The 144179-nt window shown below is 38.8% G+C and overlaps 2 protein-coding genes and 1 pseudogene across 9 annotated transcripts in view; 2 read left to right on the top strand and 1 right to left on the bottom strand.

Annotated features, from left to right (window-relative positions):
* The first annotated feature begins 22778 nt into the window (after positions 1-22778).
* Positions 22779-23868, top strand: LOC122220146 (annotated as a pseudogene).
* Positions 23869-38279: 14411 nt separating this feature from the next.
* On the top strand, positions 38280-88294 carry NT5E (5'-nucleotidase ecto). Its single transcript, XM_042939294.1, has 9 exons — positions 38280-38687; positions 58265-58487; positions 63233-63421; positions 75834-76031; positions 76963-77117; positions 80595-80700; positions 81600-81749; positions 83133-83333; positions 86077-88294. Exons 1-9 carry the CDS (start codon positions 38349-38351, stop codon positions 86238-86240), a joined length of 1725 nt encoding a protein of 574 aa, XP_042795228.1. The 5' UTR covers positions 38280-38348; the 3' UTR covers positions 86241-88294.
* A 5823-nt stretch (positions 88295-94117) lies between these two features.
* The window catches only part of SNX14 (sorting nexin 14), a 77746-nt gene continuing 27684 nt past the window's right edge, over positions 94118-144179 (bottom strand). For 2 of the 8 annotated variants that reach the window (XM_042939289.1, XM_042939288.1), the window contains exons 7-29: positions 139243-139327; positions 132459-132615; positions 130838-130913; positions 129798-129842; positions 129613-129693; positions 129399-129513; positions 125474-125629; positions 125043-125167; positions 124485-124543; positions 122440-122466; positions 119157-119289; positions 111433-111634; positions 109306-109389; positions 106862-106962; positions 104738-104849; positions 102009-102049; positions 101746-101865; positions 98813-98936; positions 98377-98541; positions 98149-98244; positions 95757-95848; positions 94902-94958; positions 94118-94343 (exon numbers count right to left, since the gene is read on the bottom strand). In XM_042939289.1, coding sequence (XP_042795223.1) covers positions 94305-94343; positions 94902-94958; positions 95757-95848; positions 98149-98244; positions 98377-98541; positions 98813-98936; positions 101746-101865; positions 102009-102049; positions 104738-104849; positions 106862-106962; positions 109306-109389; positions 111433-111634; positions 119157-119289; positions 122440-122466; positions 124485-124543; positions 125043-125167; positions 125474-125629; positions 129399-129513; positions 129613-129693; positions 129798-129842; positions 130838-130913; positions 132459-132615; positions 139243-139327 — 2292 coding nt within the window. In that variant the 3' untranslated portion in view covers positions 94118-94304. The other 6 variants (XM_042939292.1, XM_042939291.1, XM_042939287.1 and 3 more) reach the window with 4 other exon arrangements.

The raw sequence follows: 144179 nt of genomic DNA on the forward strand, positions 1-144179 counted from the left end.
TTGCCATGAACAAAGCAGCACTGAGGCACCAAAAGAAAAAAAGGACGTTGACTTTGTGAGACAAATTTAATCATGTTTCCCAATTAAAACTGATAAGGAGTTTTACTTTGTTATTCACTTATAGGCAATTTAAAATCCATTCCCAGTAAGAGATAAGGTTAAGTAAACACAGAATGATCTATCTGACCTCAAGGTAGAAAACTGCTGCATATTCCAGGTAGGGATTTCCAATCATCCAGTCAACACAGAATGCAAACTCACACCAAGTAGAGAATTCAGAAACTGCACATGAGTGAGAAAGTTAACTTTTTTCTTTTGAGGCTCTCCATTACACCATGCATTCACACGGATCTAAGATTTATCTCTAACGGAACCTGTCACCAGAAAGGCTTTCTTAATTATGATGCTGGTGTGATTAAGAAAAAAATGGCCATTAGAAGAGATTTCTACTTTCCTGTTGACCTCAGACACAGGATACCACGGAGGGCAAATATCAAATGAGGTGGTTAGGGTTTTCATGTCAATAGAGATTAATCTAAACAAATTCAACTGCGCTGGTAGCTGCATGTGTCCGTAAGCAGACAATCTGGAGAGAATGAGCATGGGTAAAAGGGCTATGAACCTATGGCAAAGAGTGGGCGTGCTCCGCCTGCTAGCTTTCTTCTCCTTTCAGAAACTGAAGTGAGGTGTATATATGAGAAAGCAAATCGATTGTCAAAGAGGAAGCCACAGAGGCCAGGGTCAGAAGAAGAAGGGGGTAAGGGGAAGAAAACCTTTCAAACTTGACTCCAACTGCTAAGATATAAAGGCTATGCCAATACTTACACAGAAAGGCAGCCGATCTCTGACTTTGGGGAATGTTTCATGGCCCCTGCGGATAAAGAGATAATTGCACCAGAGCCCCCTCGAAATATTTACCCTGTTTCTGGAAAACACAACTGCTGTGATTTGACAGTAGGTCCAAGTACTGAAAGGAAGATATTCAGCAAATACATAGTTATTATTGATAATATAATTTAATATAATCAAGTACTCACAACTTCAATACATTTTGTTTAAATAAGAGAGAACAGGAGGGGGAATTATACAACTAACTTGCAGTGTAGAGAGGATGGTATCTATTTTTTTTAAATATTTATTTATTTTTGAGACAGAGAGAGCACATGAACAGGGGAGGGTTAGAGAAAGAGGGAGACACAGAATCTGAAACAGGCTCCAGGCTCTGAGCTGTCAGCACAGAGCCTGATGCGGGGCTCGAACCCACGGACTGCGAGATCATGACCTGAACCGAAGTCGGACGCTTAACCGACTGAGCCACCCAGGCGCTCCAAGAGGATGTATCTGGATGGATCAATATAAGAGGTTCAAATGAATTAATGTATGCTTTGAATTTAAGTTAGATACTCAATTTGCCATAAAAATTACTAATACTTCACAAATATTTATTCTATAAGATAGTATATTGAGAAAAATTCTAAACATAATCAAAATCTCTTCTAGAAATCCAATATTTCACTTTGGACTGGAAAGAACTTTCCAGTCCACTTAAAAAAGTGTAAGTCCAGAAATAACTAGCCCAGGGCTCAATAACATTTATTTGTTTTTCTTTGAGAAACATCAATAAGACTGTCTTAGTTGTTGATCCTGATTATTCTTCAAGCCCCACCTTCCCTGGAAAAGTCTTTTTCCCTGACGATAGAAAACAAAGGTGATCTCTCCCTGTCCTAAGTTTATCCTATTAGTACTTATATTTATAGCATAGCATGAGCTGTATGAGGTCATCTTTATGTGTGTATATGCTTGTCTCTCTAGCGAATGCATAAGTTCATCAAGGACAAATGTATATTGTGTTCACTTTATATTTTCCACAGTGCCCAGCATCCTGCCTGGTGCATAGTAGATGTCTATAATATGACTGATTAATGCTACTAAAGCTCCAAGACATAGGCCAGGGAGGAATGAAAAGTAGAGAGAGAGGTGGAAGATAGGAGAAGGAAAGAAAAAGGAGAAGGGGAGAGAGGAGTAGGAAAGCTGTAAGTGGCAGGACCCGATGTAGTATCTGAAATGCTACTTCAGGGGTCCATTTAGTGACACAATATTATGGGGGGCCCAATCCAGTCCAAGGCAATTCCCTGATTTCATGACTATGACAACCCAAGAAACACCCATCTAGGTGATAAGAACTTAAAGGAGTCAAAATCTGCTCTCAGAACTTTTCAGATATCTGTGGAACAGGAAGACATTGCCAATTTTTCAAACATATGCCAATTGAGTAGATTTTTCATGTCAAGCTTTATTAGTGAGAATTCAGCCTTGTCTGCACTATTGATGAGATCAAGGATCAGCATTTTTTTCTGAGAGAAGCAAGAGTTACACTTTTGCTGAAGTGCCCCTGATCTGTACATGATTAAGTGTCCATCCTTTTCCTGCTTGGTTTGAAATTCACCCCTGCCAAAAATATCTCCAAAATTATTGCTGTACAAAAATAAAATGCAACACCCTAAAAAAACTTAGAATACTTGTTATGTTTTTAGATGTCACACAATTCCCTTAAGACAGTTCCACATGGCCTGGCATGATGAGCGCATAATTCTAATGAGTTGCATCTGAAAAGCCCTAATTCTTAATATGTCTAATACCACTGGCTTGACTTATGCCCAGTCCTGACCCTATAAGCTCCTCAATGGCTACCAAGTTGGTGGTCATTCCTTGCCCTCCACTTCCTAAGGCTTTCTGGGGTAGCTAGGCTGCAAGAAAGAAAGAATATACTGCTTGTTTCTTTCAGTTGTTGCTTGGCATGAGGTCCGGAACCACTGCCTGGTGGCTTGAGCTCAAGCCTGAGCTTCACAGAAAAACATACAGAAAAAAAAAAATGTTATTACACTAGATTTTTCAGTCTAGTGGGGGTGTGACCATGTCCCCCAAGTCTGTACAGCTAAACTCCTTGGATCCTAACCAGTTTCCAAGCATTAAGAGAGAAGATGAGGAAGGTGAGGGTTACAGAAGAAAGGATGACATCACAATGGGTTATAAGCCAGCCCCAGCTGTAATTATATTCTTAGAAAAGTGGTAAAAATTTACACTGTATTCAGTGCCTTATAAAACTTACTTTTTGTTAGATATTTTTATAAAAATTTTTAACATTTATGTATTTGTGAGAGACAGAGAGAGACAGAGCACGAGTAGGGGAGGGGCAGAGAGACAGGGAGACACAGAATCTGAAGCAGGGTCCAGGCTCTGAAATGTCAGCACAGAGTCTGATGTGGGGCTCGAACCCACAAACTGTGACATCATGACCTGAGCTAAAGTTGGGAGACTTAACCAACTGAACCACCCAGGTGCCCCTTGTTCAATTTTATAAGGGATTCAATTCATTTAAAAAGGGCAATATCAATAAATAACATGATTTGGAGAACATTCATAACTAAATTAAATGTTATGATTTAAAGTATGTAATTCCCTAGGATTTTAATGTGCACATGTATGACAAGTGGATCTTGTTAAAATGAAGGTTCTGATCCAGTAAGTCTGGGATGGGGCCTGAGATTCCACATTTCTGACAAGCTCTCTGGCTAGGTTGGTGCTGCTAGGCTTAGGAATACTTTTCAGCAAAGACACTAGACTACAATGGTTTAGAAAAAGTGCAGACTTGATAGAATTTTTCAAATGTATTTAGCTGATTTAATGACAAAAAGGAACGTCCTACCACAAAGAGCTTAAATAATTTACCCCTGAAATAGTTACAAAAATCAGTCCTATATTGGCCACAGATAAAAGTTCAATAAATTTCAAACAGGACAGATTGCATTCTCTGATACTGATGCGATAAAATTATAAATTCAAAGCACAAACATTAAGAATTAAGAATGAAAATGTAAAAATAACTACCAAGAGTGAGATAATTTAAAGTCCTTGTTAATAACTTTGAAAATCCAGGAGAGGGGGCACCTGGGTGGCTCAATCAGTTGAATGTCTGACTCTTGCTCAGGTCATGATCTCATGGTTGTGAGATCAAGCCCCAAATCAAGCCCCACATCAGGCTCTACGCTGAGCATGGAGTCTGCTTAAGATTCTCTCTATCCTTCTCCCTGGGCCCCTCCCCTGCTTGGGTGGATGTGATGAAAGAAAGAGAAAGAAAGAGGAAGGAAGGAAGGAAGGAAGGAAGGAAGGAAGGAAGGAAGGAAGAAAGGAGAAAGAAGAAAGAGAGAAAATAAATGCTGGAGAAATTTATGACTTTTGACAAAGATACAAATTACCAAAAATAACTCAAGAAAAGAAAGATATTCTAAAGAAACTTAAGATAATTTTTAAATTGCCTAAGCCTAAATATTCCCCAAAACACAAAGACTAGAGAGTTTTACAGATGAAGTTATTCCAATCTTTGAGGAATAAATATTTAAATATTTATTAAATTTTCCAAAGAAAAAGTAGAAAGTTTTCCAATTATTTATACAAAGCCATGTAACGATTCCAAAATTTAACAGAAAACTATATCCCAATTTCACTCATAAATATTGATACAAAAATCATAAATAAAACACTACAAAATAAAATCAAACAATGTTTTAAAAGACCTCATTTATAAAATCAAACATCAATTGTAGATTTGATTGGAAAAGTAAGAATCAAATGGTACTTTCTTAACATGATCAAATATACTGTGCAAATAAAAAGCTAACATCCATGCAGGAGAGTGAAATTCTAGAAGGATTTACATCAAAGCAATGATGCTTAAATCACCATTATTACTTAACATTCCTCAAGACATATTAACTAATTTAATTAGACAAAATTATTACTAACATTATTTAAAATGATTAATAAAAAGAGGAGATAAAATTTCATTGGTTTCACAATATAAAAGTTCCTCAGAAAGTTAAAACTTTATAGGGTACAGAACTACCCTATAATCCAGCAATTGCACTGCTAGGTATTTACCCAAAGAATACAAAAGTACTTATTCAAAGGGATACGGCACCCTGATATTTATAGCAACATTATCTACAATAACCAAACTATGGAAACAGCCCAAATGTCCATTGACTGATGAATAGATAAGGAAAATGTGGTATATATATATATAATGGAATATTACTCAGCCACAAAAAAAAAGACAAATCTTACCATTTGCAATGATAAGGATGGAACTGGAGAATATTATGCTAAGTGATATAAGTCAGTCAGAGAAAGACAAATACCATATTATTTCACTCATATATGGAATTTAAAAAACAAAAGAAACGATCACAGGGAGGAAAAGAGATATAAACCAAGAAACAGACTCTTAACTATAAAGAACAAACTGATGGTTACCAGAGGGGAGGTGGGCAAGAGGATGGGTGAAATAGGTGATGGGGATTAAAGAATGCACTTGTGATGAGCACCAGCTGTTTTTTGCTTTGTTTTGTTTTGTTTTAATGTTTGTTTATTTTTGAGAGAGAGACATAGAGCACGAGTGGGGGAGGGACAGAGAGAGAGGGAGTCACAAAATTCGAAGCAGGCGCCAGGCTCTGAGCTGTCAGCACAGAGCCCAACGCAGGGCTCAAACTCACAACTGTGAGATCATAGCCTTAGCCGAAATCAGACGCTTAACCGACTGAGCCACCCAGGCGCCCCAACCAGGTGTTGTATGTAAGTGTTGAATCACTAAATTGTACACCTGAAGCTAGTGGTACACTGTACGTTAACCATTTATATTTTAAATAAAAACTAAAAAAGAAAAAAAAAAGATTATCCAAAGTAAAAAATAAATAAATAAATAAATAGATAGATAAATAAATAAATAAATAAAAAAGTCTTTTGACTGCAATCTAACTTAAAATTGCCAGCAGACCCATAGAACATTTCAGGAAAAAAAAATTTTTCTGTGTGTAAGAAATTAAACTAATTAGACTTATTTGGTATATTAAATTACATGGGAAGTATTGTCAAATAAGTAATATAAAACCCTCTTAGATAATATATAGGTAGATATATTATTAACATAAGCATCTTAGAATTATATAAAGCTCCTAGAAATCTGGGAAAAAAACCAAAAAATTTTCATTAGTTTCAGATAATAAAATTTTATGTATGGAAAACCAAGAGAATCAACTGGGGAAAAAACATTAGGAATACTAAGATAAACTAATAAGACTGTCACTGCAAAATGGAGATACAAAAAAATCAACAACTTGAACAATGATCAAAAATATAATGGGAAAATATCTAATTCCCAGTAGAAACAACAAAATGAACATAATACTTGGAAAAAATATAAGCTTATAATACTCATGTATTTTGTAAACTAGAAAAATCTACTAAGAAAAATCTTGAGCAAATGGAACACCATACTCTTTTCTTAGATAAAAATATAAGTTTTCCTTAAATGAATGTATAAATCCAATACATTATCAATTATCAGATAGCAATTAATTACCTCTTGTCCAAATTCATTATTCATTGGCTGCTCTACAAAAATGGATCCAGATCCTTTAAATTTTATTTTTCCTTTGCCAGCTAACCAGTAGAGTGCACTTTGTCAAAGAGAAACTGTATGAGGAAGAGTTTTTGCCTCCTGGTTCCCTCCTGCTTACTCTCCAGACTCCTGAAAGTACAGAACTTCTCCAAAACCTAGCTCCTTCAGTGCACAGCCACCAGAAGATTCCTAGTACCACTGTCCTCACGAGATTTTGTTCACCTTCCAATGATCAGCTTTTCCTGGCACCTTGTGGTGCATACTTCCAGCAAGTCCCACCAGTTCAGCATTGAAGCAACCTCTCTACTATCAAGTAAGCCAGTCTCTACCAACATCTGGCTATCAGTCTGGGGGCTCTTCCTTGGCTTTACCTCATTTAGTGTAGGAGTGATGGCTGCTCCTTATATCTGCTATTCCTATATTCCTTAGAGTTTTGTTTACTTTTATGAGTCAATACCTTGTTGTTGTAATCCTTTGTTGAAATTAATAATTATTTACATTAAACTTTACCAATTCAAATCACTGTGTGGTTTCTCTCCTTTGACTGATACACTAATCAAATACCAAATAAGATTTTTTTAATATGAAATTTATTGTCAAATTGGTTTCCATACAACACCCAGTGCTCATCCCAACAGGTGCCCTCTTCAATACCATCACCCACCCTCTACTCCCTCCCATCACCCATCAACCCTCAGTTTGTTCTCAGTTTTTAAGAGTCTCTCATGGTTTGGCTCCCTCCCTAACTTTTTTTCCCCGTCCCCTACCCCATGGTCTTCTGTTAAGTTTCTCAGGATCCACATAAGAGTAAAAACATATGGTATCTGTCTTTCTCTGTATGACTTATTTCACTTAGCATAACACTCTCCAGTTCCATCCACATTGCTACAAAAGGCCATATTTCATTCTTTCTCATTGCACATAGTATTCCATTGTGTATATAAACCACAGTTTCTTTATCCATTCATCAGTTGATGGACATTTAAGCTGTTTCCATAATTTGGTTATTGTTGAAAGTGCTGCTATAAACATTGGGGTACAAGTGCCCCTATGCGTCAGCACTCCTGTATCCCTTGGGTAAATTCCTAGCAGTGCTACTGCTGGGTCATAGGGTAGATCTGTTTTTAATTTTTTGAGGAACCTCCACACTGTTTTCCAGAGCAGCTGCACCTGTTTGCATTCCCACCAAGTGCGAGAGGGTTCCTGTTTCTCCACATCCTCACCAGCATCTATAGTCTTCCGATTTGTTCATTTTAGCCACTCTCACTGGCATGAGGTGATATCTCAATGTGGTTTTGATGTGTATTTCCCTGATGAGGAGCAACATTGAGCATCTTTTCTTGTGCCTGTTGGCCATCTGGATGTCTTCTTTAGAGAAGTGTCTATTCATGTCTTCTGCCCATTTCTTCACTGGATTATTTGTTTTTAGGGTGTGGAGTTTGGTGAGCTCTTTATAGATTTTGGATACTAGCCCTTTGTCCAATATGTCATTTGCAAATCTCTTTCCCCATTCTGTCAGTTGCCTTTTAGTTTTGTTGATTGTTTCCTTTGCAGTGCAGAAGCTTTTTATATTCATGAGGTCCCAATAGTTCATTTTTGCTTTTAATTCTCTTGCCTTTGGAGATGTGTCAAGTAAGAAATTGCAGTGGCTGAGGTCAGAGAGGTTTTTTCCTGCTTTCTCCTCTAGGGTTTTGATGGTTTCCTGTCTCACATTCAGGTCCTTTATCCATTTTGAGTTTATTTTTGTAAGTGATGTAAGAAAGTGGTCTAGTTTCATTCTTCTGTATGTTGTTGTCCAGTTCTCCCAGCACCATTTGTTAAAGAGACTGTCTTTTTCTCATTGGATAAGCTTTCCTGCTTTGTCAAAGATTAGTTGGCCATACTTTTGTGGATCCAATTCTGGACTCTCTATTCTATTCCATTGGTCTATGTGTCTGTTTTGTGCCAATAACATGCTGTCTTGATAATTACAGCTTTGTAGTAGAGGCTAAAGTCTGGGATTGTGATGCCTTATGCTTTGGTCTTCTTCTTCAATATTACTTTGGCTATTCGGGGTCTTTTGTGGTTCCATACACATTTTAGGATTGCTTGTTCTAGCTTCAAGAAGAATGCTGGTGCAATTTTGATTGGGATTGCATTGAATGTGTAGATAGCTTTGGGTAGTAGTGACACTTTAACAATATTTATTCTTTAAATCCATGAGCATGGAATGTTTTTCCATTTCTTTATATCTTCTTCAATTTCCTTCACAAGCTTTCTATAGTTTTCAGCATACAAATCTTTTACATCTTTGGTTAGGTTTATTCCTAGGTATTTTATGATTCTTGGTGCAATTGTGAATGGGATCAGTTTCTTTATTTGTCTTCTGTTGCTTCATTATTAGTGTATAAGAACGCAACTGATTTGCGTACATTAATTTTGTATCCTGCGACGTACTCATATATTCATGCTAGAACTTAGCAGACTTTTGGTGGAGTGTGTCCGGTTTTCCATGTATAATATCATGTCATCTCCAAAAAGTGAAAGCTTGACTTCATCTTTGACAACTTTGATGCCTTTGATTTCCTTTTGTTGTCTGATTACTGATGCTGGAACTTCCACCACTATGTTAAACAACAGCGGTGAGAGTGGACATCCCTGTCATGTTCCTGATCTCAGGCGGAAAGCTCTCAGTTTTTCCCCAATGAGGATGACATTTGCTGTGGGCTTTTCATAAATGGCTTTTATGATGTTTAAGTATGTTCCTTCTATCCTGAGTTTCTTGAGGGTTTTTATGAAGAAAGAATGCTGAATTTTGTCAAATGCTTTTTCTGCATCGATTGACAGGATCATATGGTTCTTTTCTTTTATTAATGTGATGTATCACATTGACTTGCTAATTTTGAACCAGCCCTGCAGCCCAGAAATGAATCCCACTTGATCACAGCGAATAATTCTTTTTATACACTGTTGAATTCAATTTGCTAGTATCTTATTGGGAATTTTTGCATCCATATTCATCAGGGATATTGGTTCTCTTTTTTTACTGGGTCTCTGTCTGGTTTAGGAATCAAAGTAATACTGGCTTCATAGAATGAGTCTGGAAGTTTTCCTTCCCTTTCTATGTTTTGGAAAGGCTTGAGAAGGATAGGTATTATCTCTGCTTTAAATGTCTGGCAGAATTCCCCAGGAAAGCCATCTGGTCCTGGACTCTTATTTGTTGGGAGATTTTTGATAACTGATTCAATTTCTTCACTGGTTATGGGTCTGTTCAAGTTTTCTATTTCTTCCTGTTTGAGTTTTGGAAGTGTGTGGGTGCTTAGGAATTTTTCCATTTCTTCCAGGTTGTCCAGTTTGTTGGCATATAATTTTTCATAATATTCTCTGATAATTGTTTGTATTTCTGAGGGATTGGTCATAATAATTCCATTTTCATTCATGATTTTATCTATTTGGGTCATCTGTCTTTTCTTTTTGAGAAGCCTGGCTAGAGGTTTATCAATTTTGATTATTTTTTCAAAAAACCAACTCTTGGTTTCATTGATCTGCTCTCCAGTTTTTTTAGATTCTATATTGTTTATTTCTGCTCTGATCTTTATTATTTCTATTCTTCTGCTGGGTTTGGGGTGTCTCTGCTGTTCTGCTTCTATTTCCTTTAGGTGTGCTGTTAGATTTTGTATTTGGGATTTTTCTTGTTTCTTGAGATAGGCCTGGATTGCAATGTATTTTCCTCTCAGGACTGCCTTCGCTGCATCCCAAAGCATTTGTATTGTATTTTCATTTTCGTTTGTTTCCATATATTTTTTAAATTTCTTCTCTAATTGCCTGGTTGACCCACTCATTCTTCAGTAGGGTGTTCTTTAACCTCCATGCTTTTGGAGGTTTTCCAGACTTTTTCTGGTTGATTTCAAGCTTCATAGCATTGTGGTCTAAAGTATGCATGGTATGATTTCAATTCTTGTATACTTATGAAGGGCTGTTTTGTGACCCAGTATGTGATCTATCTTGGAGAATGTTCCATGTGCACTCGAGAAGAAAGTATATTCTGTTGCTTTGGGATGCAGAGTTTGAAATATAACTGTCAAGTCCATCTGATCCAATGTATCATTCAGGGCCCTTGTTTCTTTATTGATCCTGTGTCTAGCTGATCTATCCATAATTGTAAGTGGAGTATTAAAGTTCCCTGCAATTACCACATTCTTATCAATGAGGTTGCTTATGTTTGTGATTGTTTTATATACTTGGGGGCTCCCGTATTTGGCACATAGACATTTATAATTGTTAGCTCTTCCTGATGGATAGCCCCTGTAATTATTACATAATGCCCTTCTTCATCTCTTGTTACAGCCTTTAATTTAAAGTCTAGTTTGTCTGACATAAGTATGGCTACTCCAGCTTTCTTTTGACTTCTGGTAGCATGATAGATAGTTCTCCATCCCTTCATTTTCAATCTGAAGGTGTCCTCAGGTCTAAAATGAGTCTCTTGTAGACAGCAAATAGATGGGTCTTGTATTTTTATCCATTCTGATACCCAATGTCTTTTGGTTGGAGCATTGAGTCCATTTAAATTCAGTGTTATTATTGAAAGATATGGGTTTAGAGTCATTGTGACGTCTGTAGGTTTCATGCTTATAGTGATGTCTCTGGTACTTTGTGGTCCTTGCAACATTTCACTCAGAGAATCCCCCTTAGGATCTCTTGTAGGGCTGGTGTAGTGGTGATGAATTCCTTCAGTTTTTGTTTGTTTGGGAAGACCTTTATCTCTCCTTCTATTCTGATTGACACACTTGCTGGATAAAAGATTCTCAGCCGCATATTTTTTTCTGATCATCACATTGAAGATTTCCTGCCATTCCTTTCTGGCCTGCCGAGTTTCAGTAGATAGGTCTGCCACTACTCTTATGTGTCTACCTTTGTAAGTTAGAGCCTGTTTATCCCTAGCTGCTTTCAGAATTCTCTCTTTATCCTTGTATTTTGCCAGTTTCACTATGATATGTCGTGCAGAAGATCGATTCAAGTTATGTCTGAAGGGAGTTCTCTGTGCCTTTTGGATTTCAATGCCTTTTTCCTTCCCCAGATCAGGGAAGTTCTCAGCTATAATTTGTTCAAGTAAACCTTCAGCCCCTTCCTCTCTCTCTTCCTCTTCTGGAATTCCTATTATATGGATATTGTTCCATTTGATTGCATCACTTAGTTCTCTAATTCTCCCCTCATACTCCTGGATTTTTTTTATCTCTTTTTCTCCGCTTCCTCTTTTTCCATAATTTTATCTTCTAATTCACCTATTCTCTCCTCTGCCTCTTCAATACGTGCTATGACCACCTCCATTTTATTTTGCACCTCATTTATAGCATTTTTTAGCTCCTCATGACATTTCTTAGTCCCTTGATCTCTGTAGCAATAGATTTTCTGCTGTCCTCTATGCTTTTTTTCAAGCCCAGCGATTAATTTTATGACTATTATTCTAAATTCTTGTTCTATTATATTGCTTAAATCATTTTAGATCAATTTGTTAGCTGTTGCTACTTCCTAGAGTTTCTCTAGAGGAGAGTTCATCCGTCTCATTTCCTTGGGTAGTCCCTGCAGTGGCTCGAAACTGCAGGGCACTTCCCCTGTGCTGTCTGGAGTAACTTGTGTTGGTGGGCGGGGCCGCAGTCAGACCCGATGTCTGCCCCCAGCCCAGTGCTGGGGCCACAGTCAGTCTGGTGTGTACTTATCTTCCCTTCCCTTCTCCCTTCCCTTCTCCCTTCTCCACTCACTGTGGAGTGGTGTGGCCCCTGTCTGGGCTACTTGCACATTGCCAGGCTTGTGGTGCTGCTTCGATGGATCTGGCATATTAGCCAGGGTGGTTCCGCAAGGTGCACAGCGGTGGGAGGGGCAGGCTTAGCTTGCGTTGCTGCTGGTGGTCCCCTGCGGGAGGGGCCCTGCAGCACCAGGAGGGAGGCAGACCCATCAGAGGGATGGATCCACAGAAGCACAGCGTTTGGTATTTGCACGGTGCAAGCAAGTTTGGTGACAGGAATTGGTTCCCTTTGGAATTTTGGCTGGGGGATGGGAGAGGGATATGGCACTTGTCAGAGCCTTTGTTCCCTGCTGAGCTGAGCTCTGTCTTCTGGGGCTCAGCAACTCTCCCTTCCAGTGTACTCTCACCCTCCCAGCTCTCCAAGAGCAGAGCTGTTGACTTTTAACATTCCAGATATTATGTCCCACTGGCTATCAGAACTTATGCAGTCTGGCCCCTCCACTTTTGCAAGCCAGACTCGGGGGCTCTGCCTTGCTGGGTGGGCTGCCCCTCCACCGTCCCGGTTCCCTCCTGCCAGTCCATGTAGCACGCACCACCTCTCTGCCCTTCATACCCTCTTCTGTGGGCCTCTTGTCTACGCTTGGCTCCAGAGAGTCTGCTCTGCTAGTCTTCTGGCAGTTTTCTGGGTTACTTAGGCATATGTGGGTGGAATCTAAGCGATCAGCAGGACGAGGTAAGCCCAGCGTCTTCCTACACTGCCATCTTCCAGGTATTCTCCCAAATAAGATCTTTGTGAACTGGATAAAATTATTCTTAAGCTCTTTGGAAAAAAATAAACAAATGAGAACAGCTCAGAGATTTATTGAGAACAAGAGTAATGTATACAGATGGATTTACTATAAAACCAATAAAGCTTAAACCTCAGGGTGCCACACCTGCATGGATCACTTTCAAGGCCCTGGGAGGGTTCTAGCAATGTATTTATATGCTCATATGATTTTGTTAAAATTTCACATGTAAGGTATTTTAACTGCAATTGGTTAAGACATCTATCTCTCTTTTTTAAAATGTTTATTTATTTATTTTGAGAAAGTGAAAGCACACAAGCAAGTGGAGGAGGGGCAGAGAGAGAGGAAGAGAGAGAATCCCAAGCAGGCTCCATGTTGTCAGCACAGAGACTGATGCAGTTCTGGATCTGAAGAACTGTGAGATCATGACCTGAGCCAAGATCATGAGTCAGACACTTAGCCGACTAAGCCACCCAGGTGCCCCAAGACCTCTCTTTTCATTCCAGTTCCCTCTTCATCACACTTTCCCTTGTGATGGATAGTACTGGAGAGGACTTAGGAATTTTGAGAACCAGCTAAGAGAAAGTTGACTGGAAGATTCATTTAGTTTGGATGTAGTTGGATATATTTATGTGGTATTCAGTCACTTCAGCGTATAAGGTATAGGCTAACCATACTATGGGAATAGTTTCTAAAAACATTTTACTGTCTATTATGCCAACTCCCTCTGATTCAGGACATGAAAATACAATATGACAGTGATATCAACAACATATTTGTTAATGAATGCCAACATTTCAATAAATACACAATATCATTCATGGGGGAAAAAAACACTAAATGCCTAAAATCTTACAGCTCATATATTAAAGAAATTTTGTGGAGGTTTATAGAAGTTGGGAAGCCAAACTTGAAGTTTCTCCCAATTTACATGACATTACCAATGATAAGGTATAAAGGTGAAAAAAATTTATTTTGATTATAAGAAATTATAAACTTTAATTATAAAAATGTTTCAATAAAAAAAATATATGATAGAAAAAAGACTTTATTTTTCCTATCTCTATATAGAAAATTATATTATAAAATTATTTGATACGAAGAGACAATCAAAAAGTAAATAGTCAAAAAGTAGGGGGAAATCATTATAGAAAGGTGAGAAGCAACAGATAAAAATATTGATTGTTTTCCAGCTGTTATGATGTTTGAAGTAATTATCTTCCAAAATTCTGTAATTTGTGATGATTTTTTTCTCTTTCTAAATCAATATTCCTTTTTGTACTAATTTTTTTGTGATTTTGTATTCTTTTTCTTAAACTATATTAGCATTAGGTCACACAAAAGCTGGATCCACCTTGACAGTAAACTAGGAGTTCTACTAGATTTTAATAGCAACAATAATTGGTACTTCAGTCAAAATAGACAAGCTGATAAATGAAACATAATCAAGGCTAAAGTACATATAAAAATTTCTTTTGTAAAAAGTTGCATTATCTATACATTGGGAAACGATAAAACTATTCAATGACAGAATTGAGTCATCTGGCAAATCTTTTGGGAAAAGAATAAAAGTTAATCCCTACGTCACTCCTTAGACCAGAATAAATTCTGGTTGGATCAATTATTTTAAATGAAACTATAAAGACTGTGGAAGAAAATACAAGAGAAAAACTTAATTTTGCCTAAGTACAACATGAAACCCAGAGACCAAAATGGAAAAATAGATAAACTTGACTACATAAAAATATGAAAGATGTTTGGTTCAGTGGAGAAGATAAAGAGGAATAAGACAAGGCCCAAAGGTTATGCTGTCAGATGAGTGTGTAATATAGGGAAATTCCTAAATCTTAGACAATTAGGCTAAAGATTTGAAGAAAAGAGAAGAGGCATGAGCTCAGTGGATGGATCAAAGCTGAAAAATGATAACATGTTAATTAAGAGTCATAAAATAACTTACAATATTCTAATGTTTATCTAAAAGATTGGCAAACATCTTGACTGCTCCTTCATGAGTTTTTAGGTCAGATTTTTTTTTTAAATTAAAATATAAATCCAGGGGCACCTTGGTGGCTCAGTCAGTGGAGTGTCTGACTCTTGATCTCTGCTCAGGTCATGATCTTATGGTTCGTGAGTTCAAGGCCTATGTCAGGCTCTGCTCTGTCAGTGCAGAGCCTGCTTGGGATTCTGTCTCTCCCTCTCTCTGCCCCTCCCTTGTTCTTTCTCTCTCTCTTTCAAAATAAATAAACTTTAAAAAAAACATATATCTAATGATTAAAAAGAAGTTGATGGGAATTCATTATGCTGAAAATTCCTCCCTTTGTCAATTTTACTGTAAGATATCCATTCATTCAAGTGATAAGTATGTTAGTTTGCTCTGTGCGATGGTTACATATTAGTAAACTCAGGGAGGGGGAGTTAGATTTTAAATTTTTTAAGAAAAATGGATGAAACACAATAATGTTCTAAAATCCAAACTGAAATAATAAAAACATTATTAAAATCCTTAATTATCAAAACTTAGGGGACATTTACAGTTCAAGGCCCCTTCTCTTTAAGAGTTAAAAGATTAAGTGAAGGATCAAAAAACCACAGAACGTTTTTCAAAGGTAGCTATCATGAACAAAATCAAATAGACATGGGGTGTGGGATGATGCATAAGGAAGTAGGAAGTTTCTGTTTCTCTGCTGGACAAGTTTCAGTATAATTGCTTATTTGTTGCAAAAAAAAAAAAATCTTGAGAAGTACTTCCATGATGGCAGGAAACAAGCTCCCCAAATATAGTTCTCTATAAAAATAATAAGAGCACCAGTAAAACTGTCAAAATTAGCTTTTTTCAGAATTCTGGAAATTAACCAAAGGCTTGCAGTAATCCAATTTTTCTTCTTTTCTCAAGAAAACAGTCTGAATATCTGTTTAAAAAAAAAGCATTGTGGAATCTTTAATTTGCCCTATTCCTATCCCCATAGTAGTCTTGAAACCCAACAGATTTGCAATCACAGCAGCTGTTACACCAGTAGCCTAGAAGTCACTGAGATGGCAGAACAGGTTTAGCACTCCCCAAAAACCTCCATTCCCAAAGAATTGTCATCATATGACCTAAGTGGCAGCTTTCTGGAAATCCCCACTAATGGGGCTTCTTTTTTGACCTAACTCAGCACTTGCTCAGTGGAATAGCCTTTTCCCAACAGTGCTTGTCAAAAAAACCAAAAAATGCATGGCAATTATTTAACATCACAGCTGTTTAAGATAGCACTAAAAGTTGGGCAAACAAGAGGCTGACCAGGAAAATTTTAAAGGAGAAGCTAGTGGATAAGGAGTCCTTAGGGACTTTGAAAAGCTCAACATATTCCTGGGAATCTAAAAGGCCATGCACATGCAGAGATGTGAGTATGCCAGGAAAGATCTTAGAAGGTCCTAATATTTTCACCTCTGGCTAGCCTTGAGATTCTGTACAAACAGAAAATGAAGGCTAAGGAAGAGTTGCAAAAACTGCCTATCAGAATGCTGAGCACGGAGCCTGCTTGGGATTCTCTCTCTCTCTTCCTCTGCCCCTTTCCCCAACTCACACACACTCTCTTTCTAAAATAATTTAAAAAAAATTTAAAACAACAAAAATGAAGGTAGTAATGGAAGGATAAAGGAACAAGAAAGATATAATAAATATACAAAACAAAGAGCACAATGACAGATATGAATCCTACCAAACTGGTTATTAGATTAAATATAAAGGCAGGATTTGGAAGAATGGAGGAAAAAAATCCATGATCCAACTATATGCCATCCACAGAAGACAAATTTTAGATTCAAATACAAAAATAAGTTGAAAATAAAAGGATGAGAAAAGAGATATATGTATATAGTATGGAGTATCCAAAAACCTGGAGTGGCTGTACTAATATCAGACAAAATAGACTAAGACAAAAGAACATTTTATAGTAATAAAAGGGTAAATTTATCAGAAATAAATGACAGTTATAAGCATGTATGCATATAATAACAAAACCTAAAAATGTGTGAAGTAAAAAGTTACAAAACTGCAAGGAGAAATGGCCAGTTCAACAGTAACAATTGGAGACTTCAAAAATGAATAGTACAACTAGGCAGAAGATCAAAAAGGAAATAGAAGACCTGAAAACACCATAAACCAACTAGACATAACAGACATTTAAATAACACTCCACCCAACAAAAATAGGATGTACATTTTTTTTAAGCTTATTTATTTATTTTGAGAGAGAGAACAAGTGGGGTTGGGGCAGAGGGAGAGAGGGGAGAGAGAAAGAATCCCAAGCAGGCTCCATACCACCAGTGCAGAGCTTGATGTGGAGCTGAAACTCACAAACCATGAGATTATGACCTGAGCCAAAACCAAGAGTCAGATACTTAACCGACTGAGCTACCCAGGCACCCCAACAGAATGTACATTCTTTTCAGACACACACAGAATATTCTCCAGGATAGATCATATGCTAGGTCATAAAACAAGCCTCCATACATTCACAAAGATTTCAGTCATACAAAGCATGTCCTCCAACCACAATGAAATAAAATTAGAAGTCAATAAATAAAGAAAATATGGAAAATTCATAAATACATGAAAATTAAGCATCATACTCTTATATAACCAATAGGTCAAAGAAGAAATCATAAAAGAAATTATTAAGTATGCTGAGATTAATGGCCATGAAACAGTAAAAATGAGATGCAGTGAAGGCAGTGTATACAGGTAAATTTATAGCTACGCATGCCTGTGTTAAATCAATAACTTAATGTTTTAACTTAAGAAACTAGGAAAATAAATGCAAACTAAGCCTAAAGCAAGGATAAAGAAGAAAATAATGAAGAGTGGAAATAAGTGAAATAGAAAATAAAAAACTAATAGAAAAAAATCTTCTAAGTTCTTCTAAAAGATCCAAAAAATGACAAACCATTAGCTAGAATGACCAAAAAAAGTAAGAAATAAAAATAAAAAACTGAAATTAGTTCCTTAAATCTGGAATGAAAGAAAGGACATTACTCTCAACCTTATACAAAGAAAAGAATCATAATTACGTGCCAACAAATTAGATAACCTAGATGAAATGGAGAAATTCCCAAAAAGGTACAAACTATTGAAACTGACTCAAGAAAAAAAATAAAAGAAAATCTGAATAGACCAATAGGAAGTTAAGAGATTGAATTAATAATAAAAATCTTCCCGGGGCACCTGGGGGCTCAGTTGGTTGAGCGTCCAACTTTGACTCAGGTCGGGATTTCACAGTTAGTGGGTTCGAGCCCCGCGTCAGGCTCTGTGCTGAGAGCTAGGGGCCTGGAGCCTGTTTCGGATTCTGTGTCTCCTTCTCTCTGCCCCTTCCCTGCTCATGCCTCTGTCTCTCTCTGTCTCTCAAAAATGAATAAACGTTAACAAAAGATAAAAAAAAAAAAATCTGCCCACAAAGAAAAGCCTAGACGCAGATGGCTTCACTAATGAATTCTCCCAAATATTTAAAGTGAAATTATCACGAATTCTTCACAAATTCTCCTAAAAAATAGAAGTATGAAAATTTCCCAGTTCAATCTATAAGGTCAACATTACCCTGATATCGCAACCAGACAAAAACATGACAAGAGAAGAAAACTACAAACCAATATCTCTTATGAATATAGACATAAAAATTCTCAACAAAATACTATCAAACAGAATCCAAGAGATTATATATCATGACAAAATGAAATTTATCACATTTTTTTAAAGGCCTGAACTGATAGGCAATGGAAAGATAACTCTTTGTGGATTGATTCTAGACCAGTTTGGGGGTTAAAGAGGTGAGTCTCTAAGATCAGGTTAACTTTATATTAGTAATTCTAATGAAAATGGGATTAAGTTTCTCAGAACATTCATGACTTATTTTAAAGATTTTATTTTTTTTAAGTAATCTCCACACTCAATGTAGGGCTCGAATTCACAACCCCAAGATCAAGAGTCGTATGCTCCACCAACTGAGCCAGGCACCCCATGACCTATTTTAAAGCTTCTCAACCTAAAAGCCTCCCAGCTAAAGGAAATCCAGGGTAAACAATTTTGTAAAAACACACAGAAGTCTATGGAAATGATACAAATGTGTTAGCAATTGAAACCAAGGTTATTTCTTTACCTACCAGCTTTGTGATCTTGAGCAAGACACTTATACTCTCAAATCCTCAGTTGCCCCTTCTGTAAAACAGAGATAACAAAACCCTTCATAAGGTTGTTGCAGCAATTAAATGAGATTTAATAGGTTGATGTATAGTACTAGGCACATGGGAAGGATCGGATGGATGCTGGCTGTTGCAGGTTGCCCTTGTGACCTATGTTCCTTATTCTGAAAAGGGAAGGGGAAAGCTCAGGTGTACTAATGTCTGTCTGTCCTACATGTCAACCTGCTACTCTTAAATGGGAGTGGAGAAGGCTCAGCTCCCCACAGAATTGTTCCTCAAGTTCCAGTTAGTACCTACCACTTCCTCTACCATTTCCCTGTCAATCATTTATAGGGGTAGGGTGTGTACTTCCAGCTCTTCCTCTGTCCTCAGGGAAGCCCTGCTCCTAGGCCTGCATCACCAACCACCATGTCACTATATGGCAATCTCTCAGGAACCTGTTTTGTAAGCTTTGGAGAGTGGATTATTACATCATTTCTTCTTATGTAAAATGAGAAATTAAACCACAGGAGAACCGAGTCTTGACCAAGGTTTCAGATAGTATGCTTTTTCATTCGAAAGAGATAAAAATATATACAATTTTGAGTCATCAAGGTTAGATAGCCAGACAGACCTGGCAAAGCTGAACTAAACAAAGTGTTTCATCTCTCTGTGATTTATTATCCTCAACTTTAAAAAGACTACTGTGAAAATTCATAAAACAGTAAAGATAAATTGTCCACCACAAGACTTGGTGGTTTGGAGATGGTGCTTCTTAAAAGCTTGCCCCTCATCATTTTTCTTAGTTTAAAAAATTCGTTTTTTTTTAAAGGTTTTATTTAAATTCTAGTTAGTTAACATACAGTGTAGTATTTGTTTCACGTATAGCATTTAGTGACTCAACACCCAGTGCTCACCATCACTAGTGCACTTCTTAATCCCCATCACCTATTTACCCCATGCCTCCACCCACCTCCCCTCTGGCAACCAACAGTTTGTTCTCTACAGTTAAGAGTCTCTTTCTTGGTTTGCATCTCTCTCTTTTTTCCCTTGGCTCATTTGCTTTGTTTCTTAAATTCCACATATGAGTGAAATCAAATGGTATTTGTCTTCCTCTGACTGACTTCTCTCACTTAGCATAATACTCTCTAGCTCCATACATGTTGTTGCAAATGACAAGATTTCATTCTTTTTTGTGGCTAATATTCCATTGTATATATGTACCACATTTTCTCTTTTCTTTTTATTTTTTTAATGTTTATTTTTGAGAGAGAAAGAGACAGAGTGCAAGAGGAAGAGGGGCAGAGAGAGAGGGAGACACAGAATCCAAAGCAGGCTCCAGGCTCCGAGCTGTCAGCACAGAGCCTGACACAGGACTTGAACTCACGAACCATGAGATCATGACCTGAGCTGAAGTCTGACACTTAACCAACTGAGCCACCCAGGCACCACTGGTAGCACATTGCCTTTACCCATTCATCAGTCGACGGACACTTGGGCTGTTTCCATAGTTTGGCTACTGTAGATAATGCTGTTATAAACATGGGGATGCATGTATCTCTCTGAATTAGTATTTTTGTATTCTTTGAGTAAATACATAGTGGTGCAATTGCTAGACTGTAGAGTAGTTCTATTTTTAACTTTTTGAGGAACCTCCATACTGTTGTCCAGAGTGGCAGTACTTCATCAAAATAAAAAGCTACTGCACAGTGAAGGAAACAATCAACAAAAGTAAAGGCAACCTATGGAATGGGAGAAAATATTTCCAGATGACATATCAGACAAAGAGTTGGTATCCAAAATATATAAAGAACTTATATGTATTTTTTTTATTTTTTCTTTAAAACTTACATAATTATGTTTTAAAGAAAATCTATGCAGCTATGTTTGAAAACATATGTGGCTATATTTTAAAGAAAAAATACAAACAGTACATGGGTTTTCCCACAACCAGTTATACTCTTCCAAATTTCTAGGTTCCTGGGAGAAAAAAAAAGTCATGGGGCACCTGGGTGGCTCAGTTAAGCGGCTGACTTCGGCTCAGGTCATGATCTCGTGGTTCATGAGTTTCAGCCCTGCATCGGGCTCTGTGCTAACAGCTCAGAGCCTGGAACCTGCTTCAGATCTGTGTTTCTGTCTCTCTCTGCCCCTACCCTGCTAACGCTCTGTCTCTCTCTCTCTGTCAAAAATAAATAAATTTAAAAAATATATATTAAAAAAGAAAAAAAAAGTCATGACACAAATAAAAGGCAGTTTTTATTAGAAATAATAATTAATGGAGGGGCCAAGATGGTGGAGAAGAATGGAACTTTTTTTTGCCTGTCTTGTCCCTGAAATGCAGCTAGATCAAGACCAAACCATCTTGCACACCTAGAAAACTGATTTGAGGATTAACACAACAATCTGCACAACTTTAACCACAGAACTTGGCAGTCTTTTACTTCCTTCAAAATGATGAAATGAAGGAATTCATCCCTACAGAAAGAACAGGAAAAAATAACAGCCAGGGACTTAACACAGATAACGGGCAAGATGTCTAAACCAGAATTTAGAATCACTATAAAAAGAATACTAGCTGGAGTTAAAGAAAGCATAGAATCCCTTTCTGTGGAGATAAAAGAAGTAAAAATCTAGTCAGGATGAAAATAAAAATGGTATAACTGAGCTGCAATCCTAATGGATGCCACAGTGGCAAGGATGGATGAAGCAAGTCAGCGATATAGAAGACAAATTTATGGAGAATAATGAAGCAGAGAAAAAGAGGGAAACTAAGGCAAAAGAGCATAATATAAGAAGTAGAGAACTCAGTGACTCGTTAAAAAGGAATAACATCTGAATCATAAGGGTCCCAGGAAATGAAAAAAGATAAAAAGGGGTAGAAGGTTTCTGTGAGAAAATCATAGCAGAAAACTTTTCTGACCTAGGGAAAGACACAGACATCAAAATCCAGGAAGCACAGAGAACTCCCATTAGATTCAACAAAAACCGACATCAACAAGGCATATCATAGTCAAATTCACAAAATAGTCAGGCAAGGAAAAAATCATGAAAGCAGCAAGGGGAAAAAGAAGTCCTTAACCTACAAGGGAAGCCAGATCAGGTTTGCAGCAGACCTATCCACAGAAACTTGGCAGGCTAGAAAGCAGTGGCAGGATATATTCAATGTGCTGAATTGGAAAAATATGCAGCCAAGAATTCTTTATCTAGCAAGGCTGTCATTCAAAATAGAAGAGATAAGAATTTTCCCAAACAAAAACTAAAGGAGTTTGTGACCACTAAACCAGCCCTGCAAGAAATTTTAAGGGGGAATCTCTCAGGGGAGAAAAGACGGGAAAAAAAAAAGACCAAAAGCAACAAAGACTAGAAAGAACCAGAGAACACCACCAGAAACTCCAACTCTACAGGCAACATAATGGCAATAAATTCATACCTTTCAGTTCTCACCCTAAATATCAGTGGACTGAAACCTCCAAGCAAAAGACATAGGTTAACAGAATGGATGAGAAAACAAGATCCATCTATATGCTATTTAAAAGAGACCCACTTTAGACCTAAAGACACCTTCAGATTGAAAGCAAGGGGATGGAGGAGGTTCTCTGAGTTTGCTTCCAAATGCATCTGCAATTCAATATGTCTAACCAATCCCCCCCCCCCAAACTAAGCCCTCCAATCCCAATAACCCCCGAGTCTTCTTTGACATGGACATTGGAGGGGAGTGAGTTGGGTGAATTGTCTTAGAATTGTTTGCAGATACTGTACTGAAAACTGCAGAAAATTTTCGTGCATTGTGTACAGAGAAAAAGGCATTGGACCCACCACTGGGAAACCTCTCCATTTCAAAGGATGTTCTTTCCATCGAATTACTAAGAAATTTATGATTCAGGGTAGAGACTTCTCAAATCAAAATGGGACAGACAGAGAAAGTATTTATGGTGGAAAACTTGAAGATGAAAATTTCTATTATATGCATGACCAGGAAGGCTTATTGAGCATGGCAAATGCAGACTGCAATACAAATGGTTCTCAGTTCTTTATCACAACAGTTCTGACTCCTCATTTAGGATAGGAAACATGTGGTATTTGGCCACATAATTAAAGGAATGGGTGTGGTAAGGATACTGGAAAATGTATAAGTGAAAGCTGAAAAACCTGCCAAATTGTGTGTTATTGAAAAATGAGGAAATTGAAGAAAGGGGATGACTGGGGCATATTCCCAAAAGATGGCTCTGGTGACAGTCATCCAGATTTCCCTGAGGAAGCAGATAGAGACTTAAAAGATGTAGATAAATTTTTACTAATAACAGAAAACTTAAAAAATATTGGAAATACTTTTTTCAAATCCTAGAACTGGGAGATGGCCATTAAAATATATACAAAGGTTTTAAGATATGTGGAAGGTTCAAAGGCTGTTATTGAGAAAGCAGATAGATCGAAGCTGCAACCTACAGCTTTAGGCTGTGTTCTGAATATTGGTGCTTGTAAACTGAAGATGTCAAATTGGCAGGGAGCAATTGACAGTTGTTTGGAGGCTCTTGAAATAGACCCATCAAATACGAAAGCATTGTACCATAGAGTTCACGGATGGCAAGGATTAAAAGAATACGATCAAGTTTTAGCTGATCTTAAGAAAGCTCAGGAGAGAGCAGGGAAGATAAATCTATCCAGGCAGAACTGCTGAAAGCCAAACAAGAGATAAAGGCACAGAAAGATAAAGAGAAGACAGCGTATGCACAAATGTTTGCCTAATAAGGAATTCAGTTTTACTTAAATATACATTGACTGTATAAAGGCAATAAGAAAATTTAAAGGTTTCTGTCTGTTACAGATGATCCCTGATGTGTTCCTTTGATACTTCAGTTTCTCATTGTTTACAGTTTAGGAATACCGAAAAGGGTTCACTCTTTTTTTTTTTTTTTTTTAGAAAAGGGTTCACTCTTAATAAAACAGTGTTACAAAATACAAAAAAAAAAGAAAAAAAGAAAGAAAAGAGAAAAGAAAAGAAAAGGAAAGAAAAGAAAAGAAAAGAAAAGAAAAGAAAAGGGGTTGGAGAACCACCTATCATGCTAATAGTCACCAAAAGAAAGCCTGAGTGGTCACACTTATATCAGATAACCTAGATTTTAAAATAAAGACTGTAACAAGATATGAAGAAGGGAATTATATCATAATTCAGGGCTTTATCCACCAAGATCTAACTACTGTAGACATTTATGCTCCAAATGTGCAAGCACCCAAATATATAAATGAATTACTCACAAACATACAGAAACTCATTGACAATAATACCATAATAGTAGGGGACTTTAACACCCCACTTACAACAATGGACAGATCATCTAAACAGAAAATCAAAAAGGAAACAATGCTTTGAATGACACACTGAACTGGATGGACTTAACATATATTAGAACATTTCATCCTAAAGCAGCAGAATATACATTCTTCTCAAGTGCACATGGAACATTCTCCAGCATAGATCACATACTGGGACACAAGTCAGTCCTTAACAGGTATAAAAATATTGAGATCACACCATGCATATTTCCAGACCACAACATTATGAAACTCAAAATCAACAACAAGAAAAAACTTGGAAAAATAACAAATACTTGGAGACTAAATAAAGAACATCCTACTAAATAATGCATGGGCTAACCAAGAAGTTAAAGAGGAAATTAAAAAGTACCTGGAAGCCAGAGGCGCGGGGCGGGGAGCACCTGGGTGGCTCAGTTGTTTAAGTGTCCGACTCTTGATTTCAGTGCAGGTCATGATCTAACAGTTTCGTGAGTTTGAGCTCTGCATCAGGCTCTGTGCTGATGGTGTGGAGCCTGCTCAGGATTCTCTGTTTCCCCCTCTCTCTGCCGCTCCCCCACTTGTGTTGTCTTTGTCCTTCTCAAAATAAACTTTTAAAAAATTTATTTTTTTAATTCAAAAATAAAGAAAAAGAAAGTACATGGAAGCCAATGAAAATGATAACACCACAGCCCCAAACCTCTGGGACACAGCAAAGGTGATCATAAGAGAAAAGTGTATAGCACTATAGGCCTTCCTAAAGAAGGAAGGTCTCAGATACACAACCTACCGTTACACCTTAAAGACCTGGAAAAAGAACAGCAAATAAGACCCAAAACTAGCAGAAGACAGGAACTAATAAAGATTAGAGCAGAAATCAATGCTATTGAAATAAAAAAAACAGTAGAACAGATCAATGAAACCAGGAGCTAGTTCTTTGAAAGAATTAACAAAATTGATAAACCACTAGCCAGTTTGATAAAAAAGAAAAAGGAAAGGACCCAAATAAATAAAATCAAGAATGAAAGAAGAGAGATCACAACCAACACAGCAGAAATACAAACAATAATAAGAGAATATTATGAGCAATTATATGCCAATAAAATGGGCAATCTAGAAGAAATGGACAAATTTCCAGAAACATATAAACTACCAAAACTGAAACAAAAAGAAATAGAAAATTTGAACAGATCCATAACCAGTAAGGAAATTGAATTAGTAACCAAAAATCTCCCAAAAAATAAGAGTCCAGGGCCAAATGGCTTTCCAGGGGAATTCTGCCAAACGTTAAAAGAAGGTTGACGCCTATTCTTTTGAAGCTGTTCCAAAAAATAGAAATGGAAGGAAAACTTCCAAACTCATTCTATGAAGCCAGCACTACCTTGATTCCAAAACCAGACAAAGACCCCACTAAAAAGGAGAACTATAGACCAATTTTCCTGATGAACATGGATGCAAAAATCCTCAACAAGATACTAGCCAACCAGATCCAACAATACATTAAAAGAATTATTCACAACCAAATGGGATTTATACCTGGGATGAAGGGCTGGTTCAATATCTACAAAACAATCAATGTGACATATCACATCAACAAAAGAAAGGACAAGAACCAAATGATCCTCTCAAAAGATGCAGAGAAAGCATTTGACAAAATACAGCATCCTTTCTTGATAAAAACCCTCAAGAATGTAGGGATGAAAGGATCGTACCTCAAGATCATAAAAGCCATATATGGAAGCCCCAACTCTAATATCATCTTCAATGGGGAAAAACTGAGAGCTTTCCCCCTATGGTCAGGAACAAGACAGGGATGTCTACTCTCACCACTGTTATTCAACATAGTATTGGAAGTCTTAGCCTCTGCAATCAGTTAGCCTCTGCAATCAGACAACACAAAGAAATAAAAGGCATCCAAATCAGCAAGGAGGAAGTCAAACTTTCAATCTTCGCAGACAACATGATACTCTATATGGAAAACCCAAAAGATTCCACCAACAAACTGCTAGAACTGATCCATGAATTCACCAAAGTCGCAGGATATAAAATCAATGCACAGAAATTGATTGTATTCCTATACACCAACAATGAAGCAACAGAAAGAGAAATCAAGGAATCGATACCATTTACAATCGCAGCAAAAACCATAAAATACCTAGAAATAAATCTAAGAGGTGGAAAACGTATACACTGAAAACTATAGAAAGTTTATGAAAGAAATTGACGAAGACACAAAAAAATGGGAAAAATACTCCATGCTCATTGATTGGAAGAACAAATATTGTTAAAATGTCAATACTACCCAAAGAAATCTACATATTCAATGCAATCACAATCTGAATCTGAATAACAACAGCATTCTTCACAGAACTAGAACAAACAATCCTAAAATTGTATTGTATGGAGCCAGAAAAAACCCCAATGAGCCAAAGCAATCCTGAAAAAGAACCAAAGCTGGAGGCATCACAATCCTGGACTTCAAGATGTATTACAAAGCCGTAATCATCAAGACAGTATGGTACTGGCACAAAAACAGACACTCAGATCAATGGAACAGAATAGTGAACACAGAAATGGACCCACAAACATATGGCCAACTAATCTTTGACAAAGCAGGAAAGAGCACCCAATGGATAAAGACAGTCTTTTCAGCAAATGGTGCTGGGAAAACTGGACAGCAACATGCAGAAAAATGAACCTGGACCACTTTCTTATACCATACAAAAAAATAAACTCAAAATGGATGAAAGATCTAAACAGAAGACAGGAAGCCATCAAAATCCTCAAGGAGAAAGCAGGCAAAAAACATCTTTGACCTTGGCCGCAGCAACTTCTTGCTCAACATGTCTCTGGAGGCAAGGGAAACAAAAGCAAAAATGAACTATTGGGACCTCATCAAAATAAAAACCTCTGCACAGCAAAGGAAACAGCAAAACTAAAAGGCAAATGACAGAATGGGAGAAGATATTTGCAAATGACATATCAGAGAAAGAGTTAGTGTCCAAAATCTACAAAGAACTTCTCAAACTCAACACCCAAAAAACAAATAATCCAGTGAAAAAATAAGCAAAAGACATGAATAGACACTTCTCCAAAGAAGACATCAAGATGGCTAACAGACACATGAAAAAGTACTTAACATCACTCATCATCAGGGAAACACAAATTAAAACCACATTGAGATATTGCCTCATACCAGTCACAATGGCTAAAATAAACGAACTCAGGCAACAATAGATGTTGGCAAGGATGAGAAAGAGGATCTCTTTTGCACTGCTGGTGGCAATGCAAGCTGGTGCAGCCCCCCTGGAAAACACTATGTAGGTTTCTCAAAAAATTAAAAATAGAACTACCCCATGACCCAGCAATTGCACTACTAGGTATTTATCCAAGAGATCCCAGTGTACCGTCAAAGGGGCGCATGCACCGCAATATTTATAGCAGCACTATCAACAACAGCCAAAGTACGGAAAGAGCCCAAATGTCCATCGACAGATGAATGGATAAAGACGATGTGGTATATATATACAATGAAGTGTTACTCAGCAATCAAAAAGAATGAAATCTTGCCATTTGCAACTATGTGGATGGAACTAGAGGGCATTATGCTAAGCAAAATTAGTCAGAGAAAGACAAATATCATCTGAGTTCACTCATATGAGGACTTTAAGATAGAAAACAGATGAACATAAGGGAAGGAAAGCAAAAATAATATAAGAACAAGGAGGGGGACAGAATATAAGAGATTCTTAAATACAGAAAACAAACTGAGGGTTGCTGGAGGCATTGTGGGTGGAGGGATGGGCTAAATGGGTAAGGGGCATCAGGGAAGACACTTGTTGGGATGAGCACTGGGGTTATACATAGGGGATGAATCACTGGAATCTACTCCTGAAATCATTATAGCACTATATGCTAACTTGGATATAAATTAAAAAAATAAATAAGTAAACAGAAAAATAAATAATAATTAACAGGGGCACCTGGATGGCTCAGTTGGTTGAGCCTCCGACTTTGGCTCAGGTCATGATCTCACAGTTCGTGAGTTCGAGTCCTGTGTCAGTCTCTGTGCTAACAGCTTGGAGCCTGGAGCCTGCTTCGGATTCTGTGATTCTGTGTCTCCTTCTCTCTCTCTGCGCCGCCCCCCTCCCCTGCCAGGCTTGCGCTCTGTCTCTCTCTCTTTCTCAAAAATAAACACTGAAAAAATTTTTAAAAAAAAAAGAAAGAAATAATAATTAACACAGTAACATGAGAAGAAACTTGAGAGACATTGTGAAGATAAGTTTCAGTCTGACAAAATCCCCAGAAACCTCATCCTTGTGTGTAAAGCAAGGGAATAACCCAAAGGTAGAAGTAAAAATGAAAAAAAAAGAAAAAGAAAAAAGAAAAAGAACGAAGTAAGCAGTCTAGAAATCCAAAGGTAGGGGAGCAAATATTGATCCAAGATGGTGGCCTGGCCCATCCTTGGAGTACTGGATTCCTAATGCACAAATAGAATCCTCATTTTTCTGCAATGGCATTGGGGTCTACCCTGCAAGCTTCTTTTTAAATAATTGTTGAGTCTTACAAAGAGTTTTAAATTTGCTCTGCAGCATGGCCCACACACATCCTTGGGAGAGCAAAGCACACTGTGATTCCCGGGCCTCTATGGCTCTCATGCAATGTCCCAGCACAATGATACACAGCTTCTCCACATCCTTTTCCTACTGGGGAAAAGGCTAGAAATATTTTTTTGTCAAATATGTGATGTTTGAGTAATTACATTTCTTTTTCACATTTTGAAGCATATCATTAAAGAACTGGCAACCTCAAAGTTCTCCTTCAGCAAGTAACCAGTGGGAACTATAGGCCATCTCCTTAAAATAGCCATCTCCTCGTTTTGTTCACTGTGGACTTGCTGGTGTCATCAAAAAATTTTTTTGGTCCTTTTTAGAAGTTATGAAGACTGTGAATGTTTGGGAAATGATTTTTTTAAGAAGAAAAGAAAAAGAAGAAAAATTGTCAAACAAAACTGTCTGAAAAGAAACACTTCATAAGCTTATGCAGACAGCATTCCTGCCACATTTGTCATACATATTGCTCTACTTTCATGAAAAAGGAACCTCTTTGGGTCATCATCGCTCATTGTTCACTACACAGAAAGGCACTGGTAGCTAAGACTCCACCTGTTACCCTGAAGCAGTTTTTTTTTTTTTTTTTTTTTACAACCATACAGGCAACACCCCATCAGAAGCTGATCTCTGAATCACGGCATTTTTAAGAGATTTTGTCAAGAACGGGAACATTGTGGAGAGCCCTCCTCCACCACTCAGAAGAGGGAAATCTTAAAAAGTACCTGGAACTATAAGCAGAGGTTTCGCTTTTTCTACAAAAAAAGAAAACCCATTCTTGTTTCACTTTGGAAAAGAAATATATATCCTTTATCCGTATTACCTGTCAGTTCATAATTACATGAATAAAATAAATCTTTCCATGAAAACCCTACAGTCATCATTATGGATACTGTGGAAAAACAACACGCTTTCTTGGCTAAGCTGCCAGGTTGAAAAAAGAGAGCTGTGACTGATATCCTTTTAACTTTTTTAAAAAAACAGAATTTATTTTTTAGAGCAGTCTTAGGTTCACAGCAAAATTGAGCAGAAGGTATGCAGATTTCCCATTATGTCCCCTGGCCCCACACATGTACAGTCTTTCCCATTATCAACATCCTGTATCAGAGTGGTACACTAGTCATAATCGAGGAACCTACATAGACACATCATCATCACCCAAAGCCTATACTCTGCATTCGGGTTCATTTTTCGTGTTGTACATTCTGTGGATTTTGACAAATGTATATCATATATCTGCCATTGTAGTATCTCGGAATAGGTTCACTGCCCTAAAAATTCTTTTTTTTTTTAATTTTTTTTAAATGTTTTTATTTATTTTTGAGACAGAGAAAGACAGAGCATGAGCAGGGGAGGGGCAGAGAGAGAGGGAGACACAGAATCTGAAGCAGGCTCCAGGCTCCGAGCTGTCAGCAGAGAGCCCAACGCGGGGCTCGAACTCAGACTGTGAGCTGAGTTGAAGTCATGACCTGAGCTGAAGTCGGATGCCAACCGACTGAGCCACCCAGGTGCCCCACCCTAAAAATTCTTTGTGCTCTACTTACACTTCCCTTCCCCCGCCCATGGCAACTACTGATCCTTTTTCTGTTTACAGTTTTGCCTTTTCCAGAATGTCATAAAGTTAGAATCACACAGTATATAATCTTTTCAGATTAGCCTCTTTCCTTAGTAATATGTATTAAAGTTTCCTCTGTGAATTTGCATGGTTTAATAGCTTCTTTCTTTTTGCGGGGGCTGAATAATATTCCTTTGTATGAATGTACCACAGTTTATGTATCCATTCACCTATGGAAGGACATTTTGGTTGCTTCCGAGTTTTGTCAGTTCTGAATAAAGATGCTATAAACATTCACATGCAGGTTTTTGTGTGAACATGGGTTTTTGACTCTTTGGGGAAAATACCAAGTAATGAAATTGCTAGATCATATGGTGAAAGTATGTTTATTTTTTAAAGAAATGGCCCAAATGTTTTCCAAAATGACTACACCAGTTTATAATTCCACCAGCAATGAACGAAGAGTTCCTGTTGCTATACCCTCCCTATCAACATTTGCTATTGTCACGTTTCTACATTTTAGCCATTTTAATAGGCGTGTAGTGGTATATCATTGCTGTTTTAATTTGCATTTCCCTAATCACATATGATGTGGAGCATCTTTTCATACACTTATTTGTTATCTATATATATTCGTTAGTGAGGTATCTGTTCAGATCATTTGCCCATTTTTATTTATTTCTTTAATGTTTATTTTAGAAAGAAAGAGAGCATGCATGTGAATGGGGTGAGGAGCAGAGAGAGAGAGAGGAGAGACAGAATCCCTCTCTGCACTGTCAGCGCAGAGCCTGACCCGGGGCTCTATCCCACAAACCATGAGATCATGACCTGAGCCGAAATCAAGAGTCAGATGCTTCACCAACTGAGCCACCCAGGTACCCCTCATTTGCCCATTTTTAGATTAAGTTTTCTTATTTAAACTTCTAAGACTTCGTTGTATATCTTGGGCAATAGTCCTTTATCACATGTATCTTTTGCAAATATTTTCCTTCAGTCTGTGGCATCCCTACTTATTCTTTTGAAAGTGTTTTCACAGAGCAGAAGTTTTTTATTTCATTGGGGGTGCTGACAGAGCAAAGCCTGCTTGGAATTCTCTCTCTCCCTCTCTTTCTCTGCCCCTCCCCAACTCACACAACTGCACTCTCTCTCAAGATAAATAAATAAACATTAAAAAAATTAAAAAAACAAAATGGTTTCACCAGACCCAAAGGGATCCAAAATTTTTTCCTATGTTATCTCCTAAGAGTTTTGTAATTTTGTGTTTTATAGCTAGATCTATGACTCATTCTGAGTTAACTTTTGTGAAGAGTGTAGATTTATTTGTTTACATGAAGATATCCAGTTGTTCCAGCACCATCTGTTGAAAATACCACCTTTCCCCCATTATATTGTTTTTGCTTTTTTGTAAAGGAGCTATTGCCTATATTTATCTGGGTCTATTTCTGGGATCTCTATCCTGTTCTGTCGATCTATGTGTCAATTCTCTCACCAATACCATACGCTCTTGATTACTGTAGCTGTTGAGTAAGTATTGAAGTCAGATAGTGTCAGTGCTCCAACTTTCCTCTTCTCCTTCAATATTGTTTTGGCTGTCCTAGGTCTTTTGTCTCTACATAAAAACTTTAGAATCAGTTTGTTAATATCTACAAAATAACTTGTCTGGGATATTGATTGTAACTGCATAGACTCTATAGGTCAACTTGGGAAAAACTCTCTCTCTCTGCCCCTTGTGAGATTCCCTCTCTCTGCCCTTTGCTCACTTGTGCCCTCTCTCTATCCAAAAAAAAAAAAAAAAAAATTTAAATACGCTTTTTGTTACTCAATGTGTTAACAAAGAATATATGAATTATTATATCACAAATTTTAAAAATATTTTTATAACTGTATTTCATTAGTTTCCTTTGTAATCCAATTTATTTTATTTTATCCATTTAAAAATATTACTCTGAGAAGAGTCTCTAGGTTTCACCAGACTAGCAAAAGGTCCACTGCACAAAAAGCTCATGGTTTTTCTGAAAAGGAAGTTGGAATAGAAGTATCTGATGAAGGGATGCCTGGCTAGCTCAGTGGGTGGAGCATGTGACTCTTGATCTTGGGGTTGTAAATTCGAGCCCCATATTGGGTGTAGAGATTACTTAAAAATACAATCTTTAAAAAAAAAGTATCTGGGTATGCCTGGGTGACTCAGTTAAGCAACTGACTTTGGCTCAGGTCATGATGTCACAGTTTGTGGGTTCGAGTCCTGTGTCAGGCTCTGTGCTGACAGCTTGGAGCCTGGAACCTGCTTCAGATTCTGTGTCTCCCTCTCTCTCCGTCCCTCCCCCACTTGAGCTCTATCTCTCTCTCTCTCAAAAAAATATAATAAACATTAAACATTTTTTAATCAATAAATTTAAATAAATAAGTAGATAAATAAACAAATAAATAAGTACCTGATAAAGACAGTATATATGCTCTCCAAGTATTGGAACCATCATGAGCAATCTCAAGAGATTACTTAGGCTCTCAGTCACTCATCATAGTGATTGGAAGACCACTTGCTGCTTGTTTTAATGCTAATAACCTCATTTACTAACAGTGATTTAGCTCCGGAAGCTGCCTAGATTCTTGTTTTTGACCTTATAGGATGCCTAAAATCCTACTTACAGTTGTTGTCCATGATTCCATACTTTTAAGAGGAAAATGATTATTTTGGCCACTTCCCCAGATTCATGTTATATACATTGCCTAATTTCTTATGTTTACTTGTGCCTTTTAGCCTCAGACATGGAATCAGCCATTTCTGCAAAGGACCCTTGATGCTCTTTCAGTGGAAATGGTATTAGAGATCATATCATCCTGGACATTAGAGTGTCTCATGGGGTCAAATTACTCCTGGGCTATTTCAGTGGGACAGCAAAACAGGTTTTTCTTATAAAAGAATATCATATTGCTACTTCCAATCCAGTTGCTAAAGGTCAGGGTTCCTACTAAAATTCTTGATTTCCTCCAAGCTGAATATCTTACACGAATCCTTTTCCTGATAAAACTAATGTAATTATTTATTTACTTTATCCCACAATTTAAGTTAAAAATAATACAGTATCAATACAAATATTAATTCTGAACATAGTTCGAAACTTTCTAATGATTCCTTTTGGTTTCAGATAGGTAGCTGTTTTTACCTCCTAACAGAAGGATCTCCTCTATCTTGAGATATGAAAAAACCCTAGGAGATCTGTTTCCATACAATAGTTTGTCATCACCCTTGGGTCCATCTATAATGACTTAGTTATAAGTACCAGGCTCATATGATTTCCAGCTAAAAATCAATTCATCTCCTCTTTAATTTCTAATGACATCAGAATCCTTATATTTGAATGCATACATTCTTAACTTTGTTAAATCCTGGCCTCATCTTCAAAAATTTTACATTTTTGCATCTTTTCATACCTGTAAGTTCTTGTCATTTTCAATGTGCAACATTCTCTTATAAGTTTAAAATATAATTGATTGCTATTCTAAAGTTTCCATCATACACATCAAATAGACTCTCCCAGGGCATCTGGGTGGCTCAATCGGTTAAGCATCCGACTCTTGATTTCTGCTTAGGTCATGATCTCATGGTTCTTGGGTTCGAGCACCTTGACAGGCTCTGCACTGACCATGCAGAGCCTGTTTAGGATTCTTTATCTCCCTCTCTCTCTGCTCCTTCCCTCTTTGCACTCTTGAGCGCGCGCGTTCTCTCTCTCTCTCTCTCAAAATAAATAAATATTTTATAAAAAATTGACACTCCCACTTAGTATATTAACCACTCAAAATTTTTTTTATTTTTCTGCATGAAGATCAAGGAGGTAACTACATACTTTTATTGTACTTTATAATTCCACCAATTAACAAAAAATAATAATAGTAATACAGGCAATTCTGGCTTTGAGGTTTTGTTTGAAAGATTCTTGGCTCCTAGGTGAAATTCATATTACTAGGATTCCTTTTTTTTTTTTTTTTGTTAGAGAGAGAAAGAAAGAAAGGAAGAAAGAAAGAGAGAGAGAAAGAAAGAAAGAAAGAAAGAAAGAAAGAAAGAAAGAAAGAAAGAGCATGCACAGGGGAGAGAAGCAGAGGGAGAAAGAAAATCTTCAGCAGGTTCATCACGGAGCCAGACACAGGGCTTGATTCTATGACTTTGGGATCATGATCTGAGCAGAAATCAAGAGCTGGATGCTCAACTGATTGAGCCACCTAAGGCACCCCTTGGATTCTTATTTTATGTGCAGATACACATAGTGTAGAACTGCAAGTTCTCAGAAATCATGGGATAAATGCAAGTATCTACTACTTTAATATAATAAAAAGTCAGATTCCCCCCAGCCAACCTAAAATATTATAATATATAACGAGAGCACATGAAAGGGGAAAAAAGCCATTGATTGGAAACTGAATCTCATTCAGAATATTCAAGAGGGAACTTTTTATACTTTCATATTACTCCAGATTAACTAAGTCCTGCCAGAACTATTTCCTGAAACTTCAATTCCATTTTTCCCATAATACATTTTAATTGCAATTGAAATCCTATGCTTTATCATATTTTCATAGACTTAGCTTTTTTTGGTTTTAATGCAGAAATCCAAACTCTTGCCATGCCCCAAATTCCCAATTTTGCACTGTGTACTAACTGCATGTATCTGTACAGAATGAAACACAAAATTATATTCTTTAATACCAAGGTAAATTCATTGGCTCTCTGGCATTCAGGCCTTCAAACTACACTACCAGGTTTCAGGAGTCTCCAATGCAGACAGCGTCTTGTGAGACTTCTCAACATTCATAATCAAGTGAGCCAATATCTTATGATAAATATCTCTCTCTATCCCTCGCCCTCTCTCCACGTATATATTATACATTGGATATAAAATGGAGCAAAGACCTAAACCTAAAAACTAAAACAATAGGGGTGCCTGGGTGGCTCAGTTGGTTGAGCGTCCGACTTCAGCTCAGGTCATGATCTCGTGGTTTGTGAGTTCGAGCCCCATGTCGGGCTCTGTGCTGACAGCTCAGAGCCTGGGGCCTGCTTCAGATTCTGTGTCTCTCTCTCTGCCCCTCCCTCACTCACACTCTCTCCTTCAAAATAAATAAACATTGAAAAAAATTTTTTAATTAAAAAAAAAACTAAAACAATAAAACTCTTAGGAAAAAAACATAGGGGAAAAGCTTCATGACATCAGATATAGCAGTGTTTTTTCAGATATGCCATTAAAAGCATAGATAACAAAAGAAAAAGTAAATAAATCAGACTTTGTCAAAATATACAAGTTTGTGTCTCAAGGGGCACTATCAACAGAATGAAAAGGCATCCTATGGAATGGGAGAAAACAATTGCAAAACATATATATCTGATAAGGGATTATTATCCAGAATATATAGACTCCTCAACAACACTAACAAAAAACACACAAATAACCCTATTAAAACATGGGTAAATCATAGGACTTGAATAGACATTTCTCCAACTAAGATACACAAATGGCCAATAAGCACATGAAAAAATGCTCAACATCATTAAAGATTAGGGAAATGTAAATCAAACCACAGTGAAGTACTACTTCAAATCCCTTAGGATAGCTATTATCAAAAAACAGAAAACACGTGTTGATAAGGATGTGGAGCAATCACAACTCTTTTTTTAAATATTTATTTATTTTGAGAGAGAGAGAGAGCACGCACATGCATGGGGGGGGGAGGGCAGGTAGGAAGAGATGGGAGGTGGGGGGGGGGGGGAGTGGAGAGAGAGAATCCCAGGCAAGCTGTGTGCTTGGAGTTTGATCTCACAAACCGTGAGATTATGACCTGAGCCAAGACCAAGAGTCAAGACTTAACCCACTGAGCGAAACAGGTGCCCTGAAACTAAAGTCTTGAGCATTGCTGGTGGGAATATAAAATGACGCAGCCATTAAAGTATGGCATTTCCTCAAAAATTGAACATAGAACTACCATATGATCCAGCAATTCCACTTCCCAAAAAAACTGAAAGCAGAGATTTAAACAGATATTTGTATATCGTGTTCATAGCAGCATTATTCACAATAGCCAAAAGGCAGAAACAACCCAAGCGTCTCCATGGATGGATGGATAGACAAACAAGATGTGGTATATACGTACATACGATGGAACATTATTCAGCCTTAAAAGGGAAGGAAATTCTAACACATGCAACAACATGGATGAACCGTTAAGAAGACAAGTACGCTAAGTGAAATAAAAGTCACAAATAAGACAAATATTGTCTTATTGCACTTATATGAGGTACCTAGAGTCTGCAAATTCATGAAGACAGAGCAGAATGATGGTTGCCAAGGGCTGGGGGGAGAGGACAGTTAGCAAGTTATTGTTTAATGGCTGCAAGAGTTTCCGTTTGGGAAGATGAAAAAGTTCTGCAGGTGGATGGTGGTGATGGTTGCACAACAGTGTGAGTGTAACTAACGCTACTAAACTGTACACTTAAAAGTGGTCAGGATGGTCACTTTGAGGTTATATATGTATTATCCCAAAAAGCTTAAAACAAAAACAAAACCAAGCCAACAGTGCTGACTTGATGCATTCCAGGAAGTGTGAGGACTACATATGCTGTTTAGTAAAGCATAAATCATAGGACACCTCATAGGGCCTCCAAACGAGTTCCCTTCTTCCCTTCCCAAGGTGGCTAGATAATTGATTGCAGTCAGTAATCAGCTGGCTAAACAAAGGGAAATTCTCTATAAGGATGATTTACTGAATGCATTCCTATTATTGTTTTCCTTGCCCAAAGCTTTGCCTTTACACAAACACGCACGTGCGCGCCACCCTCACACACACACACACACACACACACACACACACACACGCCACATCCTTAAAACATTAACACCTAAAAAACCAAGAAGTCCATAAAACATTACCATGTGAAACAACAAAAGTGCCTAAAAAAATAACGGAAGGCAGCATCACGTCCACGTAGCTGCTGATTTTACTCCTATGGTCTGTTTTCGCTTCCAAGACCAGTTCCCGCACCAATGCCTTTTCGTCGCTAAGGCTTTAATTGTGAACAAACGTTGGACTGGATTGGGATGGTCTTCAATTGCCAGGTTCTACGTCTAAACTACATGCACTTGGTGCGTCCTCCAGCTGCAAAGAGAGCGGGCAGCCAAATCTCACAGTCCGTTTTTGGCTTCCACAGCACAAAGGGCAAGCGCTCTTCTCTCCTGCCTCTCTGCACTCCTCTCCCCCTGCCCCCCAGGTACGTCATCTCGCCCATCTTTTCTTCCTCCCTTTTCCCACTTTCGCTCTTTCAAGTGATGAGCTCGCGCAACCACAAGCCCAACACAAACCGTGCTTTCCTCTTGAGAAAAACTCGTGCCTCAAATGAGGCTGGAAACAGCGAGGACCTAGACGCGGGGTGGCCCCTCCGGTTCCTCCCTCGCACCCCGGAAAGGCAGTGCACCAGCTGTGGGGCTGCGGGCACCCCGGCATCGGGGCCGGCGGCCCGCTCCCAGTCGGGAACAACCTCCCTACTGTTCCTGCCGGCAGCGGGTGCCAGCCGCCAGCCCGGGCGCGCCCCGGCCTCCCCGGGTGCCAGGGTCGGATCGGGTGACCGCGCGGGCGTGCGCCCGGCGGTGGGGCCGGCCTCCGGGCCGAGGGAAGCCCGCCCCCGCCCCGCCCAGCCCCGCCGGCAAGGGCGCCCAGCTCCAGCTCCCGCCGCCACTCGCTGCCGCTCGCCCGGCCCGTCCGCACTCCCCGCTCCCCGCGCCGCAGCCATGGGCCCCGGAGCCTCACGGGCGCCGGCGCTGCGGCTCCTCGCGCTGGGCGCGCTGCTGTGGCCGGCGGCCGGCGCCTGGGAACTCACCATCCTGCACACCAACGACGTGCACAGCCGGCTGGAGCAGACGAGCGAGGACTCCAGCAAGTGCGTCAACGCCAGCCGCTGCGTGGGCGGCGTGGCGCGCCTCTTCACCAAGGTGCAGCAGATCCGGCGCGCCGAGCCGCACGTGCTGCTGCTCGACGCCGGCGACCAGTACCAGGGCACCATCTGGTTCACCGTGTACAAGGGCGCCGAAGTGGCGCACTTCATGAACGCCCTGCGCTACGATGCCATGGTAAGAGGGCGCCTTGTTAGTGGGGAGTCTGGGGAGCCCTGGGGTGGGAGTCCCGAACCGAGAGGGAACCCAGTGCGGAGGAGCAGCGGACGGCGGGGCACCGAGTGGCCGGCCCGGAACAGGACGCAGAGCGCTGTGGGGAGAAAGCGACGCTCCCGCCGGCGTGCCGGGTAGATACAGACATAGAAGTCCTTTGGATGATTCTTTTTAAATGGATTGATGCGTTTGAGTCCCCCCCCCCCCACTGGGGGGGGGGCATTTAGAGGAGAGGGACACAGCCGTACCTCCCAGGGGAGTCAGCTGGGGTACATGGGAGCAGTGGCAGTTATCCAAAACCAGGGTCAGGAGTAGGATGTTTTATTTCGTTTTTATTGGAAGGAAAACTCAACTCAAAGAGGTTGGGTACAGTGCCCTGGTCATGGGCTCCAAAAGGGAGACAAGATAAGAATGGATTGCAGATCCCTTTGATGTTGGAGCTTGAGCCCGATTAAGCTCACAAGCTTGGGGTAGATTCCTGGTGCAACTACCTTCTGTGTGCGAGTTATTTACTGTCTCTCGGGGCCTCAGTTCCAGCCTTTATAAAATGGGGAGAATAATTGTATCTGCCTCAGAGGGTTGACTGGCACATGGTGTGGCCTCTGTAAATGTTACTTTTATTACCAGATACTACTCTATATTTTTTTTAACAGAAGAAAGAAACTTCCAGAGAGACCCAAAATGCTGGAGCACTGGGGTTTCAGAGGATTTCAATAAAATCGCTTTGGCAGCAGAGATATAGGAAGGGAATCCAACTTAAGAGATGAGGCACTCTTAAAACATGTGCAAGAGTTTTAAATCCAAGCTCCCAAATGCTCTGTTAAAGGCAATGCCTTACTTCTTGGACTCAATTCTAGAAAATGAGCAGGGAGGGGTTTCACAGTAATAAATATGCCCAAAACATATATCTGGTTTATTTTTTTTAATCAAACTACCACCCAACTTTAACCCTGTGTAAAATCCTAGACTAAAGGGATTCTGTGGAGTAACTGGTGATAAGAAATCTTAAGAGCTTTATAAGAAGGAGAACAAAGCAGGGAAATCTGTGGAGCCCACATACAGGGAAAGGAAGGAGAGGTGTGGTCCAGGCTGGGATACAGAGGGCTAACAATACACTTGGTATGAGAAGAGCACAGAAGTTATTTTTTCCCTGGAAACGTGGAGAGAGGAAGATGGGAAAAGATGATAAGGTAGAGCTGTTTGGCTTTTTTCTGCCAAAAAGAAAGCTCATTTCAGAGAGGTGAGAGATGGGCAGAGAGCTCCTCTCCATTCTGATTGTTGGTCATAAGGTTATCACGGTCACTGAAATCACAACAATTCAAACAGAGCCCTAAGCCCCGCAAGTCCACAGATGGAGTGGGGGCGGCTCACCAGCATCTGTCTGGACTCCACAGAAGAATGATGGGTCTCAAGAACCCTGTATGGTCTCTTAGCGTTGGTATTTCCACAGCCCAACCTACCTGGTGTTTTGTGTGCGATGCTGACAGAATAAATATTTATTGAATTGAATTGTTAACTAGTCTACGTCTTCATTTCCTCCCAGAAGTGAAAATAAACATTATGTGAGTTTGTTTTGATATCATGTGAACCACAATTCTCAACTTTTTTTCTTGTGGCATCCTTTTCTCCATGGCTATGTAAACTCCTTTAGGTGGAAAAAAAATGGAGAATTCCTAGTTTTCCCTAATACTAATGTTTTCCTCTTTAAGTCAAATTGATCCCATGATATTAATCACCATATCAAGTACTTATGATAGAACTCTGGCTGAGGCTGGAACCATTTTCTGCAAGTTACAGCGGTTCACCACTGGAAATTATTTAGAATGCTTTTTGTTGGATGCAATAATTTTAAGTTTTACTCAGAATCATTGGACTGGGGCCTGAGGAAAAATAAGCTACTATATGTTAACAGGAGATAAAATGGGGGAAGGCTGATGGCCATGTTCCTGATAGTATCTCATCAGGACTTACTCTGCAGTTGTGGGGTTTGACAAACATGATTTGACCTGCATAAAATTCTAGTCTTGTTATGCTTGTTATGCTTGTTAGCATGTGATAAGGAGATTTTTCACTGTCATTTTTTGTTTATATTATTCTACTCTCAGGGAATTTATTGCTGTTCTGTTATAAATGTTCCCTCACTCCACCCACTCACCTTCCACATGTTAAATCCCAGGAAGCTGGAGATTTAGGGTAGGATGGAAAAGAGTTGTTCAGGGGCATTTCCAGTTCTCTAGAAACTGTACTTGGTTAGAGGAGCCACGTCTAAGGACTCAAGAGTATAGAGGGCAAAGAGGAAGCTACTAGAATCTAGCTCAACCCCAGGAGTTCCCTAGAGCAGGAGCCTCTGAAGAGGTGTTGACTTTCTAGACCTGTGTGTCCCAGCCAGAGCTGCTGGAACAGTTTTCATACCTCTGGAGGGCCTGGGGCAAGCCTGGAAACCTCCTAAACCCAGCTGCTGGGCAGAAAGTTCTAGAGGGAGAATGTCAGAAGCCACTAGTTGGCTAGCTGTCTCCATGGAAGGATTAGTGCCCCTGAAGGCATGAGGAAGACAAAGTGGATGCAGTCACAGTGTGAGCTTGGCTGGGGTACTTTCTCTGAGCCCCCTGTTCCCTGACTGTAAAACAAGAGGGATAACTCCCACCCCCGTGTCGGATTTCTGTGAACAGTACGTAAGACAAGTGTAAAAATCCCTAGCACCCTGTTGGGTCATAGTAAGTCCTCAGTAAAGGTTACTTCTGGATGTGCTGCCAGGAAGCAAACAAAACAATGGAAGGTTTGGGTTTACAGTGTTAGTTTATCCGATTCCGACTGCCTGGCACACTCTACCATCCCTCCTCTGCCCCCTCCACTGTCTTTCCTAAGCCCCATTTTCTAAACTATTTTACTCGTCGAGTGGACTTTGAACCACCTCCCCCCAAAGCACACAATCTGAGGGGTTCATGCCCTGAGGTGGGCTTCCTGCCTTCAGAGTGGGCTGTGAGGAAATAGCTTCAGTGGAGAAGGGCAGCCTCATTTGTAGCCGGCCTGCTTCTGAGGTGCTTGCCCCTCCATCCAACTTTCTGTTTGAAAGACTGCAGCTGAAGCCTTAGCAAACAGCCCCTTGGTGCCTGAGCCAGCAGGCAGGGTGGGGACTGGGGCCCCTGCCTTTAACTCTCCCAGCGGACCTCTAATCAAATCGCTTCTCATCAACATTCCCCACCTCCTACATGGGCAGCCATTCTGTTTGATGTTCATGTTTTGTTCCTGTGTGTACTTCCAGAACCTTTATTATAGTTAAGGTTCTTTTCTTTTTTCAAGTATTTATTTGTTTTGGGGAGAGTACATGCGGGAGAGGGGCAGAGAGAGGGGGGACGAGAGAGGATCTGAAGTGGGCTCTGTGCTGACAGGCTGACAGCAGAGGCAGATGTGGGGCTCGACCTCACCAACCAGAGATCATGACCTGAGCCGATGTCGGACATTCAACCTACTGAGCCACCCATGTGCCCATATATATAGTTAGGGTTGTTATGTTTTAAATATATAACTATGTATTATATATATAGTTTATATATAAATATGTAATTTATATAACTCCTCCTGTTGCTCAGCTCATTCTGTTTCTTGCTTTTGCCCTAAACTGGTTGTGTGGGTTTTTGTTTTAGTTTTATCTGAGTATCCTTGACACACAATGTTACATTAGTTTCAAGTTACAAGGTAGTGATTGGACAAGTTTATGCCATTCTGCTGTACTCACGAATGTAGCTACCATCTGTCATCATACAACCATGCAACACTGTTACAATGTCATTGACTGTAGTCCTTATGCTGTGCCTTGTATTCCTGTAACTTCATTCCATAACTGGAAGCCTGTTTTCCCACTCCCCCTTGCCCATTTTGCCCAACCCCATACTCCTTTCCTCTGGCAACCAATGGTTTGTTCTCTGTACTTATAGGTCTGATTCTGCTTTTTTAAACTGGTTGTTTTCACTTTGTCCATGTCATCCTGTGTCTGCTGTGTACTGTGCTCCACAGAGATCTCTGTACATTTTACTATCTGCTCTTTGGTGACGGTTTTGGAGATGGCACCAGTTATGCTGCAGTTACACAAATAGGCTGCTCTGAATAGCTTCCTCCACTTCCTGCCTAGGAGGATTTCTTTGGGATCCATACCCCATGGTAGAATTGCTGGTCCCAGGGATGTGTATCCTTACATCTAAAGACTGCCAGATTGCTTTCCTGTGGGACTGGCATGCTCTACTCTCCCTGATCTCTACACCCACACAGATGTGAATCCCCAAATCCTTACTCCTATCTTGAAGCATTATCCAGCTTTCCAGTAGGTATGAAATGTCATCTCATTATTCGATCTTGTATTTTTCCAATAACTGCGGACTTTGGTATATTCACTTTTGAGGTTTTCTCCTCCCTATTGCATGTTCACTTCATTTGCTCTTTTTTAAACATTAGGTTTACTCTATTTTTCCTGATTTTCAGGAGTTCTAGGTATTGATCTGTGACCAATTTTATCTTCTGATTATGTGTGTTAACTCAATCCTTCATTGAACAGAAATCCTTCATTTGGTATAATCAAATTAATCTCTGTCTCCCTTTTTTTTTTTTTTTTTTTTTTTTTTTTTTGCCTTGTGATTTGTGCTTTTGAAAGTTTACATAAGAGTTTATTAATTTGGTGAGGCGCCTGGGTGGGTGGCTCAGAAGGTTAAGCATCCAAGTCTTGAACTCAGCTCAGGTCATGATCTCATGGTTCATGAGTTTGAGACCTGCATCAGGCTCTGTGCTGGCAATGCAGAGCCTGCTTGGGACTCTTTCTCTCTCTCCCTGTCTCTTTGCCCCTCCCCTGCTCATGTGCATACTCTCTCTCAAAAGAAATAAATAAACAGTTTTAAAAAGAGTTTATTAATTTTATTAATTTGAAGCTTATCATCTCCAGCACTCATCACCAGAAATTCAGACATTGGTACTGTTCTCTCTACCTTTTAAGCAATAATAAATTTGTGACCTGGGGCTATGCCATTCACCTGTCTGGATCACCACTTCCTCATCTATAAAATAAGAGGTTTGATCCACCTCATCTCTGAGGTTCCACACAATTCTAAACACATTGATTCAATTTCAGTTCAGTGAAATGTTTTGATTCAACGAAGGGGCAGGCAGATGGGACAGAGGTGCAGAGGCAGGAATCGCAGGAATCTGCAAGATTCTGGACCAGAACTGAGGAGGCAGGAGTCATGGGAGATGAGCTTTTATACAGCTTAATGGCCATCTGAAAAGTTTGGGCTCTCCTCTTTTGTCACACCAGGGTGGGGGCTGGGGGCACTGGAGGTTTCTGAGTAGAAGGCAACTGTGGTATAAAAAAAAAAAAACAAACAAACAAACAGATATTTCATCTTTATTCCAGTTCCTGGCATACAGCTCCCAAAACCTTTGGAATCCCCTGAGTGAGGAGAGCCTGTTGTATGCTAATGAGATGACTGCTGGCTGGGGACTACTAGATAGCTTCAGAAAAAGGACTGGCAGTCAGAAAATCCAAGGCATGAATAGAGAATTGGAACTTTCAGTCTCCCCTCAACCTCCTGGGAGGGGAGACGGGTGAGAGGTTGAGTTAATCAGCAATGGCCAATAATTTAATCAATCATGCCTATGTGACAAACCCCCCTAAATGCTGGGGTTCAGAGAGCTTCTAGTTTGGTGAACACACTGAGGTACTGGGAGGGAGGTGTGCCCAGAGAGGGCATGGAAGCTCTACACACCCCCTGGCCCCCTGCATGCCTTGCCCTATGCATGTTGTCTGCTTGGCTGTCCCTCAGTTGTATCCTTTATAATATACCAGTAATAGTAACTAAAGCACTTCCCTGACTTCTTTGAGTTTTATCCAACCTGTGGAGGAGGTCCGTCAAATCCCTAGTTTATAGCTGGTTGGTCAGAAGTAGAGGTGCCCAGGACTGGCAGCTGGCACCTGAAGTGAGGGCCGTCCTGTAGCACTGAGCCCTTGTACTGGTGAGGTCTGGTGCTCATTCCAGGTAGATAGTGGCAGACTTGAACCGAATTGTTGGGCACCCAGTCTGTAACCCCAGAGAACTGGAGAATTGGTTGATGTGAGGGAAAAAAACTGTCAGTGGCATAGGGAAGTCACAGTTTTAGAAGATGAGCAGAAATGGATGGGAGAGAGAAGACCCCCCCCCCCCCCAGGAAGAGGATGGAGAAGAGGCTGGGCAGCAGTCTAGGGTGAAGTGGTCACTGAACTGTGATGGGGGGAGAAAGGCTGAGTCCATGGGAAGGCTTCAGCAGGCAGGCAGGATGGCATGGGGCCAAGAGAGTAAACTCTGGGGTGACCGCCTGGGATCAAGTCCCCTCTCTGTGGACTGACAGCAGGTTATTTCATCTCTTGAAGCCTCCATTTCCACATGCTTAAGATGGGTGTGATGATAGTCTTCACCACATGGGTTGTTGTGGGGTTGAAAGGACATGGTGGCACACGGGAGGCGCTTAGCATGACGTCGGCTCTCGGTAAGGTGTTAGGAAGTGCTGGCGGTGCTCACCTTCTGTTGGCAGGGGTGACTCAGGAGAGGGTGTAATCAAAAGATGACTAAGAGGGTTCAGGCCAGGGGCACTGGGAGTCAGCAGTTTGACACTACCACACGGGAGCACGGACTCTTCTACTGAACCTTACCCCCTGACAGCTGAAGCCTGCTATTTACCGCACAGAATTGCAGTCTAAAGGCTTCTCCTGAGGTGATTGGACAGGACTGGACCCTGTGGCCTGTGGCAGACAGGGGCCATGGAAAGAGATTTGGACGAGACATCACCACACCCAGGTTTTACTGCTTGTCTCTTCCCACTCATTAGCTATGTGAGTTTGGCCACCGGATTCCTCATCTGTAGGATGGGGGACTGGAGGGGGTGGTCTGTTACATGTCACTCCTCAGCAGCTCAGGCCCTGCCCAGACCTCCGTCTTGCTTCAAATCTGCTAGTGTAACTTGGTTTGTCCCAGAACTTAATTTTACATACAAGTCTCAGTTTGAGTGACACCTCTCTTAGGTCTCTGTCACAGTTGCTGTTACGACAGCTATTTCCTTGTGGAGAGATGGATTGGGTCTTCTCCCACGTACCTTGAGTTGGCAACTGTTTCCAGATAGAGGTTCACAGGATTTGGATGGAACATTACTCTATATGTAATAGAAGGTGATGGCCTAAGGAATGGTAGGGTGATGAGCCCAGTTTCAAGCCTGTTGTCTTTGAGGCTCATTTATTCATTCACTCCACAAATACTCACTAAGAACTGCATGCGCCAGGCTCTCTGCTAAGTGCCAAGGACAGCGGATCAGACCTGCTAGGGAGAAACCTGCTATTCAGTGGATAGAGGGGCAGTGCCCTTTTGAGCCCTTGTTGACCACATAGGCTGAGCAAGACCTATGAAGGTGGGGCATAAGCAAAGCAAAGCAAAAATGACTGAAATTCTAACACCTGAGCATGGGAGTTCAGGAACCAAAATCTGGTCTGCAGAAGACACAACGTCAAGCCTTAATTTATGTGTCACAGATGCCCAAATGGATGATTGCCATGTTTCCTCTTCTCCACAGAAAACTAATCCCTAAGCAAGGGGGAAGTCACCTTATATTCAGGTGCTTACAAAGTCTCTCACATCAAAGAAACTTTCAGAATTATTTTATCTTCTATAGCAAACCCATGTCCAGGAAAGACAAATTAACAATGCTAATTTGGAAAGTTTGAAAGAGGTATACTGATGACAATGGTTTTGTTGTTGTTGTTGTTTAAGGCAAAGTAAGTTAGTAGCTATTCATAGAGCTCAGACCTCAGAAGTTTTGAGAGTCTGGGTGGTTGTTGATCCCCAAGCCTCAGTGATGTCAGTGGCCCCCACTCCATCCTGTGGCTGTGGTCATGGCCTTTCTACTTCCTCTCTTCCAGAGTGAGTTCTACACCAGAGCTGGGCGGGGTGGGACCGGCCTCAAACACAGAGGGAGGAAGCAAAGGCGGTTTCTTTGCTCATCTTGTCCTTGTTCTGGCCTCTGTGTTTACCCAACTGAAAATTGGAAAACAAACAAAAAGAAACAAATCACACAGTGAGCTGGAAGCTTTCTGCTCTTCAGTTACAGATACATCTGAATACTGTGTGAACTCCTTCAGTGTCTTTTCTTCAACCACATAACTAGAATTTGAAAATTCTCTGACACCTCTTTTCCCTCACTTGAATAATTGATTCCATATATAATCCACACATTAGCTAGAGCCCTCTAGCCCCTCAGAGATATAGTTAAACCTGCATGGAAGTCCATCAGTCGAATAGATAATTCTAAATGTAATGCTGATATATGTATTTTGCACATAGAGAGTTCGTAAATTTTTCCATCTGATGTGGGAAATGGGAAATGCTGTCTGTTCAGTACCTGTTCATTCATTCGGTCAACAAACATTGAAGTGCACGTAAGCTGGGCCGTGCCCCAGGATCTTTTCTGTCATTTAGTCAGAGGCCACATTCACCTGCCAGGACCACCATGACCCGGCCCATGGCTAAGGGGCCAGGGAGAGCACAACCCAACACCGGAAATGGTCCACAACTCCAGAAATGTATCAACTAAACCAAACCGAATTTGTAGTCCTCTCCTCTTAAAGTCCTTGTTGAGTTTCCCTGAGTGATCGGCAACTGAGCCCCATTGTGTAATAGGTCAGGCTCTCCCCTCAATCCTTAGATGAGAGGGTGTGCTGCTGCCTCCAGTCCTTAATGAGATGAGCTAGTGTGTCAATGATTAGCTGAATACAGATGTTGTGGATTTCTGACAAATGGCTTTTTGACTTTATTACAGTTGATTTCTGTGGATTAAAACAATTAATTTTCTTCTGTGTCATGCATACCGCGCTGCCCTTAAATCAATTATTTCCTTCCTTTTTCTTCTAACATCATGTTTAAGCCTCTTGTCTTCACTTAGAAGATTTGACTACCTCAGCCCTCATGTTTTCATTGCCTCACTTGTGTGTACAGTTGCAGCCACTTGCCTGTGAGCTTCCCCTAACTGGTGCCGGAGAGGTAAAGCTCCCACTCTGAGCGCCTTTGGTCCTGAGCGGGCAGCCTGTGCCCATGTCTTTGCTGGGCTGTTTCACAAACACCCCTGTCTGTGGTTCCCACATGTCTTATGTATGCACAGATGGATGCGTGGATGCATGCGCTCATGTCTTGCCCTCTCCCTGTCTGTCTTCTCAGCTTCCTGAGGACAAGGACTTCCTGGGGCCTTGTTGCTTGACACTCTAGAACCCTGTAAGAAGCCAGTTGAATGATACCCATCCCTTCCAGGTATTTACATTAGTGGCAGTTTGACAGAATGGTTAAGGCCCTGGATGCTTAAGCCTCGCTACCTTTGTTCAGACCTCAGCTCTGTCACTTGCTAGTTGTGAGAGCCCTGTGCCTCCATTTCCCCATCTAGGAAAAGGGCAAATAATAGCACCTACCTAATAACATAAGAATTAAATAAGTTAATATGTGAATAGGGCTGGACTACGTAGCATGAAGATCTTAACTATTAACATTTCTTTTTGTCCTATTTTTTGTGTTTAAAAAAAACTTTCTTGAAATTTCCCTTATGTCAAATCATTAGTAATTTTTATAGTCCTCTGTGAACAAAGCTGAGGCTCTGAAATATCCCCTTACTAATTCAGACATAGGCATCCTTTGATAGTTGGGTATCCTCAGCAGATTTCCAATAGAAAGAGACTCTAAAAAGTTCCATTTTCTCCCTAACTGCCATCATGAAATCTAAATAATGTTCTCATGTACATAAGACACAGAACAGTTCAACCAACTTAAAAAAAAAAAATCTTCATTCACAAAGGCCAGTAAGATATTAGTGGAAATCTAAATTTAAAATAGAAAATGAGGGGCGCTTGGGTGGCTCAGTCGGATGAGTGACCAGCTCAGGTCATGATCTTACGGTTTGTGAGTTAGAGCCCCATATTGGGCTCTGCGCTGACAGTGTGCAGAGATTCTGCCCTCTCTCTACCCCTCACCTGCTCGCTCTCTATCTCTCTCCCAAAAATAAGTAAAAACAAACTAAAACACACGCGCACGCACACACACACACACACACACACACACACACACACACACACACACAGAATGAAAACAAGGGAACCAGGCCAATTGCCCTGAGAGGGTCAGCCAGGAATGGTAATGCAGTTGGCTAAGCTTCCAAGCAACTTGATTTCTCTCATTTCACAAAATATTGTGTAATAAGTATTAACCAAGTTGTAAAAAATAAAATCCTGCCTTGCTCTGAAAAGTTTTAATGGCTCACGTACCAAATCAGAGAGTAAGGTGGAGCCCATTTAAATGGACAGGTGGAGTGGGTGGTTTTATCATTCATTCAGTAAACATCTGCTGGGCACTGGTGCCAGGCATTCATCCGGTGTCACCAAGGATGCAGGGATAGTCAATGCCACTCTTGTCTGTGGGAGAAAGATGTGTGAGCAGACAGCCACAGCAAGGTCATGTATTCTCAGAGCTGTGCATGCAAGGTATGTCAGAGTGTGGTATCTACAGTGGAGGTGCCACGGAAGTCTTCACAAGGAGATCACACTTGAGCAGCATCTAAGGCATCTCATTGAGTGTGGGTGGTTTAGTGTTCCTGGAACTGAGCGCATCTGAAGTTTGGCAGAAGAAATGAACCAGCTCAGGGAGATCAGGATTTCAGTGGGAGGTAGGAGGCCTTGGAGTGACCTTGGAGGGACTCAAAGCAGGGGCTAGAAGCAGTTGTACGCGCATTTTCAGAAATGCATTCTGATGGCCTGCCGTGGCAGGAGGTTTGTGAGCCTGGTGGCCAGGAGGCTGACTTGAAGACTCCAGAAAGGTGTGGGTGAGAAGTGAGGAGTCAGAGGGGGCAGTGGGAATGTGGTAGAGAAGACCACCTGAGAGAGGATGGTGTAGGAGCAGAAGCAACAGTCCTTCCTGGCTGGTTGCCCGTGAGTGGGAAGCCAGGGGGACAAGGGGAGGGCTGCCCAGACATCTCTCTGCTTCTCTGGGTGTTCTTAGGAGTTGTAAAGGCTCTCTCCTAACCCTGGGACCATGTGCATCTTCACAGGTGTCTTATAGCCTTAATGGCAAGAAATGTCCTTCTCTGCAGGCCATCCACCTGGAGGGGACTCCTCAATGGCCAGCAGACAGGCAGGAGTGGGGAAGCATGGGGAGGGTGAAGGAGAAAGGACAGTAACCACCAGACTACTGCCAGACAGTTCCATACAATGTCCCCTGAAATAAGAAACAGGAAAGGGGAACAGGCCTCTGGGCCACTGGCCCTGTCCCAGTGGGCACGTTTTCAGTGTCTGTTGCCCACCTTGCCTAGCTTCAAGCCAGGCAAGCCTGAAATGGAGAGGAGGAGGAGTCATTTCAAATCTTGGAAAAAATCTGTATTTTCTTGCGGCACTTGGAATAAAAATTCTGCTTCAGGTAGAGTCTGACCAAGGATGCTACACCAGGAGCTCGTCAGAACTGGGCCGCTGTGGCCTCTTCACAGCTTGATTTTGGGACATGCTGCCCAGTTGAGAATGCAGGCTTTGTGTGAGGTGACGCCTAACAGGTTCCTGGCCTGTGAGGCTTTCTCAACAACCAGGCATTTGCACCCTCCTTGCCTTCTATGGCCAAGTTTCCTGCTAAAATTACCACTCTGTGCCTGCTGTGACCATTCATCAGAGGCTTTCAAAACAGAGCTCTTTGCCAGTTTGGTACTAGAGGTCAGAGAGACTGCAGTTTCTCATTGCAGCACACACAAGACATGATGATGCTAGTACAGAATTCTAGGTTACATGGAGGAGGCTGCTGGTGGCAACGAGCAACAAGTCCAGCCTTGGAAATTACTTCTCTGTCACTTTCCTCCTCTCCTACCAGTTATTTATTTACTTGTTCATTTATTCAGTAAATATTTACCAAATATTACCCCTGTGTTAGGGACATTTTAAATGAAGTATGGGAGTCAATGCATATTGTTTAATAATGCATATTGTTTATCGCTTTGATCAATCAACTGTAAATGGACAGATCAGAAAGGGAAAATTTCTATCAAGACAGTATGGTATTGGTACATAGACAAATGTAACAGAATAGAGAACCCAGAATTGGACCCACAAATATATAGCCAACTAATCTTTGATGAAGCAGGAAAGAGTATCCAATGGAAAAAAGTCTCTTTACCAAATGGTGCTGGGAGACTGGACAGCAACATGCAGAAGAACGAAATTAGACCACTCTCTTACACCACACACAAAAATAAACTCAAAATGGATGAAAGACCTGAATGTGAGACAGGAAACCATCAAAATCCTAGAGGAGAAAACAGGCAACAACCTCTCTGACCTCGGCCGCAGCAACTTCTTACTCAACATGTCTCCAAAGGCAGGGGAAACAAAAGCAAAAATGAACTATTGGGACCTCATCAGGATAAAAATCTTCTGCACTGCAAAGGAAACAATCAAAACTAAAAGGCAACGGACAGAATGGGAAAGGATATTTGCAAGTGATCTATTAGACAAAGGGTTAGTATCCAAAATCTGTAAAGAACTTACCAAACTCTACACCTGAAAAACAAATAATCCAGTGAAGAAAAGGGCAGAAGACATGAATAGACACTTTTCCAGAGAATATGTCCAGATGGCCCACAGTCACATGCTCATCACTCATCACAGGCTCAATATCACTCATCATCAGGGAAATACAAATCAAAACCACATTAAGATACCACCTCACACTGGTCAGAGTGGCTAAAATGAACAACTCAGGAAACAACAGATGTTGGCAAGGATGTGGAGAAACGGAAACCCTCTTGCACTGTTGGTGGGAATGCAAACTGGTGCAGCCACTCTGGAAAACAGAATGGAGGTTCCTCAAAAAATTAAAAATAGATCTACCCTATGACCCAGCAATAGCACTGCTAGGAATTTACCCAAGGGGTACAGGAGTGCTGATGCATAGGGGCACTTGTACCCCAAAGTTTATAGCAGTGTATCAACAATAGCCAAATTATGGAAAGAGTCTAAATGTCCATCAACTGATGAACGGATAAAGATGTGGTTTATATATACTATGGAATACTGCTTGGCAATGAGAAAGAATGAAATCTTGCCATTTGCAACAATGTGGATGGAACTAGAGGGTATTATGCTAGGTGAAATAAGTCAGAGAAAGATATATGTTTTCGCTCATATGTGGATCTTGAGAAACTTAAAAGAAGACCATGGGGGAAGGGAAGGGAAGGGGAAAAAAGTTTCAAACAGAGAGGGAGGGAGGGAAACTACAAGAGACTCTTAAATACAGAGAGCAAACTGAGGGTTGATGGGGGAGGGTGGGGAAGAGGGGAAACTGGGTGATGGGCATTGAGGAGAGCACTTGTTGGGATGAGCACTGGGTGTTGTATGTAAGTGATGAATCATGGGAATCTACTCCCAAAGCCAAGAACACACTAGCCAACTTGACAATAAATTATATTTTTTAAGAAAAGGGCAGATTCTCCATAAAAGTAAAATATTCCAGAATAATGAAAGACCTTCATAGAAATCTGTCGGATGGCCACTGACTTCTGTGTCTCCTGCAGACGCTGAAGAAATCCTGGCATCAAGGCTCAGGCTGACACACTCCTACACCAAGGGCTTTCTTTCTCTTACTTTCACCCTGAGGAGTGTCATTATTTCTTCTGTTCATCCACTTACTCATACCAGTGCCTCAGTACCAATGGGCACATTTGTTTACGGGTGAAAGGAGGCAATGAATAAATAGCACTTCCTAAGAAAAGCCTTAGGAAAGAAAAAACATGAAAGTTGGCATAGAGGACAGTGTGGTCAGGCAGCAGAGCATCAACGCTGAATTCAGTAGCAGATTCCAGCCACAATATACATGGAACAAACATGGGAAATAAAAGTCAGAAAGGATTCTTCCTTCTTTCTTTGAAAGCATTGCCTCTAACGTTTGTTACTCACTGAGGATATATTTTATTGTTGTTAGAAGTCAATAAATCAATTCTGCACATAATCATTAGGGTGAGCATGAAAAACAATTTAATCTCCAGTGCCAGCTGTAGTTGATTGACAGTAACTCCCTGTAGGGCTAAGGTAAGAAGGATTCTGAGGCTCAGTCCAAACCGAGTGGGAAAGGTCAATTAAGTTAATTAGTTGGCATCTTTCATGGACAGAGGAAGAGGTAGGGGAGAAGGGGAGAATGGTATTATGATATGCATTTGTTTGCAGTGTATCCAAGAGACAGTAATTGAATGTTAGCTTAAATTCTGTTTAGCACACAGTGCATTTGGAAATAAAATGATAAGAGATGTAGTCACCTCATAATCACCTGAAAATAAGGAAATTGTTTACCCACAAAGGGAAGGTAGATTTGGGCCTGTATTCAGAATTCATGAGAATGATAACCGAAGTGTAGACACAAGCTTTCCCTCGGTCCTCACTGCAGGGTATTTTTAATAATCCAGGGAGAAACTTGGAGTCAGAAGTCTTAGAATATCTTCATTCTTCCAGTACTGCTTCATATGACCTGAAAATCTCTCTGGGCTTTATCTTTAGTCAACAGAATTTCTCCAAAGCCACTAGACTTTGACAAACTATCCACGTCAAATGTAAATATTAACATACCCCTAAAGAAGATGTTAAATGAATCAGACTCTGTTCCTCAGAGTTAATTTAATAAGAGGATTTTGAATCAGATCTCTTCCTGTCCTTACATTTTCATTTGTTTTTAGCTTTAAATGGCAGCAGCATTTCAAAAGGTGTTCAGGTGGTTGAACATGCTGGGCTGGGCTAGATGGAAAGTGAGGAAAGTTTTTTTCATGGAAGAGTAACAGTTTTTTTTTTTCTTTTTTGTCTTTTTAAATAGTGTTTTAGGCCTCTTCTGCATGAAGAAAGCAGTGAGGGTGGGGAGCCAGGGCTAAACCAGGTGCACGCATTAAATTTCTCTGATTTCAATGGTGGAGGTCATTTTGTTTGGTTCAGCTCTCTTAAGTTACAGAAAAGTGCATTTGGTGAAATTTAATGTTTATGGTAAAAATATACAAGATTGTCAGATCTAGAATCAGTGAATGAATAGGGCTTGTAGACAAAGGAACCCAATATTAGAAATGCAATGTTTGGAAAGCAAAAATAAACGAGAGAAGGAGAAAGCATAAGAATATGATTTAGGTCAGGGCACCTGGGTGGCTTAGTCGGTTGAGCATCCGACTTCGCCTTAGGTCATGATCTCATGGTTCATGAGTTTGAGCCCCACATCAGGCTCTCTGCTGTCATTGCAGAGCCCACTTCAGATCCTCTGTACCACCCCCCACCCCCACTCCTGCTGTCTGTCTCTGTCTCTCAAAAATAAACAAACATTAAAACACTTTAAAAAATATGATTTGGGTCAGAAAAAACACTTGCCTGATGTGAGGATTATAGCAATAATAGCCGGTAACAGTTTAGCTCAGATCAGGATCTGTTGTTAAAGTCATGGGGGAGGCTGTGGGCAGAACAGCAAAAAAAAAATGACAAGCGCACTTAAGGAGAGGGGTGGGAATATTTAGATAGGACCCAGAAAAGTGGAACAATACTGCAGTATGAATTTGCATAAATTCTCTTATGTGTGTGTTACAAATGCTCTGTAAGATGTAAAGGGACATGGATGTCTTTCATTGCTCTGAGTGCTCTTGGGCAGACTCTTCCTAAGGTATTTTCATGTTAATAAAAATTATAGAAATGAATAAGAATTTTTTTCTGTATGGTACATCTGTATTGTACTATAACATTGTGTGTTAGCTAACTGGAGTTAAAATTAAAACTTTAAAAAATCAATTTATTTAACACATTTCTTGAGCACCTGCTGTTTGCCTGCAGGGAGCGTGGTGTTCTCAAGCAAGTGGTATGATATTCCTTCTGATGAGCTTATGAATGATGAACTTGTAGTGAATGCAATGGAGGAGAAATGGGTCGGAGAAAGTCATGGTGGGGAAATGAAAATATGAGTTTATAGGAAAGTAAGTATTTACGAAGGCAGTTTTCTGCAAAGGAATACATTTTTGTAGGAAAAGTTAGCTGTATATAGAAGAAAGAAATTTGTTAGAGATTCTTCTGCTCATTCATGTATTCATTCAGCGGTGCCTCCCTGCTCTTCTCCACAGTCTGTGCTAGGCACTAGAGGGGTTCAGAAGGCAGGTGCAGGTGCTGCACAGAGGTGAGCAGTAGAGCAGAGAATGTGCACCTAACTCAGAGAGGGAGCTCAATGAAGGGTCCACGGGAAGTATCGCTTCTAGAAGGATCATCACACTTTAGGAGCTAAAGCCATTGATTGAATAAAGTAGTAAAGGGATGGTATAAAAAAGAAATTTCTATTCTATCCTATTCTATTCTATCGTTTCTATTCATCTACCTACCTATATTTAGATCTACCAACCATCATTTATCTGTTATATACAAAGGGACAAAGATAAGTCCAAGCATGGAAAACTGCAGGTACTTAGGATTTTATCTTGAGTAATCCCTATATATACCAGGCCTTATGCACAGCTCTTTATATATAAGCATAGTGGTTAAGAAGGTTGCAAACATAAGTGGTTCTGATCCCAGCTCTACCACTCACTAACTGCGTGACCTTGAACAATTCATTATGTCTCTAGATCTCAGTTTTCCTCATCTGTAAAATGATAATAGTAATAATACCAATCTCACAGCACAAAATCAGTCTTTCTTAACAAAATCACTTTGCACGATGCTGGCGTGTGGCAAGTGCTTGGTAAATGCTGACTCATTTTCATTACAACCTTTGCTTTGTTCATTTGCTGCCCTTCCAGAGGAAGCTGTGATTTAGAAGTGTGCTCAGGTCAAGCTCATGATTGGTAGTGCTAACCTCGCGTGGTAGTGCTAACCTCTATGTCCAACTGCCACATGGCCACTTCCCTCCAAGGACTCACAAGAACCGACATTTACTGTGTTCAAAGCCCCTTCCCCCAGAAATCCTCATGTTGGCCCAAGCTGCCATCACCATCCTGTCAATAAAGCCAGAAATCCCTGGGCAGCTGAATGCCCCCCACTCGCTCTTCCTCACCAACCACCGCCCCCCCCACCCCACCACAACCAGTATCCCACCTTTGCCTCAATGTTTTGGTTCCATCCATTCCCCTGCATGCAGTCCTCACTGTTCCCTCCTGGATCACTGCATCAGCTCCTACACTAGCTTTTTGCTGGTGCCATTCCCTTCTCTAAACCATTCAACATAGTGCTGCCAGAATAATCTTTCTAAAATGCAAAGCTTATCTTGTCAATCTCGACTTTAAGGTCCTACAGGGACTCTTCGCTGCTCTTGTGATAAAACTCAACATTCCTGAGCTCTTTGAGCCATAAGGTTCTCTGAGACCCGGTCTTGTCTTCAAGACTTTATTTCTGACACCCACCACCCGTTAAAGTGGGAGACAACCACGCAAGGTTGACAACCATGCGAGGAGACAACCACAAATAAATGAAAAAGGTAACTCCAACCATTGCCAAATGGTACCAATATATTGCTGTTGGTAAACTGCAAGGTGACTGACACATTGGATAATCCTCCATGAAGAATGATAGAAATATTCACTTTTTAAGACTTTACAATTAAGCAAGATAGTTAATTGTAATCTCATAAGAGAGACTGATTTCACCACAGGAAGAAATCATGGTGTTCTAAAGAGAAGATAAAAAGGGGGCACCTGGGTGGCTCAGTTGGTTAAGCATCTGACTTCGGCTCAGGTCATGATCTCATGGTGGTTCATGGGTTTGGGCACCGCATCGACTCTGTGCTGACAGCTCAGAGTCTGGAGCCTACTTCAGATTCTGTGTGTCCCTCTCTCTGCCCCTCCCCTGCTCGCACTCTGTCTCTCTCTCAAAAATAAACAAAATTAAAAATAATAATAAGTAACAAAGAGATGATAAAAAGATGATTACCCAAGGCTGGGAGGTCCTTTAAGACTTAGGTCAGCCTTTAAGAGAGAAATCATTAGTTAAGAGGAAGAAGTAAAGATGGATACTCAGAGGTGGGGGAGGAGGTGGGGGAGGAGGCAAATTCAGAAATTCTGACTTTCATTAGGGAGACAGGTGTGTGGGAATGTGAAGACATTGTATTGCTCTGTATAAACATATGTGTGAGGACATAAACACACAATTCTTTGAGCCACAGATGTTCAGAGGGGCACCTGTGTGGGTGGAGAAGGGCTGCAGCGCCGAGCAGGGTGAGGACAGCAGGACATGGTGGCTCAGGGAGCACATAGTCTGGCGAGGACTCCACGGACATGCTGAACATGCCATTGGAGTATGCAATGTTCTAGGAAGGAAAGGAGTGGGGCCTGTAAGAGAATGCAGGAGGGTCCTAATCTGGGTTGAGAGGTCACCAGTCAGCACTTTCAGGTCTATTCCCAGATGAACGGCAAAGTGAAGCAAAATCAGATGTGCCATGGGAGAGTTTGAGACTCACTAGTTTAAGTACTAAGTTAGCAAAACAGCCTTGCAGCCAGCACAGGAAGGTAGGTGCCTGGGGGACATGGGCTTATGCTAGGGCCAAGGGAGAAAGGGGCGGAGGGTTTTTCAGAGGAGGTGGCTGGCATGCGTGTTTTGTCAGTATTACTCTGGGGGAAGCTGCCAGATGTCAAAGAGGTTGTTTTGCACCCAGTAGCCACTCCCAGAGCAGTGAGGAATGGGAGACAGCAAAGAAGGTGGGAGGTGAGGCTGCCTGTAAACCATGCCAGCTCCCCACCAAGTCCTGCGTTCCGAGTGGGTTAACAATGCCCTGAAGGTCGGTGAACACTTCACCATCTTGATCTTCCTGGGACACGAAGCTGCTGGGAATGAAACCCACGACGGCCCAGAGCTGCCCGAAGGAGGAAACCCGTGCCCCCCTGCAAAATGCAGAGAATGCCATCTCCTGTTACCTTGGAGGATCTTCATTTTCCCCAAAGAATTAGAGGACCACACAGCCCTTGGGAAGACATAGTTGTGGGAACATAAAGGAAAAATGACCGAGACGATGTGGACACCAGAGGAGGAGAGGTCACTGGCATCTCTACCAACAATACATTTCCAGTCGCCTTTTGCTAAAGTCCTGTTGACTTTAATGGTTCTCCCAGCAGATGGGATGTTGAAACAATTGCATTGGGGGGTTGAAATGTGGGTTTATGAGAGAAACCCACCTGCAAAGCCTGGGCAGAGCTTAGGAAATGGCAGACTCCAACTTGCCCCACATCTGAGGACAGCAGGGACAGCGTTGCAAGTGACTCTTACATGCACTGATGCCACCTTCAGTAGGTGCTGTGGGATGTGGGAAGCAGTTCTCAAATGAACCTGATGATCTGTGTGTCCATGGGCCCAGCGCCAGGGTCACTGAGTAAAATCTCCTGTTGTGAGGATGACAGAGGTCATGCCATCAGCCTCCTAGAACCCTATCAAGTTTGGGAGCCACTGGGCTAATGTAGTATTCTTTACAGTATATTTTTGTTTTTGCAGAAATTCCAGAGTACCTAATTCTTGTTCTCTTTTCCCTTTCTACTAGGCACTGGGAAATCATGAATTTGATAATGGCGTAGAAGGACTGATTGATCCACTCCTCAAAGAGGCCAGATTTCCAATTCTGAGTGCAAATATTAAAGCCAAGGGGCCACTAGCATCTCAAATATCAGGACTTTATTTGCCATATAAAATTCTTCCTGTTGGGGATGAAGTTGTGGGAATTGTTGGATATACTTCAAAAGAAACCCCTTATCTCTCAAATCCAGGTATTTTCTACTTTTATAGCACTTGTTGCTTGCAAATAGATGTATTAAATCAGAGCTTGGCATTATTTGTATGGGCTGTAGGCAAGAGTAGGAACAGCGTGCTGTGTTGGGCAAATGGCGTACTTAGGTTAACATTGATAAAACCAGTCTGGTGACTTCCACATTGTTCTAAATTACTTCTTATAGACATTGCTGTTTTGTTCACTGAACTTCTTTGTTGACATACACAGTATCTTTGTTTAATTCAGTGCATTCAAAATTGGACAAGAAAGCCATTTACATCCAGTACTAAACATTACAGAGTTACTTACTGGAGAATAAAAGCTGTATAATTCACTGCCCTATTGCCTGCAGAGCCAGAGAGCCCAAAGCTAGGGCGTTACCTCAATTTACCTTACCTTTCCTTTTCTAGTATGATTATTATGTCTAGTTAACTCTCCTTGTTCCCTTTTTGTTATTTTTAATGACTTTGTTGTATCCAGCTTTTTGAGAAATACATATCCTTGAAAGGTCTCATGGTATACATATCCTAATATAAATATTTTTTATATATGCTATATTTCATATAGTATATATATCTGTATGTGTACATACATACACATATAACCCTAAAATCATTCAAGAAACATTTTGGGGACACCTGGGTGGCTTGGTCAGTTAAGCGTCCAACTCTTGATTTCACTGAGGTCATGGTCTCATGGTTCATGAGTTCAAGCCCTGCATCAGGCTCTGTGCTGACAATGGACCCTGCTTGGAATTCTCTGTCTCTCCCTCTCTCTGTCTTTCTCTCCCCACCCTGTTCATGTATTCTCTCTCTTTCTCTCAAGATGAATAAACTTTAAAAAATGGTTATTTTATAAAAAAAGAAACATTTTTGAGCCACTTTTACAGGAACACTTTCACCAAAACACTTTGGCAGTAAGAACAAAAATGATATTTTTTTCTAAATTATGCAAACCAATTTTCTTCCCATATTTGGAGGAAAAAAGGGGAAACTAACAGAAATAAAAGATACAGCATAGGGAAGTTAGTGGTATTATAGTAGCATTGTGTGGTGACAGGTGGTAGCTACCTTGTGGTGAACATAGTGTAAAAAAAAAGAAAGGAATGAAGGAAGGAAGGGAGGGAGGAAGGGAGAAAAAGAAAGAGAGAAAGAGGAGAAGGAAAACTAGGAGCTGGTATTATCCAGAAATAAGGGTTTTCATTAAGAATTAACTGATAAAGGGCTTACTATCATTTAACAATTAAAAAATGATATATTTATTGTTGTTGTGACAATAGGTCTAAGCCATTGGAGACAGCAACAAGGTCAGCCCTGCTTGGCCCTGAGCAGCATGGCTCTGCTCTGAGGGAAAGGTTGTACAGCCAGCCTGGAGACAGGGCAGGCACAGGCCTTCTCTCCTCTCTGCTGGTAGGGGAGGTAGGGATTATCAGGCACTCCAGGTGGCAGGTAGGCATCTGTCCCACAGGTGACTAAGCCTTTGCATACTGTGTGACACACAGTCAATAAATAGCTGTTTTTGAGGTTATTATGGAGCCCGGGGGAGTTGTGGACATGATGAGTCACCGGCTCTCAACATGTTTCAGAAGTGCTCTTCTATGAAGTGTGTGGTCCCACCAGTGGGACCTGGACAGTCTTAGGCTACTCTGAACCCCACCCAGCTGACGATAGTCCTCTGCTTCATTCTGCCTCCCACTCTGGTTGGTGATCCGACCTCCCCTCAGTTTGAGGGGGTTGCTGTGGTTCGGGCCTTCCAGGGGCTTTCTGCAAAGAGGAGCATATGCAGATTGCAGAGTGAACCAGGCTGCATGACTGCTAACAGAACAATTGCCAATGTCAGTAGGCCTGGGGTGACATGGCCCGGTGTTTGCTGCCCTTGCCCCTGGTTCCCGTCAGGTTGGACGCTCCTGCTCTGGGTCCCCAGCTCCCACAGCAAACACCTCTCCCCCTTATTACACTTGTCTCTTACTGTCAGCTTCCTGTGCTGGCCTGAACAGCTGAGGACAGAGCCTGGGTCTCTTCTCAGTGAACATCCAGAACCTAGTAGAGAGGCCAGCATAGGATCCTTGGATAAAGATGTGGCCTTGAATATTTGAATTAATTATGTGTCTCTATAATTTCTATTCTACCCGCTGGCTTTTGAGTTCATTTAAAATAGAATGTGATTAAATGCCATAAGAGAGCTAAGAACGAAGTCAGGGAGTGGGGCAACGTCTTTTAGGAGCAGGGGGTGAGTGACTAGCTTGGAGGTCCTGTAGACTTGAAGAACCTCCTTGGCCACCTCGAGGGCACACAAGCATCCTGGGGCAAAGGGCATTCCAGCGGTGAGGTCACATGCTAGGACACAAGCCTCATGAGGGCAGGGACCTTATCTGTCTCATTCACTGCTCCATGTTTTGTATCATACCCAGCATGTGGGAAGTTCTCAATAAATGTTGCTAGAATGAACACATGAGAGCAGGGAAGTGTGGGGGCCACAGTCACAAAACAGCACGTAGTTCAGTTCCTTGGAACACAGGTTCCAATCAGGGAAAGCAAAATTCTGGGTGAGGACTGGATTGTAGGGCCTCCTGAATGACTGATCAAGGAGTTCAGGCATGATGGGGAGAAAAGGTTATCCCTTCTTGAATAGTCGCCAGTAAGAAAGGAGAGGTTGTTGGTGGAAAGACATAGGGGCTTCAGAAATAAGTCCCCCTTTGCTGGGGTTCTGATAGCACCCCATATTAGCCCTTTACTAGGTTGTAACAGAAGGGGGATCTGAAGGGATGATGCTGTCATCGCAGCTCCCAGGAGAGAAAGGCTGAATTGTGTCGGAACTGATCCCAGCACTGGGATGGGGAGTGTGGGGGATAGAACGGTATTTCTAGGGACACTTTCTTTCTACCAAGACCACAGGCCCAGTGCATGGGTTCTTCCTACAGATTTCTGGCCCCTGATCCAACCCCATCCCTCCAGTCCTGCTGCCTACGTACCCACAGGTATAACTGGTATTTCTAGCACATTTAATTTATTTTAGCTAGGTAATGGAATTCCTACAACCCCCTTCAAGATATCCTGAAACATATCCCATGCTTTTGTATATGTGTGATGACTGATCCCAAGAGGCTCCTGACACATTAGGAGAATGCATTCCTTTGTTCTCAGAGGCATTTCTCTGAACTTTGTCCAAAGACTAGTTACAGCCAAACTAAAGCAGAGAATGGTAGTGTTCTCAGAAGGTCTCAATATTTATTCTTTCTTTCTTTCTTTCTTTTTCATTCTTTCTTCCTTTCCTTTCCTTTCCTTTCCTTTCTTTCTTTCCTTCCCTTCCTTCCTTTCTTTCTTTCTTTCTTTCTTTCTTTCTTTCTTTCTTTTCTTTCTTTCTTTCCTTCCTTCCTTCCTTCCTTTCTCTCTCTTTCTTTCTTTCTTTTCTCTTTCTTTCGTTCTTTCTTTCTTTCTTTCTTTCTCTGCCTTCCTTCCTTCCTCTTTCTTTTTCTTTCTTTCTCTTTCTTTCTTTCTTTCTCTGCCTTCCTTCCTTCTTTCTTTTTTCTTTTGTTTTCTTTTCTTTTCTCTTCTTTTCTTTTTCTTTCCTCTGAGTGCCTGTGTGTAGGCACCAGGGCTGCTGACAAGACAAAAAAAAAAAAAAAAAAAAAAAAAAAACCCTGCCTACTGGAGTTTACAGGTTTAGTGGGCAAATAAATGAGTAAGATATTTGGTGTGTCAGAAGGTGCTACGTGCTAAACAGTAGGGGAACAGCAAGTGAGGCATGGGGGAGGACATACCTTGTCAATTTAAAGGGAGGCTCAGGGAACTCACAGAGAAAGTGACATGGCACTGAGGAGTGACCAGGGAGCCCTGGACTTCTTGGAGTAATCAGCAAGAAGCAGATTATTCTTGATGTTTTCATGGCAGACAATGGTGGCAGAGCTGTTACAACTCCTGATGTTTAAATGTCACCTGTGCGTCAGTGACAGCACTACGAGTCCAACGGCATGTCTGTGAGTTGCTGATTTTCAGGGTGTGGATCGGCACAGTCACACCCACACTCACCAGTCTGTCCCATGGGCGCAAGCTCCCTTTACTACTACAAGGGGGAGTAAGTGGCCAGAGAAGAATGTCCACAGCCGAGTGCCAGCAATGTGTGGCTGAGACCCTGTCTAATGCAGAGCTCAGTACTGCTCTAGTGTAGACCTTACCAAATGAGCAAGACAGTTGTCAACTGGTGTGTTAAGCTTGGCATTCAAGGACTAGTTGCCAGCAGAGTTTTAAGTTTGAAGATGGATTATCCTGAACTTGCAAACAAAGCCTTAGAGGTACTCTAGGTTCCTCCCCACCCACCCCCCACTCAGTTTTATTGAGATATAACCAACACACAGCATTGTATACATTTAAGGTGTGTCAACACCATAGTGACTTGACATGCATAGCACAACATGCTGATGTGCTCAGGCAAAAACAGATTTTTAAAAAATAGATAGGCTTCCAGATCTGAAGCCTCCTCATAGCTTGAGATTGAATTAGAGCAACATGGTATCATTCACAACCTTAAACTAATACAACATTAAGTGAATGTAACTGAAGATTATGATGCAAATTTTTATTGGCATTTTAGGGATTTTATATTTAACTTATAAATATGTTTTGGTTTCAGTAATTTAAGAGCTTCGGTAGATTAAGGTGATTTGACTCTATGTGTTAGTATGTGTAATAAGTAATATAATAAAAATTATTAATAAATGTGCATTTTACTTATCTTGTTCCTTAGGAGGGAATTTAGTATTTGAAGATGAAATCACCGCATTGCAACCTGAAGTAGATAAACTAAAAACTCTAAATGTGAACAAAATTATTGCACTGGGACACTCTGGTTTTGAAATGGATAAACTCATCGCTCAGAAAGTGAAGGGCGTGGACATCGTGGTAGGAGGACACTCCAATACATTTCTTTATACAGGTAATTGTTTCAGAAGGATTACACTGGCCACAATGTCCAGATAACTTACTTTGTGTCTTTGTCTTTGTAACTGTTATTATTATTTTTACTACAATTTAACATATAATATATATTATGTATATTTCTATGATATGTAATAGATGTATAATACACATACATAGTAAGTTGTAAATCTTATTCAGAGACATTCCTAACAATTTATTGGTTTAATGATTATGTCAGCTCCCATTTATTTATGTATATTATAAATATATATAAAATATATGCATAAAATATACATGTAGGGGCGCCTGCGTGGCTCAGTCAGTTAACTGTCCAACTTCAGCTCAGGTAATGATCTCATGGTTCGTGGGTTCGAACCCCGCATCTGGGCTCTGTGCCGACAGCTCAGAGCCTGGAGCCTGTTTTGGATTCTGTGTCTCCCTCTCTCTCTGCCCCTCCCTTGCTCACACTCTGTTTCTCTCTCTCTTTCAAAAACAAACATATAAAAAAATTAAAAAAATAAAATATGCATGTAAAATAAAAAGATTACTGTGAGGCCCCAGCCAAAAGTCAGTTTATATCAAAAAGCAACATGTCATATAAAAAATTTTAAGCATAAACAAAATAATATAAATAAGGCCTTCATAGATCAAGGTGACAGGATTTGATTTGTAGGTTCACGAGCAGGAGCTGGAACTCTGGGTTCCAGTCCTAACTTTACTACTGTGTACCGGGACTTAGGACTACGAGTGTCCTGGAAGCAATAGGTACTGTTGCTCTTGAAGGTATGCACTCCCCCCGCCCTCCCCCCCACTCCCTCCTTCTCTCTCTCCTTAGTGTTAGGTAGTTTTAGTTAGAAAACCTCTTTTTTTTCCTTCTGTTTGGAACCTATAATGTCCCAAAACTTTTGAGTCTAGCTCAGTCAGTCTTTCCTACCATGCCCCCTGCCCACCACCACTACCTGGAGCATTGAAGTACTTTCAAGAATTAGGAAGAAGGGAAGGAGGAGGGCTTGGCTGGTAACTGACTTTTATCAGCAGTGCAAAGGCAGGCTTTGGTTGGGCAGAACCCTCTCCTTGAAGAGATTGCTGCTTTGGCCGTCTCTGTGTGGGCTATCTAAGGTGATCCTATTTTTAAAAGATTAAAAATAAAAAATACCCTGAACAGTAAAAAAAAAAAATACCCTAAAAAGGTTAAAAAGGGGGTTATCACTAAAAAGAGCATACAGGGGGGCGCCTGGGTGGCGCAGTCGGTTAAGCGTCCGACTTCAGCCAGGTCACGATCTCACGGTCCGTGAGTTCGAGCCCCGCGTCAGGCTCTGGACTGATGGCTCGGAGCCTGGAGCCTGTTTCCGATTCTGTGTCTCCCTCTCTCTCTGCGCCTCCCCCGTTCATGCTCTGTCTCTCTCTGTCCCAAAAATAAATAAACGTTGAAAAAAAAAAAAATTTTAAAAAAGAGCATACAGGTAATTTTTACTTTCTTCTTCGCACTTCCAATTATTTTCAAACAACGAATGCATGTTGCTTTTGCAATCAGCCAAAGAAACACAAATTATGAAAAGAAAGAAACACAACCTAGGGTCAGAAGTCTTCCTTCCTGACTCACGTCAGAGACCTTGAGCAGGTCACACCCTCTCTGAACCTGTTAGCTTTGTTTCAAAATGGAGATAATACTCAAAGTGCCACATTGTTGGGGCGCCTGGGTGGCTCAGTCGGTTAAGCGGCCGACTTCAGCTCAGGTCACGATCTCGCGGTCCGTGAGTTCGAGCCCTGCGTCAGGCTCTGGGCTGATGGCTCAGAGCCTGGAGCCTGCTTCCAATTCTGTGTCTCCCTCTCTCTCTGCCCCTCCCCCATTCATGCTCTGTCTCTCTCTGTCTCAAAAATAAATAAAACGTTAAAAAAATTAAAAAAAAAAAAAAAAAAAAAAAAAAGTGCCACATTGTTGTGAAAATGACGTGAGGTGGTGTGTGTACTCCTGGGAAGGCACTTCATAAAGTGTAAATAGCTGTGTTCTGGCATGCAGTGGTATGGAGACTGCCCACCAGTGAAAATATACCAATCAAAATGGTGACACTGGGGACCTACTTCATATAATGCTGAGGGTGCCTGGGTGGCTCAGTCAGTTGACTCTTGATTTTGGCTTAGGTCCTGATCCCAAGTCATGGGATTAAGCCCCAAGATTAACAGTCTCTCTCTCACTTCCTCTGCCCGTCTCCCCTGCTTGCTCTCTCTCTCTCTCTCTCTAAAATAAAAGAAAAAGTAAAGAATGCTGGTATCTACATAATTGATTCCTTACTAATTCAGTTCCTTCGTAAGTATTTTATCTCTTGCTAGACATAGGCTAGAGAAAAATTTCAAACTGGATTACATCCATTAATGGTTGTGATATAAATTAGTGGATTAAAAAAATTTTTTAACAGACTAGACTAAAATAGGTTAGGCATTTAACATTATTCATATGAACATACATTGTTTCATGGCAAAAGATGTATGTGAGATGGTGAGGACAGCTAGCTCCCAAGTGCATAGCACGCAGGACATAAGTGTGACAAGAACAGTGGCGGGCACTGGTGGTGATGTGAATTTCTTAGTGTGAGCAGTGTTGCGGTCAAACATCTGGGAGCCATTTAAGTAACTCCAGGGGAGTTAGATGGGCTGAGAGCACCAGACCAGGGAAAATCCCATCGGAGTAAGTCATGGGGCACCACTGGGTAGAAGTGAAGACTCTGGGGTCATGCTGGCTGTGCCACTGAGTGGTGGCGGGATCCTGTCTCTGTCTGATCTCCTCATCTGCAGAGTGAGGATGGAAACAACCCTATTATAAAAGGTCATCATGACTTGACCTATGTCATGAACAGGGGTGGCTGAGGCCCCTCAGGACAAGGCCTAGTATTTGAGCTGTCCTTATTTCAGTTATGTCCCAACTCTGTGGATGAGATCTGTGAAAAACCCTCCCTTGGTGCCTTTTCTTAGCTTTTCTCTGAGGCAATGTCAAAAAAACACAAGACACACAGCTGGACCTAGATGTCTGCCTCCACCCCCCTTCATCCTGTGGGATAGTGTTTCAGACTGTACTGGCTTCGAACCATACTAAGAAAGGCATTGTACATGATGCCACAAACACATGCTCACAAACACACACACACACATATACACACACACAAAAAGAAAACTTTCACGAAGAACCTGGAATGCACTCTGATATTTTCTGTACTACTGTTTCATTTTTCTTAAGTGTCAGTTACCACCCATTAAATTAATTTCCTCATATGGTAGCTGGCCCATATTTTGAAAAACTCAGCTCCAAATCAAGCATGAGCAAAACAGTGCATAAACAAGCAAAGGAATCTACCCCTCCTTTCAGATGCTAAAGTCATTTCCATGTTCCTCATGATTTGCCTTTACACCGTCTTACCCAGTGCCGTCCCACAGCACCAATTGATCATCCACAGCCTTGATGTGTGGCCATCGATTAGTGTGCCCTGATGGGCCTGAAAAGGCTCAGTGATCATGCCTGGCTTCCCATTAATGCTCCAGCCTGTGTCCTTTTGTCCCTGCAATTTCGTTCCAGCCAACAAAGTACTGCAAAACAGTATGTGCCTTTTGCTAAGTAGATGAATTTAGTTGCTGATGAATGACTGGATGAAAGAAAGATTTGGGCATACATATCATAATTTGTTTATACATAAATCTTGAGGTAGATAATTACAGGCTCTGAAAGAAAACTGCCTCTGTAGTCTTAGTCATTTATTTCACATTTCATGATTGCTTAGCCAGATTAAATTTGTTCTCATGAAAACATTCAAGTTTAATACTCTTCATTTTGAGGGATGAATTTACAACTGAAGGTAATTCCAGGATGCAGTAGGGGATGAAGCATATTTGCTTGTTTAAATAAATTTGCACAGACTTAAAAAAACAAAAAAACAAACAAACAAAAATTCCTCTAAATTGTTTTTGGAACTAGCATAACTTAAAGTTAAATATGATAAGCAAATAAAAATATAGTTAAAATAATACATCCCTTGGAATTTTACGTCTTGCCATGCACATAACCCAACACACACACACATACACACACACACCTGAAAGAAAATTTCACAAAAAATCTGGATTGCACCTGATATTTTCTGTTCTGTTATTTAATTAAAAAAAAATTTTTTTAACATTTATTCATCTTTGAGAGACAGAGAGAGACAGAGCATGAGTGGGGAAGGGGCAGAGAGAGGGAGACACAGTATCCGAAGCAGGCTCTAGGCTTTCAGCTGTCAGCACAGAGCCCGATGCGGGGCTCAAACTCACGAACTGTGAGATCATGACCTGAGCTGAAGTCGGAGGTTCAACCGACTGAGCCACCCAGGCGCCCCTGTTATTTAATTTTTTTAATGCTGGTTACCACCTATTAAATTAACTTCATTGTACTGTAGCTAGCCCATATTTTTTAAGACTCAGCTTTAAATGAGGCATGACCAAAACAGTGCATGAACTGCTCCCCCTGCAATGTTGAACATCATTCCAGGTTCTTTTGAGTACAACCATTGTGCACTTGGAGCTGACCCCAAGATTACCTGACGGCTCTCATGTCAGAATGAAGAGAAGGGGTGCGGCCTACTAGGCTTACAGAATCTGGAAGCTGCAAGGAAGAGAGCTATTCCCACATGTTTTCTCCAAAGGAACTAAATGCAAGATACAGTTATTACTTCTGAAAATAGCACTGTGAGTAAATGAAACTGCAAGAAGGTCGTGTTAAGATGAGAACCAGTCTCTCTCTCCCCATCCCATTCCTTTGGACTCTGCATTTTAACAGGCCATAGTGATAAGACAGTGTTATGATTTACTTTTAATTTGTTATATAAAACCCTGTTCTATAATGTAAAAAGTGAATGGGAAGTCTGGTACCTGGAAAGCTACTAGGCCATAGGTGTAGCTGGATCTTCTTGGGAAGAGAAGAGCATGGCAGACAGCTGGGGCATCACTCCTTCCCCTACTCTGTCTCCATCAAGCAGTGTCTCCTGACCTCATGGAGATAAAGCAAAGACATTGGGGCCTGACCCTGCAGAGCAGTAGAGATCCAAAACACTGGATACCTGTTGTAGCTTGGTAAATGTTGAATGAGTGAATGAATTTGTAGTGAATTCATGCCTACTGTACAGGACTCCCTTATTTGCTCCAACCAGCCAGAACTGGGTTCAGGCCAACAGCCTGGACTGGATTTCATGAGGGTTTTGTGCCCACTCTGGGTACGGCTCCATGACTCATCATCTCCTTCAGACCTCCCAGTCATCACTGAATGTCCAAGAGTGAGTATTTGAGCAGTAAATCTGGACACCATACAGATATGGAGAATATTACGTGGCTCACTGAGTTCCCTTAAGGAAACATGACAGCTAAAGTGTCATGGTGTCATGGTTGGATACAGAGGTAGCCAAGGACACTGTGATTCACCCCTCTGGTTGCCAAAGACCTCTTGACTGGGAAAACAGGAGAGAGCCTTTGGTCTTAGATGCTTGAAGCTGCTTGGTGTAGCTACACCAGAGGCCGGGGATGGAGCAGCAGGCCTGACTAGGTGGGCACCAAGGGCATGTCGGGCAATAGTCTCCAAACTGTGCCCTGAAGAGCACCCATGGCCAGGAGCCTGAAGCTGGACTCGCCCAGCACACCTCAGCCTGCACTATGAGAAGTCTGTTTTATGGCTCACATTGCCCCAAGGTTTCCTGCATGCAGGAGATCTAGTTTCTAAAAAAAAAAAAAAAAAAAAAAAAAAAAAAAAAAAAAAGTTAAATCTCTTGTTTTATTTTTTTAATGTTTATTTATTTTGAGAGAAAGAGAGCATGAGTGGAGGAGGGGCAGAGAGAGGGAGGCACAGAATCCAAAACAGGCTGCAGGCTCTGGACTGTCAGCACAGAGCCCGACGTGAGGCTTGAACTCATGAACTGTGAGATCATGACCTGAGCCGAAGTCAGCCGCTCAACCAAATTAGCCACTGAGACACCCCCAAATCTCTTGTTTTACACATTTAGGAGATAAATTTAGGCCCCCAATTTAAGCTGAATGTCTGCGTTAAGGTCATGAAACCACACTGAAAGAGAGCTAGCACCAAAACCCATTCTCTTGACTCCCAGCCCTGGTTCTGCTTTACAAGCCCCACCCAGCTCATTAGTTGAGAAAGTTGAATTGAGAGGAGTTGGAAGAAGGGGTGGGCACTCAGACCCTGTCCCCTCGGGCATATGGATGTCACTACAGGGAAAGCATAGAAGTCTTGTCTGATCCATGGGAAAGTGTTGGCTGACCTACTTAAGCTTAGTCATTTAGCAAACATTTATTGAATGCCTGCTGTATGCTGGGCAAACCCAGGAGACACGGCAGCCCCTGTTTTCCTGGAACTTGTCTTATAAGGGATTTCGACCCTGATCAGATTTTTTTAAGTATGCAAACAAATCAATCTTATCATATATAATTACAAAGCATGCTATGAAGGGAGAAGTTCCAGATGCTGTGAGAGCACCTATAGGAAAACCTGACCAACGCTGGGGGATCGTCACACAGTGTTCTCCTGAAAAGCTGACATTTGGGCTGAGATCAGAAAGACATCCAGGAGCTAAAGTTGGTAAATAATGATCACTCATCTTTATGGAGCATTTACCAACATAGGCTTTCCTCACTGCATTAACTTCTATAACCCACCCAGCAAGCATGGAGGCTGGTATTATTATTTTCCCCATTTTACAGAAGACTAAACTGAAGCAAATGTCACAAATGCACATGTAGGCCTTTGGCTCCAAGTGGCAACCCATAGTCCAAGGCTTTGGAGGCAGGTGTGGCTTGGGAGTGAGAGAAGCCGAGACTGCTGATGCACAGGGCGGTCGGTCTAGATGAAGCTGGCAAGGCAAGAAAGGGCCACATCACGTAGGTTATGATATCCTTGTCAAAAATTGTCCTGTTTTTCCTACGACAGCAGGAGATACTTTAAACCAGGGAACACATGATCATATTTATGTTTTAGAAACCTCACTCAGGCTGCTGTGTGGAAACTGGATTAGAAAGAGGCAAAGGGGGGCTAGTATCCAAAATCTATAAAGAGCTCATCAGACTCCACACCCGAAAAACAAATAACCCAGTGAAGAAATGGGCAGAAAACATGAATAGACACTTCTCTAAAGAAGACATCCGGATGGCCAACAGGCACATGAAAAGATGTTCAACGTCGCTCCTTATCAGGGAATTACAAATCAAAACCACACTCAGATATCACCTCACGCCAGTCAGAGTGGCCAAAATGAACAAATCAGGAGACTATAGATGCTGGAGAGGATGTGGAGGAACAGGAACCCTCTTGCACTGTTGGTGGGAATGCAAATTGGTGCAGCCGCTCTGGAAAGCAGTGTGGAGGTTCCTCAGAAAATTAAAAATAGACCTACCCTATGACCCAGCAATAGCACTGCTAGGAATTTACCCAAGGGATACAGGAGTACTGATGCATAGGGGCACTTGTACCCCAATGTTTATAGCAGCACTCTCAACAATAGCCAAAGTATGGAAAGAGCCTAAATGTCCATCAACTGATGAATGGATAAAGAAATTGTGGTTTAGGGGCGCCTGGGTGGCGCAGTCGGTTAAGCGTCCGACTTCAGCCAGGTCACGATCTCGCGGTCCGTGAGTTCGAGCCCCGCGTCAGGCTCTGGGCTGATGGCTCGGAGCCTGGAGCCTGTTTCCGATTCTGTGTCTCCCTCTCTCTCTGCCCCTCCCCCGTTCATGCTCTGTCTCTCTCTGTCCCAAAAATAAATAAAAAAAAAAAAATGTTGGAAAAAAAAAAAAAAAAAAAAAAAAAAAAAAAAAAGAAATTGTGGTTTATATACACAATGGAATACTACGTGGCAATGAGAAAAAATGAAATATGGCCTTTTGTAGCAACGTGGATGGAACTGGAGAGTGTGATGCTAAGTGAAATAAGCCATACAGAGAAAGACAGATACCATATGGTTTCACTCTTATGTGGATCCTGAGAAACGTAACAGAAACCCATGGGGGAGGGGAAGGAAAAAAAAAAAAAAAAAAAAAAGAGGTTAGAGTGGGAGAGAGCCAAAGCATAAGAGACTGTTAAAAACTGAGAACAAACTGAGGGTTGATGGGGGGTGGGAGGGAGGGCAGGGTGGGTGATGGGTATTGAGGAGGGCACCTTTTGGGATGAGCACTGGGTGTTGTATGGAAACCAATTTGGCAGTAAATTTCATATATTAAAAAATAAAAAAATAAAAATAAAACCACCTAAATCAAAAAAATAAATAAAAAATAAAGTATAATTTAACTTGAAAAAAAAAAAAAAAGAAAGGCAAAGGGGCGCCTGGGTGACTCAGCTGGTTAAGCGTCTGACTTCGGCTCAGGTCAGGATCTCGTGGTCTGTGAGGTCAAGCCCTGCGTCGGGCTCTGTGCTGATGGCTGAGAGCTTGCAGCCTGCTTCGGATTGTGTCTCCCTCTCTCTCTGCCTCTCCCCCACTCACACTCTGTCTCTCTCTTCCTCAAAAATAAACATTAAAAATTTTTTTTAAAAAAGAGGCAAAGAAGAGGCATACAGACCAGTTAGGAGGCCATCTCAGTAACCCAGGCACAAGATAATGCTGACCAGGAGTGTGGCTTGCCTGAGGAGAGGTAGAGAAGTAGACAGACCAACCACTTCCAAGTAAGTTAAAAAAGAGACTCTCCCTTAGAAGCAATGGTGTGAAATATGCTAATTACTAATTACTTTTATCTGGTCCTTTCATAGGAAGTATGGAAGCTCTTTTTTTTGAGTCTACTTAACACATAACATTGTGTTAGTTTCAGTACACAGCATAGTGATTCAGCATCTCTATACATTATACTGTGCTCACCACAAGTTGTAGCTACCCTGTCAACATATGAGGCTATTATCATATCATTGATTATATTCCTTATGCTGTGCATTTTATTCCTGTGACTTATTCATGTCATAATCAGAAGCCTGTGTCTCCCAGTCCCCTTCACCTGTTTTGCCCAACCCCTGCACTCCTCCCCACTGGCAACCATCAGTTTTTTTCTCTATATTTATAGGTCCGATTTTGCTTTTTGTTTGTTAATTTGTTTTGTTTTTTAGATTACACATATGAGTGAAATCGTGGTATTTCTCAGTCCAACTTATTTTGCTTAGCACAATACCCTCTAGATTCATCCATGTTATTGCAAATGGCAAGATCTCATCCTTTTTTTATGGCTAATATTGTGTTGCATATATGTACCACATAGGAAGCATGGAAGTTCTTAAACCGGTCCCATACACAATAAAATTGTAGCAAGGACTGCCTTGAAACATTCTATACTATATTTAACCAACTGAAAACCAGGTCAAAGGCCTGCTTCTTGGCACCTCTGTCACATGATCCATCATCTTGGCCCCTTCTGCCTACTGGCAGGGCAGTTGCCCAGGCCTGTAATTAGAACTGTCACATTCCTGAGGAGCTGCTGTGGCCAAGGCCCCCAGGGCAGAACCCTGGCGGGTTCCGTCAGGCATTCACGCTATTCTAGGAAATGCCCCACTTACCAACTCTAAATGTCAGCCCACAATTCCTTGGCTTCTCCATGTTTGGTTCCCAGATTATTTACTTACTAGATGGCTGGAAGGGAGTTCTGGTGAATAATGTCTCTCCTGCCAAGATGACAAATTGGGTTTCTAAAGACAGACATGTGGCTCTGTGCGGAAATAATATTTTGGGCATGAGCATCTTTGGCTGAATAGAATAGCATGGAAAATGTGAAGCCCTGGATGGCTTTCTCTGTTAGTGGTTTTCTAACAGAGCCACTAACTCTGCAGAGACGCAGAGAGCATTCAGCTGTGAAGGAGGCAGACACTAGCCAAACTGGACCAGCTATTTCCTCAGCCTCTGGGAAGCATCCTCCTTGTTCCTGATTAAGTCCCTTTAAGAAGCAGATGATATGTCTTATGTTCTAACAAAAGGAACATCAAGGCCTTTCAGAACCGGAGAATGTCCCCTGTCAGACTGGAGTTGGGGTTAGTAGCTCCTATTTGTAGAGTGCATGCTGATTTGATGAGGCATTTGACTGTATCCTCGAAATCCTGTTACACTCATTTCAAGTTTGATTATGTCTTTGTGAGGCAGAATAAGAAAGGCTAAAAACAAAAAACAAAAAACAAAAAAAAGCAGGCTTGCCCTTCTCTGGGGTGTCCAGGAAACTGCCAGGGTCCTTTCTAAAACTGACAGTGCCTTTTCCTCCTGGACGAAGTGTTCTCTGCCATCTCGTGGACATGTTGGGAACTGCACCTCCCAATTGCACTTGCATCTCTGGGTTCATAGGAGGAACTACTGTCTCTAACCTTCCCCAGGTGAGAAGGTGAGAAGGGGCTACCACACCAGCCCTGGTCCAGGCTCCAGGATTGCCCAAATAAGAGCCAGTGCAGAGCAGAATGAGGATGATGACTGTGTTAACCTTCCCTGCTCCTCTGCAATGCGTGAGATCATCTATAACTGTTAGGGCTGACAGCTGCCAGTCACCCATGAGATTGTACACCACAGGTGGAGATGGGGCAAGCCCTGCACGGGGCCTCCAGTCAGGTGCTTTTGTAAGAGTCAAGTTCCAAAACTTTGGTCTTTTTTCTTTTTTTTCTTTTTCCAGAGGGAGCAAGAAAATGGGAAACTAAAGTGGGCAACAGCTGTTTCCTGCTTCTGAGGTGCTGGTATTTGCTGCACTTCTGCTCTTTGGTATTAGGCTGGAATGGGGGCTGCTCTATAGGACGAGAGAAGGAGTGAGGTTTTCATGATATCCACCCCAGCTTGTCTTAGGTGAAAAGAGAGACCCAGAAACAGCTTGGGGTGGAAAGGTGCAGCACTGGATTTAGTGAGCAACCTTTGGCAACCGACTTTTTCAGGCATTGTGAGACAAGCAAGCATAGGCTGTGTCGGGCAGTGGAGAGAACAGAAGCTCCAGTTTCACCCCCGCTTTCAGTCTGCTCTCCTTCACGTACCAGCCATACTGCACATAACGCATGTACCAGTGTGACCTTGGTCACACTGATTGCCTATGACAATCAACGTTCTCATCTGTAAAGTGGAGATAGTAATAGAACCTGCCTCATGGAATGCTTAGAAGATTAAATGAGATCTAGTGCACAGCCTGGCTCTGGGCCAGCTCTCATAACCAATCCATGTGAGTAACAAATGTGCTGAAGTTTTCCTGGGCCCTCTGTAAACCTCTAATAGGAAGGACTGGCCAGGGTGTTTGGAGGGTGAGTAGAAAGAGTAATGGGTCAAGGGTATCTGGGTTTTTTTTATGTTTGTTTATTTTTGAGAGAGAGAGAGCGTGAGAGAGAGCGGAGGAGGGGCAGAGGGGAGAGAGGATCCAAAGCAGACTCTGCACTGACAGCAGCAAGTCCAGTGCAGGGTTCAAACCCATGAACCCATGGGATCATAACCAGAGCCAAAGTCAGACGCTCAAGCAACTGAGCCACCTATAATCTGTGATTCAAAACTGGGCTCATTAGCTCTCTGGAGGTAAGATGTGAACTGCAGTGTGCCTGAAGGAGCGTTGCACTTACAGAAACATGCCAAGTGCTTAGAAGCCAGGGCCTGTGCCCCATACGGCAGGGCTCCCCACCCTTGTGCAAGCGTGTGTCCAGGAGGCAGTGGTGGGGGGAGCCCCTCAGCCTCTGGGTCTGAGTTGGCTCCCAGGCTGTCCCCAGGGAACCCCTTTGAGACAGAAGTCGGCAGAATCTATCCTGTATGAGGTCTGGCTGGATGAGTAGTGTGCGTGCCAGTTGACTGCCAGGGTTAACGTGGCTCTTCTGAAAAGCACCTAAAGGAATTCCAATTTTAGCAGCAAAACCTGAGGACAGGCTCAGTTGTTTCTACTCATGTTCCACTAAGGATCCTAAGCTCTAGATTGTACGTCTAGGGTTTCTAGAGGTTGTCATCACCTCATAAGGGAAGGAAATACACATTTATTATCTACTGTGTGCCAGGCACTGTGCTAGGAAGTTTAGACCACCCTGTGAAGTAAGAATCATTATTTCGCCCATTTTACAGGTGAGGAAACTGAAATACAGGGAAGTGAAGTGTCTTGGCTATTCTACCCAGCTATTGAGAATTGAGCTTGAGTCAGGATAGAGCTGGGATAATCTTGGCCCCACCGCGTTTTTGTGTCCCCCACTGTACCGGGCGCAGGACCATAGATGTGGGAAGAGCTTACCAAACACTTGCTGAGTTGAAAATGGAAGGATTCATGTGCCAAAAGGGCCTTCGGAAATGGGCAAATGTCCAAGCGCAGCTCTGAAAGACAAGCTATGTGGGGCAGCAGCTAGCACATCATCAATTCAGAATTCCCTGTCATCTGGCCTGTGGCCTGCTGGCCTGCAGCCAAGCTGTGTACAAGGGCTGACTTGATCAGCTTTGGCTCTTCTGTTTTAGGCACTCCACCTTCCAAAGAGGTGCCAGCTGGGAAGTACCCATTCATAGTCACGTCCGATGATGGGCGGAAGGTTCCTGTGGTCCAGGCTTATGCTTTTGGCAAATACTTAGGCTATTTGAAGGTTGAGTTTGATGAAAAAGGAAATGTCATCGCTTCGCATGGAAATCCCATTCTTCTCAACAGCAGCATTGTGGAAGGTGGGTAAATGATGGCTGGACTTTGTTCTTGTTGTTAATGTTTCAGGGCAAGGCTGTAACACCTTTAAAGAATTGAATTCTCTCTTAAGTTTGCCCTCTTCATGGATAAGAAGATTGAAAATACACTCAAATGCCCAATATCCCATTTGCTTTTCCAGTTCCTCTCAGCATCAGACACCGTGTCACTGCCTCTTGTGTCTTTTCAAGCTTTGTCCAGGCATGGAAAAGCCACTCAGCTCATGTCCAGAGGAGAGCTGCAAAGGGGTCCAAAGCCCCACCACCAGCAGTGTGCCCACAGCAAGTTGCCCAGTCTCAGTGGGCTTCTGTTTCTTTATCACATGAGGGAGTGTCTTTTTTACTTTTTTGTCTGGGACTCAGAATAAAATACATCTTATGTCACCTGTTTACATGTGGTGTACATGACCACAGCCCTGGGCCTCTCTCACCATGATTGGACCAGGGAGAGATGGGCAGTGGGGTGCCCTGCAGAGCCTGTGCTCACAGCACAGACCATCTCAACAGCCAGAGGGAGAGGCCGGGACTGCACAGCAGAACCTCAGAAGGCCCTGTAGATCTGCCCTGGGGACCTTTCATCATCCCCACTCTTCCCCACGCCCCCCCCCCCAATGCTATCCCAAGTGGGTCCACAGGTGCTCATTCAGGTGTGATGAGTTGATGTTAGGATACTCAGTGCATCTTTAAGTTCAGATCCATTCCTAGTCTTATTACCAAGGAACAGAATTTTCTGAGGAAATTTTATAGTCAAAACGAAAATGTAGACAAATAGGGTAAAGAAATGTATAGTCACAACAGGTAAGCTAAATGATCTTTGATTCCTTCTCCAAAATTTAGGCCAGGGTGAGATCTGCCTTAATGGCAACCTGATTTTTTTGTTTTTTGTTTTGTTTTCTTCTGTTTTACTTTTTTCTAGATCCAAGCATAAAAGCAGACATTAACAAATGGAGGATAAAATTAGACGGTTTTTCTACTCAGGAATTAGGGAAAACAATTGTCTATCTGGATGGCTCCACTCAGTCATGCCGCTTTAAGGAATGCAACATGGGCAACCTGATTTGTGATGCCATGGTGAGTGGTCCCCAGGAGTGCAGGGCCTGTGCTTAGGGGAAGAGGGGAGGGAGGAAGGTTGCAAGGAGGGACAGCCTGTTACAAAATTCAAGGTCTTTAAAAATTAATATGCATACAATAGCTTGGGGTAGATTCATACTGAGTAGTACCTTGGGAAGGGGCCTAAACTATACCAGTTGACCATCACTTTATTGCACAAGAACTGAAAGCTTTATTGATAGGTATTCACCTTGGATGTCTGAATTTTGGATGTTGCTTTCCTTTTGTAAGATGATCTGAATACGTGAAACTTCACTATTCTGAAGATGTAGACATAGTAGATAAAACACATTTGCTTGGGCCTAAATTGGCCAGAGTGTCTCACTGATCTGCCCTCTTGGATCCGGAGAACAAGGCCTTGTGTGACTGGAAGCCTCCTTCACAAGCAGAGAATGACGACATGCAGTTATAATAAGGCCTGTGGCTGAATAGATCGCTCAAGAAAACACCCCACTGTCTACCTGTCTACAAGAGACTGGCTGTTGGCAGCCCCTGGGGAGCCATGCTGAACCAGGGTCCCCAGGCCAGACTTAACACTCCCACCAAAGTCCGCACCCAGGAGGCTGATTCTTTGTCTGTGCTTGGCACTGTGCTTGGTACCTGGAGCCCAGTGCCCGATATATATACTCTCAATAACTGACTGCCAAGTAAATGACAATGTCTGCACTTCCCAAGGTCAGACCAGTGCTGGCTCTTCTTTTGTATGCAGTCACACAAAAGAAGTAGCTAAAGACACTTTTCATAGATGCCATGATACTCTACATGGAAAACCCAAAGGATTCCACCAAAAGGCTGCTAGAACTGATACATGAATTCAGCATAGTTGCAGGGTACAAAATCAATGTACAGAAATTGGTTGCATTTCTATACACCAATAATGAAGCAACAGAGAAATCAAGAAATTGATCCCATTTACAATTGCACCAAGAACCATAAAATACCTAGGAATAAACCTAACCAAAGAATAAAAGATTTGTATGTTGGAAACTATAGAACACAAATCGAAAAACATTCCATGCTCATGGATTGGAAGAACAAATATTGTTAAAATGTCAGTACTACCCAAAGCAATCTACATATTCAATGCAATCCCAATTAAAATTGCACCAGCATTCTTCTCAAAGCTATAACAAACAGTCCTAAAATTTGTATGGAACCACAAAAGACCCCAAAGAGTCAAAGTAATATTGAAAAAGAAAACCAAAGCAGGAGGCATCACAATCTCAGACTTTAGCTTCTATTACAAAGCTGTAATCATCAAGACAGTATGGTATTGGCACAAAAATAGACACATAGACAAAAGGAATAGAATAGAGTACCCAGAGTTAGACCCACAAATGTGTGGCCAACTAATCTTTGACAAAGCAGGAAAGAGCATCCAATGGAAAAAAGTCTCTGATGCTGGGAGAACTGGACATCAACATACAGAAGAATGAAACTAGACCACTTTCTTACACCGTACACAAAAATAAACACAAAATGGATGAAAGACCTAAATGTGAGACAGGAAACCATCAAAACCCTACAGGAGAAAGCAGGAAAAAACCTCTCTGACCTCAGCCGCAGCGATTTCTTGCTCGACACATCTCCAAAGGCAAGGGAAACAAAAGCAAAAATGAACTACTGGGACCTCATCACGACAAAAATCTTCTGCACTGCAAAGGAAACAATCAACAAAACTAAAAGGCAACTGACAGAATGGGAAAAGATATTTGCAAATGACATATCAGATAAAGGGCTAGGATGCAAAATCTATAAAGAACTTACCAAACTCAACACCTGAAAAACAAATGATCCAGTGAAGAAATGGGCAGAAGACATGAATAGACACTTTTCCAAAGAAGGCATTCAGATGGCCAACAGACACGTGAAAAGATGCTGAATATCACTCATCATCAGGGAAATAAAAATCAAAACCACACTGAGATACCAGGTCACACTGGTCAGAGTGGCTAAAATGAACAACTCAGGAAACAACAGATGCTGGCAGAGATATGGAGAAACGGGAACCTTCTTGCACTGTTGCACTCGTGCGGCCGCTCTGGAAAACAGTGTGGAGGTTCCTCAAAAAATTAAAAATAGAACTACCCTACAACCCAGCAATAGCACTACTAGGAATTTATCCAAAGGATGCAGGAGTGCTGATTCATAGGGGCACATGTACTCCAATGTTTATAGCCACACTTTCAACAACAGCCAAATTATGGAAAGAGCCTAAATGTCCATCAACTAATGAATGGATAAAGATGTATTTTATATCTATGATGGAATACTGCTTGGCAATGAGAAAGAATGAAATCATGCCATTTGCAGCAAGGTGGATGGAACTGAAAGTTATTATGCGGAGTGAAATAAGTCAGAGAACAGATATCATATGTTTTTACTCATATGTGGATCTTGAGAAACTTAACAGAAGACCATGGGGGGAGGGAAGGGGGAAAAAAGTTACAAACAGGGAGGGAGAAAGGCAAACCATAAGGGACTCTTAAATACAGTAAACAATCTGAGGGTTGATGGGGGCGGGGTGGGGGAGAGGGAAAAATGGGTGATGGGCATTGAGGAGGGCACTTGTTGAGATGAGCACTGGGTATTATATGTAAACAATGAACCATGGGAATCTACCCCAAAAACCAGGAGCACACTTTACACACTGTATATTAGCCAATTTGACAATACATTATACTTTAAAAAATCATAATATTAAAGAAGAATCCTATTTTGAAAAAAAAAAAAAAAAGTAGCTAAAGAGTAGCCAGTATGGGAATGTTTAGAGAAAAGTCTGGAAGGAAACAAGCTGTTAGCAGTGCTTACCTCTCTTTTAAGAGGCAGAGGCAAGTGTTAAGAAAACACTTGCTTTTGCGCTATTTTTTTTTTTTTCAAATGAGAATATATTCATTTTATTTCTTGTAACTAAACACATATTTTGTAAAAGAAAAGAATGAAACGGATTCACCCATTTCAGGAGGCCATCTCTGTGCCTCCAAAATTGCCAACTTGGAAATTTGACATGGAGGCCAGGGATCTTGTTGGCTTGAGGTCCTGAGTGGAAAGGTTTTCAGGTCACACCTTCAGGAGCAAGTGTGGGGCCTGGAGGAGGTGGGGAAGGAGAGGTATGGTGGACCAATTTGCATGGAGGTCCTGTCCTGACACAAGAGCCAGTTTTGCTAATGCCCACTGGCCTGAGAGTAGAAGGGTCTTAGGAAAGGGGGCTCAGGGCTACTTGCTTCTAAGAGTCTGACACGGGACTGGTCACTATTTCTTATTTTTGCTTCTCAGAGCATAAAACTAGTTCTGACTGACTATACTTGAGAAATCTCTGGGAACACAGGAGCAGGAAGAAGCAGCTTTATTTCCATGGTAGAGATAACCAAATCCCTAAAACTGATACTATGGAAGAAGGTCTAGAATAACTAATGTAAATTCATGCTACTGTTGCAGATTAACAACAACATTAGACACTCGGATGAAGTGTCCTGGAACCATGTGTCCATGTGCATTCTAAATGGAGGTGGCATTCGGTCACCCATTGACGAGCGGAACAACGGTATGCTTCCCAGGCTCAGGGTGTCAGCTCAGGTTTCTCTCTGACCGTGCCCCTGGGTGGCCTCAGCTCATCTGTCCTGTCAGCCATGTACCACAATGTCAGCCTCTCCAGTTTCGGTTAACTGCTACTCAAGTCAGTGCCTAAGCAGAAGGGCACACACATGCTTGTGTGTTCTCATATGTATTCACACACAGAGTGGAGAGCGAGGGTGAATGGAACCCAATCTTGATCTAAACTTCTGACACACAAAACCAAATACTAATTATTGCTGATTACCAACAGCCGCCTCCTTGATACCTGGAAAGAGAAAGGGACAAACTGTCCATGTTCTGTGCTGGAAAAAAACAAAAACAAAACAAAACAAAACAAAAAAACAACAACACCCTACTGGATTAAATTCTTTTAGTGCATTTACAGATATCCAGGATCTTGCATGGTAAAACAAACCAACTAGTCAGATATTCAAACCGCTCTTGCAGTCTTCCCTGATCTGCTGTCAAACCAGGTAGTCTCAGTGTAAAGCCCCAAGCTCATCTCATTGTCAAACAAGGACAGGTGGCAGGGACACACTGCCTGTCTGGAGGAACTGAGCAATGCTCAACACCCACTGAAGACCCAGCTATAAGCCAGAGATCCAGGGCAGAGCACTGGTGACTTTGGAGCCACAGCCATTTATAAGCACCTGTCATCTTGCCCAGTGGTTGAGAGCATGGCCAGAGGCCTCTTGAATCCATTCCCTCCCTGAGTGTCAGGAACCACTCACACAGCTGATGCTGTACTAATAGCCTTCCAATAGCCTCTTGTCTCCTTCATCTCCACCAACCCTAAAGGAAGCTGGTCTTGGGGTAATCTTATTCTCAAGCTGTTTTCCTTCTCACCCCATCTACAACTACCATCAGGCACAATTACCTGGGAGAACCTGGCTGCTGTGTTGCCCTTTGGAGGAACCTTTGACCTGGTCCAATTAAAAGGTTCCACCCTGAAGGCGGCCTTTGAGCACAGCGTGTACCGCTATGGCCAGTCTACTGGAGAGTTCCTGCAGGTGGGCGGTAAGTCACCCTTTGAAGTGAAGTGGGTTTGTCCTGCTGGTTGGCTTAGTTCCTCACTCCCCAGGACCTCCACTGCCAGATTTTTTTAGGTTTTCCCCCCACCCAACATGAATGCATAGTCTTTCAATGGTCATGGGCTCCCAGACCAACTGAGATTAGGTCAGGGTCAACGCCTCAATGCCTTGGCAATGAGCAGTAGTTGCTACACCTGATTTGGATGTCAGATAGACTCACTATAGGAGCTGGCCCTCCAGACTCTAAGCAGGTCAGCGGACTTGAGGTCTAGTTTCTATTAAAATCTTAGTTGTTTAAACACTCAGTATTTTTTTTTTTTTTAAGAAAAAAACCAAAACCACCATTCTCCGTTCTATTCATAATTGCCTGGTACCATGCAGAGGTTCAAAGGAATTCAATATCCAATCAGTATTAGCGAGGATGATGTCTGGGAGGGGCGGCCGACTACATAGACACATCGGAACACCTGGTTCTAGTTCCACTGTGACGTGGGACAGGTCTTCAACCTCTCTGAATGTTCTGAAAACATCTGCCCTGCTCATCTCATGGATCACAGTGAAAACTGAATGAAAATAAATGCTTCCCAAATTGCCAAGGACTTGTGAATGTGAAACACTTTTGTCAGTAATAACTTCCACAGTCCAACGAATTAATCGTTAAATTTATAACCTTGATACTGATACCATAATTTGCCCCCCCCTTTTTTTTTTACTGTAGATGGTGGGCCTCACTTGATAGTGTGATTGCTTTGTCAAGTCCTCCTTCTACAGAACCCCCAACTCTTTGGATTGAGGGGGGGAGCTGCAGATGGTGGTGGAGCCATAGCCTAATGCCTGTGGGGTAACCCAAACATTCTGCACTTTTCCAGGAGAGACTTGGGGGGACAACAGGGTTTTGGTGCTCCATCACAGTGCTGGGTAGTTAACATGTCTTGTGAAAGTCATCCAAACCCAAATTATTATCATTTAGTAGTCTTCAAAATTAGAACAAATATTCTGTACCTCTCATCTATTTCTCATTTTCCAAAGCCATTGAACCAAGTGGCTGACCAACTCATTTAGGATTTTAAAAAGATGTGGTTTCTCCCTGCACTGTTACCCCTTACCCATACTGAAGCAGAGCCAGTTTTCCTCCCAGTGGTTCTCAGACCTCCCAAGACTCAAGGATAAACCTAACCAAGAAATGCAAACGCAATCTAACCAAATGCTGCAATGTCACCTCAATTCTTGCTGAAATTTCACTCAAGCTCAGACTCAGTGAAAACCAAGCCGAGTGCCCCAATTCCATATTTTGGCCAAATCTCTTTCTTAGAAAACAGAAATTTCCCTCTGGATCCAGTGAAAACATACAGATTCGTTTCTTTTCTAGGAATTCATGTGGTGTATGATCTTTCCCGAAAACCTGGGGACAGAGTGGTCAAATTGGATGTTCTTTGCACCCAGTGTCGAGTGCCCAGTTATGAGCCTCTCAGAATGGATGAGATATATAAGGTTATCCTTCCAAGCTTCCTTGCCAATGGTGGAGATGGATTCCAGATGATAAAAGATGAAGCATTAAGACACGACTCTGGTAAGCACAAGTGTCTCTTCCTCTCCCTACTCCAAAGTACTCAAGAACAAAACTGGGCCAAAGAGGGAAGCTACTCAGGATGCCAGGACTGCAGTGCCAGAAATCAGATCCTGCCCCTTTGTTGCCGCCTCCCTCCCGCTTTGTTGGAAAATAGCAGCAATGCTTTGGAGAATATGTGCCCTACCCCTCTTCGGCACACGTAGCCACCCATCCAAGCCCAAAATGTTTTAAAATTCTGTTAAGTATGTATAAACAGCTATTTAAATTGTGAAATATCAATGGGTTTTGCACTTAATGAGAAACCTCATTTCTAGAACTTTAGATTGGATCTGGAAAATCCTGTAAGCTTTCTTGAAGCTTTTAGTGTGAATAGGTCAGGTAGGAGTAGATGGGCTGTGCTCCCCTCCCCCTTTTTAGCACATTGGGTTGGTGGAGTATTGAAAGGAACAACCACACCTGACCTCAGTATTTTTGGCAGCATTTAGGGTCATTATACTGCAACCTCACTTTTAAAAATCATATGGAAGTCGGCTGATGGTAGATTTGAGTCCCACAGAGGCCCAGAGGATACCACCAGCACAGGGCCATTAAAAAAAAAAAAGAACCACTTCACATGCATGAAGTCCATTGATCCATTGATAGAATATACTACCCCTTCCTCTTCTCTAGGGCAGAAGCCAGCGTGCTTATAAAGCATGTGCACAACTTTGCATTTCCAGAAAAGAGCTCTGGTACTTCCTTGTCAGCTTTCCTGTGGTGGGCCTGCTGTTTCAGCCTCTTGTTTCAAGGAGGGTGGAGAGCAGAGCCAGGGCAAAGGAGGCAGCCTTCCTGCCAGGAAAGATGCTAGCTACTTCTGCACATTCCATGAAAGATGATGGAAGCGCAGGCTTTACAGAAGTGTCCTCTTGGGTCCCACATGAGACAGAGGCTGGGGGCTGTGCAGATTAAACCCAGACTGATTAAGTTTGAGAGAGGAGCTCACATAGAAGGCTGAGGAAGCCTTGGCCCTAAGGGTTCTCAACCCTAGCTGTGTATCAGACTTAGTTGGAGAGCATTTTAAATTAAATATCAATACTTTGGCCCCAGCTTTTAAGAGATTCCAATATAATTGTGTTGGGGGAAAAGACTCTTCCAGCAATTCTAATGCAGGGATGAGAACCACTGCAGAGTTCTTTTTAAAAATATTAGTGTATTTTTTTTGTGGAGGTATAATTGACATATAACACAATGTTTTAATTTCAGGTGTACATGGTTCAATATATGTATGTATTGCAAAATGATCATCACAATGTCTAGTTAATATCATACATAGTCACAAATTTTTTTTCTCTTGTGAGGTAAACTTTTAAGATCTGCCCTTGTAGCAACTTTCAATATGCAATACAGTATGGACTCTAGTCATCATGCTGTACATTACATCCCTATGACTTATTTGTGACTGGAAGTCTGGATTTTTAACCCCCTTCACCCATTTTTCCCACCCCCCTACCCCCACCTCTGGCAACCGCCAGTCTGTTCTCTATATATGCAAGTTTGGTTTTGTCGCTGTTGTTTAATTCCACATACAAGTGAGAGGAGATGGTATTCGTCTTTCTCTGATAGATTTCATTTAGCACAATGCTCTCAAGGTCTATCCGTGTTATCGCAAAAGGCAATATTTCATTCTTTTTATGGCTGAATAGTATTCCATTGTGTGGAATCACATTTTCTTTATCCATTCATCTACCACAGACACTTAGGTTTTTTCCCTATTTTGTCTGTTATAAATAATGCTGCAGTGAACATGGGGGTGCATGTTACTTTTTGAATTAGTGTGTTTTCTTCAAATACTCTAAAGTGGAATTGCTGGATCATACAATGGTTCTATTTTTGATTTTTTGAGGGGCCTCCATACTGTTTCCCATAGTGACTACATCAAGTACATTCCCACCAATAGTGCACAAGGGTGCACTTGCCACATCCTTGCCAACACTTGTTATTTCTAGTCTTTTTGATAATAGCCATTCTAGACAGAGAAGGGATATCCCTGTGGTTTTGATTTGCATTTCCCAGATGATTAGTGATGTTCAGTATCTCTTCATGTATCCGTTGGGCATCTGTAGGTCTCCTTTGGAAAATCTATTCAGATCCTCTGCCCATTTTTTAATCAGATTTTTATTTTGTTTTTCTTTTGAGTTCTAGGAGTTCTTTATATATTTTGGGTATTAACTGCTTATCAGATATATGCTCTGTTGAGTGATATTTTTAAAACAAAATTTTGTCAGGTCCCTATGGGTTTGTTGTAGTTATAGGCAATTAGTATTTATCAGGTCTCCTCTCTTTTGGAAATGAAGTCTCCATTGTCTGTCAATTATGCAAAAATGACTTCTGACCAGGCAAGCAGAAGAAAGCCACTTTTATGTCTCAACTAATTGCTCTCAACCATTTCCCTAATGCCCTTGTTTTGGAGTGGTTCAAAAGCAATATTAAAGGTCAACAACCTTTTGAGATGACTATTCCCTCCAGTTGTCTAGTAGTCAACAGTGGGCACATTTCACATCTGGAACATGAAAAAGCAATCAAATTCTTTGCACCTGTAATCACTTTTCTTGTCTTTTGTGACATTTTATCCTTGCTTATGAAAGTAGTATCTTCCCTCTTACAATTACAAAAGACTTTAGAGAAATACGTTGGTTTTCCCACCTCTTACTCTTAATTGGTAATTACTTATTCTGTAGTTAAAGTAATGTATATATTTTTCCAGGTGATCAAGATATCAACGTGGTTTCTGGATACATCTTAAAAATGAAAGTAATTTATCCAGCAGTTGAAGGTCGGATCAAGTTTTCTGCAGGAAGTCATTGTCGTGGAAGCTTTTCTCTAACATTTCTTTCCTTTTTGGCAGTGAGCATTGTTTTATACCAGTAGCCAAAAATTCCTCTTGCCATTAATGTGTGGAACTGCATTTTTTTTTTCAAGTGAGATTCAAGTCTGCATTTTAGGAACTGGCTTGGTGATGGCACAGACCATCTTTGCTGGACCCCAGAAGCTGAGGCTGGAGGCTTGTAAATGAAGACACTGACATCATTACTCAGGATCAGCAAGTCACTGAACACACAGGAAAAAATGAAAATGAGCCCTTTGAGGGGAGAGCCAACCATCTTTAGTTTACATATGCAAATTTTAATAAAACTTATATTAACCATTTTAAACCACAGAAATCATTTTTTTAATATCCATTTTAATCCACCAAACAATTTATGTTTACATAGAACTCTATCCTTTACAAGGCAGTTTTTATCTTATTTGATGCCTATAACTTTTTTTGGTGGGCAAGGCAGGCGATGTTTTTCCCATTTGGCAGACAGGGAAACTGAAACTCAGAAAGAGCTGACTTGTTCAAAGCCATACAGCTGAAAGTGACAAATCTAAGACCTGCACCCAGGTTTTCTGACCTCAAGTCCAGACTCTTTCAACTACATCCAGTTGCTGTTCAGAAAGATACTTAATGGTCTCCTCTGCTCATAACTGTCAATGGCATCAAGCTCCTGGATGACAAGTCTCTGCTTTATTTCATATCTCTAACTTTTCCCTTTTTAGATCTTGTTGTTACATTGAGTTTCATGGACTAAACACAGGCAGCATTCTCTCCTGAGGCCACCCATGTGCCTTTAACAAGTCAGGGAACAAACAGTGCAGCAGCAGATGATGGGAAAGGCTAGAGCCTGCAAAAAATAGTCCAGGGGCAGGGAGAAAGGAAAAGGAAGAACAGGACACCGGGGACATATTTACATTATGGAAGAAAAAGAGCTAAAGGGCATTTAGATTTGTTAAAGAGATATTTGCTAAGGAGTAGCAGAAGAGTGCCTGATACATAGTATTACCTGTGAATAATTTTATGAGATTCCATCAGTTCTGCCTCTGTGCTCTTTCCACCCTTCTTTCTAATGTGAGGGTATAAGAAGAGAACCTTTTAAGATAAGGTGTGATTCTAAACTTGTACCTGTTCTCCCCAGCAAGATGCCAGCACTTACCCTAGTCTCTGTCTCTCTTTCTCTCTCCCTCTGTCTCTTCTCATCCCCCACCGCAGTTATGGAAAACTCAGAGGGGAGACAAGGATTTATTTTTAAGTGTTATACGTGATAAGTTTGAAGTCAGATCTGCCTGCAAATATGGACACTCTTAAGTCATGCTCAAGTATGAATATGAGAACTCCTGCCTGGGAGTGAGCCCCTGAGTGGGTGTTCAGGAAACACCCAGACTGATGAAATGATTTATAACCAAAAGAACAAATACTTGCTTAAGGTGGTTGTGAGACCAGGTGAGCCTGCTCAGCATTGCATAAATTTCAATGAGAAATGGGAGCCTTCACCTTAAAAAATGGTGAGCAGGGGCACCTGGGTGGCTTAGTCAGTTAAGCATCCAGCTTTGGTCCAGGTTATGGTTCATGGATTGGAGCCCCGTGTCGTGCTCCCTGCTGTCAGCACAGAGCCTGCTTTAGATCCTCTCTCCCCTCTCTCTGTCCCTTCCCCTGTATGTGGTTTCTCTCTCTCTCTCAAAAATAATAAATGAAAAAAAAAAAATGGTGAGCAAACAGCAGCTAGAGGTTTGGAGAGGGAGTGTTTGTTAATGTTTACAAATATTAAGTACTCTTGATACAAAATATACTTTAAAAATTTTATAACATCTTTAAAAAGGCTGCTGCAGTAAAATAAAGCCCTCAGTTCTATGCATATACAGATTAGCTATAAGCAAATGTCAACAGGATTGGAAGTGGAAAATTAGAGAAAGGTGCATTTGGAGTATATTTTTTATGCTTGGCCAGTAAAATACAATGAATCCTATTAGAGCACAAATTTTTAAAGAACATTTTTTGTAAGTTTTCTAAATATATGTGCATATATTGTGCAGTGGTTTAAGAAATGACCTCACTTTACAGCTGTAGATTCAATTGTGCAATAAAACTGAAGATATGCTCCTTGTCTTTGGTAGTTATTTCTTCTCTCAAGCAAACATTATAACCTGAGACAATACAACTGAAGGAAAACTTTTGATGGTTTATCACTGGTATCATTTCTCTTGGTCATAAGTCCCTTGCCATTTGATAACCTTCCCTAGCCCCCTTTTCAGCCAAAAAAACAAGAAGAAAAATGCATGCAATTTTTAGATAAGAGAAAACAGTAAATAAAGGATATTTTAAATAATACTCTTACATTTTCTGGCTTTCATATACAGAATCTAATGTAGAAATTGTTTTGAGGCTTGTAGTGGTTTACTAAAAATAAAAATGCCCAAGTTGGACAATGTTGGGGATTTAATTAATTTGTCTGAACTGGCTGTGCATCTAAGAATCTTCTTCAAGCATACTGATAAATAAACCAATTGTTTTGTCTTGATCAAATGGATCCGTTAAATCCATTTGGTGCCAGAACTGCCTTCAGCAGTTCCTAACAAAGAATAAGCAGGGTTTCTTAGAAGAAAGTTGCGACTGCCAACAGTTGCCCATTAGGAAAAGTTGCTCCCTTGAGGAGTCTGTGGTCCATGGATAGATCCATGGCTACACTTCCCCAAATTAGGAAAGTTTCGTGATTAGTTATCTGGGCCTGCTGTAATAAACTGACATAAACTGGATGGCTTAAACAACAGAAATTTATAGTCTCACCCTTCTGGAGGTCAGAAGCCTGAGATCAAGTTGGCAAGGTTGTTTCCTTCTGAAGACTGTGGTGAAGCATCCTGAGATCAAGTTGGCAAGGTTGTTTCCTTCTGAAGACTGGTGAAGCATCTACCCCAAGCCTCTCCTAGCTTCTGGTAGCATCAGGCATTCCTTGCCTTATAGCTGGTATTTTCCCTCTGTTTTTACATCCTTGTCCCTCTGTATGTCTGTCTCTATGTCCAAATTTCCCCTATGTATAAGAACAAAGTCATACTGTATTAGGCCCACTGTAATGACTTAATTTTAGTCACCTAAAAAAAACACTATTTCCAAATAAGGTCACATTCACAGGAAATGGGGATAAGGGCCCAAGCCCCACCATCTTTTCAGGGGACACAGGGGAGTCATCCTTGGCTGCTCCCATTTTCTCAAACTCACATTATGTCCCTGGGTAAATCTTGCTTCCCAACTTAAAACACACACACACACACACACATACACACACACACACACACACACACACACACACAGGCACACAACACCCTTCACAAGTACTACCTTGCTTCGAATCACTGCCACTTCTGAATTGCTTCAGCAGCCTCCTAAATGAGCTGGTCTCCACTTCTGCTCCACTCTAGTCAGTTCCCAACGTTCTCAATTCAGCAGCCAATGTGATGTCTTACAGTATTAAGCAAGACTGTGTTGCTCAATGGCTCAAAATCTTTTTACCACACTCCACAAGTAAAAGCAACAATAAATTATCCCAATGGCCTACAAGGCCCTCTGTGATCTGGTTTCCCATTACTTCTCTGACATTATTTCTCTTCACTCTCCCTGATGTGAGGCCACACTGATCTCCGTGCTATTCTTCCTACAAAACAGACACTCTCCCACTCAAACCTTTGCATGTGCTATTTTCTCTACTTGGAACATGGACTCCTACATACCTGCATTACCTGATTTCTCACTCCCTTCAAGTCTTTTCCAAGGTCCCAGACCCCGCCATTTAAAACTGCAACCCTCCCCCATATTCCCCTCCTCAGTTCAAAATATTTCTTCTGAGCACTTATTTTCTAAGATACTATAATTTCCTTATTTATCTTATTGTCTGTCTCTTGGAGTTTGAATGTAGGTTTCTAAATGCACAAATAATATCCCTAGCTTATCTAAAACTGCCTGGCACATGGGTGAGTGTGCACTACACACTTGAATAAACTGAATAAACTGTGTATAATTCCTTCCCTTGTACCTTTCTGCCACCCTCCTCCTCACTCAGTCCAAAAGCCACACACACAGTCCTTTTCTCTGGCCTCACCCCTCCAGAGAATACAGATAATTAAGATTTCTCTACCTACAGAAGACACCTTTTCATTACGCAGAGTGTTTGACTCTTCTTTAACCTCTCTGCAACCAAAAGGCCAATTAAGTTACCCCTAAGGACAGCTGCCTTTCTCCAAAAATTTAATTCCCTTGTTCCTTAATATGAAGGTAATTATAACTTTTCTAACAGTATTCCTTTTTCTCCCTTGTTTCGTTCTTCAACATCAGGGATTAGCAAACTACAGCCTGAGAGCCAAATCCTGCCTGCCACTGCTTTATGTAAATAGGGTGTCATTGGAATACAAATACATCCATTACATAGAGTGTTTGATAGGAAAAAAAATCATAAATATCAAATTAACAAAAGTGAAATTAAAAAAAAACAACAACTATTTTTCACTGGAGCTCATGGGCCTCAGGTTAAAGATTTCTTCTCTGTGTATCCAGCACTGCCAAAGAGATAACTGGGAACATTACAGACAGCATACTCCTTGACACAGAAGTATAATGAACTGGCAAGAACTATTCATTTGCTCATTCATTCATTTAGTCAATCATTTTTATTCCAATGTTGACTATATCTGAAATTACAATTTTGTATATATCATTACACACTCTGCTAAAAACAGAAGCAAATTAGATTTCTATTTATATTTCTACAATAAAATCAAATGGTTTTTACTAAGTCAAAAATGATCATTTAAGTGGTTGCTTTCAATCATTTCTCAGGATCTTCTGATATCTATAACTAATTATACTTAAAACACAATTTTAATGTCCTTTAAATATCTGAAAATGTCTTCCCATCTATTTAATTTCATTTTATCCCCTCAACCAGAAACACTGATAGTTGTTTCTATTAAACACATTTCAAAATGTGAAGCTCATGCACAAGGGAACACACATAAAGATAGGAAGGAATGTACAAAGTAAAATATATGAAATAACTGGGGAACATACTTTTTAAAAGGATCCAAAGAGTGACTACTTTTGGAAATAAAAGCTCTTTTTATGGGGCAACACTAACAAGGACAAGATGAGAGACAAATCGAAGTTTGAATTCTAACTTCACTACTTTCTCTGGCTTCAATATCCTTACCTATAATATAGGAATTATACCATCTCACAGTTACTATGATGGATGATAAAATGTAATAGTGAATATAAAATGCCTTGCCAACAGAGATTGCATCTGGTTCCTTTTCCTTTGATAATATGAATAATTAATTTTGTATGTGTAGATTTTTATACACATTTTCTTTAAATAGAGCTCAGCCACTGCTATGGATGGAACTGTGCCTTCCTAAAATTGGTATGTTGAAGCCCAAAACCACCTTGTGACTGTCTTTGGAGATGGGGCTTTTAGGAAGTAATTAAGGTTAAATGAGGTCATAAGAGTGGGACCCTAACCAATTGGACTGATGCCCTTATAAGGACAGAGAGAGAGAGAGAGAGAGAAAGCAAGCTCTTTCCTTCTCTCCTCCCGCAAAGGTACACAGAGAGGTCAGGAGCACATGTGAGAAGGCAGCTATCTGCAAGCCAAAGGAAGAGGCCTCACAATGAAACCTACCTTGGATTCTAGCCTCCAGAACTATGAGAAATAAATTTGTTGTTAGAGCCACCCAGTCTGTGGTATTTTGTTATAGAAGCCCAAGCAGAATGATACACTCCTAAAAACATTTTTCTCACCTAAATAAAGAGAATATGACGATTTAAAGGAGAGTAGGTGAGAATGGGATAAAAAGGGCTGTGAAATACTTTTTCCAGCTCACCATGACATTTTAAATAACAGTGCTTAAAATGCTATGGATTCAAATGTGAAGAGTTAACCTGATTAACTTTCCATCTGTCCCTGAGAATCAGTAAATGTTTAAGGCTTTGTATTAAAGTACCAACTCACAGAAACTCATACATATACTAGAATCTTGAAACAATTAAAAATATAATAAAACTGGGGTGCCTGGGTGGCTCACTGGGTTAAGCATCCAACTCTTGATTTCAGCTCAGGTCACGATCTCACAAACTGTGAAATCAAGCCCCAGGTCAGGCTCTGTGCTGACAGCAAGGAGCCTGCTTGGGATTCTCTCTCTGCCTCTCCCCCATTCACCATGAACATGCTCTCTCTCTCTCTCAAAATAAATAAACACTTTTTAAAAAATTTACAACACCAGGGCACCTGAGTGGCTCAGTTGGTTAAGCGTCCAACTTCAGTTAAGGTCATGACCTCGCGGCTCCATAAGTTCGGGCCCCACATCAGACTCTCTATTGTCAGTGTGGAACCTGCTGTGGATCCTCTGTCTCCCTCTCTCAGCCCTTCCCTCACTCATGCATGTACTCTCTCTCAAAACTAAATAAACATTAAAAAAAATTCCAACACCTAATAACCACTTTTTTTGGAAAAAAAAAAAAAATAAGTGAACACTATTAAACAGGTTAGATTTCCAAATTATATTTAGAGTTCCCTATTACCCAGCTTAGTATCTAATACATAGTTGAAACTCAATAAATATAGCCTAAATGAATGCTATGACCAATTAGCAAACACAAAATGCTCAATCTTGAAAGACAAACTTGTTTTAAGGAGAAAAGTATAGCATGGGAGGGAACTATAAGTAGAATTCCGAACACTGACTCTAATCTTTTAATTTAACTTTCCTCAAGGGGAGCCTGGGTGGTTCAGTTGGTTAAGCATCTGACTTTGGCTCAGGTCATAATCTCACATTTCATGGGCTTGAGCCCCGTGTCTGACTCTGTGCTGTCAGACCAGAGCCTGGAGCCTGCTCTTGATTCACTATCTCCCTCTCCTTCTGCCTCTCCCCCTCTTTTGCTCAGTCTCCCTCTCAAAAATAAACATTAAAAAAATTTTTTAATTAGGGCGCCTGGGTGGCTTGGTTGGTTCAGCGCGGACTTCGGCTCAGGTCATGATCTCACATTTCGTGAATTCAAGCCCCGCATCGGGCTCTGTGCTGACAGCTCAGAGCCTGGAGCCTGCTTCAGATTCTGTATCTCCATCTCTCTGCCCCTCCCCCACTCCTCACTCACTCTCTCTCAAAATTAAATAAACATTTTAAAAATTAAAAAAAAATTAACTTCCCTCAAGAAATACAATTAATTCTGTATTTTCCTTTTGGAGAGATAATAGACAATATAAACCAAAAATCTACTTGACTAAATTGTTATATAAGATTTTGGAATATAGCTACATTCATTCAGTAAAATATAGCTGCAACCACACAATCAGAAATATCTGTTTGTAGTCAGTTTTCACACTTAAAAAGGGCAATAACCTGTCAATCCAGCAAGAGTAAGGAAAAGTGCTTTGTTTCTTAAGAAAAACTCAAAAAGGATGTCTTCTTTATAAACACATAGTTACCAGTGTAGATAATAGGGGCAAAAAAAAGAAAAGATACATCTACTGAAATGTATTAACTCTAAATAAGAAAGCAAATCAGATCTTATTACAATTTCTCCACACTAAACATAATTATTTTCAAAGTGATACAATACAAAGATTATTGGTCCTATCTGTTTGCCCTACCTCTTTAAAAAATGGCAATAGTAGGGGTACCTGGGTGGCTCAGTCGGTTAAGCATCCGACTCTTGATTTTGGCTCTGATTGTGATCTCACAGTTCTTAAGATCAGTCTCCACATTGTCAGCTTGGGATTCTCTCTCCCCTGCCCTCTCTCTCTCTGTCCTGCTGACACTCACATGCTCTCTCTCTCTCAAAATAAATAAATAAAACATTTTAAAAAATGGCAACAGCAAATGACATATATTCTAATAAAATTTTGGTAACAGGTGTAAAATGAAAGACTATGAAACCCAATCACTTTTAATCATTATTAAGTTTGTGTTAGTCTTTATTAAAACAAAAAAAAAATCAAAAATTCAGACACTGGATTACATGATATATACAAGAATATACAAAAGTAAAAGAAAAAAGTACATATATACTACATTAATTAGCAAAGCAGAAATTTGTTATCTATCTGGTCATTGTATCTCAAATCCAAATGTTTACATCCAGGACGTCACAGAGGTAACTTCTTTTTGTACCTAAAGTAAAAATAAATCTATTTAATAGAAGACAATAAAACAGCGTTCATTTGTGAAGTGCCTAATAACAATTTCAGTGTATTAAAATTCTAACCTAAGACATATATATAGAGAGAGACATTTTGCCATGCTCTAATTCCAGTTCATTTTGTACTCTTGGGTTCATATAAGTTCAACCACCTCAAAAACACTCAAGACTGACTTACACAGCATTCAGTGTCACAGACAGAGAACAGCCTGAAGAGTCTGGCCCATTCTAGTGCTAGCATTTAAATTCATACCTTTCTCTGGAAAGACTACAGGGTATATAACATTCCTATCTGCTTGTAATTAGGAAGCAGGGAAGTCAAAACACAGGCTATTCCTTTCCTATCCACCCAAAACTGACTCTGTGTTTAAGCATGTTGAAAAAAGAAAATATAAAGAGTCATTTGTTAAGGTTGTTCATTTTTAAAAGGATCATAGTAACAAGGGTTTCCTTAATTTTTGTGTCCCTTATTAAAATAAATGTCAGCATACCATCAAAAACAAAGAATAAAACTGCTGCTTTTCAGTTACCTTATTGAGCTCTGGAAATAGTTCTTGTATCACAATGTCCAATAAAACATAAGTCAGCTAAAGCACCAAAAAAAATTTTTTTAAGGCATTAGACAAAAAACCATAAAAATGATAAACACAAAATTCAGGACTGTGGTTATGTCTAAATGAGAAGGCAGGGAGCAGAACTCAAATATACATGTGGACATTTTATTATTATGCTGCATAATTCATTTTATCTTAACTATTTTATACATAACAAAATTTTGAAGAAGGAAGCAGGATACAAAATTTTAACTTATTAGGATCTCAACAAAATATGTACATACTGCACTATATATGTAGTGTTAACTGTGGTTATTCTAATGTAATCTGAATGATGGAATTCTTAATTTTTAAAATTTTACTTTATTTCATGAATTTTGTATTTAAATTCCAAATTTTCTACAATGAATCTATGTTTATTTTAAGTCAAAACTACTTATGTTATAAAGAAAAAAAAAGTAAACTACAGAGAACAAACTGATGGTTACAAGGCAAGGGGAAATGGGTGCTGTAGGGGAAGGGGACTAAGAAAGAGTACACTTATCCTGATGAGGACTGAGTAATATACAGACTGGTTAAATCACATTATATACTTGAAACTAATATGACACTATATGTTAATTATACTGGAATTAAAATAGAAAACTTAATTAAAAAAATTAAAAAGTAGTCAGTAAAAAAGAGTAACAAAAATGAAACATTTTTTTTCTGTCCGAATGTTTGAAGTGCACCACCTTGAGAGTGTCACTTCACAATAACATACCAGAATCCTACTGTGTGTCGTTCACAAAACCTAGCCAACACTAGTCAACCTCCTTTAATGATTTTTACCTGTTTATTGAGAACTGGCTGTTGTAAGCCATCAAATAGAAGTCGAATGCTTTCATACTTGGCTTCTTCACCAATACACTTGACTATCAGATCTAAACAAGAAAGCCAAATGTGAAACATTTTATATTACAAAGTGACTCATCATTTAGTGGACCATAAAGCAAAACCTTCACTCTGTTTCCCAGATATTACACAAAAACTGTAAATCAGCATTTCCTAAACCAGTGTTCTTGCAAGAGCCTCCTGGAAAAAACACTTCTATGGTCAAGAAACTCAGAACCATATATCCTCCTTCTGGAGATTCACAATGCACCAAGTATACTGCAAGTGCTGAGGAGTGTTGCAGTAAAAAAATTTATACTATTTATAGTGTTATACTATTTACACTATTAAGTGATAAAAGACAGTTGTAAAGTAATACACACTGTGTTATTCCATTCAGATAAAACAAATAAAATCCCAAAATTATGCATATGCATTTGTATACACATGTATAGAAATGCACAGAAAAATATTTGTGATGATTAACACCAAGCTGAGTACATGGCTACTTATGCACATTGGGGAGATGGCTTCTACTTTTTACTATTATTTTTTCATAATGTTTGAATATCTTAGTATCAGGAAAAAAAGTTAACTGTTTAATATAGACTTTCCTCAATGAATATGACCACTTTATTTTGTACTTTTTGCATAATTATTATTAACCATCTTACAGAACAATCTTTTTGGGAAATGTTTAAATAATAATTTAGGATCTAAAAAGTTCTGATTCATGTTTGACTGCACAGATGTCATGTATCACTTCTATTACCAAAGAGTCAGTCCTTACTAAAAACCTCAACTAAACCTTTTCCCCAAGGCAAGAAAGTAAAATTATTAAGTAAACCAAATGCCCAAATATATGTCCTTTCCCCCCCAATCATAATAAAACTCTTAATGATGTTCTTGAAAAAGTTCTCACCTTATGTTTGCTTCTAGGAGATAAATCTAACCCTAAGTGGCAAAGGCCAAATTCAATTTATAACAAGCATAGTAGATCCTTGATCTTTTCAAGATTATGTGGCCCAATATGGATCTTTATGAACCTGCTAATTCACCAATACTATACAGAACTTCCCAATTAGTATGTGTGAACCATAATGGACAAAAATAAGTGATCCTTTCAGATCCTTCAGAAATCCTAAGTAAGATTGAGGGGTAGAGGACAACAGAAAGACACGCTAAGTTTACTAAATTATTCCTTCCCAAAAGGAGTCTTGAAGTAGAGGTGATTCAAATTCATGCCTCAGCAAAATAACAAATTATTACATTCAGTGGCTTTCCATGTTGTCCCTGAATATCAAACTAAGACTGTTAAAGCCATGAATGCTAAGGGTCACTATTACAAAACAGGTAAGAAATTATTTCATCATTTACCTACAGAAGACTTACCCCAGAATAGCTTTTATTCACTTTTATATTCAGACCAGGGATTTAACTTAACTGTCTTCACACAGAGCAACAGGACTATTCTGAGACTAATTTTTCAATGATGAGAATTCTCTAAGGTACAGTCCAAAGGTACAGTCCAAAGGCTTCTTCGGTTCTTACTCTGTATTTTCTCTCTGGGCATTATTATCCACTACACATAACCTCTATGTCTCTATCCTGTACTGTTCATTAATCCAATTTCAAAACCTGGGTATCTCACTACTTACTAGACATGTCCTCCTGAATACTGTATAGGAACTTCACACTCAAAATATTCTAAACTAAGTATCCTCTACTTTGACTCCTTGCATCTTTTCCTTGTATTTCCCATCTCTGTAACAGGTTACTACTATTTATTTACCTTGTGGTCCAAGCTTACCTCCTTTACAGGAGAAATGATCATTCTCCTCCTCTGAGACACACTCTGTGACTTGAACATGCCTTCTCTCTTATCATATGTATGTTTTATCTGTATGTCTGTCCACTAGACTGAACTACTCAAGTACACTTTTTATATCCCTTGCACTCTGCATAGTGCCTGACATGTGGAAAGAGCTCAATAAATTTGAAATGAATGAATGAATTCTGACCTTTTACTCATAAACACGAGTGAAGCTCTTCTCATTGTAGAGTGGGCAGCAGGATTCCAACTGTCCCACAAACAGATCACTTTGATCAGTCTGATTATAAGTTGTTGCTAAAAAAATCTGGCTGTTGCATAAGTAGAAAAAGCCTGTCTTAAATTTCATTGTGCTTATATCATAAAAACCAAATTTTATTTAACTAATGAGTTAATTTTACTTTGTCCTTAGTAACTATTACTAAAATGAAAACTCAAAATAAAAATTGGCCTCAATAATTACTATACATCGTGATCTCAAAGGGGTGCTAATCTGTATTTACTATTTAGATATTACACCTGGAATGTAATTCATCATTTCTTCAAAAGTCTGTTTTGCTCGTTTTTGCTTATCTTGGAGAGAACGAGGTTCAGTGTTTTCACAGAATACAGCATCTAAAATGAAACAAAAAGAAATATTTTCACCTATTATACACGAAGTACTTCTTCATAGCAGAAATACCAATAAACCAATGAAAAAAAGACACAACAGTACACAAGACCTGAAACAAACACATGAGAAAATACCTCTGAGAAGTGTTATAAGTGAGACCAAACGGTGCTCCTGAAATAGTTGTTCTAGTTTACAATGAAGATAGTAGTCAGTATACATTTCCAAGGTATTTTTAAACAGGATTCGAGTTCCCATTAAGAGATGATGAAGCCAGTCAGGAACTTGGAAAACCACCCGTCCTGAGAGGGATCATATGGATTATTTGGTTAAGATAAACAGGTATTTCAAACATTCTCCAATGTGAAAACACAAAAATGGTAATATTTTATTTGTAAACACTAGTAACTTTAATATGTTCAGGACCATTTGTATCAAATTCTAATAAAAGAAGTATATTCAATTTAAAAAGAAGTTAGAATGGGGCAATAGTGAAGAGCATTAATTTGTATCACAGAAGATACAGGACACATGAATGAAAAATAGGTTTTAATATAACCAGACAGACCTTACCTACATACATCAGGTAATCATAGACTCCTTCTACAGTCATCATCTCCATAAAATAATTCTGATTTTGCTTTCTTTCTGTATTCTCAGCACGGTTTGCATTATTCTTAAATAGATCACTGAAAAGCTGAAGTAAAAATTGAAATAGTAAAGAGATGCATAGTTTATTACACCTGCTAATAAACAAACACTAAGGCTAAAGTGACAACAGAACACAGGCATTTAAACCTTTTTTAATCAAAACAGAGCATTAGATAGGTGAAGCTCTGTCTCCAAAATTCCACATTTATATCCAAAATTGAATTAAAAATACATTCTCCCCAAAGTAGTACACAAAAGTCTCCATTCATTTAAGACAAAACAGATAATTACCCATAGGAAGAACCCTTTGCTTTTTTATACTAAAATGAGCAAATAAACATATAAAGATGTATAAATATATTAATGACAGCTAATTTTAAAACTAACATGACTTAAAGATTATAATTCACTAGTTAATTAAAGGGTGTTTAGAGGTGAACATTGAGCTTTAACCAGTTTGACAGTAACAGTCATAGTCTGAAAATGTGAAAAAAAAAAAAAAGATGCAAAAAACTTCTTATAGTAAAAATGATGAAATGCAACGAAATCTCAGCCCTACTTACTCCCAACTATGCAAAAAAAGTCTATTCTTGATAATAACAATAATTAAACAGCAGAAATAAAGGAACTAAAAGTATGCTAGAAAAGATCAACAAAGCCAAGAGATTAAAAGGACAAAATCTTTGGCAAGATTGATCAAAAAAATAAAAAATAAAATGACACAAATAATATAAAAAATAAAAGGGGATATAACTACAGATGTTAGAAAAAATTAAAAGGACATTATTGACAACTTCAGGACAAAAAATTTTCAAATTTAGATTGAATAAAAAATGCGTTGAAAAATATAACCTATCGGGGCGCCTGGGTGGCTCAGTCAGTTAAGCGGCCGGCTTCAGCTCAGGTCATGATTTCACGGTCCGTGAGTTAGAGCCCCGCGTCAGGCTCTGTGCTGACAGCTCAGAGCCTGGAGCCGGTTTCAGATTCTGTGTCTCCCTCTCTCTCTGCCCCTCCCCTGTTCATGCTCTGTCTCTATCTCAAAAATAAATAAACGTTAAAAAAAATTTTTTTTAAAGAAAAATATAACCTATCAAAATGGACTCACAAAACAAATCTGAAGAATACTATAATCACTAAAGAAATTGTTTGTTTTAATGTTTATTTATTTTTGAGAGAGAATGAGCAGGGAAGGTGCAGGGCGAGAGGGGACAGAGAATCTGAAGTAGGTTCTGCTCTGACTCCGAGCTGACAGTAGAGAGCTCAATTCAGGACTCGAACTCACGAACCATGAGATCATGACCTGAGCCAAAGTTGGACACTCGACTCAGCCACCTAAGCGTCCCGAAATTAAGTTGGTTTTTAAAGAAAACCTTCCTATAAACAAAACTTGAGGCTTAGAGGACTTTAACAACCAATCATATAAATTATTTAAAGAACTAATAATTCCAATTATAATTTTACCAGCAAACAGAAAAAGGTTAATATAACTTTAATACCAAAACCTGAAAAGGATTGGGGCACCTGCGTGGCTCAGTCAGTTAAGTGTCCGACTCTTGATTTCGGCCCAGGTCATAATCTCATGGTTTGTGAGTTCAAGTCCTGCATCCAGCTCTGTACTGAACATGCAACCTGCTTGAGATCCTCTCTCCCTCCCTCTCTGTCTGCTGCTCCCCTGCTTGTGCTCTTTCTCTCAAGATAAATAAATAAGTTTTTTAAAAAAATTGGCAAGGATAGAATGAGAAAGAAAAATTACAGTAAAAACCTTGGTTTGCAAGCATAATTCATTCCAGTATAGACCAACTCCACCCATAAAGATGGTGCAAACTTCCTTAACCTTATAAAGAATATCTATGAAAAAAGCTACACTATACACTATTTAATGGTGAAATACTGAAATGATTCTGTTTGTACAACAGGTCCTAGCCATGAATGAAACAAAACCACCATTTGCAGATAATGTGTATTAAAGAATTAATAGATATATTACTGAAATTAGTACAAGTCTAGCAAAGTTACTGAATTTAAAAAATCAATACATAAAAATTAACTGTATTTATCAAATGAAAGCGATAAAATGAAAAAAAATATTAAAGACAACTTTTATAGTAATAACAAAAAAGTGAGTTTTGGGGGTAAAGGGGGAAGGCTGTCCTTCGAGCTCACACAGCTCCTCATGCTGAGCACTATTCTGGCACTAAACTGAGCTTCCTGTGGACAGGAAATATATCTTTATATTCCAGTGTTGGCACAGGTTAAAATACTTGCTTAATGGATTAAATATTATATAAGCCATTAAGATTAGATAAAATAAGCATCAAATCAACATGACTACATTGTATCAATTTACTTCATGAGTATTAGAAGTTGGTGATTTACAACCTAAGAAAACCACCTTAAAAAATCCCCCAAGGGGCGCCTGGGTGGCTCTGTTGGTTAAGCGTTGGACTTCAGCTCAGGTCATGATCTCATGCTTCATACGTTTAAGCCCCATATCAGGCTCTGCACTGACGGTGTGGAGCCTGCTTGGGATCCTCTCTCTCCCTCCCTCTCTGTCCCTTCCTCACTCTCTTTCTCCCTTTCTCAAAATAAAGAATAAACTTAAAATAAAAAATTCCCCAAATACGTAAATGTTAGAAATTTGCCAATGCAATTATATAAAGAAAAATTTACCTGTTAAAGCAAAGATGCAAGCAACTACATAAAATACCCTCCTTATACTGTACAACTGATTTCCATATAAAGGAAATAAGTCCCATTCATTTCATTAACACATGATTCTCCCTACAATGGAAAAGCTGTTCCAAGTAGGGTAATTTCAAACCTTATGACTCTGTCAAACAATAAATATGCAGTACCTTCTTGTTGTTTTCTGAAGTAGGGCTGAGAATGGTCAGTTCCGGTTTACTTGGTTTAGGCTTTGGAGATTCACAAGAATTAATGAAATTCATGATGAAAGGTTCCAAATGCTGGCCTTTCTGTTGTGACATAGAAATCATGGTATGAAAATAAAAAATCAAGATTATGATTTTTAATAATCATATAATGCATTAAAATTCACTGATATTTAAATACGGTTATAACTATCATGTTACAGAATATACATAAATCAGTTATTCACCTCTTTCATTAGTTTTCCAGGAACAGACTTTATAATTTTACCTGCAATTAAAAGTAAAATATTAATTTTATGAAAGCATACTGCATAACTGCTCACATGAATACTTCACTAATTTTTTTTTTCACTAGGTAATTTTAAATACTCAAAAGCCAAGTAAAAAAAGTAAAACAATAAAAAATATAACTTACTATTTCACACTCAACAGAAATTTACAATAAATATGGTATTCTTTTTTTTTTTAATGTTTATTTTGAGAGAGAGAGAGAGCACACACATGTGCGTGAGCAAGAGGGGGAGGGGCAGAGAGACAAGGGGACAGAGGATCTGAAGTGGGCTCTGTGATGACAGCAGGGAGCCGGATGCGGGGCTCAGGAACCACTGGGGATTTACTTTAAAATAATCCAGTAGTGTTGGGGAGGGGGGGGCGGTGCAGGAAGGACTGAACAAGGCAAGTGTTGATAACTGTTGCAATAGCGTGAGAAGTTTATTATACAAAATTCTCTACTTTTGTGTATATTTGAAATTTTCCGTAAGAAATGTTTTCAAAAGATTTTAAACAATGATGAATATATAAAGATATCTAAAAGTATACAAAAGTCAAAAAAATTTTTAAGAATTGCTACAACATTTAAATTGGTTAAATAGTTTATAATCTGAATTTTAGGTTAAGAATACATATTCTAATCCTGTTTGCCAAAATCTCTTCTTGGTCTTATCTCCAGGTTCCCTTATTTTAAAATATCAAACACCTTGAGATTTTCTCAAACATTAGAAATGCCTTTAAAAATTAGTCAAAATTGATAAATGCGACTTAAATTTCTTTCAGTTCAATTTAGAAAAAAGTAGGCTTATGGCAATAGCAGAACGCATATTAATAAGAAATTAAAATGGAGATTGTTGGGGGCACCTGGGTGGCTCAGTTAGGTGAGTGTCTGACTTTGGCTCAGGTCATGATCTCATGGTTTCTGAGTTCAAGCCCCACATCGGGCTTGCTGCTGTTAGCACAGAACCCGCTTGGGATCCTCTGTCCTCCTCTCTCTGCCCCTCCCCTGCTTGTGCTCTCCCTCTCAAAAATAAACATTTAAGAATAAAAATAAATAAAATAAAACGTAGATTATTTTAAGACATGAAAACCACCTAACCCTCTCCCACCAGACTATTTCTCCTTTCTACCCCCATTAACTACTCTTCTCTTAGACTTCTCCAAGTTCCTTAAATGACGAGCTTTATTCTCTTTGCTTCTCTGTCTCTTCTACATGCTCTTCCTGAGTCAAATTATGTGCTCAATCTGACTTCATATAACACTCAAATCTCTACTGCTTGCCTGTCTCCTGGCCTCTCCTACCTTACAAAACCTCTCACTGGATTCTATAAACTCAACAAGTTCAGAACTACCCTTAATTTATTCCTTATCTCAGCAAGTAACAGCATCCATCCAAATGTTTAAATAGAAAATCTGGGTCACATCTCTGATCATCTCTTCTTCTTTAGTCAATCCTAGTTGGCAACCAAGTCTACCCAATTCTGTCTTCTAAACATCATATATAACCAAATATAAAACTTTCTCCCATTTTCCCCTGATAAGAAAACCTCCACGTACAAATACCAAGTATTTTGGCTCTGACCAAATGTACTAATTTGAAGAGATACAGATGAAAGCCAAATGCCCACTTGCAACATTTAATTCATTTGTTTACTTTACTTCTATATATACTTCAGATTATATTATATAAAATATATTTAGAAATATTGCTTTACTCCATTATTATCTCTTTTTTTTTTAATGTTTATTTATTTATTTTGAGAGAGAGAGCTGAGGAGGGCTGGGAGAGACGGGGGAGAGAGATCCCCAAGCAGGCCCTGCACTATCAGCACAGAGCCTGATGTGGGGCTCAAACTCACAAACCATGAGATCATGACCTGAGCCCAGATCAAGAGTCAGACGCTTAACCAAATGAGCTACCCAGGTGCCCCTACCTCCATTATTATCTTTAACAATCCAAATTTTTCCTGCCTTTATCTCTGTGGTCTATACTGAACTTTATGTAAAAGAAACCATGCTGCATATATTCTGTGTCTTGCTTGTCATTCATCATCACGTTTTTAAGATTAACAATGTTGTTGCAAATAGCTACACGTTATAGGTATTCATTTTATGAATCTACCACAATTTATCTGTCTACTCTATTGGTGATGAACATTTGTATTGTTTCCAATTTTAGTGACTGGTTATAAACAATAATGCTATGAACATTCTTTAATATGAATATAAGATTCTCTAGAGTATATATCTCAGAGAGGAACTACTGGGTCATGCAGTTCTATACCAAACCGTTTTCCCAATTAGTTTCCAATTTATATTCCTACTAACAGTGTATAATAAGTCTATTAGAATTTGATACATGGTTTCACTATATAAACTACTCTTCCTTCATTAATCTGAAAATGCTGATTATTTCAGTTTATCCACTTCTTAAAAATTTTTAAGTATGTTTATTTATTTTAAGAGACAGAGACAGAGCACACCCATGGGGAAGGGACAGAGAGAGAGGGAGAAAGAGACAATCCCAAGCAGGCTTCACACTGCCAGCATGGAGCCTGATGCAGGGCTCAAATTCATGAACCGTGAGATCATGACCTGAACCGAAATCAACAAACACTTAACTGACTGAGCCACCCAGGCACCTCTCAGTTTATCCTCTCATACATGACTCTTTAAACTGACTTACCAAGATTTACATCTGGTAGTATCTTATCAAGAAATTGTGTTTCCCCGCCATTGGGGGAGAGAAAATCCGCCAGAAGTTGACTATTACTCAGTTCTGGATGCTGCAGAAGTTTCTTAAATGAAAAAGGAAAAAAAAGGGAAAAAACAGCTTAGTAACCAGAAGGGTGATCAAAACTATATTAAAATGATTAAAAAAACAATTATAAATCCTCAAAAGCTATTTTATCTTCAGAATAACAAAACTACATTTGTAGAAAGAATATATCACATAGCAGATAAGACTTCAACCTCTACAGTCAGACATGAAAGAATTTGAATTCTGGCTCTCTTCCATTTACCAGTGAGGTATCCCTAGAAAAGTTCCTAAACTACCTAAGAGTTTCCTCAAGTGTAAAATGAAGATAATACTACTCCTTTCTTTATAATGTTATTATATAAAGCATTTAGCACAGTACCTGATACACAGGAAGATTAAACATTATCTAATATTATTTCTGTGTCTCAACTATAAAACAAGTACTACAATATCTTGATAATTAAAAGAAGTTGGCACAAGGGTTTTGAAGAAAACTAAATGTAGAAATGTGAACTTGAAAAATTTGTTGTCTGTTCTTCTTGCAACACTATTTTCTTACAAGATAAACTGACTTTTTAAAGCCAAAATTAACCCAGTCTTACCTAATATTGTTTTGTAACTTGAAACAGTTGCAAAACTTTATGAGCAGAAATCTGTATAAATGAAATACCAGTAACAGCAACCTTTAGCTCCATATCACCAGAAAATACTCTTCTAGAATGCAGTACTTCCAATTCTTAGAAAGATTTAGTCCATTGAAATAATGGGTTAATGGTATCAACAAAGGCAAAGGTTAACACTCCTATATGCTGCATTCAAATATCCTTGCAGACATTAATAATTTAAAGTTAATAACATAATAATAATAAAATATTTCATATTTCAATTTTCACGCCACCAAAAACTTATATAATGAATATTTTCTGGGCTGAAGTATTCAACAGTTTAAACACAAGAAATAAAATGTAAATATTCCTTTATACTGTTGAGTATTTTTTTAACTTAAAATACTTACTTTGGGCAAAGAGGCATCCGAATTTAACTGAATACTTAATAAAATCTAAAAAATTTCATGGCCAAATAAAGAAAAGGTTTTTTTAGGGGGCATCTGGGTGGCTCAGTTGGTTAGGCGTCTGACTTTGACTCAGGTCATGATCTCACCGCCCATTAGTTCAAGGCCCACATCGGACTCTGCTGTCAGCACAGAGCCTGCTTGGGGATCTTCTGTCTCCCTCTCTCTCTGATCCTCCCCCACACCTTCTCTCTCAAAAATAAACAAACATTAAAAAAAAAGATGTTTTTAACAAAACAAAAAAAGTAAAAAGTATCCACTCTTTCGTCTTAGGCACTTGATTAAAGAAAGATGGTCATTAATTTTATATTAGTCTCAAGTAAGCAACTTTTTTTTTTTTGAGAGAGAGCAAGCGAGCACACGAGCGAGCATCCACAAGAAGGAGATGGATGGAGGGAGAAGAAGAGAGAGAATCCCAAGCAGGCTCTGGCTGTCAGTGCAGAGCCCAATGCAGGGCTCAATCTCACAACCTGAGCCGACACCAAGAGTCGGATGCTTAACTGACTGAGCCACCTAGGCGCCCCTCAAGTAAGTAACTTTTAAATTGACTGCATCAACAATGGAAAACACATACCAATTACATTGTTTATATAACACCATGTGCACACACTAAAAAATAAAATAAAATTCGGACACCTGAGTAGCTCAGGGGGACCCTGGGTGGCTCAGTCGGTTAAGCATCTGACTCTTGGTTTCAGCTCAGATCGTGATCTCACAGTTCGTGGGTTCAAGCCTGGCATCAGGCTCTGCACTGGCAGTGCAGTGCCTGCTTGGGATCCTCTGTCTCTCTCTCTCTCTCTGCCCCTCCCCTACTCACTCTCTCTGTCTCTTTCTCAAAAATAAATAAACTTAAAAAGAAAAGAATTTTAGAAGTCCCCATTGACAGGTATTTATAAAGTAAAATATATATATACAAGAGAAAAAAAGATTAGAGAATGCTAGGATTAGCAATGTTTTAAATTAAGTTACTACTATACCTGTAGATATTCCTGAAATTCTTCTCTCTTTGACTTTAAGAATTCATAATTTTTGGGGCCAATGATCCTCTTGGAAGGAAGCTGGGCATCAGGAAATGTGCCTGAAATTAATATATATGTAAGTTATTACTATGTTCTGCTACCATCTTTAAAACCTAATTTATAATTCACTATGGCAAAATCAGATTCACAATGCTCTTACAGAGATGTGGCATTATCTTTTAAGTAATCTTGACAAAATCCATGAGCTTCACTTCAGAAGTCCAAACCAAAGAACCTGAATATACAGATATACAAAATTTCACCAACTCTTCACTGACAAAGACTTATTTAGCCTTCGATACTAGTAAAAAAGCTTCAAAAACTTATCATGAGATTATCTTGAAGTTGGTGGGATTCTATTCAACAAAATCTTACAAAGAAATACCTACTCTATCATGGGAGAAAAGGTAGCATTCTGCTAATACTATACAAACTTAAAAAAACAAAATTTAAAAACCATGGACATTCAGGGCACCTGGGTGGCTCAGTTGATTGGGCATCTGACTTCGGCTCAGGTCGTGATCTCATGCTTCATGGGTTAGAGCCCCGCGTTGGGCTCTGTGCTAACAGCTCAGAGCCTAGAGCCTGCTTCAGATTCTGTCTCCCTCTCTCTCTGCCCTGCCCCCTCTTACTGTGTCTCTGTCTCTCAAAAATGAATAAATGTTAAAAAATAAAAATAAAAACAAAAAACATGGACATGCTTTCTCAAATAGGGCTGACCGGAAATTTAAATACCAAAAAAGAAAAATATTGTTGGGAATCCAATCAACTTAGGTTGATCCAGGACTTTAAAGTATAGAATAAATTATCTTCTCTCAATTCTAAACCCAAAGGAAAATTTCTCAGAGAAAGAACGAGACAAGAATGACATTGCACAAGACTGGCAGAGAAAAAGAAAAACCATTTTTTAAATTTATTTATTCATTTATCTATCTATCTATCTATCTATCTATCTATCTATTTATGAGAGAGCAAGCGGAGGGGGGCAGAGGAAGAGAGAGAAGAGAATCTTAATTGTGTAGAGCCCGATGCAGGACTCAACCCCACGATCCTGGGATCATGACCTGAGCCAAAATCAAGGATCAGACGCTCAATCGAGTGAGCCACTCAGGCGCTCCAAGAGAAAACCATTTTTTTTTTTTTTTTAAATTTTTTTTTTAACGTTTATTTATTTTTGAGACAGAGAGAGACAGAACATGAACAGGGGAGGGGAAGAGAGGGAGACACAGAATCTGAAACAGGCTCCAGGCCCCAAGCTGTCAGCCCAGAGCCCGACGCGGGGCTCGAACTCACGGGCCGCGAGATCATGACCTGAGCCGAAGTCGGACGCTTAACCGACAGAGCCACCCAGGCGCCCCGAGAAAACCATTTAAAGACAAGTACAAATTCAAAATCTAAGCAAAAAGATTGGAATGGGACCTTGTATTTTTTTTTTACCTTCCTGTAGTCTCTTTATCAAGTGTTTTACTTAGAGCACTTAGTAAAGAAGGGTAAAAAAGGTTCCTGTCTTCAATAGAGAACCAACCTGAATTTGGATCAGGGACACTCCACAAAGCTGGTCTAAAAGAAAAAGATTCAGAATACACAAATAGAACTCACCAATCTACATACAAAATGACTGGAAATACTTTATAACTACATCCTTGATATTAACTAAAATAGATAAGACAGACTGAGAGGTGAAGAGAATAACTAAAAAAAGGAAAGTGCTCCCCTTTTCTGATTGATCTAACCTTAAAAGAAATATTACAAGTTTTGTCTTCATATCTAAATCTAAGAGCTAAATCAAAACATTTGTCATGATTCAGAGCAAACATGTTTATCAAGAAAGATGGTAGTAAAAGAACAGAGCAACTCTAAAATGCCTGGTTTAAATTCTCTGCCACATGGAAATAAACAAAAATTAAACTGGAGAGAGAAACTTTTCTACAATACAATTAAACAATAGCTATCTTTTAAATTTTAATATTATTGAGGTGCCTGGGTGGCTCAATCAGTTAAGTGTCCAACTTTAGCTCAAGTCATGATCTTGCAGTTCGTGAGTTCAAGCCCCCTGTGTTGGGTTTTCTGCTGACAGCTCAGAGTCTGGAGCCTGCTTTGGATTCTGTCTCCCTCGCTCCCTGCCCCTCTCCCGCTCGTGCTCTCTCTTTCCCTCTCTCTCTCATAAATATTTTTTAAAAAATTAATAAGTAATACATGTATACTGTAAAAACTTCAAAAATATTTGTAAGCAGAAATAAGATAAAAACAGTACATTCCTATATTAACAGCAGTGTACATAAGTGTTAAGTATTACACTTCCTTGCATAATTACTTAAAATAAAAAAATGAATCTAGTTCAACAGCTTCTTCAAGAAAGCTAATACTAAAATGTAATGTTTTATACAAAAAGGACAACATACCATGAAACTCTGTTAGTTTTGATTCAAGTACATAGAATTCAAGATATCTTCTATAGACAGACCAATGTTCAGGCTCATGCCCAACTGTAAATTGAATGGATACACAGTAAGTAATAAATAATTTTATAAACTACTATTAGAAATTCTTCCAGTCTTAATGATTTATTATTTCTTAACATCACATTATTAACATATTTTATCCCATATCTTAATTTTAAATTTCTTAAGGGACTGATAAACTTCACCTATTTATGAAGTTATCTCAAAACACATTTTTCTAGAAAAGAATCATAGAGCTGACAGAAATTTAAAACAATTATACAGTCATGATTTTTAAGTGTCACAGAAATAAATTATGTATTTCATAAAAACTTGTAATCAATTTTGGGTCCCTCAAATATTTACCAATTGTCCTGATCTAATACAGTATAGAACAGCACTATCAAACAGAACTGTCTGCAATTCTGAAATGTTCTTTATTATCTGCATTAATATAGTAGATATTAGCCACATGTAGTTATTGATCACTTGAAATGTGACTATTGTAAGTAAGGAACTAAAATTTTAATATAATTTAATTTTAACTGGTACATGAGGCTAGTGGCTACCAAACTGAATAGCACAAAGTAATGGTTTACAGAATGAGTTGAGTCAGACTGCCTATTCCAATCCCAGCTTCCCCATTTATTAAGTGAACTAGAACAAATAACCTCACTGTGCCTTAAGTTGCTTAGAATAAAAATAATTGGGGCGCTGGGGTGGCTCAGTCAGTTTAGCATCTGACTCTTGATTTTGGCTCAAGTCATGATCTCAGGATCATGGGATTAAGCCCCGTGTCAGGTTCAGCACTGAGTATGGAGGCTGCTTGGGATTCTCTCTCTTCTTCTTTCTTTGCCCCTCTCCCCCCATCTCTCTCTCTCTGTCAAGAACAAATAAATAGGGGCGCCTAGGTGGCTCAATTGGTTAAGCGTCCAACTACAGCTCAGGTCATGATCTTGTGGTTTGTGGGTTCACACCCCACATCGGGCTCTGTGCTAACAGCTCAGAGCCTGTAGCGTCCTTCGGATTCTGTGTCTCCTCTCTCTGTCCCTCCCCTGCTCACACTCTGTCTGTCTGTATCTCTCTCTCAAAATAAATAAACATTAAAAAGTTTTTTTTTAAAAGAACAAATAAATATTTTTAAATAAAAAAAAAAGAAAAACAAATAAGGGGAATTATTAGCACTGACCTTCATGCTGTAATACTTCATCAGTCCTCTCTCAAAACCATTTCCTAACACTGCCATTTTCTTTCCTTCTTTCACCACAAACAGTTCCCTCTTCCTGAGCTCAATTTTATCTTTCTGTTCATCATTCCCAAAATGTGCACAAGTTTGATGTGCTTTTGTTTACACTGAATGCCCTACTTCTTGGGCAAAAGCCAGGGTGGTGTCTGTTATCTCCTCATGGATACTATTTACACCTATATCTATTAGTCCACACCTGAAACAACCAAAAGAAGATAGGAAAACATGATGAAAACTTCTCACATTGTGTTTTATCACATTTTTATAAATTCTAATTAGCCCACAACAATGGAGGAGAAATGCTGTCTTAATGAAATTGGTATAATACCTGATATAGTGCTATGTGGGTTACTAATAATAAGTATAATGGCTAATGATGGTAGCAAAACCATTAAAAGAACATTACATAAAATGCCCTGCTGCATTGTCAGGTGTCTCACAGGTGGCATATGCATTGGCTGAACAAACTAATTAGTTAAGTGGTACTAGAGATAACCTAGAAAAGCCTGTTTTCATTCAATTTTCTGTTCGGACACTTATCTTTTGAATGTTTGCTTATTTTTGAGAGAGAGAGAGGAGGAGAGGCAGACAAAGAAGAAGACAGAAGATCCCAAGCAGGCTCTGCACTGACAGCAGATGCAGGGCTTGAAACCCATGAACCGTGAGATCATGACCTGAGCCAAAGACGAATGCTCAACCAACTGAACCAACCAGGCGCCCCCAGACACTTATCTTTTGGACATGCAGTCATACTCAATAGTTAGAAATGGCAAAATGTTTATCATTCCTGATAAATAGACTAACTGGCACCTTTTGAGAAATGTATTCAGAGAACTTCCTACCTGCTCTTCTATCATTTCTTTCAACATCAATACAAAACACAGGTATTCTCTCCTTCTTCTCCTTCCTTTCAGAGGAGGGATCTTCAAAAAAGTCTACATATGGAATGCTAATTTTCCATGCAGCAAGGTTTCGGGGAGTATTAGGTGTGCTCACAGCTTCCACTGGAGAATCATCTTCCATTACAACAATACCTTCTTCAATCTAGAAAAAAAATCATCAGAAAAAAAATTTAACATTTCCAGGTCCTCAGACCTATAGCATACAAGATACAACTATAAAGAATGTGCCCATATAAATTCCTGATTTTCTACTATTCTGAAATTAAATGATACTAAATTTTCTACTAAAAATATAAAGATAAAAAATTAAAACTAACAAGTTACTAGCATCAACTCCAGGTTTTGTCATATCACCTATATGTGCAAATTCCATAGAAAAGAGAAAATAGGCACTTCAGAGACTAAAAATATTGAAAATACACAAGTATAAAAAAATATTTACCTTTGGTAATAAGAAGAAAAAATTAATGTACTGATATTTTTTCGTTTTGACAATATGTATTTAGAAAGAACCATAAAACAGTTTCAGCTAAGTACAGGTGGTCGCTAACTTAAGATAGTTAAACTTATGATTTTTCAAATTTACCAAGATGCAAAAGCGATATGCATTCAGCAGAAACTATACTTGGAATTTTTAAAAAATTTTTTGATGTTTATTTATTTAATTTGAGAGAGAGAAAGAGCACAAGCGGGGGAGGAAGAGGAACAGAGAGGGAGAAAGAGAGAGTCCCAAGCAGGTCCTGAGCTGTCAGCATGGAGCATGATGTGGGACTTGCAAGGTAAACAACCAATACATTATACAACCATTGTTTTTACTTTCAGTACAGTATTCAATAAATCACAAAGGTAAACAACCAATACACTATACAACCATTGTTTTTACTTTCACAAAGGTAAACACTAAATCACAAAGGTAAACAACCAATACACTATACAACCATTGTTTTTACTTTCAGTACAGTATTCAATAAATTACATAAGACAGTCAACACCTTATGATACAATGGGCCTTGAGTTAGAGGATTTTGCCCAACTGTAGGCTAATGTTAAGTGTTCAGAGCTTGTTTAAAGTAGGTTATTTTCAACTTATAATGGGTTTATCAGAATGTAATCCCATTGTAAGTTGAAAAGGATCTTTTAACTCCATTTCTGGGAATGCAGTCTAATGAAAGTATTTATTCCAAGTCAATCTTTTTAAAACTGTGGAAAAGATACAAGTATAAATATATTCACTACAGCTTAAGTAATGTCAAAAATGAAAAATGGCCTGAAAGGGATCCACCTTCATAGAATTAAGGTTATTATTTCATCTCTTGGCTTCTAAAGTTTTCATAATATAAATGTCTAAAATAATATTTTAAAATACTACACGAAGAACAATTATTTTTAGAAAGAAATTTTATATTTATTTATTTATTTTAACATTTATTCATTTTTGAGACAGAGACAGAGCATGAACGGGGGAAGGTCAGAGAGAGAGGGAGACACAGAATCCGAAACAGGCTCCAGGCTGTGAGCTGTCAGCACAGAGCCCGACGTGGGGCTCGAACTCACAGACCGCGAGATCATGACCTGAGCCGAAGTCAGACGTCCAACCGACTGAGCCACCCAGGCGCCCCAGAAAGAAATTTTAAACATGTTCTAGAACTACACATACAGAAAGGAGGAAAAACTGTCCCAACCTAATTAAATTAGAAGAAATCCTCCAGAGAAGCCTGGGTGCCTCAGTAGGTTATGTGTCTAACTCTCGATTTCGGCTCAGGTCATGATCCCACAGTTTGTGGGTTCGAGCACTGCACCGTGCTTACACTGTGAGTGCGGAGCTGGCTTAGGATTCTTTCTCTCCCTCTCTTTGCCCCTCCCCTGCTCATGCTTGCTCACTCACTCTCTCTGTCTCAAGTAAACATTTTTAAAAAATTAGAAAAACTGGGATGCCTGGGTGGCTCAGTTGGTTAAGCATCTGACTTCGGCTCAGGTCATGATCTCACAGTCCGTGAGTTTGAGCCCTGTGTCGGGCTCTGTGTTGGAGCCTGCTTCGGGTTCTGTGTCTCCGTCTTTCTCTGCCCCTCCCCCACTTGTGCTCTGTCTCTCTCTCTCTCTCTCAAAAATAAATAAAATTTTTAAAAAATTGGCAAAAAAAAAAAAAAAAGGAAGAAGAGAACCTCTGAATTGGCACATTAAAACACCTGGTCACTTATACATCTCAAATTCATGTTAAAGAAAGCCACATATTACAGATAAAACACATCCATCTTGAATATACTTTTTTAAGGCAATGAGTCAAAGATTTCTTGTACTTAACAAGAAATCTGAAAAGTCTATTCAGAGCAAACCAGTAGTGGAGAGAGATTTATTTCCACAATTTTAGCACCCTAACTTTCACTCTCAATTCTACTTCTTCCCACACCTGGCAGTCACTTTTTTTAAGTTTTATTCATGTTCTTAATGTTTACTTATTTTTGAGTGGGGGGAGGGGCAGAGAGAGGGAGACAGAGGATCCAAAGCAGGTTCCACACTGACAGCAGAGCCAGACATTGGGCTCGAACCCATGAACCATGACATCATGACCCAAGCCAAAGTCAGATAATTAACCAACTAAGTCACTCAGGTGCCCCAGTTTTATTTATTTTGAGAAAGAGAGAGAGAGAGAGAGAGAGAGGAAGGAGCACACACAAGTGGGGTAAGGGCAGAGAGAGAGAGCGAGAGAGAGAGAGAGAGAGAGCGAGCCCCAAGCAGATTCTGCACTGTTAGGGCAGAGCCTGATGCAAGGCTTGAACTTATGAACCACAAGATTATGACCTGAGCCAAAGTCAGATGCTTAACTGAATGAGCCACCCAGGTGCCTCAGCCACCTCTCTTCTAAGTGAATTCTCCTCCCCCACAAAGTCCCTTAGCAATTATTCTTTTTTTAAAAATTTTTTTTTAATGTTTATTTATTTTTGAGAGAGAGAGATAGCACACGAGCAGGGGAGGAGCAGAGAGAGAGGGAGACACAGAATCTGAAGACAGGCTCCAGGCTCTGAGCTGCTAGCACAGAGCCCGATGCAGGGCTCGAACTCACAAACCATGAGATCATGACCTGAGCCGAAGCCAAACGCTCAACCAACTGAGCCACCCAGGCGCCCCGCAATTATTCTTTTCTTTCTTGTTCTAAAATGGCTTTCCATAATCCCTAATAAGACTGTTGGTGATCTTAGGAGGACCTCTTAATACTCTATTGAAAACAAAGTCATCAATTCCTAAAAAGGAAGGAAAAGAAACTATAAAAACAGATAATATGTGTTGGGTTTTGCCTTTTTGGGATAAGGCTATCTCCTTACACACCTGACACAAAAACAGAGAATTTGTGAGTGAAATGCCCACTCCACCATTTGGAGTCTGAGGTACAGGGCAGCATTTTCCATGGCTATTACAACTGTATTTTTGTCAATGGATTCAGCTTCTGAGATATCAGAAGGGTAAATCAATAATAAAATGATAGATAATTTGTTTAACAAGTTGACTAAATGCCAAAAAATAGACATTCTTGGGGTACCTGGCTAGCCCAGTCGGTGGAGCATGTAACTCTTGATCTCAAGGTCATGAGTTCAAGCCCCACACTGGACTCCATGCTGATAGCTTAGAGCTCGGAACCTGCTTCGGATTCTGTGTCTCCCTAGCTCTCTGCCCCTCCCCCACTCACGCTGTCTGTCTCAAAAATAAATAAAAACATTTAAAATTAAAAAACAAATTAAAAAATTTTTTAAAATAGACATTCTTTTTTTCAAAAAATTTTTAATGTTTTATTTATTTTTAAGACAGAGACAGAGCATGTGTGGGGATGGGACAGAGAGAGAGGGAGACACAGAAGCTGAAGTAGGCTCCAGGCTCTGAGCTGCCAGCACAGAGCCCGACGCGGGGCTCGAACTCACGAACTATGAGATCATGACCTGAGCCGAGTTGGACACTTAACCAACCGAGCCACCCAGGCACCCCCAAAAAATAGACATTCTTAAATAAAAAGAACTTCCCCAAAATCAATCTAAGAAAGAAAATGGGAGAACAAAATTCTTAGCAACATAAAAATATCAATGAAACAAAGGACGTTTTAAAATGTATTTCTGTTACTGCTACCATTTAAAAGGTGTTTTTATCAAAAGAGGTTAATGAATAATCTCTAGACTATTCAGAGAATAATTATTCTAGTTAGAGAAATATTTATTTCTTCAAAGAATGTTGATGTTATATGATATTTTTTGAAAGTAAATAAATATTATAAACCAAAATTTTATGAAAAGGAGAATGAAGTACTTTCTTGTTTTCAAATAGATGTTCCTTCTACAAAGAGAATAGAGAATAAGGGCAGCAGAAGATAAAAGACAAAAAGATGTCCCCCTATTTCCTTGAGAAGTATTAACAGTCCCACTATTATATTTTCCTATGTGGAGATTAACTACCAATATACCATTGGGCATATTATATTCCAGAAGTCTATTTGCAAATCAGTTCTGAACTTGGGACAGATACATATATTTTCATACAGATTCAATCTTATACAGTGGACTTTGGTTCCCAGGCTAGTATACAAATGTCTATCTCACAATTTACATTCATATATTTATGAAAACTAATGCTATTCTAATACTGTATACTAATTACTATGCTTACCATATGCTAGGCACTGTTCTAAGCACTTTATGCATACTACTTATTTAATCCTCACAACACCCTTAAGTAAGTTAGATACCGTAATCCCCATTTCACATGTGAGGAAACTAAATCACAATAAAATTAAGCAATTTACCCAAGGTCACATAGCAAGGCAATATTGCCACCAAATGATCACATCAATGTTTCTAAAAGAAAATGTCTTGAGGCGCCTGGGTAGCTCAGTCGGTTAAGTGTCCGACTTTGGTTCAGGTCATGATCTCACCAGTTCATGGGTTCGTGCCCCCCCATCGCACTCTCAGAGCCTGGCTCCTGTTTCAGATTCCATGTCTCCCTCTCTCTCTGCCTCTCTCCTGCTTGTGCTCTGTCTCCATCTCTCTCAAAAATAAATAACGAACACTAAAAAAATTATTTAAAAAAATAAAATAAGTAAAAGAAAATGTCTTCCAGTTCCCATATTTGAATCACAAAGTACTTTTTAGTTGCGGTAGTGAGAGTTTCCTCTAAACTTCTTAAACAAGACAAAGACAACTCTCTAAGGTCCCATAGCTAAAAACTAGCACAGCGCTGGGGAGCCTGGCTGGCTCAGTTGGAAGAATATGTGCCTCTGATCTCACGGTCATGAGCTGGAGCCCCACAGTGGGGGTAGAGATTACTTAAAAAAATAAACTTGAAAAGAAAAGAAAAGAAAAGAAAAGAGAAAAGAAGAGAAGAGAGAAGAGAAGAGAAGAGAGAAGAGAAGAGAAGAGAAGAGAAGAGAAGAGAAGAGAAAAGAAAAGAAAAGAAAAGAAAAGAAAAGAAAAGAAAAGAAAAGAAAAGAAAAGAAACGGAACGAAACGAAACGAAACGAAACGAAACGAATCTAGCACAGTGCTCTCTAAATCCTAAGTACTACTGTCTTGGTCTGGGCCAACAGCCTCTTCACCCCTACCTTTTCTTTTCAGAATATTAGAGATTAGTTTGCTTTCTTTTCCTACTTTCCATTATCACTATCTTTTCTTCCAAATCAAGAATTTTCTTCTTCCTTGAACCACTACAAAACAGAACTCTCTCACCTTTTTGAAGATTATCCTCCTATTCCTGAAGCAAAACAAACAAACAAACAAAAAAACGAGCTTATATTGGGCAGAACAAGTAATTGGGCAGAACAAAAAAGTATGTCTTCCTGAACAAAAATTATGTTTTAAAAAGTTCACAATAACAGGGGTAAATGCTTTTGTTGTAATGTTAAGAGGGAACAAAGCAGGATAGCGAACTATATACTATACATATACATTATATATAATGGTGTACCCTAATCTATGTGGATGAGAAAGGAAAGGTACTTTTTAAAAAAGAAAACCACCAAAATGTTAATAAAGAGGTGAGTTATTGGGTGTTACAATTATGGGTGGTATTTTAAATGTTTCCAATTTTCCATATTATTAAAAAATTGAGACTATAATATACTATATTATTATATTATATAATATATATAATATATATTATATAATATACTATATTATAGTATATTATAATATACTATAAATTAAATTTTAATTTAAAAATTAAAAAATATATAAACATCATTTTGAAAAATGACTGCTTCCTCTGGTTTACTGTCTTTCTTCTACCCACACTTTTAAGAAAAATCAAGGGCAGGGGCACCTGTATGGCTCAGTCAGTTAAGGCATCTAACTCTTGATTTTGGCTTAGGTCATGATCTCACAGTTTGTGTGATCCAGCCCCATGTCGGGCTTGGAATTTTCTCGCTCGCGCTCTCTCTCTCTCTCTTTCTCTCTCTCTGCCCCTCCCCCATTCATGTTCACTCTCTCAAAATAAACAAACTTAAAAAAAAAGGGGGGTATAAACAGAAAAAAAAATGTTGTATTTAGATTACCTAAGAAGGAAAAAAAAAAGAATTAAATTTTTTTCCACTTAAACTATGAAAAAGCAATGAATGTCCTCGATAATTCATCACTGCAATGGGACAGAGGTCAAAAGGAAGAAGTACAGAGAAAAAAAATGTGTTAATTTACTCCTCTCTTCCCCCATTCCTTCTTCTTGGTCATTGCCAATCCAATCACTATTATTCATCCCTTTTATATCCAGGTTAGTGAATCTCTAAGGGGAAAGTCTCTGTCTTAATCATTTTATCTCCAGTGCTCAGAGTCATTAATGGGCAAAATAAGGATACAGGGACTCTATTTAATAAAGATTTATTAAACAAATAAAAAGCACAAATGAGACAGTATCTGTCTTTATAGAACTAATTGGTATGGAAAACAATCATAAACATATCATTTCAAATACACTATATGGTACATGTTTTAACATAAGATCTAATAAGGGGCACAAAGGAGAGAATGTTCAATTCCACTGGGGGACCCAGATAAAGGTTTATGGGAGAGGCTGGATTCTGAAAGTTAAGTATGAACTTTCTAGGTACATATAAAGGTAGGGCATTTTAAGGGCAGCATGTGCAAAGATCACAAAAATAAAATAGTATGGTGGGTTAATGTGCATATAAATCAACTGGGAATCTTGTTAAAATGCGAACTGATTTAGTAGGTCTAGGATGGAAGCAGACATTCTACATTTTAATAAGCTCCCAGGTAATGCTGATGCTGCTGACGTACCAATCACAGTTTGAGTAGCAAGGGGTCACGGTTAGAGCCCCACGTTGCGGGTAGGACATTTATCAACAGTTCTGTTTGCCTGGACCATATGGCTGGAAAGAGATAAGGTGAGGAAACAAAGTAAAAGCCTAACCAAAGGATGGTAAATTGTTTGACTTTTATAACTATCACAGCTCAACAGAAACCATTCTGGCCTTAACAAGAAGTTAACTTAGTGCTCAGGAACTTTACCAATTAGATTAGCATCATAAAACTATAATAACTAATGAAAAAAATAAGGCATTGAAGTCTGAAATAAGTAAAATAAAGGAGAGGGAAAATAGAAAGTAAGCATATCATTTTTTATGCCATTGTAGGTCTGAAGTTATAGATACATCAAACTGAAAAATTTTTACTTACAAAGTCATCTTCACCTTCGGCTAACCCATAATTAGGCAACATAGCTCCCTCCATTGTGGTACTTTTGAATACTCCTTTAATTTTGCTACCTATTCTGCTGATTCCAAATGATTCTCCTCTCTTCTGTGTGCTCCTAAATATTAAACAAAAACGTATCAAGTACACAGCAAATTATCACGACATTCTAGTTTATTAACAATAATTAAAATATGTGTGAAAAGAGTAAACTGAAGGTACAGCTAACATAACTTTTTGGAGTTCTTAGTCATCTAGATCAAGTCCCAGGATCTCAGAAGCCAAAAGTGACATTTAAAGTCTAAATTTGGGGGTATGAATAAATGGGACAATATTTATCAATAAACATTTGGAATTGGGCGCCTGGGTGGCTTAGTCAGTTAAGCATCTGACTCTTGGTTTCAGCTCAGGTTATGATCTCATGATTTCGTGAATTCAAGCTGCACATCAGGCTCTGCACTGGCAGCCAGAGCCTGCTTGGAGTTCTCTCTCTCCCTCTCTCTCTGCCCCTTCCCAACTCATGCTGTCTTCTCTCAAAATAACAATAAATAAACTTTAAAAAAATAATAAAAAAAATAAAAATGTGGAATTTACCTATTTAACTTTAAAACATTAACTGAACTAGAATGAAGATTAGAGCCCCCTAGTGGTATGTAGTTCTTATTGCCATACATATTTTGAACTAATGTGTTGAGACCAACATTCAAAACAATGTATCCGTTTAGAACTGTACCACTAAAATAACATAGTATATAACAGAAAAATATATAAAACTATGACCTTCTCAGTCCTTCATTTTTATTTTTTGAATTTTTTTAATGTTTGTTCATTTTTAATTTTTCTATTGCATTTATTTATTTTTGAGAAACAGAGAGAGACAGAGCACAAGTAGGGGAGGGGCAGAGTGAGGAGACACAGAATCTGAAGCAGGCTTGACACAGCAGGCTTGACGCGGTGCTCGAACTCACAAACCGTGAGATCATCACCTGAGCCGAAGTCAAGACGCCTAACCGACTGAGTCACCCAGGCACCCCAATGTTTGTTCATTTTTGAGAGAAGAGAGAAAGACAGAGAGAGACAGAGACAGAGAGAGAGAGCTCAAATAGGGGAGGGGCAGACAGAGAGGGAGACACAGAATCAGAAGCAAGGCTCCAGATTGAGCTGTCAGCACAGAGTTCAATGCCAGGCTCAAACTCACAGACCTCAAGATCATGACCTGAGCCCAAGTCGGACGCTTAACCAACAGCCACCCAGGTGCCCATGGGTGCCCCATTTTTAGAAATTAACAACAAAAAAATTCTGTCCTCTATGACTAAAAATTTTTAAGCAAATATCAACTTTATATTCCTATAAGGAATGAAGTACAAAGTGTATCTTACCTGACTTCAAAGTAACAAAAAGATAACATGCCCAAGGGATGGAAAAAACATGCCAAAGGGAAGGGTTAGCAATAAACATAAGGACAAAAGCAAATGTAGCCTAAGGAAGCAGCCTGCTCCGCCATATATACTAAATGTTGGTTTTGTAATTTTTTTTCAAAAGTGAATTTCTAAAAGCAGAAATAGTTGGAAAGCAACAACAAAAAATAAGCCAAAAAGCAGCAAAAATTTCCTCCATTACAGTCCACTGTCCCATGTTTCAGTAAATAAAAGCAGAACTTTTATTCAATTTAAAACTCACTCATGCTCTCCATGTAATGCTGCCCGTACAACTGATACCCAAATAAAAATTACTATTTTAAAATTCAAAAGTTTGTTTTGAATGCTTAATTTAATGGATAGCTACTATTCCTACAAGCAAAACTTATTTATTGAAATAATGCAACAATTACAAAAATAAAAATAATTTGATCAAGTTTTAAATATATCTGGTACATTAGTAACATGTGCATTTTATACATGTCCAAGGAGAAAAATCAAACCTAATTTAAAACTGGAAAAACTCTAATAATAAATAGTAGTAAAATGGGTAAACTAGAAGATTATTTTATTTAAACAAGCATATGTTGTTTTTTGAAAAAAATCTAGGACTGTAAACACAATTCTCTGATAGAATGTTTCCAAAACCAATTATGAAAATGTTAACGAAGTATTACTAAAACCTCTAGAATCCAGATAGATTATTCTAGTTTCTAGAACCTAGACAGATTATAAAAAATTGGGCTTTTAAAATCTGAAATATTTTTTAAAGTATCTCATTTCTAATTATCCCCAGAAATACAGAAATATTATACTTCTTGCTTTGAAAAATAAAGTTCCTTAAACACAAGTAATTCTAAAAGTAATTTAGGGGGTGCCTGGGTGGCTCAGTCAGTTGAACATCTGACTCTTGATTTCAGCTCAGGTCCTGATCCCAGTTGTGGGATCGAGCCCCCCATCAGGTTCCTTGCTGAGCATGGAGTCTGCCTAAGATTCTCTCTCCCTCTGTCCCTCTCCTCCACTCATGTTCTCTCTCCCTCTCTCTCTCTCTCAAATAATTAATAAATCAACACAAGTAATTTAACAAAACCAATAACAAAAAACTAAGTTGAGGCACCCGGGTGGCTCAGTCGGTTAAGCAGCCAACTTCGGCTCAGGTCATGATCTCGCAATTTGTGAGTTCTAGCCCCATGTCAGGCTCTGTGCTGACAGCTCAGGGCCTGGAGCCTGCTTTGGATTCTGTGTCTCTTTCTCTCCTCCTCGTGCTCTGTGTCTGCCTGCCTATCTCTCTCTCTTTCTCTCTCAAAAATAAATAAACGTTAAACAAAAATTTTTTTTTAAATGAGTCAATAGCCTTGAACAGCTAGGTACTAACTTTTCATTTTATTTTAAACTGACATTTTATGACATATATCATGCTATTTCAAAAAAGAGATATCTAAAATCAAATTAGAGATTAATTTTATTATTTTTTTAAGTTTATTTATTTTGAGAGAGAGAGATAGAGAGAGAGGAGAGAGAGAGAAGCACATGTGCACAAGCCAGGGGTAGAGAGAGGACAGAGAGAATCCCAAGCAGGCCCCACACTGCCAGCACGGAGCCTAATGCAGGGCTAGCACCACGAACCGTGAGGTAGTGACCTGAGCAGAAGTCAAGACACTTAACCGACGGAGCCACCCAGGTGCCCCAGAGGTTAATTTTAAAAGGATATCCCAAATAGCTGATATAAAGGCAGTAGTAATAGCAGTGTTTCCTTTTTTCCTTTGTGTTGTACTTTGTTTTGGGTATACTATCCGAACTTAAACAGACAAATTATACAGAAAAAAATCACATGCTGTCTCAAGACTTACCGAAAATCATCCAAACTTAGGCTACCTCTGCAGTAACAGATAGATGAAATTATATAAGGAAAGGAGAGAGAGAAAGCCCAGATATTAAACAAGTTTCACTTCAGAACACAAAACAAAATTTAAAAGCTTTAAAAGTTACACAGGTGGATAGCATTCATCTCTGCAAAGAGAAAGAATTTTTATAACATAATAAAGGAAAGAAAAAGCACAATGGCTCATTTGGGGGGTTTTGGGAGTATGAATTCTAGATCATTAAAAAAAAGTTCTTAAACAAGTATGTCAGGAAATAATTTTGTATTTTTTGCCTTCATTTAGGCATACCATTTGCTTGATATCGTGGAAAGTATGCAGAGACTAAGCCACCAAAAACTTAGCACAAAAGACAAATTCAATGTTTTCCAACATGAAATCCAAGTTTGTATTAGATATAATTATGTGTCCTTCACACATCTTTAGTTTGAGTATTTTGAAAACTAGGTTTTAGGCTAAGAAACAAAGCTAACAAAAGATCTCTAAATATAGTTTTTTAAGTTATTCTTTGAGTGTGGAAGAAACAGAACAATAGGTTAACATTAATGCCTTAAAATTTTATTTTTAAAATACAATTAAATAGAACTCAGAGATAAAATACATGAATAAATACTTTAGATTCTTTAAGTCACTTAGCAAATTAGCAATGTTACTCTAAATTTTCAATGAGAGAATGTTAAGTAAATCTTTTACTTACTCTATATAGATAAATGAGGAAGTATCACAGAAGCAGAGGACTGACAAGACTCATAGTTAATATTAAAATCAGGTCAATATAAAGAAAAACATACTTTTAAAGACCATAATCAGTACCCAGAATGAAAAGAAACCATATTTTGTTCCTGTTTATTTTATATTTTAAAGACAGCAAAATTATGTAATAGGTTGAACACAACGAGATGATCTCAAAGTGGCAAAGAAAGCTTTCCATCTCTGAAGTTATGACTTAACTATTCGGTAGGCTTGTGAGATCAAAGAACCATTTCCCCTTAAATCGTCCTGTAGAGGAGGGCGATTAAGTTTAATATCCTACTGTGGCACTCCAAATATCCTATATCTATAAACAGCAATAAATTCCACCTGTTTCTCAAATGATACTGGAAAATTTGATAAAAGTCTTAAAAAAGTATTCAAATCAAAGAAGTGTTTGGATTGGGTAAAGTATGCTATTTTAAATAACATGATGGAATTTTGTTAAATCAATGTTTCATGATTGTAATATATAAATTCAACAATCAAGAAATTCCCATCTGTTTCTACATCCCTTAGTTATATCAAAAAATGCAATACATTTTCTCCATAGCTAAGGCTTTCACATTTTTCCTTGTACTATCTAAAAAACTACTCTAGTTTCTAACCTATCTACTTCTATCTTTGTACCACATCTCCAACTTATTTATGTATTTACTAGATTCTTGCTCAAACTGGAAGGTTTTGAGAACAATGTGAATATCTATTCTGTGGATTTATACATTTGATACCTGTATCAATTTTGTACATATAACAATGTAAGGAAAAACCAAGGTATTAATTATCCAGTTTATAAATGGATAAAGCACTCTCTTCTGTTATTTCTTTGGGTTATTTAACTGCACAGAAGGTGAGAAGGGAAAGAAAGAAAAAACCCTCCACATTTGTAACCCGTAAGTACTCTAACATAAAATATTCTCTGAGGAAAAAAAAAAAACCTGCCTAAAATTGACTTATCTATAGATTTCTTTTATGCAAGTAGTTCACAGGATCTAATAAAGCAGGTGATCAAGCACTAATATGTATTAATTATGATATTAGCAAGGCAATGGTGTGTATCTTGTTAAGTTTTTCTAAATTAACTTCAGGCATTTTCAGGTTACTATATGTAGTACAATTATATAATTACTTAATAAAATGTCTACTTATGTAGCAACGGAACCACACAAAGAAAAACAGTTAATAAAGACAAAGATAGTATCACAAGAATGATTAGCATCAACAAGTACAAAAACCACACCACACAGATGACTTACTATACTCACCTGTTCAATTTTGAATTGCGTGTTGGTGATTCTGCACCTCTTAAAAGTTGCCTGAAATACTTCAAAAAATTATGATTTATTAAACTATTTTATTTTTAAAAATGCTACTTTACCCTACTACTTTCCAGGTTAAAGAAAACAAAATTTAAATCAAATGAAAACAACCATAGACAAATAGAGTAAGGATTAAAATATTGCAAATAGAGATATTCAGGCCATTTAATTTCCACGTGTCTATAGTAATGTACGTAAAAGAAGAATGGAGTTTCTGCATCACCACAGCATTACACAGCCACTGAGGCATATGCCATATCAGGTGGATCTATTTGGCCATAGTCATCTACCTAATCATATATATACAAATACAGTTTTGGTATTGAGAATCATTTTTACAATAAACTTCTAATCTCCATTAATTTATGTAGTAAAACATAGTACTCACTTTTTTAGTTAATGTTTCATTTTTATTTTGCTTTTTGAATCACTCACCTACTGATATCAAAGCCATTATTAAATTTTGAAGGAAAATTCTCAAACAAGATTAATATTTTGACTTACCTCATCACTGTGGCAGAACATAGGTGTAAACACATTCTCTAAGAGAGACAGTACATGTTCATATGCTTCAAAAAGGCATCTCATAGTTTGAAGTTTCACAACATCTATATAAGGGCCTTCAGCAACTATTAAAAAAATTATATTGTAGAGATTGTTTATGAATACCATAAATACATTATATATTAGTTTAAAATGACAGTGAAAGAACATTCAAACAGTCCTAAAATTATGTTTTGCAGAAAATCCACTTATAAGGTACAGAAATCACACTAGGATGAGGAATCAGAACAAGTTCTGGCAAGTATTAGCTATGTGAATTGTGAGTAAATTTCTCATCAAAGCTTTTATCTTGTTAGATGAATACAGGAGAAAACTCTGAAAACATTAAAAGTGGTAAAAGGGCTATATTCTCATCAACATCTTTGACTTACTTTTTTGAATCTCTTCTACAATAAAGGGATCAAATCGAATTTTGTCAATACTTTCATCCAAACAATAGGTTTTATAAATCTTCTGCAACTCTTCATGAAGAGACAGCATTTCATCATTTGACAACTCTGGTCGCAAAATTCTATCATTGAATTCCTCTAGCAAATTAGGAAAAAGTAAGAAAAAATGAATTCTTTCAATACAACACAATATAAAACATAATATATTATTCCCAGTCTAATTGTAATCAATATTAAAAATAGAAATCACAATCTATTCATTTTAAGCTTTTAAAATAATTTTAATTGGAAATAAAATAACTACCCAGATGAAAGAAAAACTTTTAACCAAATATTTTCTATATTAACATAAAATATGTAAACACTTGCACAGCAATACGAATTTCTAAAATTCAGAATAGTAAACAGATTTCTAAAACTTTTATTTAAAGAACATATTTGATTGACTTCTTATACCAATGGTCATTAATATTTTGAAATCTAATTCACTAAGTAACAGTGAAACTTAAGGCTTTTTAAAGTTCCAATGTTTTTAAATAATATTTCCTTCCATCATGGAGACTACAGACTACTGATGGAGCTGAGTATGTAAACAAATGAATCATTTTTTTTTTTTAATGACAGATGACAGCAGTAGGAGAGACAAAATATTAACTGCCTTTTCTTATTAGAAGAGGTAGTAATACGGAATTCACTCCCTAATTCTTAATTACCCAACTGAAACAGAGAGGAAAGAAAAGAGTTTTAAAAAAGGGAACACCACATATATGATCCTGGGATAATAGCAAATTCATATAATTGGAGTCTCAAAAGGAAAGAAGAAAGAAAATGAGGCAGCATATCTGAAGTGATAACAGCCAAGAATTTTCAAAAAGGATGAAAGACACCAACCCATTCTGATACCCATTTTTTTAAGTTTATTTACTTATTTTGAGAGAGAGAGAGAGAGAGCACACACAAGCAGGGATGGGGCAGAGAAGGAGAGTGAGAATCCCAAGGCAACATATCCAAGACTCTCAGTACAACCCAAGAAGAACATATAAAAAGAAAACTACATAGTAGAGTCAAATTGCTGAGAAACAAAAATAAAGAGGAAATCGTAAAACCAGCTAGAGGATATCTACAAAAAAGCCCAGGGTAATACCATACTTAATGGTATAACACTAAGTGATTTCCCCATAAGATCAGGAACAAAACCAAGGATATCAACTTTCACCACTTCTATTCAACATTATTGTAAAGGGCCTAGCCATTGTAATAGGCAAGAGAAAGAAACATAAGGCATAAACACTACAAAGGAAAAAGTAAAACTGTATTGCAGTTGACACAATTACATATGTAGAAAATCTTAAGGAAATATATGAAAAAGCTACCAGAACTAATAAATGAATGCAGCAATGACACAGGATACAAAGTCAATATGCAAAATTGTTCTCTTTCTGTATATTAGCAACAATTTGAAAATTTTTTTTAAATTTTTTTAATGTTTTGTTTACTTTTGAGAGAGAGTGCGAGTGGGGGAGGGGCAGTGACAGAGGTAGACAGAGGTGGAGGTCTCCCTCTATCTCTGCCCCTCCCCTGATCACACTCTGTCTCTCTCTCTCAAAAATAAACATTAAAAAAAAAATCCTATATAGTCAAAATAATCAACACTGTAGTACTGGCCAAAAAAACAGACATACGGATCAATGGAACAGAAGAGAATCCAGAAACACACATATATGATTAAATAATTTAACAATTCAAGATGGGAAAGAAATGACTCTTCAGAAAATGAGTATCAGAGGGTGCCTGGGTGGCTCAGTTGGTTAAGTGTCTAACTTTTGATTTCAGCTCAGGTCAGGATATCACAGTTCACGAGACTGAGCCCCACATCAGGCTCCATGCTGATATAGTAAAGAACCTGCTTGGGATTCTCGCTCTTCTTTTCTGACCCATCCCTGCTTGTGCGCTCTCTCTCTCTCACTCAAAATAAATAAATAAACTTAAAAACATGAGTATCAGAAAAACTGGATATCCATAACCATACGAAGGGAAAAAATCAAACTCCACTCCTATCTAATACCAATACAAAAAGATTTCAAGGTCACAAACCTACATGTAAAATATAAAACTATAAAGCATGTAGAGAAAAACAGGCATCTAGAGATAATATCACCTTGACTTTGGGTAACAAACATTTCTTATGGAAGTCTCTGAAAGCACTACCCGTAAATATAGATCTACTGAATTATCATCAAAATTTTAAAATTCTACTCATCAAAACTATTCAGAAAATGAAAACACAAGTCATAGTCTGATCTCTGACAAAAGAGTTGCATCTAGAATATATAAAGAACTCTGGGGCACATGGGTAGCTCAGTCAGGTAAGTGTCCAACTCTCAATTTCAGCTCAGGTCATGATCTCAGTTTGTGGGATCAAGCTCTGCATCAGGCTCCATGCTGACAGCACAGAGCCTGCGTGGGATTCTCTCTCTCCCCCTCCCCTGCTTCTCTCTCCATCCCTCTCAAAACAAATAAATAAACTTAAAAAAAAAAAATTCCTATAACTCAATGACAAGAAAAACAATTCAATAAAAAATAGGGAAAAGACTTAAACACTTCCACATACCAAGATATTCGAATGACCAATAAGCATATGATAAAGTGTTCAACACTAGTCATTAGAGAAATGCAAGTTAAAAGCACAAGATACCACCACACACCCACTAAAATGGCTAAAATTAAAAAAATAAATAAATACCACCAAATTTTTGTAAAGATGTAAAGCAACCAGAATTCTCACATATTGCTAAGGAGGATACAACCACTCAAAAATAGTACAACCACTTTGGAAAACAATTTGGTAATTTATCATATAACAAAATATATATCTACCCTGTGACCCAGCAATTCTATTTCCAGTTATTAAACATATGCCCAACAGAAATCTTTAGACAAGAATATGCATAGCAATTTTCTTTATAATAGCTCAAAAGTGAAAGCAGTCCAGATACCCATCCACAAGAATGAATTTAAAAAAAAAAAAAAAAAAAAAGCCCACGCTGTGGTACACTCATATAAAAGAGTATTACTTAGCAATAAAAAAGAGCAAACTATTCCTCTACACAACAACCTGAATCAATCTTAAAAAGCATAATCTTAAATCAATGAAGCCAGGCACAAAAGAGTACACACGATGTACTCCACTTCTATCAGGAAACGGTACAAGCAAAAGTAATCTGTGGGGAAAGGAATGAGAGCTGTGTTGGCTCTGGCAGGAGTGGGAGCAGGGGTAGCTCGTCTGGGAAGGACCCCAACTTTCTGGAGTGATGGAAACATTATGTATCTTGATAAAGGAGTAGGTTACACAGATGTACAGATGTCTCCAAACTGACCAAACTGTACATTTAAGTTCTATGAGTTTCACTGTAAATTACACCTCAATTTTTTTTAAGTTATATTTAAAAAGGAAGTCAGTTGGGGTGCCTGGGTGGCTAAGTCGGTTGGGCGTCCAACTCTGGCTCTGGTCACGATTTCGCGGTTTGTGAGTTCGAGCCCTGTGTCGGGCTCTGTGCTGACAGCTCAGAGCCTGGAGCCTGCTTCGGACTCTGTGTCTCCTTCTCTCTCTGCCCCTCCCCCACTTGTGCTCTGTCTCTATCAAAAATAAGTAAGTGTAAAAAACTTTTTAAAAAATAAAGAGGAGGTCAGTTGATCGAGGTCAGTTATAGATTATGTTACAATGTGGAAAGGAGTGGACACCAGAGACAACTCAAAGGTGATCTTAGAATACCTAGTAAAAAGAAATTTAGTACAATGACACACTACAACAACATCGAATCTGATCTAAATACTCAAATATATTTAAAATATGTAATATATTAAAAAGTATAAAAATGACTTTGCTAAAGTGCACGGTAAGCCTCACCCACAGTCAGACATATCTGCAATACATGCACTGCTCCTTCTTGTTTCAGAAAGTTCATAAAACGAAATAAGAGATCTTGCTGCTCTCTGATTTGCTTCAATTCTAACTTCAGCACCTTGATACAATATGAGAGAAGGGTAAGTTAAGGCCATATAAACACATGATAAAATTGTTTATATCAAAAGTAATATATGTTATTGGTAAAAATACTTACAGATGGCTTTTTATTTCTAGGTTCTGCGAATTTCTGCAAGAATGGAACCAAAGGGGAAGGCAGTTCAGTTGCTTTTTCAGGCTTTGAAGAAAGAGAATTTATTAATTCAATACAAGTGCCATGTGACTGGACAGATATAAATCAAAAATTAAATGCAATCTGAATGTTTCTAATATAATACTCACTGGACTGTCATCTATGAAGATGATAAGCAAATGATTCACAGTATCCTAATGGAAAATAATACACATAGGTCAAAATAATTCCATTACCATCTTCTCCCAAAATTCTCAAAGCTTTTTTCATATCGTGGAAGTTTCTAGAAAAATGAAGAAAATATGGAACAGTGGCAAAGCATCTACACATATGTAATATAGAGGGACTTTAAAAAATCTGTGATGCAGGGCCTCACTTTTAGGAAAGTGGGCAAAGAAAAGTTATTCTGACTTTGGCATTTAAAATGTTTATATGGGTGCCTGGGTGGCTCAGTCGGTTAAATGTCTGACTTCAGCTCAGGTCATGATTTCACGGTTTGTGCATTCAAGCCCCATGCCAGGCTCTGCGCTGTCAGTGTAAAGCCTACTTCAGATCTTCTGTCTCCCTCTCTTTCTCTGCCCCTCCCCTGCTTACACATGTGCTCACTCTCTCTCTCTCTCAAAAATAAACAATAAATAAAAAAAACTTTAAAACAACACCTGGCATAATGTAAATACTCCATACATGTAAAAATAAATTATTCCTGTTTCTTCAAAATCTTACTAGTTCAAGTAAGAGGAACTGAAGTGTCCATCAATGGATGAATAAACAGAAAAATGTGGTATATACCTACAATGGAATATTATTCATCCTTAATAAGGAATGAAATTCCAATATATGCTACAACATGGATAAATCTTGGAGACATCACGCTAAGGGAAATAAGACTGTCACAAACAGACAAATACTGACTGGACCCACTTATATGAGGTACCCAGAGTAGTCAAATTCATAGAGATAGGAAGTGCAGTGATGGTTGCCAGGGGCTAGGAGGAAGAATAGAGAATTATTATTTAATGAGTACAGAGTTTCAGTTTTGTAAGATGAAAAGATTCTACAGATGAGTGGTAGTGATGGTTGCTCAACAATGAATGTATTTGATACCACTGAACTATACATATAAAAACATTTAAGATGATAAATTTTGTATATATTTTACCACAATTCAAAACCATTTTTTAAGCCTTACTGGATCAGCTAGGAAATCCAAAGATGGAAGGAACACTGAACCAGACAGGATCTCTCTTAAAAGTAAGGTCAGGGATCTGGAAAAATAAACAGTATTATACATATTTAGTGATTTACATCAGTTCTTACCTGGGGATCTTGTTAAAATGCAGACTAATTCAATAGATATGTCCCAAGATTCTGCATTTCTAAAAAGTTCCCAAGTAATGCACATGCTAGTGGTTCACAGACCACACTTGGGAGTCCTGTACTGACCAGGAGAGAGTACTATTTAAGAGAAAACAGCATTTCCTTAACAGGAAGGATTTGGGTGAGCACTAGAAAATACTCATCTCGGAGTATTTAAAATATTTAATATATTTTGAAATTAATGTTTAAAACTAATAGGTTTTTAACAGTATAATTACTTTGTAATTATAATATTTAAATTAACATTATAGAGGAACCTGGGAGGCTCAGTCGGTTAAGCATCCGACTTCAGCTCAGGTCATGATCTCGCAGTTTGTGGGTTCGAGCCCCACATTAGGCTCTCTGCTGTCAACAAGGAGCCTGCTTGCTTCGGATCCTGTCCCCCTCTCTCTCTGCCCCTCCTCCGCTGGTTCTCTCTCTCTCTCTCTCTCAATAAACTTTTTAAAAAAATAAATAACATTATATATTAATTTCTTTAAAATAAAAATATTTTCATTAAAATGTTTAAAATTTAAAAAATGTTAATACAAATTTTAGGTCATAAATAAAGTAATATTTAAAGTACATCACTAGGGGCACCTGGATGACTCAGTTGGTAGAGCATACAACTCTTGATCTAGGGGTTATGAGTTCGAGTCTCATGTTGGGTATGGAGATTACTTAAAAATAAAATCTAAAAAAAATAAAAAATAAAATTAAAAAAAGTACATCACTAAAAATAAGCCATAATTTCTCTTCTAAGAATTATTAGGATAAGAGTAATGAGGTAACTTTATGCAATAATCTAAACATGTTCCTGCCAGAACAAGGAAGGACAGTCTAGATGAATTCTAATTATTCTTCTCAGGTTTATATTTTAAAATACAAACATATCAGTTTAGTTTGTTCAAAGTGTTTCTGTCACTAAGTCACAATGTGTATGTCTTTAAAATGGAACACCAAGAATGAACAAAGTATAATGATTTCAAATGAAAAAAACTGATTTTATCTATATTTACCTTGGGAATTTCCAAAAAAAAAAAAAAAAAAAAAACCCTTCTAAGCAACACAACACATCCAAATACTTAGTACCTAAAATGGCATTTTAAGACCGGACAAACCGTACTTCTTTAAAAATGAAAAGTTATTCACATCATTGCCTAATCTCAAGTTTTAGTGTACTCCTATTATGATCAATAATAGCAACATACAGGGGCGCCTGGGTGGCTCTTGATTTCAGCTCAGGACATGATGTCATGATTCATGAGTTTGAGCCCCACATCAGGCTCCAAGCTACCAGTGTGGGGTCTGTTTGGGATTCTCTCTCCCTCCTTCTCTGCCCCTCCCCTGCTCTCTGTCTCAAAATAAACTTAAAAAAAAAAAAAAAAAGAATATCAATACACATATGGCATGGTATGCAAATACCGCTATGACATTTTCCAGTCTATTTATACCTGCAGTCTGTTGCTTTAGGAGGCAAAATATAAGGAAAAAGTAGTTCAGTGAGTTTCCTTAAATAGTGTAATTCATCTCTTCGACTCCTCAAAGCCACATGAAGCTCTGGACCATATTCTTCTAAAGCAGCTTGCTGTAAAAACTCTGTATTTTCTACTACAGAGATTAAAAAATAAATATTGAAAGAAGTTAAGTAACATTAACTAACTCCACCCATTTCCACTCACAAACAGAAAATCATTTAACACAGTTATTCCTTTCATAACCCTCCTTTCTTTCCAATATGTATTTTACTGGGAAATTTTTCACAAATAGGATATAAAAAGAATAATTCCCTCCTTGCCAGTTTTTCAATTTTGCAAAAATTTGATAAAAAGGCCCTTTCCCAATGCAAGCAAGAATTTTAACTCGTATCACTATTTTACACATTATATTAAACAGGGGTGCCTGGGTAGCTCAGTCGGTTAAGCGTCCGACTCTTGATTTCAGCTTAGGTTATGATCTCACAATTGAAGAGATGGACCCCTGCGTCAGTCTCTGTGCTGACAGTGCAGAGCCTGTTTAGGTTTCTCTCTCTCCCTCTCTCTCTCTTTAAAAATAAACTTAAAAAAAACACAAATTATATTAACAAAAGCAAATATTTATTTTAAAAAGTGGAAAAACTACAGAAAATTTCTAGCACATACAAAGCTGTTGCTATCAAATGTTACATCTGTTCATCCTTTGCAAATACAAAAACAAAACAAAACAAAAACCCTGTTAAAATTCTTTATTGTCTCTGCTTTCAACATCAAAATAATTCAGGTAATCTTTTAAAGCACTTATGGTATAGAAACTGGCTTTTTTGATTAAGTTCTGTACCTTCTGCCCAGCATATAGGACACAAGAGGTACAGAACTGTATAAGTCCATGAATAGATACATTACTTAATGAATATTAAGTGATGATAAAACTTATATTAACAGTAAGTTTTCTTTAAAGGTCAAATACTAAATATTTTAACTTAAAGGCAATAGTATTGCCACTGTTTTTTACAGACCTCAAAAGAGTAGAAGAAAAACAAGTCATGTTTTCCCCTATTTGCATTCTGTGCCTAGTTTCAAAATCATGGCTTCTATGAAGGGAATCTTAATCTAATTCAATGGCATGTATTTTTCACTATTTTCTTCTATTTTTATTAAAAGAGAATGCAAGCACATTTACCCAAAAAAGTCAATATATGCATACTACTAGTGTGAATACTAAGAAGATAAATGAAGGCCATCTGCGCCTGAGGTACAAAAGGACTGGCGAAGGCAGATGTAGTTTTTACAAGAAATGCATTTTATTTCATAATTATCCAATTATTTGCTAAGCATTTTCTCCAAGAATTTGGGACACAGGTTTTTAAAAATTTGTCATGAGCCGGAATTTAAAATAAGACTAAGCCATGCTAAATTACAACTTTACTTCGTTAACAAACTGATATGATCTTGAACAAATGATATAATCCCTGTAAGTCTCAGTTCCCACATCAGTAAATAGTTAAGTAGTTATTAACACTGAAAAGTCATCATGCAAAATGTGTAAGTAATTATAATAGTCAATGTGATTAAGCATTTACACATAAAATATAAATTGAATCACTAGATTGAAATCTATTCAACATCTGTCAGACTTGAAAGTTTTTTGTAGTTCAAGATAATGAGAAAATAAATCATGCAAAACATTAAGAGAATACAGGGAGGAAAATCTTAATTGGGAATGTAAACAAAATATAGATGCTGGAAAACAGAGCATGGACTAATCCCCACTAATCATCAGTACATCTACTGCCTAATCAGTTAGTAGTTTTCAGACCAAAGCAGGAAAGGTCTCCAGAATTCATGACAAAGAGATATCTTTAGGATGAAAGACTAGAGAGTAAGGTCCTTTTGCACAGTTTATTACTGAATTTAAATTAAACCAGTGTTTCTAAATGTGTACACATTCAGTATTTCTAAGAGCCATAAAAGTACTTACATAGAAAACATCTATATAATCCCTATTCTCAAAAGACAGATTATAGAGAAAACACTGAGAGTAAAAGGAATATGGATGAAGAGATGAACATTTAATTACTTTCTGAATTATGCACAATTTGTGGGGCCAAAGAATTTAGAAAATAAATCCACGCATTAAAGAAATGAAAATTCAAAAATCTGAAAACCTTTTTTACAAGTCTATCTAATTCCCTGTCATAATATTTAGAATACCAGGACTTTTGAATAAAATGAAAGTCCTTCTAAGCTCTGACCTTTTGCTTCTATGGATCTCATTAACTACAATATTATTAATGAATGTAATCTAGCATTTTATGACAATTTTATAACTGGGAACCACTTTTTGCATTAATCGTAGCAAATTAACAACCCCTCTCTTGTAGTCTCAACAATAAATTTCAAATTATCACTCTCTTAGAGACAAAATAATTTGGGAATTTTATTAAACTGATTAGTTCAACTAAAAATAAAACGGGCACCTGGGTGGCTCAGTCAGTTAAGTGTCAGACTCCTGATTTTGATTCAGGTCATGATCTGACAGTTCTTGAGATCGAGCCCCATATCAGTGTGGAGCCTGCTTGGGATTCTCTCTCTCCCTTTCTCTGCCCCTCTCCCACTTGCACTCTCTCTCTCAAAATAAATAAACATTTAAAAAAAAAAAAAAGATGCTGGCACAAGAACAGACACTCAGATCAATGGAATAGAATAGAGAACCCAGAAATGGACCCACAAACATATGGCGAACTAATCTTTGACAAAGCAGGAAAGAATATCCAATAGAATAAAGACAGTCTCTTCAGCAAGTGGTGCTGGGAAAACTGGACAGCGACATGCAGAAGAATGAACCTGGACCACTTTCTTACACCAGACACAAAAATAAACTCAAAATGGATGAAAGACCTCAATGTAAGACAGGAAGCCATCAAAATCCTAGAGGACAAAGCAGGCAAAAACCTCTTTGATCTTGCCCGCAGCAACTTCTTACTCAACACGTCTCCGGAGGCAAGGGAAACAAAAGCAAAAATGAACTACTGGGACCTCATCAAAATAAAAAGCTTCTGCACAGCGAAGGAAACAATCAGCAAAACTAAAAGGCAACTGACAGAATGGGAGAAGATATTTGCAAATGACATATCAGATAAAGGGTTAGTATTCAAAATCTATAAAGAACTTATCAAACTCAACACCCAAAAAACAAATAATCCAATGAAGAAATGGCCAAAAGACATAAATAGACACTTCTCCAAAGAAGACATCCAGATGGCCAACTGACACATGAAAAATTGCTCAACATCACTCATCATCAGGGAAATACAAATCAAAACCACAATGAGATACCACCTTACACCTGTCAGAACGGCTAACATTAACAACTCAGGCAACAACAGACGTTGGCGAGGATGCGGAGAAAGAGGATCTCTTCTGCACTGCTGGTGGGAATGCAAGCTGGTGCAGCCACTCTGGAAAACAGTATGGAGGTTCCTCAAAAAACTAAAAATAGAACTACCCTATGACCCAGGAATTACACTACTAGGCATTTATCAAAGGGATACAGGTGTGCTGCTTCGAAGGGGCACATGCACCCCCATGTTTATAGCAGTACTATCAACAATAGCCAAAGTATGGAAAGAGCTCAAATGTCCATCGGTGGATGAATGGATAAAGAAAATGTGATATATGTATATATATATATATATATATATATATATATATATATATATATATATACACACACACACAATGAAGTATTACTTGGCAATCAAAAAGAATGAAATCTTGCCATTTGCAACTACGTGGATGGAACTGGAGGGTATTATGCTAAGTAAAATTAGTCACAGAAAGACAAAAAATCATATGACTTCACTCATATGAGGACTTTAAGAGACAAAACAGATTTACATAAGGGAAGGGAAACAAAAATAATATAAAAGCAGTGAGGGGGACAAAACAAGAGGCTCATATATATGGAGAACAAACTGAGGGTTGCTGGAGGGGGTGGGAGGGGGGATGGGCTAAATGGGTAAGGGGCATTAAGGAATCTACTCTTGAAATCACTGCTTCACTATATGCTAATTTGGATGTAAATTTTAAAAAATAAAAAATAAAGTTAAAAAAAAAAAAAGATGCATCCATTTACTCAAAGCCTGGGTTCAAAGTGTTTGTCTTTAAAACAAAGACTATAATTTAAAAAAAAAAAAAAATTTTTTTTAAATGAAAAAAGAAAAAAAAGGGTGCCTGGGTAGCTCAGTTGGTTGGGCGTCTGACTTCAGCTCAGGTCATGATCTTACAACTCGTGGGTTTGAGCCCCATGTCGGGCTCTGCGCTGACAGCTCAGAGCCTGGAGCCTGCTTTAAGTTCCGTGTTTCCCTCTCTCTCTCTCTGCCCCTCACCCACTCACACTCTGCCTCTCTCTCTAAGATAAATAGACATGAAAAAAATTTTTTAATGAAAAAATAGAACAAAGACTATATTAAAAATACCTTTCTCACATAAAAACCTGCAAACAAATGTTTGCAGCAGCTTTATTCATAACTGCCCAAACTTGGAAGCAAGCAAGATATCCTTCAATAGGTGAATGGATAAATAAACTGTGGTACATCCATACACTGGAATATACCTGAGCAATAAAAAGAAAAGAGCTATTCAGGGGCAACCTGGGTGGCTCAGTTGGTTGAACATCGACTTTGGCTCAGGTCATGATCTCATGGTTCATGGGTTTGAGCCCCACTTTGGGCTCTGTGCTGACAGACAGCTCAGAGCCTGGAGCTTACTTCAGATTCTGTGTCTCCCTCTCTGCCCCTCCTCCACTCACATTCTGTATCTCTCTGTCTCTCAAAAATAAATAAATGTTAAAAAAAATTTAAAAAAAACAAAAAAAGAAATAAGCTATCAAGCCATGAAAAGACATGGAGGAGCCATAAATACATTATTTTTAAATAAAAGAAGCTAGTCTGAAAAGGCCACATTATGATTCCAAGTATATCACATTCTGGAAAAGGCAAACTGTATGGACAGTAAAAAGATCAAGGGTTGCCAAAGGTTCGTGAAGGAAAGAGGGAGAGATGATAGGTGAAACTAGTCAAAACCTACAGAATGTACAACACAAAGGGTAAACCCTAATGAAAACTATGGACTTTAATAATAATGTATCAATATTGGTATATCAATAGTAACAAATGTACCAATACAAGACGTTAATAGAGGAAAAGAGAAGAGAGATGGGCACTCTCTATACTTTCTGCTCAATTTTCTGTAAACTTTAAACTGCTCTAAAAACTAAAATTTACTGGGGCACCTGGCTGGCTCAGTTGGTGGATCATGTGACTTTTGATCTCTGGGTTGTGAGTTCGAGCCCCACAATGGGTATAGAGATTACTTAAAAATAAAATGTTTAAAAAAATAATAAAGAAATTTACTAGTAAAAAAAACCACTTTTCCTATGCTTTTTCCTGACAGTTTATGGCTAAAGACAATCAATTTGTTTTTGCCAGTGACAGGACGATGATTTTTAAGTTAATTTTTTTATTCAATTAAATTACACATATTCAAACTCTTCTACTTTTTGAACATGTTGAAGGTAAAACTATTTTAGTTCTTATGATATAAGATGAACACAGAAAACAAATTCAAATATAGAATTTAAAACGCTTCTCATACCTGAGGAATTACTCAGCAAAAAACAAACTAATGATTCGATTAAATTTTACTTCAACCCTGCTGAGAACATAATTTCCCCAAACAAACTGATTATATAACTGATATTATGAGAGACAGAAAATTGGTTCTGTGTTCAGATGAATTTGGGATGTGGTAAGTTAAAAACTAAGTAGTTAAAGCTATTTCTTTGCTGTAGGACTACTCAGAAATTTTGGTATGCTAGTATTTACTGGGAATTTCCAGAAGGGGAATATAATATATAGTAATTACCAGAAAATATGACAATGAAACCTCTTCCACATGGTTACCTACATGGAGTAGTATGTAGTATCGATAAAGAATACCAAAAGCATTAGGAAAGCACTGACAAAGAATACCAAATGCAAACACAAGGAAAATCAGTTTTGTAAAGAATCAACCCTAGAACACAGAAGTGATTTTGTTAAAGAAAAATTCCAGTTTTATCTAAGAGCAAGAAAAGTCCCAAATGAAGATTTCACTCATTAATCAGAAAACATTTACTATGTGCAAATCATGACAGTATAAAGAGGCCAGGACATACACAAAAAAATGCAAATAGGTGATCCTAACCAAAGCATAATACACAGTTAAAGACAAAAGTAGATTAAAATATCTGACTAGACAAGAAAGTATTTAAGTATACAATTTAGTCTCTATAGCAGAGTCACTAATTTTAGTAGAGAGAGAACATGATAATTGTAGTAGTATGAAATTAAATGGTAGTGATATATACAATGGGCTGGAATAGGTCAAAACTGTTGAAATCATTAAGAAAAAAAGAAAGGGGGAAGAGATTATGTGAGGTACCTCAGAGGAAGTAATGAAGGCAAGACTATTATTCAAAAGAAAGATGAAAGTCATCAACAATGTATCCAAAAGTTAACTGTATTTTAATTTTCACAGATTACTGCGTTTTTGCAATCACTTACATTATAAAACAAAATACTGAAAAAGATTTGTTTAAAGGAATACTTTCACAGCATTTGTGAATATCAGTTAATGCATCAGTATTCATACTTAGGTATTTAAGGTGAAAGCTGGTATATAAAAATCACTCAAACTTTGTAGTAGAAAACTATATTACCTTTCTGACTGGCTTTAACTATCACTTCTATATGCTTCATTGCTGCTTTTAACAGTTTCTTGGTTATAATAGATGGAATATCCACCTGGAAAAATTTAACATTAAAATAATACTTTTTAACATTAAAAATAAAATGACATTAAAATAAAATAACAATTAAAATAAATAAAATAACATTAAAATAAAATAATTACCAGTGAGTTACAATGGCAGGAATATTATATTTAAGATGCTGGAACACATGATCTTAAAAGTTAGAGATATTATTTAGAAATCTTTCAAAAATAATTTTCTTGGATCATACTAACTGTAACTTTAGACAGTTTTCTACCATGGTAAAGAAAATGTGTATTAAGGGTGCCTGGGTGGCTCAGTCAGTTAGGCGTCTGACTTCGGCCCAGGTCATGATCTCACGCTTTGTGGGTTCAAGCCCCGCGTCAGGCTCTGTGCTGACAGCTTGGAGCCTGGAGCCTGCTTCACATTCTGAGTCTCCCTATCTCTCTGCCCCTCCCCTCCTTGCACTCTGTCTGTCTCCCAAAAATAAATAAATATTAAAAAAAATTTTTAAAGAAAATGTATATTAACATGCATACACTATAAACTATATTTTTCACAAAATATATCTTTATTCTTATTTCTTTCATGTGTTTCTTTTAAACACAAAGAAAAATCTCAAGTAACATTATCCCTTTGAGACCATAAATTTCTGTTTATTAAGGTTACTTAAAAATGAAGTTTTCCATTCAGCTTACAAGATAAATCCTGGTTTTAGGCTATATGGAAGCATTCTATTTTGGAATAACACTAAATTTCATCATTCCCCACAGATATTTTTCAGCTTAAAGGCTGGAAACTGTGATTATTGCAGGTTAGCGATGAAAAGTTGAGGGCTTATATGCACGCACAGAAAAGAGATAAAAAAATAAGACTGAATTGCAAATAAAATGAATCACCAAAAACATGTTTATTGACTTCAACAGGTTTATCCTCTACCACAATACTCAACACATTATATTTTTCCCTTTATCAAAGGCATGAAAATATTGCATCATAGTAAAGTTTTGTGTTAACTCTTCTTTTTAAATTCTACATTAAGGAAGGGGGGAAAAATCCCAGGCTAATAAATCTAATAACTGTAATGGATCATAAACCCCCAATTTTTAGTGATCTACCAGTAAAACCCAGAGCAGTTAACAGATATCTTTTGGCTGTATAAGATAAAACATATTCAATAAGAAGGGATATTTTTGTTAGTAGTTTTTCTTGTCGCAAAATAACACGACTCTTCATTTCTCCCTCATTTCTTGCCCTCAGTGATTATAAATTGCTATAATATTTATCAAACAGGATGTATGTTTTCAAATATTATATAAAATCTTCTAAGAATACTCATGAAAATTTTCATTTGTAAGTTCCATTTTTAAAGACTTGAGGTCACAATCAAAATGGTAAAATAATGGGTTCGTCACTAAACTTTAATTTAAAAAAAAATACACCACTATTGTGTACCCTTAAATGATTCTTTGTTTTCATTACCCCCAAACTGCCAGTTTACATTATTTAAGCAATGGTATCAAGGACAGAACACTGTACTAGGAATAAGTTGACCCAGGCATAATCCTTGACCCATTAGCTACCTCTGACACTTCATCAAAGTTAGTTTCTATATAATGGGTATGATAATGACCCACTTATCTCCCCGGATAATGATGCAGATAAAATGAAAAGAAAGGATGGGGTGCCTGGGTGGCTCAGTCGCATCTGACTGACTAAGCATCTGACTTTTCATGTCGGGCTCAGGTCATGATCTCATGGTGGTGAAATCAAGCCCCATGTCGGGCTCCGTGCTGAGGGTGGAGCCTGCTTGGGATTTTCTCCCTTTCTCTCTCTGCCCACCCCCTTCAAAAATAAACATTTAAAAAAAAAATGAAAAGGATAGATAGCGTTAACAATCCAAAAAACAAAAGAAAATATTTGCAAATCATATATATGAATTCGTATAACTCAATAATGAATATTCAACCCGGTTAAAAAATGGCAAAGAATCTGGATAGACATTTTTGAAAAAAAGATATACAAATGGCCAATAAGCATATGAAAAGACGCTCAATGCCACAAGTCATCAGGGAAATGTAAATCAAAGCCACAATGTTACTACTTCATATCCATTAGGCATGGTTAGAATCCAAAAATGAGATAATAACTAGTTCTGGCAAGGATGTAGAGAAATCAGAACCCTCATATACTACTGGTGGGAATGTAAAATGGTATAGCCACTTTGGAAAAGAGTCTGGTAGTTCCTCAAAAAATTAAACAGAGAGTTACTCGTTTGACCCAACAATTATATTCCTAAGTTTACCCCCTAAAGAAATTAAAATATATATCCCCAAAACCATTAAAAACACTTGTACACAATGCTATATGGCATTATCCAAAATAGCCAAAAAGTGGAAATAATCCAAATGTCCATCAACTGATGGATGGATAAACAAAATGTGGCATATCTACACAATGAAATATTATTCAGACCTAATAAAGAAGTCCTGATACATGCTACAACTATAACATGAATGAACTTTGAAAACTTTATGCCAAGTGAAAGTAACCAGTCACAACAGGCCACATATTACATGATTCCATTTATATGAAATATCCAGAATTAACAAATCTATAGAGCCAGAAAGTAGATTGGTTGTTGGCTAGAGCTAAGAGGATGAAAGAACAAGGATTAATGGCTAAAGAATGAGGTCTCTTTTGGGTGATAGAAACGGTATAAAATTGTTGTGATGGTGCATAACTCCAGGAATATCTGAAAAAACACTGAACATTTAAATGAGTGAGTTGTCTGGTATACAAAGTAGACCTCAATAAAGCTGTTACCAAAAAGTACACATAAAGCAATCCAAGTATGAGGTACTATGATTTTAAAATCACTGGGCTTGGGGCGCCTGGGTGGCTCGGTCAGTTAAGCGTCCGACTTCGGCTCAGGTCATGATCTCACGGTCTGTGAGTTCGAGCCCCTCGTTGGGCTCTGTGCTAACAGCTCAGAGCCTGGAGCCTGTTTCAGATTCTGTGTCTCCCTCTCTCTGACCCTCCCCTGTTCATGCTCTGTCTCTCTCTGTCTCAAAAATAAATAAACGTTAAAAAAAAAAATTTTTTTTTTAAATAAAAAAAATAAATAAATAAAATAAAATCACTAGGCTTTCTCAAAGCCTAACACAGCAGAGCTATTCTTCTAAATTAATACTTATAAATTTATTGTAATGAATCAGCTTTTTGATCAATTGATTTTATTTGACTTACTCTAAGTTGTAATTTAAGTGACTTACTATCAACCAATTGATATTTCTTACTAAATCTTTTATTCCAATTAAACTCTATATATGTGCCTTAGAATTTTTTCAACAATACGATTAAGGGGCGTCTGGGTGGCTCAGTCAGTTAAGTGTCTGACTTCGGCTCAGGTCATGATCTTGCGGTCCATGAGATCGAGTACTACATCAAGCTCTGCTGACAGCTCAGAGCCTGGATCCTGCTATGGATTCTGTGTCTCCCTCCCTCTGCCCCTCCCCCACTCACATTTTCTCTCTCTTTCTCTCTCTCTCTCAAAAATAAACATTAAAAAAATTTAATTAAAAAGTAGACAATGTGATTAATATTTATCAACTTTTTTCTACTTATAAAATGGTAAAAGCTCAATATGAAGAAAAATAAAGATGAACTGAAAGAAGTGCATGGAAAGAACCAAAAATCAGCATCAACCCATCATGTTGGTAAGAGTTAACAATAAGGATATATATGTACTTAATACACATATTAACAAGCTTTAATATGTAAACTTTGTTTTCAATGTGGAAAAATACCACATATATTATTTTCCAGCCTCTTCCACTTGATTATATAAGGAAAATAATTTCTCATGTAAATAAGTACTATTCTACAAAACGATTTTTCATGGCTGTACAGGATTCTATAATTGGCATGTTCTATATTTTAATCAACAATTTTATCATTAGACATCAGATTTTCTTTTCAGTTTTCCTTTTCTTAAATTATATACTACAATGAATCTTCGAGCATTCATTTTTACATACATCTCATGATTTATTTAAAATATATTATCAAAAATATAATTATTTGGAAGTATAGACATTTTAAAATCTTTTGGTAAAGATTACCAAACTGTCCTCCAGTATATGAGTTATACCAATTTGGATTTGTACTTGTTCTGCCTGTTTCCCCACAATGACCATTACTAGACATTATCATTCTTTCCCAATCTGATAGGCAACAGAAGAGCATCTCATCAAAAAACTGTATTTATTTGATGTGAGACAACATAGTCTCAAGTGTTCATTGGCCATTTTTATTTTTCTTTTGTGAACTGCTTATTCATATTTTTGCATATCTTTTCTACAGTGATTGACTATTTTGTTAATTTCTCAAAAAAGTATAGAAACATTTAACAAGATTTACCTTTATTTAGTAATTGTAGAGAGATGATATATACCAGTTTATTGTCAATGTGCTCAATTCTATCAAACTGACAAGGCAGTATGCAAGCATGTGTGTCTATAGCCAACATACTGTAACTACATACAAAGACCCAAACATATGACTTGAAACATTTTTTTAAAAAGTAGATCATAATCATCGCCATTTACTCAATAAATTCATCTAACTAGAACGAGACTTTTTTTTTCCTACAGTTGTCTTTAGTTGTCTTTTTATTTCTAATTACTACAAACCAAGGTGCATAAGCATTAAAGAAAGTAAAACTTATCAATAAATCAAAAATGACCCATTTACCTTTTAATCTAAAAAAATTAAAGTGAAGAAAAAAATACTTATAGTATAGGATAAAGTAAAACTAAGATTTAAAAAAAAAAACAAAACACCTTTTTAGGAATAATAAAACCCCAAATTCCCAAATTTCT

This window comes from Panthera leo, chromosome B2 (genome assembly GCF_018350215.1).
Source record: "Panthera leo isolate Ple1 chromosome B2, P.leo_Ple1_pat1.1, whole genome shotgun sequence".
Lineage (NCBI taxonomy): Eukaryota > Metazoa > Chordata > Mammalia > Carnivora > Felidae > Panthera > Panthera leo.

Coding starts and splice junctions, on each gene's coding strand:
- NT5E (XM_042939294.1), top strand. CDS start 38,349: ATGGGCCCCGGAGCCTCACGGGCGCCGGCGCTGCGGCTCCTCGCGCTG. Junction 77,118..80,594: donor ACCTGATTTGTGATGCCATG/GTGAGTGGTCCC, acceptor CTACTGTTGCAG/ATTAACAACAACATTAGACA. Junction 80,701..81,599: donor CATTGACGAGCGGAACAACG/GTATGCTTCCCA, acceptor AACTACCATCAG/GCACAATTACCTGGGAGAAC.